Source organism: Lissotriton helveticus, chromosome 1_1, assembly GCF_964261635.1.
Source record: "Lissotriton helveticus chromosome 1_1, aLisHel1.1, whole genome shotgun sequence".
Lineage (NCBI taxonomy): Eukaryota > Metazoa > Chordata > Amphibia > Caudata > Salamandridae > Lissotriton > Lissotriton helveticus.
Window position 1 is genome coordinate 1535574550 of NC_136057.1, and position 144179 is coordinate 1535718728.

The window sequence follows — 144179 nt, forward strand, 5'->3', positions numbered from 1 at the left end:
GGCTTATTTATGAGCCCCTTGCAACACTTTTGCATTGCTGTTGCGTCACTTTTTGTGACACCACTTTGTGCCATATTTACAAGGTGACGCATCTAGGCAGATGCGTCACCTTGTAAACACCTTCGCCACATTATACTTGTGTCAGTATAATGTGTGCAGGGTGGGAATTTCCATTCGATAAAGCTTCGTAGGAGTGGCGCCATATTTACAAGGTGGGACATATAGGCAGATGCATCACCTCGTAAACCCCAGTGCCACATTATACCTGCATCAGTATAATATATGCAGGGTGGGGTTTCAATGTAATAAAGCCTCGTAGGAGTGGTGCAGTGAAATTGTGCCACTTCCAGGACACCACTGCATCAAAACCTTACACCTGCCTCATAGCAAGTGTAAGGTGGACGCAATGCTATGTGTATGAGCCTGCCTCATGCATTGCTGGAGTTGTGTCTTCCTTGCAACACACCTCCAGCAATACGTGAGTTTTGCACCGACAGATACATCAGGATTCCTGATCAACTCCGGCGATGCCTGGCTCCACCTTGGGGACTCCCAGCAAGGATCATCCCACAGGGAAAGCCAGGATGGGTTCCCCAGAGTTATACAGCGCCAAAAAACCTACGGACGGGTAGCAGTGCGCTTTACAAGCTCAAATACATACATACATCTGTCACTCCTTGTGACATGGAGAGCCGTCCCATAAATACGGCGGATCCATTGTGTCGCAAGGAGGGCGCAGTGAAAACTGCTTCATTTCTGTTTTCAGGCAGCAATGTAACCGTTTTCATAAATAAGCCCCCCGTCTGGAGAAACCTGGCTTCAGAATTTGATTTTAAGACGAGAAGAACTTTCAGTAGGGGAGACAAGGGGGGTTTGAAAAAGAAATCACAGATGGTTCTAGCTTGTCTATTGTGTCAGGAGACCGCGCAATCTTTGGTGCATGTGAAGTTATTCTGTGAAGAATTAACGACACATCAAATTGCATTGTATTGGCGTTTTTTATTTTAAGTGCAGATCTGAATAATGAATGGAATTTTAGCTTATGGGATGCATTTTAACGATTTCAATAGTGTTTTAAACAAGGATTTTATTTAAATAATTGATGAAAAGAAGAGAAAAAGGCGGTTCTCGAAATGGGTGCTATCAAAGGCGTATTACTAGAACTAACAAAAATTTCACAATTCAAGCGTAATGAAGTTGAAATTTAAATACAATGCTGTTTAAAGTCATGTCCTGACACAATGTGCCTTAATGTGCTCAGTCTAACATTTATAGAACCCAAACCGTCCAATTAGCATACCCAAGAGTTTAATGTCCAGGAGACACATCAGGTAATATAAAAAGCATTGAGGCCAAGGCTGTGACCTGTTTGAAGCAGCTAGGTACACATTAAAAACAGACATTTCAAAATGTAAAGCTAGTTTTTAGGTCATATACAAGAGTAAGGAGTTCCCTACAGCAAGAGCCTCCTCCTGAAACTCTAAAAACAAACTCATTAAAAGCTTTTAAAGCATTGCTTTCCAAAAGGATTACCTTGCTTATCACCTTCACCTCCCCAATAAGCCCCTATTTTGATGTTTGCCCTCCACTTAATCTACTTTCAGGACTATCCAAACTTAACTTTCTTGAAAGGCACCTTCAGCAAGAATGGGGACCTCCCTTCAATGTTATCAAAAACCTCTGATTTGAAGCCATTAGGTCCTCTATATGGCCCTTTTCTAGTAATAAACCTGGTAACTGGGGACTGTTTGCTTCAGTTTAATCGAGAACACTAGACTGGCATCCTGATCAGGTCAGGACAGAAAGGCGCAGCCTAGGTAAAATACCTGCATACCCACACGCGATCATCAGCTTCGTGGCTCAAGGCTTTCTGACCTCCAAACGGAAACAGTTCTTGTCCTTCACCTTTCTACAAGAACATTTTGATCTCTTTGATCTCAGTAACTAGCAACCCATACCATATCTCAATCTCTGTGGCAAAGTGATCACCTGTCCACACAGAACCTGCGGCAAGAATGGTAATGGAATGTTTGCGATCTTTTATCCTTGATGCTCCTAGATCTAGCAAGAAGCATCTTCCTATTACATAACAAAAAATCACATTCAAAATTATGCCAATAACGCAAAAAATGTGCTTCTTGCCCATGTATACCTTCCTCGTCTTCTAATCAAACGTTATCCTCTACTGAACAAAGAGGATATCTGTCCTGCACTCATACAAATTTGCGCCAATCACTCAGGTTGGCCTTGCACTCTTACCCACCACATCCTTCCACCATGTGCCAAATAATTGGACTTTTACATGGACACTCAACTCTCTTTCCTCTTCTACATCAGAAAAGCTACGTTTTCCTGGTATCAATCACTACTGGTAACACATATTAAGCCCACCTTCCCAGCCTCCAACATTGAGATCACAAGTAATGTTCTCATCATGGCATGCGTAGCTGGAATATCAGAATCATCACAAGTCTCCCAGACTCCTTACAATCCTAGCGAAAGCAGTTCTCCAGGCAGCAGCTCACCTCATTACAAGGTCCTGCAAACTCAAGCACATGTACAAATTGGTCACTCTTTAAAGGCTGCAACTATATCATGATCTCTCATCAGATCGTACTGCATCACTTTCAAGTACCTCAGCATCGGAAAGCCTACCTGCCCCACCGGCAAACTCAACATCTAGGAGAAACTCTCACTTCCCTTGAAGCCAATCGCCAGTCATGCCAGAATGTAAAAACAAGAAATTGCCTGCAAAATGTCTTCTTTTGACAAAGAAGAGAAGAACTTAAAAACTTTATTTCTCTCCTCTGGGGTTCCATTCTACCTAATCTACTAAAGAAAAGAACTCTCCATGCACCTGTTGAGGAATTATTACAAAAGTCAACATCCATTACCAACTAGAAAATTGCCTCTCACAATGTATTATGAAAGAACATAAAACCCATGCTCATGAAAACCTGTAGTGGATTTACCTTGCCTCTGCCATAAGAACATCCCTATTTGACTCTCACAATCCCCAGTGTATCTCTTCTAGACACCTGGCAATACAGTTGGACCTTTCTACAGTGCTTAATTTGTAAAAGAATAAGTGAGGGTGCCCAAAGCTCTGCCCAGGACCTGAGGGTTTGGAGCAATTATACGTCGGCATGCAGAATGCCATGGCTGGTAGTCTAAAATCCACCTCATGCCCCTTTAATTAACTGGCAGACACTCCTTGCCCCTGTATCTCTCTCTTGCATGGGCCTGCTTCCTTTATTTGTGGCGGGTTTGTGATATCTCTCTTCCTCCATCTTTCTGATTTGTGTGGTTTTCTCTCTCTTACTTTGGGGAAACATCTGATGAGAAAAAAGTAAGTACCAATCCCCAAACATAAGTGCTGGTGTCCCCCACTGACGACTACCGGCTCAAATGAAGCACTGGCGCTGGGCCTTACACATACCATTATAATATCACTCAATAACCCTATCAGACTTAAGCTGTTTGTATGTTTCCACAACCCAGTTGTAGGTACACTCACACAAACAGAATGCTTTTGAAATGAGAAGTTCAAACCAAAGGTCAACAACAATCCGATTAGTCTATTGTCACTACTGTGAAGCTTGTTTCAAATATGAATTTAGACGTTAAAAGAGTTTCATGTTTCAGGTTTTCTTTTTCCCAGCAAACAAATTATAAGCATGAACTGTGCCTGACTTCTGAGCACATTTGACTTCTCCGTCAAAGAGGGCGAGCAAGATACTATTTCATTATCTACGAGAATGCTAAATTGGAAGCCAAACAATTGAATAAAACACATATTCCTAAAGGAATAGATATATATTAATTACCTTCACCCCATGCCAATGAGAAAAGGTGTTATGGGTAGAAGAAGACGTTCCTCCAGGACCTACACTTACATTATTGGCATTAACTCTCGGAACTAGGTGTTTTTAAAAAAAATCAAATTATGACTGTCCTGTTCTCTCTCCAATGGGTCCGCTTACAATTGTCCATCACTTTCAGGTTCCTGTCATTGGCCATTCTTCCCCTCTGGTCAGTAAATCACAGACAAGGGTGGCTCCAGAGTGACTAGGTGAAAGCAGGCAGCAGGCTGCCTCTGCAGCCTTCTCTTCAGCCTGTCGTGAGGCTTTGTCGGAGTTTGTCCCTCTCTTCTATTCTTTCACAAACCCAGAGGGCCCTTCCTGTCCTTCGTATATGTCTATCCTGTCCTCTGCTATTCTTAGTTCTGCATGCTGCACCCAGCCCGGTCATTTTTCGCGATGTAGTAGTTTTTTTTCCTCCTTCACCACACGCACTAGTGTCCGTGATTGTGTTTTGGTTTAATTTATTTTCACTGTCTATATTCACTATTAACTTGCTCTTTTTCTCATTTCTACTCTGCTGCAACCTTCCGGTGCCTCACTTTCTAAATTAAACAAATAAGTAAATAAGATATAATTGTAAATTCCTTCCAAACATATCGACACATTTTAATTGTACTTCCGTTTGGCAGAAAAACATAGATTTTATCTTCAGACTTTCACTTAATAGATGTTCTCGGTTTACATCTATCTATAATTTCTTTCTTTATTCGGATCAAACCACATCCATAAAAGATACAATTATACAGTCATACATTCAAAATCATTACATACTGATAAAACAGTGCGGTGTTAATATGGTAGAATAACATGAGCTACTAGAACCTCCAAGATCTGCAGCTATACTCCCCATTGCACCAGAAATAACTTCATAAGTACAAAACGATGGAAATCAATCATTACCTCTACGTCCCTCGTCCTCGACCCAGTCATTACTCATGAGGTATTCCACACGACAGGAAACAAAACAGGAAACGCTTTTAGACTCCACCCACCCTCCTGTCAGGTGCTATAACACACCTCACCACCAGAAGCATATCCTGTTTTGTTTCCTGTCGGTGGTTTGCTTGATGGGAGACGCTGGGGTGAGTGCCGGGCGCTTACCTGCTTCGTTTGTCCTGTGGATCCTCCTCTGCTGGGCTCTGGGGGGCTCCCATGGACCGTCGTGGGATTGCTTGGAGTGGGGCTGCTGGGCTTCCCTTTCTCCTCCTGGACTCAGGTGACCCGTACTGCTGGGCTTTGTGGGTCTTCCTGTTTCGTTTTTCCTGCCCCAGTCACGCTGATGGTTGTGCTGTGGATCTTCCTCCTGCTGCTTGCTGCTTTCCTGCTGGATCTTCGACCATGGCCCAGGTAGGGGTTTGGGGCTGTGAGCGCTGGGCTGTTTTGGGGCGCGCTCCTCCCCTTTGGATTCCCCGATGTCTCCATTGCCTCCTTGCCTTGTGGGGGCCCTGGTGACGGCTCCTGCGTGTGCCTCTGGGTCGCGTTGTTCTCCCGACTGCTCTGGGACTGCCGGCTGTCTCGGCGGCGTCTTCCTGGATTTTGCGCGCATGCGCATTGCCCCCTGTTACACCCATCGGCCGTGTTCGGTGCCGGGTGCTGGTGTGGGCGGACGCCCGGGTGGGCTCCGGGCGCTCCGGTGCTTGGAGCGGAGTCGTGCCTGATCCGTGTTTGTACACGGTTGCGCGTTCTGTGCCCAGTAGGCCTTCTGGGAGGTGCACTTGGATTGTTAGCTGCGGGAGGTCGGGACGCTGTTCTGGTTCCGCGTCTGACTTCCTTGCCGCATCGGAGAGTTTCCGGCTGGGATGCCCGTCCTGATTTCTGCCTATTGGTGCTGTAATCTCCGTTTCCTGCTCGGCGGTGCAGTGTTTCCAGGGTTGTTTGCCCCGCTGGCTGCCGCTGCGGGCTCCCGGTAGCCCCGAGTCCGGACGGGACTCTGACCACTATCCGTGCCGGTGGATACTGGCTGCTTCGCCTGTTCGGTGGGACAGGTTTTCTTTGCCTCCCCATGTAGCGGCTGCTACGGGGATCTTTCTGGCTGACAATGTTTTGCCCGATGTCCGTGGGGTTTTTGTTGCTGCCTGGTTCTATGCTCTATTCACCCTAGGACGTTCTTGGTGCTACCTGTGATCTGTGGGGAGAACATGCAGGTCCGGTATGCCGTCTCTTCTGGGCTGGCCTTGTTCGCTGTACTTGCACTGTGCCGTGCCGTGTTTTTGTGTTTTGTGCTTGGGTGGCAGGCTGGCCTTCTGGAACACGCCAAGCTACGGACCAGAGACTCCTGGGGATGCCGGGGATTGAACCCGGGGCCTCATACATGCAAAGCATGCGCTCTACCACTGTGCTACATCCCCTCCACTAGCCTCTTCTGTTTATGGAGCAGCTGTTTGTTTCGTTCCCCATTGCAGTGGTCTTTGCTGCGCTTCCTCTACATTTGACTTCTACGTTGCCCGGTGTTCACGTGCGCTGTGGCCTGGACGCTGGTCTTCTGCATCTTGGCGTCCTGGCTTGGCGTCTGGTGGGGGTCTGCTGACGGTAAGTGCTCGGCTGTGTTGTTCTTTCTTCGCTTTCCGTTGGAGGAGTCTGTTCCACTGCACTGCGTTCCCTCCCCTACCCTCTCCTGTTCTACTGGGGTAGTTGCACGGATGCCTGGAGCTCGGCTTGGAGCGTTGGTCGTTTGCTGCCTCCGTCGTGTGGGGTGGTGTTTCTTTTCCGGTGGGGCCTCCTCCCCTCTCCTGGGATGCCTGGAGGTGTGCTGATGCCCGGTTTGGGCGCCTTCTTCTGGACTCCTGTTGCTTGCTGTTGGGATTTCTGTTTTCTTCGGTTCTTCTTGTCCTTGTTTTCTCCTTTTTGGGATGTGGCTGACTCTTTGCCTTTCTCCGTTCCTGTGGACTCTGCGGTGGCCTGTCTTATGGATCGTCCTTCCATAGCTGCTGGTCACGTTCTGATGGACGGTGTGGGCGAGTGGGCATATTCTGCCCTGGAGATGTCTTCTGCTGCTTCTCATCTGGCTGTTCGTTCGGGCGTTTCTGGACTAGCCCGCCTGGAGGATCACATCTCTCGGTCGACGCCTTTGCTTCTGTGGGGGCTTCTGCTGTGTCCTGTAGTTCCTCTGTTGCTACCCGCCGTATCCTGTTTCTGCTGGTTTGGATGTCGGACGCGGCCCGGCGTTCCATGGCTTTGGGGCCGCCTTCCGCTGATGCCTGTCTGTTTGGTGTCTCTCTGGAGGTGTGGCTACTCGGGGTCTTCGAGGTGCTCAAGCATTCTTTGTCCTTTCGTGTTCTTCCGCCCAGAGGGGGTTCCTCCTTCTCTGGTGCCTGGACTTTCCGCCTGCCTTCTGGATTTCGCCGGTCCTCCTTTTGGGCTCAGCGTGGATCTGGCAGGTTTTTTTCCCGGAAGTTTCTGGAGGTGTCTCAGTGGGGTGCCGGGTCTGGTCCGCAGCGTCCGGACTATGCCACCCTGGGGCCCGTTCTCGCTGGTGGTCCTCCTCTGGCTGTTGGGTGTCTTCGCTGGCTCCTTCGTGCTTGGCGCCTGACGTCCTCGGGCTGATGGGTGCTGGCTGTTTTGTCAGAAGTTCAGGGGGGGTCTTCGCCCTTCGGGGTCTGCACTTGTTCGTGCTGGAGTTCCTGTTCGTGATGGTGTCTCTCCGGAAGATTTTCAGCTGATTCCAGTCCGGTTGGATGTTCTCCTCTCTGGACCTCCATGTTGCGTGCCTGCACGTCCCGGTGGCTGTGCGGTGTCTACGTTTCCTGCGCTTCTGCCTGCTGGGTCGGCGCTGGCTGTTCTGCGTCCCCCCTTTGGTCTTCGGTCCGCCCCCCCCGGGTGTTCTCCGTGGTGATGGCTCCCTTGGTGGCCCTTCTCCCTCTCCTGGGGGTGTCTGTGTTCCCGTGTTTGGACGTCTGGTTGGTTCAGGATCCGTCCCTGGCGGTCGTGTCTCGCCGCCTTCACTTGTCCATGTCTTCTCTCTGGGGCCACGAGTGTTTGTTCTACTTGCCCATTTGTCTCCTGGTGCCTGCGTCCCGGAGGACCTTCGTCGGGCCAGTGTTCTCTTCTGTGTTGGGCTGGTTGTTCCTGTCGGGCGCCCGGATTCGTCTCCTGCAGTCTTTGCTGTGGTTGTTGCTGTTGCTTGTCTCGGCTCCCCTTCTTCGGTGGCTGGAGGTTCGGGCCTCTTGGCTGCTTCTGTTTTCACTGTGCCCTGGGCCTGGGTTCGTCTGCGGCCTCTGCTGTGGCTCGAGCAGAGGTGGATCCCCTCTCCTATCCTGGACTTTGCGGTTCCTGTTCCTGTGTCTCTGGATGTTGTCTACTCTCCGGTGGTGGCTGGTCCACTCCCGCCTTTCCGTGGGGATGTTGTTTCATCTCCCTCCTCCTCTGGTTGTGGCCACGGATACCTGCGCCTCGGGCTTGGGCTACGCTCTGGCCCGTGGGGTGGTGCTGGCACACTGGCTCCCGTCGGAGTCTCGCGGGTCGTCCTCCTGGTTGGTGTTGTTTGCAGTACTACGGGGGCTTCATTTTTTCCTCCTTCGTCTGGAGGGTTGCCATGTCTTGGTGCGATCGGTCTGCACGGTGACTGTGGCTTCTCTGTGTCTCCTGGGGGGGGCCCCACGGTTCGTCCCTGAGTCTGGTGGCTTGTTCCATCTCGGCTTGGGCGGTGCTTCATCTTCTGGCCCTGTCTGCTCCACCCGTTGGGGGTGTGGTCAATGTGGTGGCGGACTCCCTGGGTCGGTGGTTTCCCTCGTCTCTGTGCCTGGGTTTGGAGTTCCTCTGCTGCGGGCCTGGCGATGGGGCCTCCTCCCCTCTCCTCTGTGGTCTCCGTCCCTCTTTCTGGACGTGGTCTGCCCGACCTCTTGCTTTTGGTGCTGGAGGCTTCTCGTTGGTGGTTTGCCTTGTCTTCCTATGCGGGGCACTGATCTTCTTTCTCGAGGTGGTGTTCCTCCTCTGGTTCCCTTGCTAGGCCTTCGGCTGCTGTCCGTGCCTTCCGGATCCCGGTTTCCTTTCTCCCTTCTGCTGGCTTGTTGGGTTTCTGGATTACTTTCGGGGTTGCTCTCTTCTCCTTCTGGTCGCTCTTTGGTGCCCCCATGGGGTTTCTCCTTGGTCTTGGGGAGTTTGCTGTCTTCCCCTTTTTGTCCCTTTGGGATCTGTGGGCCCGTATTTCTGGCCTGGTGGCTTTCGCACGTGCCTTGTCCTTTTCTGGGGCTCGTTCTGGGGTGTTTCGCTCTTCTGTGTCTCTCCCCGTGTCCTTTGGCTTGGCTGGTTTGGCTCCGGCTACTTCCGGGCTCTCTTTTGGGTCGCTGATTTCTGGCGGTCTTTGCTCTTGCCTTTCTTGGTGCTGGTTTGCCCTGTCCGGCGGGTGTCCTGGCGCGTTCCGCTCGGGGCGTGTCTGCCTCCTGGACTGCTTCCCTGGGTGTGTCTCTTGGTGGTTTTGCCGGGCTGGGTTCTGCGCCTCCGAAACAACTTTCGTGCGGCACTGCTGGTTGGGTTGTGCCTTTTCTGCCCGGACCGGTTTTTGGTCCTGGAGTGTTGCTGGCTGTGGGGGTTTTTTTTCCCTCCGCTCTGATTCTGTTCGCTTTTGCGACTTTTTCTTGCTGCACTCCTTTGTGTCTGGTCTGTGTTTTGTTGTGTGGTTGCCAAAGGCCTGTTTTGGGCGTTGCTTTGGTATGCCTCATGAGTAATGACTGGGTCGAGGACGAGGGACGTAGAGGTAATGCTACGATTACATATGGTAATCCCCATTACTCTTAGTCCTACTCGTCCTCGACCCAGTCATACGTCCCGCCCGCCCTCCCTTTCCAGGCCTTTGGTGCTTGGTACATCAGGATATGCTTCTGGTGGTGAGGTGTGTTATAGCACCTGACAGGAGGGTGGGTGGAGTCTAAAAGCGTTTCCTGTTTTGTTTCCTGTCGTGTGGAATACCTCATGAGTAATGACTGGGTCGAGGACGAGTAGGACTAAGAGTAATGGGGATTACCATATGTAATCGTAGCAATCCTGGATAGCCTAGATCTATAGGCTCCCCGCAACAAGCCTTTTACTGCGGGAGTAACAGCTGCTAGTGCAAAGGTGCCACTTTAGCCTGCCTAAACGTCAAACTCTTTAGTAACGACCGGATATATTACTTTCTTGGTGCTGAAAACAGATTACATAATAAAACAAAATCTCCTGTGGAGATCTGAGATCTCAGCCACAGGGGCCTCTTTGGGTTGGAGGGAGAAATCCAGCCAGAGATGCCAAAAGGTGGTGCAATTGATTAAACATCTGTCATGGGCTCTGGAGAGTGCAAAAAGATATGGCTCCATAGCCAAGACAGACTTTACAATTACAAAGGCGCTCACAGTGGGTTTACCAAGCTTCCTAATTTCACGCTGGGCAATAACAAACTTAAAAATAGGTATTTTATTATAGCTACATCTCTGCGGCTTAAAGTGTGGTGTGCGGAAAAAAGTCTGACCTCCTTATGGCCTTGAAGGATTCCTTTATATAACGTATCCATGGGATTTTCTTACCATGTCCAGGGCCAGACAATCTGCTAAGATTTGGCGGTTTACACCCTTAGCTTCACATGTCCATATCTTTGTCCAGCAAAGTAGGGGTTTGATACCCACAAGTCCGTCAAATACCCAACCCATAACCCTTCGTGCACCGACCAAGCTAGCGGGCCTTGGGGGACTTGCAGGAGCCGGCGCAAAAACTTCTTTTTCACCACCTGTAACCTATGGGAATGGACGTACACCCAAACCTTACTGCCATATAACACTTTCGCAATGGACTTACATTTATACAATTTTAGAATAAACTCTGGGGCCCATCAGCCCAGTCTGCTCGCAAAGCTGGAAATAGCCCCCGCGGCTTCATTCAACTCACTGAATTTTCCAACAAAAAGCACTCTCCACAGCAACATCTATCTAGTAAAGTGTCAATGTTAATTTTAGAAAATAAAGTACAACAACCTTGTATGCTTCTTTTGCCACTTATCTGCGTTGCACTCTGCTAATTAGCACTAATTAGCATAGCGAAAAGCAGAAAAACATCTAGAGAAACTTTCTCCACTGTACGCCTTGTATGAACTTTGCCACGTTTGAATCTTATTACTTGGAAGGAATCGGTAAGGTTGCTATTGCAAGTCAAAGACAGCTGCTGTCATGCTAATTAGCAGGCATCATACCTTTCAAGACATCTGTGCTGTTTGTATGATCAAACGTCGGTGTGATCCCAAGGGGGTGCTACTTGCTGCTTTGACACTGGGGGGTTGTTGCAGTATGATGTAGTGTTAGTCATGCAATTCCAGCCACTTTCTATTGGGCGCAACAAGCTTTGTATTTCATGCTTTTTATTTGGAAAGCAGCATATTTTCAAAGTATTCCGAGTGGAATTACTTGCCTACCCATGGCATCAGAAACACATTTCCACATATTTATGGTGAGCTCCAGCTAAAACATCAGGTTGTTTTTCATTGTTTTAACTTTCATTTATGTACATCTAGGTAATAAAAAAGTAATTATTAAAAGTAACAGCAACGAAACAAGGATTACAGAGTTTTAAGTGTTCACAACTAATGTCTTAAATGTTTGTCGATGTTGTCAAATGTGACTCGCCGGGATTTTGTGATTGGCAAAACAATTGCAAAAGTGTGACTTTTGTAAAAATCCCTTAATTTTTACAAACCCCATGCAAAACCTAAAAAAGAAAACAATCTTGGTTTGATCCTTGTTGTACTGGCCCTGTGGTGCCGCTGAATTGATCCAAGGAGGATGGACAGGTCAGAGATCTTTTCTTCCTCTAGCATGAAATGGTGCGTTATTTGCAATGAATAAGGTGAAGCCTCTATCGCCACTACAACGTCGAGAACAGTGATATTGTGATGGTGATAGGGGCTTGTAAATGTGCCCCTACGCGCCTTATGCAAAAATACCACAAACTGTGCTTTTTTGTTTACACGTTCTTTGTCTTGCGCTCTCAAAGTTGGGCAACAAGACTGTTTAATCCAAGGGGGTATAGCAAAGTATGGACACCAGCAATCATTTTTGAGGAATGAGACTTTTTTCTCATCATTCTAGATCAAGAGAGAGAATAGCATAAAGAGTAAAGAAATTTGGAAGGAGGGGAAACAGCAGCAAAGGAAGAAAAAAAGATGTAAAGAAAACCTGTCAGAGTGAAGTAGAGATAGTGAGTGCAGGGCGATGGAAGAATGAGGTGTGTAGTTCAATCAGGACAAGGCCGCGCTGGATTTCTGCAGTATTGGCTGCATGTTCTAAAAAAAACCTTTGGGTTACCGCACTTACTGGCACATGCATCAAAGCTTTTTACCATCGCAAACGGTGCTATTCGCAAAAAACGTCCGTTTGCGATGGCAAAATTAGCTTTTGTGATGCTTCAACAGTCAAGGCCCTCACAATTTGAGAATTCGCAATTAATTGTGAGTTCTCAAATTGCGATTGCATTTAAGGATTTGCAAATTGAGATTCAATAAATGCAAGGCATTAAAGTAAAAAAATTAGCGATTTTGCTAATAGGAGTAGCAAATTACCATGAAGTTGAACTTCATGGTAATTTGCAAAAACTTTAAAAAATGCACTTTTGTGCATTTTTCAAAGTTTTATGTTGTGCACACACATGCCCAACATATGTGCACTGATCAATTTCAGGGGGTGCAACAGAGTGTCCTTTTGACAACCTTGCACCCTGAAATTGCATGCACAATTTGCAAGGACCTATTGGTAATTTCAAATTGCTCATGCAATTTCCCATTAATTCCTAAGGGCCTGTAGCCCCATAAGAATGAATGGGAAGCCATTTCTTATTTGCGATATGTAATTTGCGAGTCGCAAAAAAGGAATGTGTAGGAATCGCTATTTTTATAGCGATTCCTACATACATAGGCTTTTGCGAGTCCTCAATTGTGATTCCTTAATTGTTGCAATTAAGGACTCGCAAAATCCTACGTTTATGCATGTGCCTGTTATTTATCTATTTACTTATTTTTATGGATGTCATTTAAACAACACTGTTAATGCCTGGATTGGAGTTCGAGTATCAATGACACTACGCTTGATGCAGCTTTTCATATCTATTCTTCTCTTAAAAAACACTTTCTGGAAGCAATTACTATTCAAGGGTCTCGTTGGAGGGTAGGGCCTGTGTAAAAGGCGACTCCATGCACAGTCTGTCAACTATATGAATACAATGTGGGTTCAAAACATCAACCAGTGAGCAAACCCTCCAACTTCAGATTCAACCTGAAGTAGGATTGTAACTGTTCCATCTATTTGTCACCGGAGGCATATCTTGGTGGCTATGAAGTATAAATTACTTTTCCCAAGAGTCTAGGCAGGGCGGCCCTGTAGTAGGTGTGCACCCTGTATATACTATCCTACTAACACATGGCTCTACAGAATCCTAACAGTTCATTAGATTTGACACACAGTCTTCGTTGTCTAATCAGGAGTGGTACCTTCACCATGGATTAGCTCTTGTACAACATATATGTGTTGATAGGAGGTATTACAAACTAGGGTGTTGTTTTATACTACACAAATTTCCTGAAGACCTCATTGACCTTTCTATAAGGTTAATGAGCAACATGATGTAGAATGCTACCCATTGCAATTAGTTGCTTGAACAATCTCTAACAGTAGAATTAAATATATTTTATGAAAGACGCTATACTCAGAATCGGCTCGACATGACAAATTATTACTTCATTCTGGTTGGTTTAGAAGAGGGTGGGATATTTATGGCACCCACATTATTTTGACATTATATGGTATTGGAATTTATCAGGTGTTTATACATTGTGCAATTTATATGTATTACCAAGTAAAATGGGGCATGACATCCAAATTATAATGTTTTCTACATCAAAATCTACATGTCCTATTGTTTACCGGGCATTTTCCCCCTGATAAATTTCAGCAAGTAGAACCTTCTAAAATGTACCTGATCAAAGTTTTCTTGGGTGGGATACTCATTGTAAAAATTGTCATTTCAATATGTGCCATAACATGAGTTTATCGCACATATCAGAATTATTGGAGGCCAATTTGTCTTGGAATGAACAATGCCTGGCTTATCAGTTATACTGTCAATACGTGTATTTATAGAATAGATTGTTTTTCCAACCTTTTGACCATTTAGATCTGTGATTTCAGCTTATTTTTATGTTTTCCTCTATCGTGGAATAACATGCAGGTGTCAGGTTTACCAAGCGGATTACAGTATTAATTTCCACAGTTTCCGCCACATTTATCACCTCCTGTGAGGAGATGATATTGTACCTGATACATCTCGAAATATCTTGGGTAGTATCTAAATCACTCTGCATAACCTGGTACAGGACCAATACTCTTTTCATGTACTTAATACTAGATTGGAGGAGGTTACAAGTAAAATGCTGAGCCAATTCCTTAAGCTGGTATGTGCATCATAAAAGTGGGTACCACCAATTACCTGAGTTCATATGAACGAATTTTTCGGTAATGGCAGAAAGCCTGATCGATGAGAATGAAGAAGATATCAGCATTGGCCATACTGCAGAGACACATTTAGTTGAAATGCAGATTCAAGGATGGACGTCAACCTTCTTGAGTTGAATTAATAATGTGTTGCCTGACATTACCGATTCATCTGAGATAGTTGGACAGTTTTCCATAAAAGTTTGAAAGAAGATGTTCATCATCTGGTGCTTTCAAGGTACTCATAGATGGTAATCCTTCTGCAATCATAACTTAGTCCTATGCTGGAAGTGTCATCTGCGGTTCAGAAGAGAGCTCTGAGAATTAGTTTTCTTTGGCTGGTATTGGGAGCAAGTTGGAGCAAAATTAGCATCAAAGAGACTCCACCAGTAGCAGGAGATGACTGGATGTCTACACTGAACCTGGACAGGATCTCGTTTTAAGTAAAGAATAGATATGACAGTAGGGATTCAGACTGGACCAACTTTTAAGCGTAGACCAAATATGATGGTATGCCAACAGCACTCTAGAGAATACATAATTTTGATGCTGGATTCTTCTAGGGATGAACAAGTGTGACTATGTAACTCCCGTTACCATCAGGTCCCTCCTGTCCTCGTCCCATTCATTACAAAATTAGATATGTTTATTTCACTGACGGAAAAAAGAATGAAAGGAATGCTGGACCCCTTCCCCACCCTACCCCACCGGGAGTGCTTAAGTGTACTTACCCAGCATTCCTTCTGTTCTTTTTTCAGGCTGTTGACAGAATAGGACAAGTCAGGAGCAACTTCTGCATGGCGGAAGTACCTGGCATCAGTCAAGGTGTCTTTGCTGCTGGGTGGCAGAGGCAATGATTTCATCTGGCTAAATCCGCGAGTCCGGTGGTGAGCACATCGGGGGTTTGCGGTCTGTTTTCCAATGGGGACACTAGCTGGAATGCTCCTGCTGTGGGAATCAGGCACACAATTAGGATAGGCATGCCTATGATTGCTGATCAGGAGTCGGCACTGGAGCTGCAGCCAGTTCCTGTCGCCCATTTAGGCCAATCCCAGGGTGAGTACCGCAAAGTAGTTGGTAACTGCATTTGCTGTGCCGGGGTGCTGTTTGTTTTGTGCCTTCCTTGGTGGTGTGCAGTTCTGTGCTCCTTTAACCATGAGGAAACATGGCAGAAAACATATGCATTTCAAGGTTTCTTCCGCTTCCTCCTCAGTTTCCTCTTCTTCTTTGCCTTCCCCGCCTAGAAAACACCGAAGGGAGGGTGAGGATGCAAGACTGTGGCGCCTGATTACAGGAGATGGGAAGTGGTAGCAAACCCATGGAGTCTGTCCCTGTTCAGGTCTCTCATTCTTCTGATTCAGGGGAGGAGAGTCTGGGAATGGAGGAGCATAAAGGTGAGTACATTCACAAGGACATGTTGCCTGAATTGTTGAGACACATGAAGTCCAATATGGGAATTTCTGAGGAGGAGGAGGTTCCGGGCACTTCTGGGGGAGTCCTACTTCGCCAGTTCCAGAGAACTTCTTCGGTGGATTGTTCCTGTATATTCTTCCATCCATGACTTGTTGATGCAGGAAGGGAAGGACCCTGATAGGGTCATGCTTCCCTGCTTCATGGCTAAGTTGTATTATTTTCAGGAGATGGCCAAGGAGTTGCCAGACTCTATTACCATGGAATCATTTGTGGCCAGTCTGGTGGGGTAGGAGTCGCTGGCTGAATAGGCTAATTTTGAGGATTCAGTCAACAAGAAATTGGATTCTTCCCTTTGTAAAGTGTACTGCGGCGCTCATCTGGCCCTGTGTATTGGCATTTATGGGACAAATGTTGCTCAATCCTTGATTTCTAATGTCAAGGCCCTTTTATAGGTCCCCGGATGACACTTCTGGCTGCTCTTGCTCTGGGCTGTTGGAACACATCGAGCGTCAGGTTGAGTTTCTTCCCAATGTTTCCATTGATGTGGTGCGGGCTATGGCTCTGTCTGGTGGACATGCATGGCAGCTCACCTCAATCTGGTTTTGAACGACTGGAAAACTGATTACGCGCAGAAGGCCTCAGCCCTGAGTTTGCCTTTCCAGGGTAGTATGATGTTGGTGAGGAATTGGAGGGTACATTGCACAAGCTTTTTAAGGAGAAGAAGCATTCCTCTTCCCAGACCCAGTCCTCCGCTGAAAAACCCTCCTCTTCTCCAAAGTTCCCCTTTCGTCAGCTTTCTAAGAGGCAGTTTTTCCAATGGTAGGGCAAGTTTTCCTCTGGGACAAAAAAGGTAAATATTTCCAGCTTAGGCCTTGTTCCTGACTATATGATGGATGTGGAGGAATTGTTGGTTTAATTCACCACTTTCTTGCAGCCTGGAAGGAGTCACCTTCAGATGTGTGGGTGCGGGACATTGTAAACCATGGTTACCGTATCAAGTTTGCAGTTCCTCCTTCAGATTCAGGAGTTTGTCGGACTACATGGCCGTCCAGTCTTGTGAAGAAGGTGGCTTGGTCTCTGGAAATTGGTTCACTTCTGCAGAAAGGGGGCATTCTGGAGGTGCCTCAGGTGGAAAGAGGTCAGGGCTTTTATTCCATTATCTTCGTGGGGCCAAAGGCAATGGGGGTTCTGGCTGGTGTTGGACTTGAAGGCTTTGAACAGGTTTGTCATCCACCTGCTCTACAAGATGGAGACCCTGCAGAGGGTGATATTGTTGGTTCTCAGGGATCATCTGATGTACACTCTGGATCTGCAGGATGCTTACTATTTTGTACCAATTCACCCCCTCTTCCAGAGGTTCCTGCAATTTTGCATTCAAAGAGATCCCTACCACTTTTGTCCGGGCCCTTTGTCCTTCGGTCTGCGCCGAGGATTTTCACCAAAGTTGTGGCTCCATTACATCGACAGGGCTTCCACCTGTATCCCTATTTAGATGATTGGCTGTTCCATGCTCCATCCCGGGCGCAGATTCTGCATCACCTACAGGTAGTTAGTCCATCCGTTTTGAGACATTTCAAGTGTCAACTGGTCTCTACATGATGTTCATAGGGGTTAGATTTTGCACTGACCTTAACAGGGTGTTCTTGCCGGACCCCCAGGTTATGGCTCCACTATCCTTGACGGTGGAAATAATGAAGTGTGCCTTGTTTTCAACTTAACTGTGGTTGAGACTTCAGTATCTAACAGCAGTAACTGTTTTCATGATGCCTTAGGCTCACTTCAATCTCGTGCCTCGGCGGACACATCTCCTGGCCTATTGGGATCCAGTGGCTCGTAACCTCGGCCATCTGGTTGCAGTGTTTTCAACCATCCTTCCTGGGTGCTGATGGCTGTCTTTATGGCGATCATGGGTTTCCATCTTTCTCCGGTGGGGAGAATTGTTGTTGTTTGGTCCGACAGCACGGTGACGGTGGCTTACCTGAATAATCGAGATGGGATTCGGTACGGGTCTCGGAATGCAGTGCATGTTCCTTTGTTTTGCTGGGCAGAGGGTCATCTGTTGTCTCTTGTGGCAGTTCACATCAGGGGGGTGGACAATGGAGTAGCAGATGTTCTCAGTTGTTTCTTTTAGCTCTCCCAAGAGATGTTTCTCACCCGGGAGGTCTTTCCACAGGTGATCAGGAGGTTTTGTGTTCATTTCCTGGACCTATTTGCTTCCCGGCAGAATGCTCAGCTGGCCCACATTCAGATGGTGGTGGCATAGGGGTTTCTGGTTCGTCTGCTGCAAGAATCCCGAGAAGTGGTGGTGGAGCCCTTTTGGCCCCGCCAATCTTGGTTCCCCCCCTCTGGCTCTGATTGGTTAAGGGTCCCAGGGTAGTTCCCTGCTTCCCCTCTCCCCTGCAGTTGGCTCCTTTGTTACCTCTACTTCACCTGCAGCCGTCAGTATGAAAATTGAGAGGCAGGGGTGGCACCTCAAGGGGCACCCCAGGTATCTAGATTTAGCAATTCAGCAGTCTCATAGGCCTTCTACCCTGAAGTCCTATGGTTGCCACTGGGGGAATTTCCAGTATTGGTTTGGGTCCCTTTGGTTGTCTCCCCTGTAGTCTTCCTTGATGGGTGTTGCAGTTTCTTTGGGAGGGTTTCAAGAAGTGTTTGGCTGTTTAGACCCAGCGGGTCCAGTAGGCTGTGATTAAGGTGTTTTGTTCCCCCTGGAGGAATTTGGCCGATGTGGACGATTTTGTCTTGCGGTTGCTGAATGGGTTTTCTTTGTCTCAGCCTTGGTTCAGCCTCTGTTTCTGTTATGGGACATGCCTCTGGTCATGCTGGCTTTTTGTTGCTGCTCCTTTTGACTATTTAGACTTGGTTGACATCAAGCTTGATACATTCAAAGTAGTTTTTTTGGTTGCCATCACTTCAGCCAGGTGCCTGGGTGAGTTTGGAGCGTTGATGGCATGTGAACCTGTCCTGTCTTTTTCTGAGGAAGGGGTGGACTTGCTGTTCGATTTCTCTTTTTTGTCCAAGGTGGCTTCTTAGTTCTATACCTCTCAGAAAGTTACTTTGCCAGCATTATGGGTGGAGCAGGAGTCAGGGTATGATATTCATTGGTCTGGGCACAATGTCAGGAGTGCCATGTTTTGCCATGCTACCAGTTCTTTCAGAAATCTGATTCATTGTTTGTTTCCTCTGGGGTCCCCCCTGGGGTGGGATGGCTTTTTCTTTGTCAATTGGTCATTGGCTGTGGCAGATCATTGGAATGGCTTACTCTATTTCATGGCCTCCATCTCCAGTGGGGGTGCCGCGGTGATCTGCTCAGGGGATGGCTGCACCCTGGGCCAAATTACGGGGGGTTTCCCTGTCTGAGATTTCTAGGGACACAACTTGGGCCTCCTCAAATACTTTGTGCTGCATTATAGGCTTCCTAATTTGTTTTGTGAGGATACAAATTTTAGGTTGGAGATGTTGCAGGCTGTCAGCTCCTAACTTCCGACTTTTGCCGTTACAATGAATCATTTGGGTGCTGCTGTTATCTATGTATCATTGTGTTTCTGTTGATATGAACGCGGGCTTTCTGGCTTTGGTATTCTGATTTTGTAATGAATGGATGAGGACAGGAGGGACCTTGGGTAATGCCCTATTACTTACCATTATTCCTGGTCCCGTTGTCCTTGTACCATTCATTACTCCCCTGGGTAAATACATTTAAGTACTCCCGGTGGGAGAAGGTGAGATAGGGGTCCAACATTCCTTTCGTTCTTTTTTTGGTGGTGAGATAGACATAGTATATTGTGTACTGAATGGGGCAAGGACCACAGGACCAGGAGTAATAAAGATTACCGTAAGTAGTAGGGCATTTTTGACTCTCTCCGTTGGCTTTCTGTAAGCGTACCTTTCATAAATCACTGGGCCCAGCCCACAAAGCTTCACCTGTTGTCTTAAGCTCTGGATTTCAGAAACGTTTTCTTCCTCTCAGTCTTCTTTCAACTAGCCTTTTATCCTGTTTGGAATGGCCTAATACCAGACTCACAACACTCAGCAAGACCACCTGAACTTTTGATAAGCACTTGATAAATAATAAATATATCGCACTCATTCCTTTATGAAGATTGTCATCCACTTGTCTTTTTAATTGCTAACTATTAGGGATTAGACTCAATTGATTTTAAAGCTGCCATGTTAGGCAGATATAGAAGAGAAGCAGTCATTCACTAAGCAAACATAAAGAGGAATCAAGTATTCCACCTATAACCAAAATTGAAATAAAATTAAACCAACTGTAGACACTAGGCCCTGATGCCAACATAACTTTATAGTGTTAAATGTATTCTTCCAGAGTGCATATAAATTGTTAAGCTGTAGGTACCAAAGCACCTACCATGCAATGTAGCCATGAAGTAATTTTTCTCATTTTGCCCCTTAATGTTACTGCTATATTGTCAAAGTAGCAATACTCTGCATATATTCAAATGATCTGTAGACTGCCAACCTACCCAAGAGCTGTGCTAAGGGCTTATGGGTTCTGATTAAGAAACAAGGCTATTCGCTTTGATGGAGGGTTCTTTAAAAAAAGATGCAGTCTATGCCGCCTATTCACAAACTAGATTTTTAGAATGTTTATTAGTGATCAAACCTAGGGTAGCAAATCTCCAACTGCACCTCTCCTATCTTTTCTATGGGAAGATGCACACACGTACAAGTTAACTACTTAGGACTGATTACGATGTCAGTCGTAAAGCCTCCTCCCAACAGTCGGAATCTCCTCGACTGTGTCAGAACCCTTCCCACTGACTCAGTTGGTTTACAATTCGCCTGACCGTTTACGATGTTCGTGATCAGAAAGTAAACCACACAGTCATTCTGAATTGGTTCCGACTGGCTCTCGGAGTATTCTTGTTGGTCGGAACTGCATCGTGCACTTCTATGGACAGCGTTTCCAACCTTGCAAATACGATGTTGATGTGGAGAAGTGTGGCTCAGTGGTTAGAGGCAGCAGACCCGGAAGCTGAGATCGGTCCTGGACCAGGGTTCAATTCCCCGCCTCGGCGGGTCTTGGGCTAAAAATTCCACGGACTCGATAATTCTCGCCCCGGTGCCTCCTCGACTCACGGGTTCACACTCTGTGACTCTGGGCAATAGCTTGCTTAATCTCCACAACGGCCCCTCGCGGCGGGATGCCTGACTTTCACCTTGTGGATACCCTGCTATCTCACAGGGGAATACCAGGAAGGGTTCCCTAAGCAAGCGCCGGGAAACCCACTGCGGGTAGCTGTGCGCTATATAAGCTCAACTACATTTACATTTACATTTACATTTCCAACAGCCTCTCTGAGTCGGCCTGTCTGACATGAAAAGGCTGTCAGAAGCTGACTTTGGGGCCCCTGGCAGGGCCCCCTAGGTCCCACGGCCTGAAGGAAGTGACCCGATTAGGGTCACCCAGGTCACTAATGACCACCTCTCAGTTTTCCATACCAAACGAAGAGTCGGTCAGACAGTAGAGAATACAAACCAATACCTGTTTATAAATATACACTCAGAGCGGAACCCAGTCTCCCCAGTCGCTAAGAGTGCTGCAGAGGGGACTGAAACCAACAAGCATTGAGATACATTATGTTAATTTCGTAACTGGGCTAAAACACGCCCATAGCGGAATTTTCCAGGCAGGTGCAGCTAAACAGTGAAATACAATAACAAGTGCTTCTATCACTCACAAAGTATGTCAATTACAAGGTCGTTCCAATCGGGCCCACCACTAGACAAGTGGGAGAGGGCCTCTATATAGTCAGAATGGTATGCTCTAATAAGAACAGTCTATTCAATACTGGAACATAACAGAAATAAAGGAAACAAAACTCTAAAGGGAGCATTTCTCAGAATTAAAATGAGATCAGTTTTGAACAGTTTAATATGGCACCTATGAAGAAAATGGTGCAGCGAATGCTAACTTACAAAGAGTAATGCGCTAACATGAACATTTCAATTATAACAGGCCTACGGTTGATGGCCTAGGGGGTACCAAACAGTACTCCCCTGTAAAACCCTACCGTGGGGTGCCTACGACAGGGTGAAGGGTTTTCCGCAAGCACCCTATTTCCCCATACAAGCCTGTGATACGGCCAGTTGTCGGGTGGAACGCGAGCTCCCATAGGGAACAATGAGACTCTGACCGCACAGTTTTCAGTCACATTGTAATCGGCCAGGCGGAACCGCTGACTGCAAGTCAGTTGGTCCCAATTCCTAGTCAGTGTCGGGCAGAGGCTTTCTGCTCGACATCGTAATAAGGCCCTAAGTTGTAAATGTGGGGATGGCAGAAAATAGTTATACTGGCTTCTAAATGTGAGGGGCTGAAGGAGGAGGAAGGAGGGTTGTGGGCAGGGTTACTAAGGGGTGTAAGGAAGGACATTCACTGACCGATAACAGAGTAAGGATATTGCTCTTCACAAACTGAACTCCTAAAGCTACAGCAGCCAAAAAGGGGATCCAGAACAGTAGTAATTTTTTCCAGCTACACATAGAGCCAATCACTTTGTACTGCAACGTCATTGCATAGAAAATAGTGAAGATAGGCCAATAAAATAAAACCACACAGTTAGTTATGTTAAATCAAATTAAATTGGTTATAGTAGTTATAATATTTATAAATATAATGTAATGTTAAAGAATATATCTAAAAATATAACAAACTTTTTATGTATTTATAAAATGTTTTAGCAAACACTTTTGAATTTATAAATTAATTTTATTGAAAATATAATTATATTACTTTCACTAATTACTATTATTGTGCGATAAATATGTTAACTTTAGGTGGGAATTTATATTTTAATTTAAACTTTAGAAAAATATTCTTTATTTTTAAATACATTTAAATAATTTAAAGATTTCTAAATGAAGTTAATTGTGCCATAGCATTTTATTTAGTTCCATAGTTTAACATTAATATGTAAAATTAACTTACATTAATATTTACGTTAACATATTTTCAGTATATTTATTATTTAAAGGATTATTTTCACGTTTTTCATACTTGAGAGAATCCACTGTTGAAGTGGATATCTCCCTTTGATAAAGTCCAAGGACAATTTAAAATTATTTCGAACTTTATGCTAAATAAGTAAAAATATGTATATTTTAAATATTATTGTAATTTAATTTGTAAAAATGTGTTTTAAATGTAGAACAAGCTAATATAAATGATACAGCACTATTAACTCAATTTTTAATTAAGTATTTGATCTAGTTAAATATATTAAATTAAACACAAATTATTTTTCTGGTTTCAATTAAAAAATAAGTTTCCACCTAAAAGTATTTTTTTATGCATTCATAATTATTCAAAGTAATATGAAAAATTATTCAAAGGTAGTGTAAATATACAGTTTTGAGTACGTTATTTTCTGAATAGTCAAAGGTAGTCAAGCTACTCAAAAATGTAAGAGGAAATTACATATGTAAATGACTTGCAAATGTAAGTTACCTTCAGGAATAGTCCATAGTGTGAGTGTGGCGTTGGTCTTGGAGTGATTGTGTGTTTGGATGTGCCTACTGAGGTTGCAGGGGTGCTGGAGTTCTAGCCCAAGCCATATCCTAGCCCATGAGGTCCAAACAGGAGATGCCCCTTTTTATGTCTACACTTAGCTGGGGATACCTGAACACAGGAACACCTTAACACCATAAGGAGTTGACTGCAGTAGTAGAGGATGCAAGAATTTTTAGGTGGGAAACCAGTGATGTCATTTAGTTTTTTAGATAGATTCTTGAAAATGTGGTGATGCCACTTTCTGTTGTGATGAATGCTGGCAAACAGCGTCCACTAGTCTAGGTTCTAGTTTTTAAAGATGATTTTGTTGTGAAGAAAGTGATGTAATTTTCTTCAGAGATGGATGCTGGGACATGTAGTGAGGTGACTTCCCATTCTGATGGATAGTAGCAAGATGTATCGTCTTACTTGGTATCTTCTTTTTAAAATGGTTAGTTGGGAAACAGTAATGTCACTTCTTATAAAGGTAGATGCTATGGATTTTGGTGAATTCTTTTCCTACTGAGATGGATGCTCTCAATTGGCCACCAATGTGTGATCTTACTGTCGGGACACCCTAAAGTGCAGCTGGCACTTGACAGGGTCAGCCATTGGTTTCCCTACCATTAGCCTCAATGGGGTAGGTCCTTAAAATTCCTAAGACCGATGCTTTGAACGTGACAGCATAACATGTCAGGCCTGATGATGAGTTTTGGCGATGCAGGAGCAGGCGGCACCCCACTGCAGCACCCCTGCACCATCAAGAGTCACTGCTGCCCATCTGATTACAAGTCATTTTGTGGTCTGGTGAGCTGGCGGCGTGGCAGTCCAGCGGTTGTGATGTTTAAAGGCTAATTGTGAGCCTTAAAGAGCACCACTTTCGGATCACCAGTGCATGTTCATGTATGGTGAAGAATGCACCATATTGTGAATTCCTTCCCGTGAAGGAACTGGGGATGCAGAACTACAGGGGACTCAACATTTGCCCCCATGCATGCACCACTGTGCACACGGGGTCAGCAGTGACATGGAGGAAGAGCCTCCAGGACACCCCTGGCTGTGAGGAAAATCGTAATATGCTTGGCAGTGTCTCAGTGTACCACCAAGTATATTACGGCCCTCACACCACCATGGGGTCACCGGGGAACTCAATTTTCTTGGTGGTTGTGGCGGTGTAATGGCAGTAAAACCACCAAAGTCCTACTAGTGCTCTCGGACTGATGGTATTACGGTGGCTGGACCGCCACCACTGCAACCTCGTGAGTCCGCCTGTCCTCGGACCGTCAGACTCATAATCAGGCCCCTAGTGTTTAACAGGCATGGCCAGCACAGGTTAGAGCAGTGAGGTGGAGGCAGTGTGGGGGGTGGAAGTTGACAGATGACGGGATAGGTAAAATTAAATTACACAATAAATAAAACCACTTACAATGCACTCAGCGCATCGCTGAGCGCAAGGTAAGCGGTTTTATTAATTTACTTTTACCTATCCCGTAATCTGTCGAACTAACCCCCCCACCCTACCCTGTCCCCATCCTGTCCCCACCGCTATTACCTGTGCCGATCATGCATGGACATCAGGGTGCCCATTTGGCACCAAGATAGAACTGCTTACTGCCTGTCTAGGCGAATGCAGTGCACTGCCCCATGTCAGACTGGGTTCCCATTATTATACATTTTTATGTTCTCCAGCATTCCATGCAACTATTGCTGAAATAACCCTTCAAGAACATTAGAATGAGTGAATTGAAATAAAAGATATTACCAGTGGGCCTGTTATTGATGTTCTCTGTAGCAGTTCAGTAAAATGTACTTTAATGTACACATGATGCTTCTAAGGGGCTGATTATCAGGCTAGCTATCCATGGACTGCCAGAATCGTGGTGGCATGGCAGCAGTGGCCTCTCAACCTCCCTGTTACTATTAGGGCATTCAGGCTGCCAATGCTCTGCTGTAGCAGCCAGGAAACCACCATTACCAGGAAGTGGTGCTGCAGTCCCGCCAAGCATATTGGGAGTTTCCTCTTTGCCATGGTTTTCATGGCAGTTCCTCTGGCAGAGGGGAAACAAATGGGGCTCTAGAGGGTCCCCTGGTGCCTCACACCCTGTGGATGCACACAGAGGGGGCACAAAATCTGCCCTCCCCTGTGTGTATGCACATCAGTTCCTGCACAACATGGACTATACAGTATATGTAATGCAGGAACTGTTTATGGCATTCCCATGACCATGCCTCTAAAAATTCCTTCCAGACAGGAGGATAGTCCTAATCTCGTGGGTGGCCTGACCACAGCTTTGGCGGTGTGGTGGCGGGGCAGACCCAGCGCCACACTTCCATAGTCGTAATCAGGCCCTAAGTTGGAAGATGAAGCCTGCTCACAGAGGAAAGCCCCAATACCACTTCTTTTCCTCATCTGTTCTTTGTATGAATTTTATATGTACAGAAACCACAACTGCAAGGGTGTGTGTGAGTGTGTGTGTGCTGTCAACCATAGATATGTACTGGAAGGCTACCACTTCAGTACAAAATACTATGTCTATGCACAGTTTTAACCTTTTGATCTTTTTAATCTGTTTAAACCTTCGTATGTGTGCCTTAAAGTTGAGCACTCATTGCAAAGTTGGAAATGTTTGAAGAAAAGAAGCCTTTTCCTAAACCGTACATTTGCCTAGAATAGTTGTGGATTTTTGTTGTAAATTCCTCTCTGCCTTTTCTAATAAAAAGGGCTTTGCATCAAATCATAGATGTAATTGCATGAAAATGCCAATGTAACACCCATGGAGAGCATCCGTGTTAAACGTTAGCGCCAAGTAGCATAAAATACTACTTTGCATTATATTAAGTCTTATTTCCAATGCAAATTGGGATTTTTGCAGGGAAGTAGATCCCAGCACACCACTAGGCACCAGTTTGCATACCTTATGTAATGTAATCACAATGAGAAGTGTCAATAATCTGCCCCTAAATTTGTAAACCAAAGAGATAGTATGTTTTAAAATCAAACAGAGGAAATTCCTAACAAAGAGGATTGACAAGACTTCTAATACAATACAGACAACTTTAGATAAAATATTTTCAATAGTTTTACTGTGCATTTGATAACATGTTGTTCTGTGAGATGACCCAAGAGTTCTGATAGATGTCTTGATGAAAACAGTACCGAGAGTCCACAGAGATTTTAGGGACATATCGAGCTTTGATCGTGTTCTCCATAATGTCAGTATAAAAAATCTGCTGCTGCAATTTGAAATAATGAGGATTCAAGGAAGTTCAGTTATTGATTTCAAGAGCTAAATCCATTGACTCATCACCACCGTCGTTACTATCAACTGACCAACACAGCAGTTGAGGACGAACATTTCAACAGGGTGGGAGGAGAAAAGATGGGAAGGGGGTGTAATGGCAAACCATCATTAAAAAGGGAATTACAGGGAGAAAGGTTTAAAACTTACAATGACAAAATACAACACATATCCTTTCCATAGAGTGATAAGAGCAAAGAGGAACAAAAGATATTTTCAAATTTGCTACACAAAGATTGCAATATACTGAACAGTTCGTGGGCATTAAGAAAGATAACTAGATGATATACACAACTGAAATAGGAGCATACTACACAAAGTTAAACAGAAATTTTAAATGATCAATACATAACATAGTCTTTGTGCCAGACCAGTTTCCAGCCCAGGCCATGCCTGGAACCACACTTGTACTTAGGGACCATGTCACTTCCCTTTCCCACTTACAAATCTTTTCCTCCACACTTAAGCAGAAAAGTTGGACACAATTCTGTTCATGCTACAGGTATGTCCATTGTCTACCACATTTCTCAATACTCTGCTAGCTGTCCTGGGTGCTGAAAATTTGAAATCACCAGAACACACCCTCCTAGGAAGTTTGCCACTCACAACATCTCTGACCCTCCATTTTACAGATGGTCTTTTCACCTTTTCATTGTAAGAGCTCACATATTTCTTTTGATGAGCACAAATCTTTGTCATGACTCCTTTCCTGTCAATCTCGCCCACTCTGTTACCCACTAGCCATTGCGGGCTGAGTTTAGCACCTGGATTTCTCCCTTTTAAAGACAGAAACTGTGAAATTCCAGTAACTGAATAGGGAGTAACATGGCATGATCAAACCATTTCTACTAAATCCTTCTTAAAATTAGAGCTTTTACCACAGTTGAGCTGAATACAATCCTTTATTGAACGATTCACTCACTCAATCAAACCATTCGCCCTCGGGCAATAGAGTGTAGTTTGTATGTGGTTCACAGACAGAGTAAAGAAGAAATCCTTCATCTGTGTTAAAGTGAACTGCACTAAATTTTCTGTTACTACCATTTGTGTTAATCCCTCCTTCAAAAATACCTCCTGTAAAAATGAAAGCACTGTACTCGTATTGATATTATTTACAACCTTATATTCCACCCATTTAGAATGGCAATCAACCATCGTTAGAATAAACCTTCTGCAAAGCCCTTTGCAAGTTGGCGGACCAATGAAGTCCAAAGCCACTTTATTTCATGGAACAGCAAGTACTCTTACCGGAGATATGACACTCTTTACCATGCGCTTGCTTTTGTTGCTGCAAACACAGCTCTCACATTCTCTTATGCTATCCATTGCAGGCCACCAGTAGTGAAGCCTGGTTTTATTTTTTGTTAGGCTGCATGCCAAATGGCCCATGTGCCAAAGTAATGAGATTCTCGTGTAGACCTTCCAGTGGGACTAACTTACAACGCCTATATAAGTTCTCATCCTTTATGAACAACTCATTTCAGACCTCACAGAAACTCTTTTCTGCATCCTTCAAAATTAACTCCTTCTAGGCCATCCTCCAAACACCTTCACTTTCATTGAATTGGCCACAAGATATTTTTCAATATTGTCTTCCCATTCTAATTTACTCACCCCCTCTGTAACAGCAGCAATTACGAATCCTTCCACTTCGAAATTTTCTTTGTCCTCAATTTGTAAAGGGACTTGATAAGCAATCTGCAACTAAATTATCCATGCCAGGAATTTACACAATTCTGAAACTGAACCCTTCTAATCCCAAGACCCAGCTAGATATTCATGGGGTGGCCCACTCCATATTTTTTTATAGAAAATGCTGATAACAAAGGTTTATGGTCAGTTCTTACTGTGAAAGAACTATCCCACAAGAAACATTTAAAATGTTGCTCTGCCAAAAAACACACCAAAGCCTCTCTTTCAACTACTTAGTACCATGACTCAGCTATGGACAATGCTTGGGATGCAAAGGCAATTATCGTTTCATTCCCATCAACAACTTGACTTAACATGGCACTTAAACCCTTAGTACTAGCATCCTTAGTGAGTATGGTGAGTCTCCTCGAGTCAAACTGACCTAAATGCGGTACATTTATAATTGCATCCTTCAGTTTCTTATATGCATTCTCACACTCGTGGTCCCAGAGAAATGTCTGATGTTTCTTCAACAAGCTCCTCAACGGAAACGTGACTTCCGAAAAGTTCCCTAGAAATTTTGAATAGTATTCTGAAAGGCCTAGAAATGACTTCATCTCTTCCTTACTCTTTGTTGGGGGTGCTTGCCATATGGCCTCCTCTCCATCGTGTTTGGGTTTTACCCGATCCCTTAATAACACATGGCCTAAATACGTGGCAGATTTCACCCCTATCTGACACTTCTCCGGAGTGAATCCTGCACCCTTCAATTGATCTAAAACAGTCTTAACAGTGTTGTTATGTGCTACCTCTGTGCTCCTAAACAATAACGAATCATTCTGAAAATACAGGACATTGTCAACAGCCTATAGTACTGACTGCATGATCCGCTGGAATACTGCTGCAACAGACGTGAGAACAAATGTAATTCACCAGTATCTAAATACACCAAATGGTGTGAATAAATGCTTTAAAGGCCGACTCTGAGAGTGCAGCTCCACTTGATGATATGCAGACGATAAGTCAATCACTGAAAAAAACTCTGCTTTCCCCACTAAACTACACATTTTTTTTATTTTCGGTAAAGGATGTCGATCGACCCATATGTTAGCATTTAGCCCCCTCAAATCAATGCATAATCTTATCAATTTCCCACCATGTTTGGATGTAATAGCTAAGGGTGCGACCCATTCAGAACTCTCAATTGGTTCAATCACACCTAAAGCACTCAGTCTTTCCAAATCATTTTTAAGAGGTTCTCTCATCATGAGTGGGATCCTCCTGCATTTGTGCGCAACTGGTTTTGCATTATTGTTTACTTTTATTTTGTACTGACATTTCTGGACAAAGCCCATATTGTCTGAAAAAACATTTGAGAACTCATTCAACACTCCCATACCACACGCAGATCTTTCAACCAGCATGACAGGCACTTCAGCTGTGGGATCCAATTTGATCCCGAGGTCTCTTTGATGTGCCCATCCTAAAAGGTTTGAGCCTTGTTTTGCAATATAAAATTTACCAACCGTACTCCTTCTTTTAAAATCAATTTTCATGGTTACCATTCCTTCTAAATGTATAGGGTCTCGGTTGTACCCCACAGGATTAATGTCAGCTTCCTGCAATGGCACATCATTTATGTCAAATTTCTCATAAAATGTTTATAAGTGGAGTAAAGAGACCGGTGATCAAGATCTACAAACATAAATATTTTCCAACCTTCTAACTCAATTTCACATTTAGGTAACTCACTTTCTTTTTTTTCCTCTATTACCTTAAGAACATATTTTCCACTCTCCACATCAAAGCCATCAATAATACTGACTGATCTATTGCTCATGTATGTGCATACTCTTGCAAAATATCCTCTACAATTATACTTCCTACCCAACGCAGACCTAGCTAAACAATTCACATTGTTGTGCTAAATACCCAATACTACTACAACGAAAACACTTCAATCTTTGATCTTGGTTAAATCTTTCCTTCCTTGAACTCCTTTCTAGTTTGTTTTCTTTTTTTGTTATCAAAGATACACCCATCTGTTTGCTATGAATTTCATTCACAACTTCTTCACTTGTCACTCTCATCCCTTTGATGCACTCTGTCATGTGCTCAATACGTTTTGCAATGTCTATTGCATCTTTAAGATTGGGGTTTCTGATCAGTAACTTTCCCTGAATTTTTGAGTTGTTGGTACACCCCACCAATTGATATCTTATGAGTACATCTGTTAACTCCTTGAACTCACACATCTCAGCTATCCCACGTAAAATATCAATATAGTTTCCCACTCATCTTTTCCTTGTACACTCACAAAAATGTTTGTCTCTCATGTACTACATCAGTTTCGTGCCCAATCTGTAATCCAAGTTTTTTGATTGTGCCACAATACACATCTACCTCCTCTAAAACATTGTTTCAATTCTGCAGTTCAGCAAGACTTTCATACACTTTCCTACCTTCTGTACCAAGATTATGTAATAAAATATGCAGCTTTCTCAACGCTGAGCACCCACTAATGCCAATGGCAATCAAATACGAATAAAATTATTGTATCCACCTTTTCCACTTTAAAATTGGCTCGCCCATGTCAGATAGAAAAGGGGTGGCTGGGTCATGCTAATCACTACCATGTTACTGGCCCTCCTTTAATGCATTAAACAACCTTGCAACCATCAAACACAAGTATGAATACTTTGTCAAACTTAAAAAACAACCACACTACCCAATAAATCCAAAACAACAAAACAAACTTTCTGCAGTATAAGACTTGTCTATCCCAGAGCTTTAGGATGCACTCTGATTTTTAAGAAACTGAGAGTTTTGCATGCTATAATTTGACTATACAAAAACATGTAATTTGAGACTCTTGGATCACTTTTTGAAGTTATTGGAAACTTGCTCCTCCCAAAACACAACCATAACCATTAGGTAATACGTTATTTTTCATTATTAATACTGTTTAGAAAATAAAACCCATAACAACGTCTGACAAGAATTATCACATCCACAGATTTAGCAGATACTACTCAATCCACAAGTCTGCGCTGCTCCCAGAGTACATGCCGACACCCAGTGCCACAGCTCAACTTCCAAACTAAACTGCCTAATAAAGTGTTATTCCCTCTCTCCCGCTACACCGTAGATTCTTTTGTCGACTCCTTCGATTTCCAGTACATCAAAACCAAACGCTGATTCCTTCTCTGTCGGAATGTCTGTCGTCTCCTGAGACTTCTGCGATGCAATGAGATAGTGCACTCCTCTTCTTATGGCGCTTCAGTCAAATTGCAAGGGCTTTCTAGTGACTACAGGAACTCCTCTTCCATTCAGCTCACTGCATCACCCTGTCTTGAGTCACCATCCTTTGTCCTTATTTAACCATGTAAACTTACATAAGTTAAAATGTAAGCATTAAAATCCTTGGACAAAGGCGAAATATAGTTATTGTCACTACTTCCATCAATATGCACATGACGCATATGCATTCTTGCATGTAGATAAACTGATGGTTTTGAGGTGATGATCACCCTGTAACTAGTCGAATCGAGAGATTTCCATCATTTACACTGTAACATTAACATAACACATTTATTGTTAGCTAGGTCAGTGTGGTAAAAAAGCTTTTTTAGTATTTGAAGCAAAACTCTATAAGCACTTACAAGTCTGTGTTAGCTATACGGGTTGTGGTACTTTAAAGCAGAATCATCAGCTTAAAAAGAAGGACAACCAACCTCCCTCTAACGGTTGTATGATTAACAATGCACGCATTTACAGTGCATGCCTTTACCACACATCAATTACCATGCAATGCCTCTACCATGCATTGGTTTTACAATGCAGATGTTTACCATACATATGCCTTTACCACAAACTCCTTTCCAATGCACTGTTAGCATAATTAAGGTAACAGAAATACCAAATATTTCTGCACATATATTAGGAGAAGGATACCTTGCAACCACCGGTTGCATCTGCCAAACAGGTCAGTGCAAGTCACGGGTGCTCGGCCCGTTTGTAATCAAAATAAACAATGTACCCTCAAGTCCACGGCACAAAATTACTCTCAATCCAGGAATATGCTTGAAAATCAGAGTTTACTGCAACCCATTTCAACCTTGCGGTCCTGTTCAGATTCTGAGTTGCTTGTGTGTTCAATCACCATAAATATAACATGAATATAATAAACATAAAAAACGGACATTTTGTCCTGATGCACCAATAGACAGTGATGACATGCCCTTCTGTAGGTAAAAAAGACAGACTTTTGTCAATAGATGTGAGATTTGAAAGACAGTTGTTACCAATCACACAAATCCTCAATATCATACCTCATATAATCTTCACATCAAATGAATGCTTAAACATCATTAAAATATTTTCATCAGTCATGTGACCAAAGATTCATCCTGTAAATGTATCCATTAATCAGTGTCATGTGAATTGAAAAAATCAATCAAAGAATAATCAAAAGATAAAACACTTTCGCAGGGATTCTGCTCCTACACAGAACTGTGCATAGAGACTTGGAACCTCAGTGAATTAGGGTGTGCCAAAACTCACCTTAGTACCCAAAATCCCCTACCAGACTAGCAATCAGTGACTCATTGGTTCTTACAAACGCCCAATGTTTAGACAACCCAGAACATGGACTCAGAACACCTCAGGTAACGTGGAAGACATGAAAACTCTTTCGTTATAAAACCATATCAATCCAGAACGAGGAGTAAATGAAGACACGTGCACATTTGAAATGTTTATTTTCTAATGCAGTGTTCTCAAGTGCAGTATCTTAGCTAATGCAGTGCAATATAAAACGCGCCTAAAGCCAGAATTTGGCCGCAGCTGCATGTATGTTATATATAGAACGTGCGAAGATCAAACCTCACAACAACCACTATGTTGAACTAACCTTGAAGGCCTCGGCACTCACTGTACAGACATAGCTTACCAAGCAAAGCTGATACTAATAGCAAAACATATTATTCTCGTGTGAAGCAAAATACTCTACTGGGCTAAAAGCTCTAATAACAATATGTGTCGTGTGCAGAAGCAGCAGAAAGGTAAAATGGCGTTTAAACTCCTAATAAGCTCATGCTAACTTAACACAGTGCGAAGGCAAAGCATATCAATATGACAACACCAAGGTCAAAACACATCAGATGCTCATGCATTAATCAAAATCATTGTGGCAAACTGCAGGTCAAGTAACCAATAATAATTTGGCTGTAAATACATTAATTATAAAAAACACAGTTGATGGACAGAATGTAGAACAATGTCATACATTCACCCCAGTACAAAGATCTGGGCCTAAATCCATCGTTTTTTTGCACTCCACGCCACCCTGGGTTAGACACTGGCTATATACAAATCAGCTCTGACCCTGTGCCTCATGGGAACAGTCCAGTCCGAACTACCAAGCCATGTCTTTCCCAGACCGGAATCAAGCATCCAAGGACCGGTTTCTGGCTATCAGCCTTCATCAGCCTGGATAGCTTGACTCCAGTGGTGTGGAGAGCCTGGGACTCACGTCTGAGCATACCCAGCCCACTCGGGTGAAAATTATAAAAAACACAGTTGATGGACAGAATGTAGAACAGTGTCATACATTCACCCCAGTACAAAGATCTGGGCCTAAATCCATCGTTTTTTTGCACTCCACGCCACCCTGGGTTAGACACTGGCTATATGCAAATCAGCTCTGACCCTGTGCCTCATGGGAACAGTCCAGTCCGAACTACCAAGCCATGTCTTTCCCAGACCGGAATCAAGCATCCAAGGACCGGTTTCTGGCTATCAGCCTTCATCAGCCTGGATAGCTTGACTCCAGTGGTGTGGAGAGCCTGGGACTCACGTCTGAGCATACCCAGCCCACTCGGGTGAAAATTATAAAAAACACAGTTGATGGACAGAATGTAGAACAGTGTCATACATTCACCCCAGTACAAAGATCTGGGCCTAAATCCATCGTTTTTTTGCACTCCACGCCACCCTGGGTTAGACACTGGCTATATGCAAATCAGCTCTGACCCTGTGCCTCATGGGAACAGTCCAGTCCGAACTACCAAGCCATGTCTTTCCCAGACCGGAATCAAGCATCCAAGGACCGGTTTCTGGCTATCAGCCTTCATCAGCCTGGATAGCTTGACTCCAGTGGTGTGGAGAGCCTGGGACTCACGTCTGAGCATACCCAGCCCACTCGGGTGAAAATTATAAAAAACACAGTTGATGGACAGAATGTAGAACAATGTCATACATTCACCCCAGTACAAAGATCTGGGCCTAAATCCATCGTTTTTTTGCACTCCACGCCACCCTGGGTTAGACACTGGCTATATGCAAATCAGCTCTGACCCTGTGCCTCATGGGAACAGTCCAGTCCGAACTACCAAGCCATGTCTTTCCCAGACCGGAATCAAGCATCCAAGGACCGGTTTCTGGCTATCAGCCTTCATCAGCCTGGATAGCTTGACTCCAGTGGTGTGGAGAGCCTGGGACTCACGTCTGAGCATACCCAGCCCACTCGGGTGAAAATTATAAAAAACACAGTTGATGGACAGAATGTAGAACAATGTCATACATTCACCCCAGTACAAAGATCTGGGCCTAAATCCATCGTTTTTTTGCACTCCACGCCACCCTGGGTTAGACACTGGCTATATGCAAATCAGCTCTGACCCTGTGCCTCATGGGAACAGTCCAGTCCGAACTACCAAGCCATGTCTTTCCCAGACCGGAATCAAGCATCCAAGGACCGGTTTCTGGCTATCAGCCTTCATCAGCCTGGATAGCTTGACTCCAGTGGTGTGGAGAGCCTGGGACTCACGTCTGAGCATACCCAGCCCACTCGGGTGAAAATTATAAAAAACACAGTTGATGGACAGAATGTAGAACAATGTCATACATTCACCCCAGTACAAAGATCTGGGCCTAAATCCATCGTTTTTTTGCACTCCACGCCACCCTGGGTTAGACACTGGCTATATGCAAATCAGCTCTGACCCTGTGCCTCATGGGAACAGTCCAGTCCGAACTACCAAGCCATGTCTTTCCCAGACCGGAATCAAGCATCCAAGGACCGGTTTCTGGCTATCAGCCTTCATCAGCCTGGATAGCTTGACTCGCATAAAGCCATTATCTGACCCAGGGTGGTGTGGAGTGCAAAAAAACGATGGATTTGGGCCCAGATCTTTTGACTGGGGGAGTGTGTGACATTGATCCACATTCAGTCCATCACTTGTTGTTTTTTGCAATTGCCGCCCTAAGTGCGCTGGGGATGCCCAGACGTGGGTCCCAGGCACTCCACACCACTTGGAGTCAAGCTAGCCGGGCTGAAGAGAGGTGTTACCTCGAAACCTTTCCGGTCCTCGGATGCTTGATTCCGGTCTGGGAAAGATATGGCTGTTGTAGTTCGGACTGGACTGTTCCCATGGGGCAACAGGGTCAGAGCTGATTTGCATAAAGCCATTATCTGACCCAGGGTGGTGTGGAGTGCAAAAAAACGATGGATTTGGGCCCAGATCTTTTGACTGGGGGAGTGTGTGACATTGATCCACATTCAGTCCATCACTTGTTGTTTTTTGCAATTGCCGCCCTAAGTGCGCTGGGGATGCCCAGACGTGGGTCCCAGGCACTCCACACCACTTGGAGTCAAGCTAGCCGGGCTGAAGAGAGGTGTTACCTCGAAACCGGTCCGGTCCTCGGATGCTTGATTCCGGTCTGGGAAAGATATGGCTGTTGTAGTTCGGACTGGACTGTTCCCATGGGGCAACAGGGTCAGAGCTGATTTGCATAAAGCCATTATCTGACCCAGGGTGGTGTGGAGTGCAAAAAAACGATGGATTTGGGCCCAGATCTTTTGACTGGGGGAGTGTGTGACATTGATCCACATTCAGTCCATCACTTGTTGTTTTTTGCAATTGCCGCCCTAAGTGCGCTGGGGATGCCCAGACGTGGGTCCCAGGCACTCCACACCACTTGGAGTCAAGCTAGCCGGGCTGAAGAGAGGTGTTACCTCGAAACCGGTCCGGTCCTCGGATGCTTGATTCCGGTCTGGGAAAGATATGGCTGTTGTAGTTCGGACTGGACTGTTCCCATGGGGCAACAGGGTCAGAGCTGATTTGCATAAAGCCATTATCTGACCCAGGGTGGTGTGGAGTGCAAAAAAACGATGGATTTGGGCCCAGATCTTTTGACTGGGGGAGTGTGTGACATTGATCCACATTCAGTCCATCACTTGTTGTTTTTTGCAATTGCCGCCCTAAGTGCGCTGGGGATGCCCAGACGTGGGTCCCAGGCACTCCACACCACTTGGAGTCAAGCTAGCCGGGCTGAAGAGAGGTGTTACCTCGAAACCGGTCCGGTCCTCGGATGCTTGATTCCGGTCTGGGAAAGATATGGCTGTTGTAGTTCGGACTGGACTGTTCCCATGGGGCAACAGGGTCAGAGCTGATTTGCATAAAGCCATTATCTGACCCAGGGTGGTGTGGAGTGCAAAAAAACGATGGATTTGGGCCCAGATCTTTTGACTGGGGGAGTGTGTGACATTGATCCACATTCAGTCCATCACTTGTTGTTTTTTGCAATTGCCGCCCTAAGTGCGCTGGGGATGCCCAGACGTGGGTCCCAGGCACTCCACACCACTTGGAGTCAAGCTAGCCGGGCTGAAGAGAGGTGTTACCTCGAAACCGGTCCGGTCCTCGGATGCTTGATTCCGGTCTGGGAAAGATATGGCTGTTGTAGTTCGGACTGGACTGTTCCCATGGGGCAACAGGGTCAGAGCTGATTTGCATAAAGCCATTATCTGACCCAGGGTGGTGTGGAGTGCAAAAAAATGATGGATTTGGGCCCAGATCCTTTGACTGGGGGAGTGTGTGACATTGATCCACATTCAGTCCATCACTTGTTGTTTTTTGTAAATACATTAATGTCATTACATGTCAGCCAAGTGGCTATTTTGAATCTAAATGCAACAAAAGAAAATTATATAAAACATAACAGATTACATATACAAAAATGCATAGTACCATACTGATTTGTCCCTTCAGAAAAACCAAATGGCTTCCCTAGTGGGATAAGACACCTAAACAGTCACTGCCAGGGTGCAGCCAACTCACTTGTTCTTGGGAATGTAAGGGCAATACAAATGGGGACACCAACAAGTCTTTTGACCTCATAGTTTTATCTTCTGGATACTCTTTTCATTGATTATTTCAAGAGGATGGACTGGGGTCCTCGGGCCGACATCTTTCTAGGTAAGGGGTCACATGTGCCTCCCTCTCTGTTAATACTAAAACCAATTCCCCCGGGACTTGGTCCACCGAGGTGTGGGGGCTAAAGAAAAAGCGCTATAGACATCACTTGTTTTAAAAAAATATGTTGCTATGGATTTGCAGACCCTCAGTGAATTTCTGGTGAAATATTTTTTTTAAATGTTTTTGGTGCTAGGTTCACCACCAGGATTAAAGGATCAGGGTATTCCTAACCTGCCCCTTGTGTTTTTTTTCTTAATTTTTCAAGGGACTTTCGGACGAGTCCCAAAGCCCCATGATGGCTGCCAAAACTTCCTGGTTGTAGTGGTGGCAGCCAATCGGATCTCTTCATAAGATCTGCCGAATTTGCTTCCCTAGATATACATACATTGTTTTTCTTTAATAACTACTGAATGGATTTGCACCAAGTTACAAAAAACACCTTTTCTGGACCAAGATCTATTTTTCTGCCAAAGGGGGTGTAATACTGTTTAGTGGTTCTGGCTGTAGTCGTGTTCAAAGTCCCTATGGAAAATAGTATGAGGAAAAAACATTTTGGTACTCCCCCCTTTTTCTCGGCCCCCACTTCACCTCAAAGAGAAAACAGCAGCTGAAGTGAGTGGCAAACTAGTTTGGAGAATTTTGGGAAGTTTCGTCAACCAGAGCGAAAGTTATTACCTAACAATAATTATGGCCTCCAGTAGGTTTAAAATATATTTATGCACCCATCAACGCCGGGAAGTGGCTGGGCTCAGTCTCATGGCCTCAGCATTTTTACCTATCAGCAGGCTAACTTTGATTGAGTTTGAGTGTCAGTGAAGAAGTCTTCCCCTGCTCTGCCAAGTGCCACTCAGGTAAATTTGTTGATCTCTGAAACCTAAGATGAGGAAGAGAAAGGGGAGTCACCAAGGCTCAAGGGGAGAAAGGGGGAATCCAATTCCATCAAAAGGTATTTGACATCTGTCATGTGCACTATTGAAAACAAGATTGATGGGGTTCAGGCAAGGATGGGTTCAGCTATAAAAAAGACGACCTCCCCTATTTCCAATACCTTATGTTGACCTAACTGACACCTCGCAGAAAACTCTGTCAGTCAGACTACTTCTGAGGCCTTAAATAATGCAGAATTATCATCCTCCTCGTAGAATATTGACCGTATGTTTCCACCTACTTTTAATTTATGTGCGGTTACGGACACACAAGCACTGTCGACACTTGAAGCCATATACGAGTTGGGGTAGCCCCCCATGAAAGAAAAGCAGACAAGAGATGATCAAAGTTGCACTACGCAATACTACCTATTCTGAGTCTAACCCCCAGCTCCAGGCCAAATCAAGGCCCAAATTAAAAAATAACAATTCAGGGAAAAAGTATACAAAGTAGATTCTCAAAGGTGACTATGATATTAAGAAACCTGGCGCAAATTATTTGGGCAGATTTAATCAATTGGAGAAATAGTTAAATTCTGTAGCTCAATTATGTCCTACGGCAATTGTAAAATTAACCCTTTTAGAAGGGAAAGATTGATGATATATCTTTGGCCCAAGAAAAGCTTACCCACAAAATGGCTGTCTTGGAAGAACAAGGGACGAGTCAAGGTGTCCAAAGGGTAAATGTGGGGTCACTCAACTCAGAACATATTACTCAGCACAGTGAAGAATTTATGCTGAAGGCAGTCCCAGATTTTGAAACATCTTTATCTACCTTGCAGCCAAAAGTAAAACAATAGGTACTAGAATCACTGGACATTGACAACAGGGTGCTTTGGTTAACAAACAGTGACAATCGATCTGATTTTGAGTATTTATGACCCCATATTCCCCTGGAATGTTCACCCTATATAATTGTATTAGAGAATGTCCACACACTCCGTCAAGCGCAGATTAAACCTCACGTATCCTTAATGGATAAAGACTCTTTTTGGCTGAAGAAAAACTTTAACTGACCAAGTGATTTATCAAGGAAATTCTCATCATAAGAAGAGCCACATGGGTGGGCTTAGCCCCAAAGTCACCCCCAGGTGACTGTATAATAATACATTTTAGGAACCCAGGTTTGGTTAGAGCTTTCTTACAACTCCTTCCACAAGAATGTATCCTCTCAGACTGTATTAGAACACAACCTCTAGGATATTTTAATCAATTGAAAATCCTTGAACCTCCAGTCCATCAAAACAGACCATCACAGTTAAGCCACATAATGGATACAATTGTTCCCTTTTGATCACAAAACAATCTGCCCCTGTCTCATAGATTTGAGGTTTTGCCAACCATAGAATTTCTATATTGACAGCCACGGACAACAGAAAGTACAACATTACAAAATCACCTTTCCATATTTTCTGCTCTGACCCATTGTGTTTGCAATCTGGGAAGTATCCAGGATGAGACTATTAGTATGATCACATGGAACGTTGCAGGACTTTGCCCCAAGATATAAAATGCTGGTAGAGCTTCCAAAATACCTGGCTCATAGATTCAACCTATATTGATGGATACACCTGCTATTGTGTTCCAGCAATTCTCTCAAGGTCAGGTCAGGAAAAAGGAGGTTTGGTTGCCTTTATTTCCGAGACCCTGATGGTAATTACTGTCAAAGAACATTTATATTCCTGCAATATCAGCTTCTCCTAATTATCTTACAGAAGTCATTGGATTTGCTTTTAATTTATTATTATTATTACAAAGTATTCAATCCAACCGTGACCAAGAGAATAGATGGCCTAGAGTATGCGATATGTCAAGCCCAATATGAGCATGTAAAGGTTCTCCAAATTATATGGGTTGGAGGATTTAACATAGAAGTCTGTGATCCTAGAGTACAGGTATTATGTGTTATCTGTGATGAGATGGACAAACCGTTGACACATTTTAAACATACCCCATATGGGGACTCATTGAATAGAATAGCTTTTGATAACAATTTGACATTTGCCAAGAATCTGACATGACAAATTCTCTCCAGGTTCCAACATATGTGGGGGCAACATCCAATTCATTTATTGATCACATTTTCAATGATGAAGAATTACCCAGTTTTTTAAAGGTTGTACGGTAATGGTTAGTTGTGTAAGTGATCATAATCCCTTAACATTAACTCTTAACTTAGCTTTGGGTAGTAAGTTGTGTAGAAATACACAATATAGGGCTTCATATTATAAGAATAGGGGTGTAAGCATTAAATGGGAGAAAATCAACAAGGAGGCCTTGTTTAAAGACCTTATAGTGAATAATCAGGAACACATTGAGGCTGCCCTAACAGATTCCTCAATCCCAGATAATGTCATACAGGCTTTTACATCTCTAAATGGCTATATGGAAGATAAATTAACTAAATGTGCCAGAAAAACACCTGACACCCCAAATGGTTTAACAGTGCTTGCTCAGAAGCCGACAGATCTCTAAAGCGAGCCTTGAGAAAAAACTGAGGAATAAATGATGAAGTAGTAAAAGCCAGAAAATGAGATATAGAAATAATTTAGGAAAGGAAAATGTATTTGAAGGAGAAGGCTTGGGAAGACTTAAAAATCGACTGTAGAATGAAAGATTCATGAGCCTTTTGGCAGGTTGTGAATTCCACTAATTTGCTGCGAGATAACATGCCCAAACTTGAGACCATTGTATTACATAAATATTGTGTAGAACACTTCTCAAAAATATTCTCCTGCAACCCCCAGACCGTCAATCTGGTTTTGGACCCAAAAGCAAACTTTGAGAAGAGAGCAGCTTAGGCCCTGAGTAATTCAGTTAAAGGTTGTTGATGTAATATCAGTGATAGAGAATAGTCGGCCAGAGAAAGCTGTGGGTCCCAGCAGGATCCCAAAAGACCTGTATAAATATCTACTACATTATTGGCCTCGTTTATAACCAAAGCAATACAAGCTGCTATAGTGGGACCTCTAGGAAAGACAAGGTAGGAAGCCGTTATAGTTTTGATTTTTAAAAAGGGGGACAAGAGCCAATCTCATTGTTATTGGCCTTTTTCCTTATTGGATGGTACAATTAAAATCTTGGGCGGGTAATTTTGGCCAAATGAAAACTCTGTGCATCCGAGACTCAGGCGCTCTTGGCCTTTCAATTAGGGTTTCGACCAGGGCATGGAACTGTGGCACACTTGTTAAACCTTCCCCTATTTGTCCAAAAATATACAACTGCTAAGAAAGGCTGTTTGCATCTAGCCTTTATGGACTTAACGTGTGCCTTTGATACAATGGACCGTCCTAAACTGTGGTCTGTAATGGCTCAGGTAGGGATTAATGGAGCGATTATCACCCTGCCCAGCAGGCTCTATGAATGTACATCAGCCAGAGTGTGGTATAACAGAGAGGGGGACATAACAGAAAGTTTTTCTTCTGATATGGTGGTCAGGCAGGGGTGTGTTCTGGCACCATTTCTTTTTGTATTTTATATCAATGGGCTAGGACAACATTTACATAGGGTGGAGAAGGACTCCCCAAAGCCAATTCATGTCGAATTCCTGTGTTACTATATGCAGATGATGCTGTCCTCATAGCGAGGACAGCTAATGGTCTGCAAATGTTGCATGAGTCTTTTAATGTTTTCATTATTAAGGCCCAAGACCAATTGCTCTAAATCATACATAATGAAACGTGGGCATAAATGCAAAAACAAGGAAATTCTTATTCAGAGATGAAGAAATTAGGAAAGTCCCCCGTTTTACTTATCTGGTACTACCATTTGATGAAGATTCTAATTGGAAGTTTTGATTAAATGTCAGAGCCATGCAATTCCAAAAATGGATTGATGCCGTCTTTAGATTGGCAAAGAGACTCTCAGTAGTAACTTTTGGGGCTGGTGTCTGGGGCTATCTAAATTGTATCTCGCTTCAAGTAGAAGAAAATAAGTTTATGAGGAAACTGCTTGCAGTGGCCCGGACTACCTCTGTTTCTTTTTGCCATGAAGTAGTTGGATTGAGCTTTTTATACGACTATATAAAACTGCAGCCACTTTTGCTGTGGGTAAGAATTGGGAATAACTTTGAGTTCACATTTTTGTAGGACAATATTAACAGACTGTATAAATCTGGGTATTGTTTAGATATACTCTGGTTTATATTCATTGAAACAAGTTTTGCCGGAATGGGCACTCTGGAATACTTTATGAAACCTGATACCCTTAGTAATGTTTCAACTGCCACAATCAAAACCACTTTTTTTTATAAATGTTCTGAGCGGTCAAGGCCAGCATTTAATTTTGCTGGGCAGTTGGAGTTTTTTTCAACAGCTTCAAATACAGCCCAGTCTTTATTTTCAGTAAAACGTGAGATAGAGGCAAAAGATTCTGTTGACAAGGTTTCGATTTAAAACTACACACTTCCTTGCTGCTTTCCCAACCTGGGTACGTGGTTTTCTGTACTCCCTGTCTGTCCTTGCAATAGTTCTACATCCCAAAGCACTACGCACTCTATACTATTTTGTATTTTTTACACCACCCCAGGGGAAGGCATTTTCTACTCCTGTTATTACTAGCATAGAGGATTAGAGCCGGTGAGTTGGCGATGGATTTCTTGCTCGCTTTGGGGAGTACGGATATTATATAAGTAGTTTTAAATTATATATTTTTTTATGGTTAAGACTCATAGCAAATATTAGTCCATGTTCTAAAAAGCCTTCTATGAATATGCATTATTACAGTGTTTAATGTTATTTATTCATTGTGTATCACGGAAATGTATGTGATTTTGTGTAAAGGTTTATGATTTTTACACATGTGGGGATATTGAAAGATATGAGACAGCAGCTAGCAAAGGCAGAAGGGGACATCAAGAAGCTAGAAATGGAATATGCATAAATCGGTAGAAAGACAAAATATCGAAATTAAAATATCGATATATAATAATATCGATGTTTTAATTTCGATGGTATAGAATATCGATGTGCAAAATATCGACAGACAGAATATCGTTTTTAAGGTATGTATGTTACTAATATCGAAATTTACTAATATCGAAATTTTGTTTAGTGTTATGTATTTTATTATGTTGTTTATATGTTTGTTAAATATGTTTTGTAATGTATGTTTGAAAATTTGTAATTTTGTTTACATTTTGCGTTTTAGTATCAGAGCGGGTTGTGGGTTTATAGGGGAATAGGGTGGGAAGTAATTTAATAATAATTAATTAATTAATATATGTTTTGAATATTTTTAATTAATAATTATTTGGTAAATAATGAATATTAATTAGTTAATTGAATTAATTAGAGTTAATGTGCTAATATATTTAATTTTTTGTTATTGTTAATTAATTAATTTGAATAAATTAATGTAAATTAGTTAATTAAATTAGAGTTAATGTGCTAATATATTTAATTTTTTGTTATTGTTAATTAATTAATTGGTAATTAAATAATATTAATTAGTTAATTAAATTAATTAGCGTTACTGTCCTAATATATTTAATTTTTTGTTATTGTTAATTAATAATTAATTGGTAATTAAATAATATTAATTATTTAATTAAATTAATTAGAGTTAATGTGCTAATATATTAAATTTTTTGTTATTGTTAATTAATAATTAATTGGTAATTAGTAATTATTAAATGATTAAATTATGTGATTTATTTATGTGTAGTGGGTTGTGTGTTTATATGGGAATAGGGTGTGATATAATTAAATGTAATTAATTAAAGAGATTGTATGTATTTATTGGTATTTATTGTTAATTAATTGGTATTTAATATGTGTTAATTTGTTCATTTATAATTACATCAATTTAATAATATTAATTGTTATTAATTGATTAATTGATATTTATTTTAATTGTGTTTTTTTGTATGTGTAGTGTGTTGTGTGTTAAAGGGGGAGTAGTGTGGGAAGTAATTTTTACCCCCATGCCATCCAACGCTTTCCCTACTGTTGCACCCTCTGGAGTGGGAATAGTAATTTTCACCCCTACGCTATCCAACGCTTTCCCTACTGTTGCACCCTCTGGAGTGGGAATAGTAATTTTTACCCCTACGCTATCCAACATTTTCCCTACTGTTGCACCCTCTGGAGTGAGAATAGTAATTTTTTCCCCTACGCTATCTAACGCTTTCCCTACTGTTGCTCCCTCTGGAGTGGAAATAGTAATTTAAACCCCTACGCTATCCAACGCTTTCCCTACTGTTGCACCCTCTGGAGTGGGAATAGTAATTTTTACCCCTACGCTATCCAACGCTTTTCCTACTGTTGCAATATGTGGAGTAAGTATATATATATTAATTTATATGTAGTTTTTAATTTATTTTAAATGTATATGTATTAGTTATAATTTTTTTAATATGTTTTAATGTTTTTATTTAATATTTGTAAAATTATATGTATTTTTAAATTATTTTTACATTATTAATACATTTAAAAAAAACAATATTTTTTATTCGATATTTTTGTACTACGATATTATTTTTTCGATATTTTTGTACTTACCTTTATGAAGATATAACTCCGATATTTTTGATATCGATATTTTTGTGTCGATATTTTTGTATGTAGATATTCTGTCTGTCGATATTATGTCGTAGATCCGCATAAATCCCTCACTACTCGCGGATATCAGAGATAAAATAAAAACGCACCATGAATTTGCAGATGACGAGCTGAAATACATGTCACGCAGATACATGGCACGAACCTATGGGGAGGACGGATGCCCATGCTGCACGCTAACAAGCAAGATAGGACCATTACACACCATATCCTACAATATGCAAATCCTAGACCCACAAGATATGCCACACTATGACACACCATCCATTATGAAGTGCTTCTCAGAATACTATGCACATTTATACTTTACACACGTGGACAATTGTCTATTGTCTAAGGACGAGGCAGATACATATCTATATGATATAACCCTGGCCTGGCTCTCAGATGAACAGAGATAATATTTCAGTCATCCCATAACTGAAGATGAGTTAAAAGAAGTCATCAACTTTCTTCCAAATAGTAAAGCCCCGGGAATAAATGGATTGTCAGGTGAATTTTATATAGGATAATAGGGCCATATGCATGAACCAATTTTCCCATAGACACACAATGAGCAAAACCCTTTGATGCATCTAGCCCACAGAGATTTACTTATACCCCATTTAGCAGTAATGTACTGTGGAAAAGTAAATTTTGCCATGTTCTGTGTCCCTACGTGTCCTCCATCTTATGTTATGTGTGCATGATTAAATATGCATATGTATCCCCCATGTTTGATTAAAGACGCAATTACAGTTGTGTCCATCACTAGTATGCCAGTTTCCAGTTCTCGTGAAAGCTACGAGTATCAGGCCTATGTAAAGTTACGTTGCCACGTTTCTCAGTGTGCACGTTATTTTATTGTAAAGTCCCCGTTTCTAGGCCTCAAAAGGGCCCGGACACCAGATTCAGCTCCTGTCTTCTGAGTCCTCGCTGAGGAGCGATACAGCCCCCACCTGTATCCTCGACCCTTCACTTACTTCCTGCCTCACAGTGCCCGGCTCAGCCTGGCTCTGCCTCTGAGTCTGCCAAGAGTATGTTATGATTCTAGTTATCAGTCCAGCCCTCCTTCTCTGCATTCCTAAGCTACTGAATCGCATCAATAGTTTCCGTCATTGTCTAGCCTTTACGTCTCCATGTAAGAGAAATACTGCATTTAATGGTCATTTAATATTCCTCAACACGCACTACATGTAGAATAATGCATGCACCATTCTTAGAGTCTGTTAGCCTTTACCCCGATAACTTTTGGATTCTATCAACATGTTCTCTAAACATCAGATACTAGATATTGTTTAGGCACATGTCGCCCTGACTCTCCAAGACTTCAGTCTCTGCTCCTAGCACAGAGTTCATAGCCCCCAGCTTCTCCTAGTAACACGTCATTGTCAGTTTGCGCGCACCATTAGGTTAGAGGTCCCGGCTCCTTAGGTAGCCCCCTCCATGTTTCCGCCCCATTTATGACATATTCTGTTACGTTTACATCACATGTCTATGTATACGCCCCTGTTACACCCACTTTTATGCCTTATCTTTCGCGACTGCTATTGACCACACCCACTGCTCCGCCTACTGTAATTCACTGTAATGTAACTGTTTTAGTATATATATGTTATGCATTTGTTATTAAAGTTATCCTTCCTTCCTGTCCTATCCTGGAGCGCGCTCATCCCAGATCTTGTCCGTGCAGGTTGTCCTGTTCCTGTCCTTTATGCTGTATTAAACCTGCAAACTCCTACTACCTCGAATCTTGACTCTTATTTATTGAGCTATCTGTTATTGCTATGTCCAGACAAACCTAGATCCGGTATTATTTATTTATATACCACATAATGGCGCCCGAATAGGGACTTGCCCTTTCCCCACGCGCCGGTGAAGCCACGCCGGCCCCCTGACCCTCTGCAGCCGTGACGGAACCATACCGTGCACGTGCAGATATTTCTGCTTCAAGTATCCCTCAGGCCCACGGAGGAGACGGAGGTGGCGGTCCAGCATCCAGACGAGGCGGTGGAGGAACGCGGCGAGTCCCGACCAGAGCCCAAGCCGAGAGTCCAAGGTCCGAGGTATCCGGAGGCCCACCCGTAACAGAAGTCCGAAGTTCGTCCGTCCGGCGTCGAAGCAGTCCAGTCCAGTCCGAGGCCTTCCATTCTTGCTGCCCGGTGAGTACCATTGCTGGGGTAGTATCTAGACAGGGTCAGTCTAATTGACTCTGGTCCGTGGGTTGGTGGTACACAGACCCAAAACGAAGTGTCCACTTCGGTGGATGCGGGTCCTGACGTGTCTCTTTATGAGACCGGTAAGTTTCGTACTGTTTCAGCAGTGCATCTAGTTTCTGTTCTAGTCAGTTCTGTTCTCGAGAAAATTCATGTATTCTGTTTTCAGTATTCCAGGTAGTATTCTGTTCGAACTGTTATTTTAAATGTTCTTCATGTATTTTTAATGTCGTGGTATGAAAGTGGTGTAGTTATCGTGTTCATTGTGTATTGTATTGTGTCTAGATTACAGTTCAGTCATGCCTTTATTCTCGAAATTACGTCAGTTAAAAACCAGAAAAGGTCTGCTAGAAGCAGCAGTTCCTGTCCCGCCTAGGGACAGTCCAGGTCATTTTATGTATCAGAAGCATGGCATAAGTGCCATATTATATCTAGATTTATGGGTAGAGTATACCAAAGAGTTAGAAGAAAAGTATAGATGGCCCGTATCAGGTACGTGGGATGCCGAGTGCATCATGAGAGTAGAAGAAGCATTATGGAAAAAGAAAGCCAGACAGTCACAGAAAGATGCCATCGAGTTATGGCGCAAAGAATCTCATAAAAGAACCGAAAAAGAAATCAGAAAGTCAGAACTAAGTAGAGAATCTGTGGAACGAGCCCAAGAAAGGGAACTAATCGAGATAGGTGAACGAGTTAAAACAGAACAGTCAGACAGACAGAGGAATGCCCTCATCAAGGGTATGTATCCTCTTCTTGCCGAGGGCTTGCCAAAAGCGACCCCGGAGGCATCCAGTAATTTTCCGCCACCACTAGTTCCGACTAAGCTACGTCACAAACCGACCGCAGCTGATATTTTCATCTCGTCCTATTTGGACGACACAGTCCCGGAATATGCAAATCCTGTTCCGCCAGTCCCTGTAAATCAGGCAATTCCTGCTCCCCCAGACACCGGGGCACCTTTTGCAGTACCTGCTACGGTACCCCCGGTCCAGCCTACATTACAATTTCCCACTCTGCCAGCACGAAGAGTATCAGTCGATGATTCCAGTTTAGGGGCCGCAGGAGGAGGTCCTCCTGGTACCCCGCCACCACACCAACGTAGAACGTTGGCCGAGTTACATGAATGTGCGTTACAGCGTACGCCCAAATATAAGTCCGTTGCAGATATCCGACGAGCTCTTACTGAATGCCGCTATGATCCAGTTGCAGGTGATGATAGTACAGTAATATATTCCATCCGTGTAAGACGGGTGACCGGGTATTTGGACACCCTACCAGATATGAAAGGAGATCTAGACAGAATATATCGTTTCATCCGTACAGGGGATGATTCAGAAAGTATTGGCGAAGCCATGTCTCAAAGGAAAGCTGAGATCCAGCTTATGATATTAAAGTTTCTGATTAATTGTCTAATAAGAGAACAAGATTACCCAACTAAAGATCCGGCCGAAATGAGAATCCTGACAAGGTGGAGTGATAATATAGCCGAGGGTAAGCACAAGACTATCAGTAGTATAGAGAGTATGTACAAGAAAATTCGTAAGGAAATACTAAAGTTACACGAACAACGTAAAGCAGCACAAGTAAGCGAGAAAGAAAATGACTCTACCGAAGAGGTAGACGACGAGAATCCCACTAGAATAGCGTATGTAGGAAAATCTAGATTTCCAGATCGCCATTTGCGCCTAGAACACAAGTCAGTTTTACATCATCCAGCACCAGAACAAGGTTCTCTAGAACAAGTATTTCAAGCTACCGATCACATTCTGAAATCACGAATCGGTTACAGTGAGTTAAGTACTATGCATGAACAAGAACTAGCCCGATCAGCAGTCCGATGGATTACTGATTCTACCACTTTTCCAGACGAAATAATGGCACAAATGTTCCTGAAATTGCCCCCAGCCGAGCAACGACTGGTGGGTATGTATATGATCCAGCACCTCATTACTCTGTATGAGGGTCAACATTCTGATCCAGGTCCGTTACACGATGTCCTGAACGAGTTACTCCAGTATAGATGGAAAGGTTTAGGTACCGATTTAATTAGTGTCATTCTAGAACAGCGCCACAAATATAGAACGTTTTTGAACCCGCATTTTGTTCATGTCTCACCTCCAGAAAGTAAACCGTTTTACATAGACAGACAGAATCCGTTACGAGAAGTACACCCAGTTAGGACAACAGATGGTGAAATGCAACAAGTGTTTGTTTACACCCCGATTACAAAGATGGAACTCTTAGAGATGAAGAAATTAATTCCCTGTCATGACAAAGATCCAGCAGGGTTCCACCGAGAATTAAAAGACATGCTCCGTATGGGAGAATACACGTATCCAGATATAATTAAAATGTTAAAAGTCCTGTTGCCCGCAGGGGTATACGAGAAACTCAAGGAAAAAGATTGGGAGGTGGGAGAGAAAAAGATCGATTGGGCAGTTCTAGAAGCTGAAGATAAGATACGTGTACCAGGTACCGGTCTAGGAGAAAAATGTAAAGAATTACCAGAACTGTTAATACAAGTTTTGCCAAGATTATTAGCCACTAAAAAGGAAGACTGGGATGCAATCTCAGCCTGTAAACAGAAACAAGACGAAGACACTAGTGATTTTTATTCTAGATTTGAGAAATGCTTTAGTATCAACAGTGGCCTCAAGACAAGTAGCGAGTCATACCCTCATCTTTTTGTTACTAAATTAGTCGAGAATTCAAGTCCACAAGTTAAGAATCGAGTTTTGAAAGTCGAAAGTACCTGGCAAGCTAATACCCCGTCCCAGATGTTACAGATGCTTCAATACCACCAGAATAGAATCAGAGAAGAACAAGATCATGAAAGGAAACGTATGAAAGACACGAAAATGAAAGTACTGGTTGCACAATCTATTCCACAAGACAGTCAGAAGAGGGGTACGAATCAAGCCAGTCATCCTGCAGTTCCCGTTAAAGGGACATGCAATTATTGTAAACAGCCAGGTCATTTTATAAACGAGTGTGCAGTTCTGAAACATAATATAGCTACTGGTAAGACTAAAGAAAGACCACGTCCGCCTAGACAAGAACAAGTTTCACAGACTTCTCAGCCACAGAATGCACAACAGACAGTTCCAGCACCGCAGCCTATTGCTGCAACACAGCATGTTACACAGCAGATGTACCAGTATGCACAGTCCGAGTATCCAGAGTATCAGCCATATTCATGAAACAGCCTAGAGAGGGAGGTAGGCTTGCCTCTCATCGAGATACCTGTAGATCAAGAGGGTCCCTATGTTCATAGTCAAGTATTAGGGAAAGACAGAAAGTTTTTGATTGATACAGGGGCAAGTAGGACCACCATCAGTCACGCCGAAGTTCCAGGGGCTCCGCTCTCAGGCTCTAGAAATGTTTCCCTTGGATTTTCAGGAAAGCCTATTGTAAACGAGATATCTAAGCCAGTTACCCTAGAAGTAGGTCCATTGTCCCGCACTACTGATCTGTTACTTACGAAGTCATGTCCAGAAAATTTGTTTGGTATTAAAACACTGAAAGAATTAGGTGCAGTTATTTGCTGTTCCCCAGAGGGAATACGACTGTTCCTACGTGACTTCAAGGGTCACTATGTATTACGAGATTTTGATCCAAGATTGTCTAATGTTCCGCAGCATCTATGGGCACAAGGTCCAACTGATGTTGGCTTCATGCAAATCACACCCCATCGTGTGACTCTCAAGCCAGGTGTAGTGTTACCACGAATCAGACAGTACAGATTGCCACCTGAGGCTGTAGCAGCCTTATCCAAAATTATTGACGAGCTCATCGCTCAAGGAGTAGTTGTAGAAACTGACTCCAATGTATGTAATTCTCCGATCATTCCAGTCATGAAACGTACTGATCCAAATGCACCCCCAGTATATCGATTAGTGATTGACCTCCGAGAGCTTAACAAATGTATTATTCCCCAGTACCCAGTTGTCCCAGATATCTCTTCCCTACTGACAGCCATTGATTCTGAAGCCTCATTTTTTTCAGTCATAGACCTCAGAGAACGCATTTTTTAGTGTCCCCATTCATCCAGACAGCCAGTTCCTTTTCGGATTTTGTTTAAATGGAAGGAGCTATATGTTTACACGAGCTCCTCAAGGTTTCACAGAAAGTCCTAGTATTTACAGTCAAGCACTTAAGAGACAACTAGACAATATTCACATGCCAACTGACACTGCCCTGCTCCAGTATGTCGATGATCTACTGATCACAGCCCGTTCTGAACGTGCTTGCGAGCGAGCATCCCTTACAGTCTTGTATTTCCTTGCCGAGATGGGGCACAAGGTGTCCCCTTCTAAGCTTCAATTCTGTGTCCAGCAAGTGATCTATTTAGGCCACTTACTGTCCAAGAGGGGTAGGCAGTTGACACCTGACCGTATCCAGTTAATAGCGAGTATTCCTCAGCCCAAGACCCAGAAGGAGGTACGTGCTTTTATCGGCCTCACTTCTTACTGCAGACAATGGATTCCTCAGTATGCATTTCTAGCTAAGCCACTGATACAGTTAACGACACAGGAGGCAGCCGTATCGACTGTCCTCCCTTGGACATCTGAACATACACTTAGTTTCAATGAATTAAAGAAAGCCTTATGCCAAGCTCCAGTTCTTGCTACACCGAACTACAGTAAGCCTTTTACGCTTTTTGTCACTGAACGCGAAGGTACAGCATTATCTGTTCTCACACAAGATCAAGCAGGACAATACAAGCCCTGTGCTTATTTTTCGAGCACATTAGATCCTGTAGCCCAGGCTCTGCCTGCGTGCCTCAAGTCAGTTGCAGCCACAGCACTAGCTATCAGACAAAGTGATTCCATAGTATTAGGACATTCCTTGACAGTACAAGTCCCACACTCCGTGGAAGTTCTTTTAAACCGAACACAGACTCAGCACTTGACAATTGCACGTTTAACAGGTTATGAACTGACACTGTTCCAGCCACACATAGAAATCAGACGCTGCAACGTTTTAAATCCTGCCACACTGTTACCGTCAGTTACTTCAAATCCTGCCACACATGACTGTGTGGAAGTTGTTAACACTATGACTAAGCCAAGACAAGATCTGACAGATATTCCATTACCAGATCCCGACCTGACACTTTATGTGGATGGTTCATGTATGAGAACAAGTACAGGAGAACTAGTAGCCGCGTATGCAGTGACTACTGACACTGAAGTTATTGAAACACACCGTATTGACAGCTTGTCTGCTCAAGCAGCAGAGCTAGTTGCTCTGACACAAGCCTGCATACACGCCAAGAACCTGAAAGTTAATGTTTACACAGATTCACGTTACGCATTTGGAGTCGTACACGACTTTGGAGTGCTCTGGCAGGAGAGAGGTTTCATGACTTCTCATGGAACCAAGATTCAGCATGGTCTCCTTATTCAAGCTCTGTTAGATGCCATACACTTACCGACATCTATTGCTATCATGAAATGCAAAGCACATACGAAAGTTACCAACACTATTTCTCAAGGTAACGATCTAGCAGATCGCACAGCCAAGCTTACAGCTCAGACTCCAGACATTTCAGTTAATAAGACACCGACATACACTCCAGATCCGACTACATGTATGACAGTTAAGGACCCTACTCAAGATGTCATAGATATCCAGTTACATGCTACTCCCGAGGAAATCAAGAAATGGTCCGAACAAGGAGGGGTCCAGACAGATCAGGGATGGGTAACGAAGGGTAAAGCCACATGGTTTCTCCCCGATTCTATGGTTCAAGTCATTATCAATACCGCACATAGTCCAGCACATTTAGGAGAAAAAGCTATGTTAGATAGTATCCAGAACATTTGGTTCAACAAGCATTTACGAGCTGCAGCCAAGCAGAAAGTCCGTACCTGTATGATATGTTGTCAGTTTAATCCAGGTAAAAGTGTTCCGGTGGAACAAGGTGGATTCCAGCCCCCTTTTGAAGTCCTCCAGATGGATTATATTCAGATGGAGCGATGTCGAGGTTTCAAGTATGTCCTCGTAGTTGTATGCGCTTTGTCCAGGTGGACAGAAGCATATCCAGTCCCAGATTACACAGCCGCGACCACTGCCAAGCAGTTGGTTCGTGAATTCTTCCCCCGTTATGGACTCCCTAGGGTCGTGTATTCAGACAACGGCCAACCATTCTCATCCGAGCTTATGAAACATATTTCCCTGTTGTTAGGGTACCAGTGGAAGTTCCATTGTGTACGCCATCCAGAAGCAGCCGGTCTCGTAGAGAGACATAATCAGACCCTGAAAATCCGAATTGCAAAAGTATGTAAAGAGAAAGGTGTGGACTGGCTAGTAGCTCTGCCAGTTGCCTTGTTTTATATGCGCATGGTCGCACATTCCAGATCAGGTCTGTCCCCTTATGAGGTCGTATTCGGCCGCCCCCCTAATATGTGGGGTACACCTAGACCTCGAAGTATTACCGATGTTTCAAGTAATATGCTGACAGATTACCTAGCTTCCTTGATGTCTGCCCTCAACTCTTGTCGTTCACAGGTTGCTGCCGCCTTTCCAGACAATACCGAGGTGGCACCGCATGAAATCGTTCCCGGATCCATGGTTCTTGTCAGGAACTTTGATCGTTCAAGTCCGCTGGAGCCTCGCTGGAAGGAACCCCGACTGGTCCTCCTAACCACCCGTACAGCCGTGAAGTTGGAGGGGAGAAAAGGCTGGGTGCATCTGTCGCATATAAAAAAGTTTTATGGACTGAAACCTGTTTCAAAGAACATTTCCGAGGATTCTAAAAACTGCCAAAGTACTATTCTTAAGGACTGTCCCGCAAAAGACATTGCTACGAACCCTTCCCTGTTAGAGAAAACTCCGCAGCAGGAGTATAAGCTTAAACTAAGGTCTAGTAAAATAAGTCAGCCAGTTTGATTGTCTAAGTCCTCCCCTAGGTGAAACGGTTAGACCGGTTTCTGACATGTATATAATAGACCCCCACAGAGAGAGAGTTAGTGAGAACTCTAGAAGTTGCACTATTATTTTATGTTTTCTGCTATATTTTAGCATTATGATTTCCTGCACCAGTTATGCATTTTATTTGTGTCTTTCAGTTTCTCATGTAAATAAGTCTGCTAATGTTACAGTAGAGCACACGTTTAGTGATCTGCCTCCTCATGAACTTTCTTATCGTCTTGCTATGCGTAATAACTCCTTTATCCGCATGTTACATTATTCACACCAGACCAGCAATGCCACAAATTGTTGGTAGGGAGTTCTGCCACTCTTTCCTTATCCATTCTCACATAACGGTTCGTGTGGAGCATGGTCCACGTTAACGTCATCCTCAACAGATATGTCTTTTCTGAACAGTACATGTTTCCCAGACAAGCAAGGTCTTCCCCACAGAACAGGGTTAGATCTAGAAAATGAAGTTTATAATTTGGGTAATTATTCTTCGAATTTTATGGTCCTGAATGTTCAGTCTGATTCTACTCCAGACTTACCTGCCATGTCAGTACTACCAGTCAAAGGTGAATTATGTGTCCGAAATAATGGTTCCGTACATGTAGGCCATAGTGATTGTACTACTATTATCAAGTATAGTGACAGTAGGAAATCTATTTTCAAAGCTTCACGTCATTCTTATTTTGTTTGTGGTCAGACCGCATATGTTCGTCTGCCCCTTGATTGGGATGGTACATGTTACATTGCCTTCCTACTGCCACCAGTTTTCCTAGCCCCACCTGACTATCATAGGAATTCCCACCTAGTACATACTAGACACAAGAGAAATCTCCCGATTGTCGATTATACTGAAACTGCTCTAGAACAATACATAGATATCAATAAAGGTGTCTTCCCCTACTTAGGTACTGTTGTAAATAGTAAACTGATACGTAGATTAACCAGAACACTTGAAGCAGTAGTGATTAAGACTACTTCTGCTCTAGGTAACTTAACCGAAGAACAATCCTTTATGAGAATTGTCGTGCTCCAGAATCGTCTCGTCCTTGACGTCATACTGGCCGATAGGGGCGGGGCATGTAGAGTCATCGGATCTAGTTGCTGCATTTTCATTCCTAATAACGCACCGTCTGTTTATTCAGCTATTACCAGACTCCATAAAATTGCCCATATGTTACACCAAGATCCAGGCACCTGGACATGGTCCGGTTGGTTCTGGAATATAATTTCCGCCTGGGGATGGAAAGTATTGTCATTTCTGGGTATTGCAGTAGCGATCATATTCAGTTGCTGCCTCTGTTTACAATGTGGCCCTGCGATTTGCGGCATTTGTGCTACATCTTGTATTCCTAGTCCCGAGTCCCGTCCTAAATCCCGTTCCAAGAAAATTCGAGACGAGCAAATGATACTGTATGAAATGATAGATGGCATCATGAATATTGATGTTTCCTGATGGAAACGTAGTGACAAGGAGGGAATGTGGAAAAGTAAATTTTGCCATGTTCTGTGTCCCTACGTGTCCTCCATCTTATGTTATGTGTGCATGATTAAATATGCATATGTATCCCCCATGTTTGATTAAAGACGCAATTACAGTTGTGTCCATCACTAGTATGCCAGTTTCCAGTTCTCGTGAAAGCTACGAGTATCAGGCCTATGTAAAGTTACGTTGCCACGTTTCTCAGTGTGCACGTTATTTTATTGTAAAGTCCCCGTTTCTAGGCCTCAAAAGGGCCCGGACACCAGATTCAGCTTCTGTCTTCTGAGTCCTCGCTGAGGAGCGATACAGCCCCCACCTGTATCCTCGACCCTTCACTTACTTCCTGCCTCACAGTGCCCGGCTCAGCCTGGCTCTGCCTCTGAGTCTGCCAAGAGTATGTTATGATTCTAGTTATCAGTCCAGCCCTCCTTCTCTGCATTCCTAAGCTACTGAATCGCATCAATAGTTTCCGTCATTGTCTAGCCTTTACGTCTCCATGTAAGAGAAATACTGCATTTAATGGTCATTTAATATTCCTCAACACGCACTACATGTAGAATAATGCATGCACCATTCTTAGAGTCTGTTAGCCTTTACCCCGATAACTTTTGGATTCTATCAACATGTTCTCTAAACATCAGATACTAGATATTGTTTAGGCACATGTCGCCCTGACTCTCCAAGACTTCAGTCTCTGCTCCTAGCACAGAGTTCATAGCCCCCAGCTTCTCCTAGTAACACGTCATTGTCAGTTTGCGCGCACCATTAGGTTAGAGGTCCCGGCTCCTTAGGTAGGCCCCTCCATGTTTCCGCCCCATTTATGACATATTCTGTTACGTTTACATCACATGTCTATGTATACGCCCCTGTTACACCCACTTTTATGCCTTATCTTTCGCGACTGCTATTGACCACACCCACTGCTCCGCCTACTGTAATTCACTGTAATGTAACTGTTTTAGTATATATATGTTATGCATTTGTTATTAAAGTTATCCTTCCTTCCTGTCCTATCCTGGAGCGCGCTCATCCCAGATCTTGTCCGTGCAGGTTGTCCTGTTCCTGTCCTTTATGCTGTATTAAACCTGCAAACTCCTACTACCTCGAATCTTGACTCTTATTTATTGAGCTATCTGTTATTGCTATGTCCAGACAAACCTAGATCCGGTATTATTTATTTATATACCACAGTACTCTGAAGTATATGAAGAGGGTGCACTTCCTGCATTACTGCGAGAGGCACTGCTGATTACATTTCTCAAACCAGAGAAAGATCCCACCCGATGTGATTAGTACCGCCCCCTATCCCTTATCAATCTAGATGCCATAATTTTAGCCAAAATCATAGCATTAAGAACACAACCATTAATGCAAAAACTGGTCTTATCAGGCAAAGCTGGGTTTATCCCAATGCGATCAACAAAGCACAATTTACGAACTATCTTTGCATTATTTCATCAGCAACACGCAGATCTACAGGCAGCTGCGGTCCTATTGGATGCAGCGAAAGCTTTCGACTCTGTGGAATTGCCATTTATGTTCTCGGTATTGCGCAGGATGGGGTTCCCTCAACCTTTCTGGCGCGGGATAAAACTGCTCTATGTGTACCCATGCGCAAGAATTAGGATCAATGGGAATACCTCTGATCCCATACATATATATAGAGGAAGGAGGCAGGGATGCCCACTTTCTCTGCTACTATTCACTCTAGCGCTTGAGCCCTTAGCGTGCAAAATCAGGCAAAAACACATGGACACAGCTTTGCAGTTCCAAATACGGCCTGTGAACACATCACCCAGCAGACAATTTAAATAAACTAATCAGGGAATATATTACATTTGAAGGTCACGCAGGACTAAGTATAAACTGGACAAAATCTATGGTGATCCCACTGACATCTGCTACAGAACAAACCCCATTATACTATCCATTTTATAGTGGCGCATGGAGCCGGTAAAATACTTAGCATTATGGATACACCGTGATCCCGAGTTAGTATACACGAAAACTATGGAACAGCCCTTACAAATCTGGAAGACCAAGTAGAAAAGTGGATCAAACTATCACTTTCACAATCCGATAGAATAGCAATACAGAAGATGTTGGTGTTTCCACGATTTCTCTACCTAAAATACCGGTGATTCTTACACAACGTCAATCGCCGACTTCATCAGCACACACACAGACTACATCCTCCTCGGAGACCTGAACTTCCACCTCGAGAACAACAACAACACCAACTCCATCACCCTGATTGACAACCTCACCAACCTCACCAACCTCATACTCAGACAACTCGTCACAACGCCCACCCACTCCGCCAGTCACATGTTTGACCCCATCTTCTCCGCAAGCACCCACGTCACCTACAGCCACATCACCGAACTCCACTGGACCGACCATCGCTGCATCCACTTCACCTTCCAGAAACCCACCACGCACTACCGCACCCATCAGATCTCCCACTGCAGCTGAAGCAAAGTCACCGAAGGCCAGTTAAACACCACCCTCGCCGAAGCCCACCCTCCGATCCCACCAACCCCGACACCACCGCCCACACCCTCAGGAGATGGATCGACTGCGCCAACATGCTCGCCCTGATCAAGAAACCCTCTAACAGATGCACTAACAGGAAGGCCAGCTGGTTCACCGCAGACCTCCATGCCTCCATGCAAACCTGCTGAAAACTAGAGAAGAAATGGCACCGTGAACAAACACCAGACAACTACACAGCCCACAAGAACGCCATCCGCAGACACCATCACCTCATCAGGTCCACTAACAGGGCCTCCTTCAAGGACCACCTCAACAACAATGCGCACAAAAGCAAAGAGCTCTTCAACATCGTGAAGGAACTCTCCAACCCCAGCTCCAACACCAGCAACATCCCACCTTTGCAAGACCTGTGCGACTCCCTTGCCACCTTCTTCCATCGCAAGATCGCAGACATCCATGACAGCTTCAACAACCAGGCCACCCCAACAGCCACCGATACCTCAGACTACATGGCCACCACCTACTGCACTCCCCTGCTCTCCTGGTCCAACATAAACAATGACGACATCATAAAAATTATGAACACCATCCACTCCGGCTCTCCGTCAGACCCATGCCCACACCATATCTTCAACAAAGCTAGCGCCACCATCGCACCCCACCTCCGCAAGGTCATCAACATCTCCTTCGAGACCGTGACCTTCGCAGAAAGCTGGAAGCATGCCGAGATCAACGCCTTACTCAAGAAACCCAAAGCAGTCCTAAAGTATCTTAAGAACTTCCAGCCCATCTCCCTGCTCCCGTTCCCGGGGAAGGTCATCGAGAAGACTGTCAACGGACAACTGACCCAATACCTCGAGTAGAACAACGTCCTGGACCTGTCCCAGTCCGGGTTCCGCACCAACCACAGTACCGAAACGACCATCATCGCACACCACGATGACATCAGGGCCCTGCTGGACAATGGCAAAACCACGGTCCTCACCCCCCTGGACCTATCAGCCACCTTCAACACTGTCTGTGACCGCACCCTATGCACATGCCTCCACAACCCAGGGATCCGAGACAAGGCCCTGAAGTGGCCCACCTCCTTCCTCTCCGGTAGAACCCAGAGCTTCCGCCTCCCCCATTCCAGTCCGTAGCCTCCGAAATCATCTGCGGCGTACCCAAGGATCATCCCTCAGCCTGACTCTGTTCAACGTCTACATGGCACCGCTTCCCCACGTTGCCCGACTGCACGACCTCAACATCATCTCCTACACCGACGACACCCAGCTGATCCTCTCCCTCATCAAGGACCCCCTCACCGCCAAAACCAACCTCCACGAAGGAATGAAAGCCGTCGCCGAGTGGATGAAGAACAGCCGTCTGAAGCTGAACACGGACAAGACAGAGGTCCTTATTCTCGCCTCCATCCCCTCAGCTTGAGACGACTCCTGGTGGCCGACCACACTGGGAGCCGCACCGACACCCACCGACCACGCACGCAATCTGGGGTTCATTCTCAACTCAACTCTCTCAATGACCAAGCAAGTCAATGCCGTCTCATCCTCCTGCTTCAACACCCTCCACATGCTCCGCAAGATCTACAGGTGGATCCCCACCAGAACAAGAAGAACAGTCACCCAGGCCCTCGTCAGCAGCAGGCTGGACTACGGAAATGCCCTCTATGCAGGAGCCTCGGCCAAACTCCTGAAACAACTTCAACACATACAGAACGCCTCTGCACGCCTGATCCTCGACATCCCTCGCAACAGCCACATCACACCCCACCTGAGAGAGCTGCACTGGCTTCCCGTCAACAAGAGAATCACCTTCAAGCTCCTCACCCATGCTCACAAGGCACTCCACAACACCGGACTGGCATACCTCAACAGAAGACTCATCTTCTACACCCCGAACCGCCAGCTCCACTCCACCAACCTCGCCCTCGCCACCGTCGCCGGCATCCGAAGAGCGACCACCGGCAGCAGATCGGCCCCCCACCTCGCCGCCAAGACCGGAACCACCCTCCCCATCCTCCTACTGCAGACCCAGGACCTACTACTCTTCAGGAGGCTACTCAAGAGCTGGCTAATCGAGCAGGAGTAGCACCTCCCCAGTGCCTTTAGACCCTCACAGGTGAGACGTGCGCTTAACAAATGTACTGATTGATTGATTGAACAGTCCTTCAAAAAACTACGTACACATATGATCAAGTTAAGATGGGCAGGAAAACAGCCAAGAGTAGGAAGGACAGAACTGGGCAGACCATATATACAAGGAGGCTTAGGCGCACCTGATCTCAAGTTTACTATGACTGCACCCAAGCGCAACATGCTCACTACTGAATACAACTGCATGCACATATACCTCATATAGCCGTGGAAACCGAGAGTGTCCACCCCAATCACCTTTTCCTTACTTACTGAAGCCAAAACTATGTACTCCAACAGCCGAAATCAACCCAGCCTGCTAAACATCAGTAGCATGGTACATGCTGGCAAAATGATCCCAGTTTACCCACCAGGGCTGCCCCTGTGACATCACCCACAAATAATAGCGAAGCAGGAAAAAAATATGCTGAAACTGTTGGGAGACATGGGATTACGTGAAATGGGGGACACCTTTCTAGGTAGCCAATTTATATTACACACTGACACCACGCTGGCAGCACACTGCACACCATTAAAACTAATTGCTTACTTTAGATTAAGGGTAGCATATACCCATGTTCCCTAACGAATCACCAACACATATTGCATTACAAATACTCTTGACATCACCTACACACCAGTGATCAGTAATAAATCTGTATCATACAGCCCAGCGTAAACAATCTAGAAAACAAGAACGAGCTTTACAGAGGTGACATGATACACTAGGTAGCCCAACCCAATATCCAATGAGGACTGGGGTTACAGCTGCACACTCACGCAGATCCTTACGTCAAATTGCAATTTACGAATGATACACTTTAAATTCTTCCAGCAAGTATATTATACAGCAGTACAGCTCCACACATACGGCCTTCGGGAAGTCAACAAATGTACACAATGCAATGCCCATTGGGCATACTTTTTACATACTGACTGGGCATGCTTGCAGATTCAACCCTATTGGCAAACAGTGACAAGCACCCTTACAGAAATGCTAGCTGAACACACCTCAAATTTGCCTGCATTGGATACACAAATTAGAAGACGCAAACTGCTTGCTGTGGCACTGCTGCTAGTCAAAGGAAGAGTAGTTATAACATGGGGATGTAGATAGGCGCCACAAGGTAACCACTGGATAACAGATATGATCTATTGTAAAGAACAATTAGAAAACTATGCAAAAGAACTACCAGAGGTTTTTTCGTCCCAAAGATTTCTGGAATCCATTCATACAATATTTAAGGTCTTTACAAGCAGATGAATAATTATTTACTATAGAGTGGACAACTGTGATAACAGTAACACTCTTCGGGGAATGTAATACATACCAAAAACGGTATGGATTGTGATGGGGTAATATGCAAGAGCTGAAATAAATGTGCATCTGCATTGAAATGTAAATATTATGGTACTCTCATCAAGTGTTGAGTAAGGGTGATATGGACTCACAAAAATGTAATGTCGCAAACTGAAAACTTTTGGAACTATATAATATGTTTGACCTTTATTAAAAAATTAAAAAATTAAAAATAGAAAGGTTATGGCTTTATATATAATGTAGAAAAGCACCACAACAATAACCAAAGAGGAACAAGGTGATATTTCTAGTCTTTATTTTCTTTGTTTCTCTTTTTTCTGTCTCTTATTGTACACATTCACACATATAAAGTGAAGACAGCCAACGTGTTTCATCCATAGAATGGACTTCTTCAGAGTGGGTGTGATTACTGAGAAAATATGGCCTAGTATCATTGTATTGGTGCAGTAGGAGAATATCATCCCTGAGATGATATATTATATCAATGATCAAGGGATATGATTAATCCAGCTTGATCATCCACAGTGATGCCAGGTAACTTCAACAATAAAGGGTGGTCCAGATTGTCAAAGGGTAGTCAGAATAATAATACTGGTGAGACAGGCCAATAGGCTCTGTGTCCTGCCATTCCATCTTCGTGCAGAAAATCTAATAGATCTTCATCCGCTGGGGCCCAGCCTTTTTATTATTTTTAATAATTTTATTTGGGGGAGGTAACCCGCCTCCCTGGGCTGATTTTAGCCATGAGGACTCCATCCTGTGGGGCCCAGCCTAGCAGTAAAATGGAAGGGAGGTAATGCTGCCCCCCTCCCTTGGCTGAATTCAGCTCCAGGGACCACATCCGCTGGGGCCCAGTCTTTATTTTTTATTTTTTAGGGTAGGGGGCTCGGACATGTACAGACGGGGGAGAGTGCTGCCCAGCACCCCTCCCTGGGCTGAATTTGGGCCTGGCCATTGAAAGTGGGGGCCTCCAGTATACCCACTCTCCACTGGGGCCACATGGGGAGCTTGAAGGCCCGAGGTCCCTGCCGGCTCGCAGCCACGTGCGGGAGCCAGCAATGCTTTGACACAGAAGGAGCTGCTAACATGCAGCTCCCTCTGTGTTAATGCAATTGTGATCACTTTGAGCACGCAAGGGCAATATGCTCTCACTTGCTCGTAGTGGAGCACAGTTTGCTGTGGTTTGACTGGAGTGGTAAAGGTCCCGCCAAGCCATAGCAAACAGCTATGTCCTGGGGGTGGGCACCATGGGACATAGCAGGAGCTGGCCCTGGGTGGTGGCAGTCCCAGGAGACATCTAAGGCTCCAGGAAGGGGGCCACAAAGCCCCCTCTCCCCTCTTCAATTTCAACTCAGGGAGGAGGTGGTCCCCGGGGCTACGGGGGGCCATAGGGCCACCAGCACTACATTTTAGAAAAAGCCCCAGGGAGGTGGCAGTTGTCAGGGATGTGGGTGTGCCCGCCACCTCTGCATTCATTAAAATTAAAGCCCTGGAGAGGTGGTGAACCCCAGGGCTGCAGGGGCTCTGCACAGCCCCTCACAGTCTTTCAACTTAAATCCTCAGGGAGGTGGTGGTCCCCTGGGCAGTGGGAAACCCCAAGGAATGGTGGTCCCTGGGGTAATAATGAGCCCCAGGAGTGGGGTCCGTTTGCCTCCCTCCTTTATTACAATGCCCCCGGGACCTCGCCCACCAGGGGCAAATTAGAAACAATGAACATAGCCAGTGCTTTCTCATGTAAACAAAAGTTTGGGCAGCAAAAGTTTCAAAAAAATGCTTTAACCCCTTCCATGCTCATGACGAGCTCAGCTCATCATGCAGTACAGTGCTCCTGTGCTCATGACGATGAGGTTAAGTTCCCTGAGTGGTGCCTGTGAGACCCCCCCAAGAGGCCTAGGTTGTCACAGTATGTCTGCCCTGTCCTTTTTCTTTTTTAAACATTTCTTGAAAATGGCTGCCAACACTTCCTGGTTGAAGTGTTGACAGAAAATCAAATTACAGTAGGACTTCAGTAGGACTTTGGGCTCCCAGATATCTATATTTTTTAAACTTAAATATCTCTGAAACTACTAAATGGATTTACACCAAATCACAAAAAGTACGCTTTCTGGACCAACATCTAGCTCTCTGCCAAGTTTGATGTAACTGCTTTCAGCAATTGGGCTCTAGTTGTGTTAAAAAATTAAAAATCCTGTTAGACATAACATGGGAAAAAAGCTATTTGGACCCTCCTTTTTTCTAGCCGCCGTATGATGGATCACTGCAAAACCTCCAACATAGCAGCTGAACCAAAATGGGGATGTTTTAAAAAATGTCAGGAAGATTCGTCAAGCGGCATAAAAGTTACTGGCAAAACATAAATACTATTTTCCTATGGACACCTCGATCCTAACTATAACTACCTTCTGGCTGTTACTAGTAGGTATTACATACAAATATTCCACTATCTGCAAACAGTCCATGCACTCTGTAAAAGGGGACAACACTTTATTGAAGCATATTTCAAGAAATGCGTTTCAGCACTTGCTGTCTTTATCAATCTTGTTTGCTAATAGTCGCCATTTTCATTGCACTATTTGAACTCTCCTCTTCCACTAAACACAAAGGAAATAGTTGCTGTTCATTAGCGAAACTATGTGCGTCATGATAAACGTAGTAAAGATCAAATATCCACGGTTTCACAACAGGATATTTAAAATGTTCAAAATAATGGGCTGTTATCAAAAATGGATAGTTCCATGTGGAAAATAGTGCTTCACTGATGTTCTGAGCTCCTTCAATGCCCTCCTCACACACCGCTCGGCGGATGCCTATGCGGTGTCCTGCTCCAGATTCCCTTTGGTTCTTTGATCCACGATGTGTCTCTCCAGGGTGCCCTGCAATCCCACTGATCGCTGCTCCCACCTCGTCCCTTCTTCCAAACAACCTCCTTCGGCTCCGGGGGCACGCCAGCCACAACATTACCAGTTGTAGCTCAGTCTGCTGGCATGTGCCAAATCACTGTAGATGCATATTGGAGCGCGACCGCCTGGCGCTCGTTACTTTTCCACTATCTCCTTTCCCCCAAAGAGTGGAGTTGTTCTCGAAGTGAAACTGCTTCAAACTGCTCCATTTTTCACTTTGAATGCACTGCCCCCAGGCAGCGCGAGTTTAAAGCTGCACTGGGGGCAGCATATTCAATACAATGGAGACACTTTCCCTGTTATGCCCGGCGCACCTGTTTTAAGGCTAGCCGTGGCGCAAACAAGAAAAGTGTAATCTATCCATAATGCAGCCCTAAATATGCGTAATGAGATGGAATATTGCAGCCGCAATTAAGCAATGGGAATGCTGCAAATGAGCAGTGCATTAAAGGTATTGCATAATATTAAAATTGCCTCAAACACTATTAGTAGACCTGCATAGGAAAGAGAAGAATATTCTACATTAAGCTGTGCTTCTGAGTTTGAGACACAAACACAGAGATACAAAAGGAATAATAAACATTAGACAAGGATTACCTTGTTAGTTTATTTGATTGTACAAGGTGCAAATTATTTGTTGTAGGTTTTGTCATGAACATAAATGTCTTATGTTTTTCTTTTGTTAGTTATTACACTTGAAAATAAAACATTTACATGATGTCAAAACAAAAAATCAGCATTTAGGTTTTTCAGTGTTTCACTGTGCAGGTGGCAACCTGCCTCCACTTTTTATTTGAGAGAGGTGAGAGAACCACTTTCAAGCGGGTGCAGTGAGTGTCTGTACCCACCGGCAAGGGGATGTCCTCCAGGGGGCTTCCGTCAGGGAGCACACTGTCAGTGCACCACCTGACAACTTTGTTGCCTATGTGCCCACGTCTACAATACAGCATGGGTACAGAGGCAAAGGAACTTCTATATGTGCACCAGCATTATCTGTAAGATAGAAGGGGTTGCACAAGCATTTGTGGCCCCTTCTGTAACACCAGGGGCACATGATGTGGGTATTGACACCCATTGCACCCCAGGGGCTCTTCCCTAAAATGGCCCTATGGTGGTACTGGAAGCTTGTCTATCTAAATACTAAAAGTGCCTTAGCAGACCAGGAACCATGTGTTACTCTTGTTTTTGTAGTTTTTAACTTTCAGTGGACAGACAAAATACAGTGTGCATGTATTGCATCAGACAGGTTGTCAATGCTCTGTTATCATACTAACTACCTCCTTTATTTCGCTTCCTATTCTAAACAGGATATGCTATGTCACATCGCTAGCAGACAATTGTTGTACTACACTCTCCCCATTGACTTTTCTTAATGAATAAAACCACCATTTGTGAGAATCTGACTACCTGTGTTATGGCTCACATGGGTCCTTCGACGATGTATGGTATTTGTTCACAATATGGGCCCTAGAATTTTCAGATGTGAGCAAGCATTAGAGGGCCTCTGCTGTGGCCTCTTCCTTTCAGGTGTTATTGAGGTTGTTTGAACTGTTTCACTATGTCAGAAAGTCTGTTGGTGCTGTTAGGGTAACAGTGTTGTGAGCTGATGATCTCCTTTCTCTGCCTCACTAAGCACTGATGATTAGGCCTACTACTGTAGAAAAGTAAATGCTTAATGTAGCACAGTGCATAATCATTTTAAGTTTACGTTTAATTTCTTGGGTGGTCTGGCCAAGATGGCGACCGGAGCAGTCGCATTCTAAATTGCTCATTCTCAGCCCAATCACAAAATCCTGTCTAATCGAGTCCAAACCAGCATCAAATGGCCCCACTAGCCAGCAGTTGGTCTGTGCCATAATACCTACAATCTGTTGGGTGTAGGCCACAGCTACCGGCAGGTGAGGTGGACGAGCAGACTTGCGCTGCTCCCCTTAGAATCAGCAGCAAGTCCTGTGTACATGGAGCTAGAGGCCGGGTCGCGCACTGCCGTTCCTGCTCTCGCTGTGAGCTTTGAGGACTGGGTGCCCTAAACTGGGGCCCTGGGATGTACCCTCTCTTCCGATGATGAAGAAGCAGGATAGCCCCCTTCCGGTAAGCATAGCCATGGCTGCCGGAGGTGGGCAAAGGAATCAGATGTCCCCAATGAAGTCGGCAGCGGATGTACTGAAAACCCGAGGATATTCAGGAAGGGCCAGCTGATAGACTGGGTGCGTAACTGTACTGACACCCATGCTGTGGTTGGCCATTGCTGGAAAGCCTGCAGCCCGCCATGCAGGGACCACGACTGCAGATGGCCTTGACGGTGGTGGGGCGGCCTGTGGGAAGTACCTTTGCCCAGGACACACATCAATGCAGCTGCCCTAGTCATGCACCCCTGGAATCGGGCTCCCACGACTGGGTCACAGGTGCACACTCCCCTGAAGTTGAAGATGCAGGCTAGCCACCCATGGTAAGCAGGCAGGCAGCTGCTCCGGGGGCGGGCTGCAGACGTTGCGGTCCCGGCGGAATCGGCCATTGGTGAGACAGGCCCCGTAGCTGCACAGGAGCGGCCTGTGGGCTCTAAAAGTTAAGGGACATGGCTTTTATTTTTAGTGAATTATGCGAGGACCTGGTGAAGTTGACTGGAGGTGAGACATGCTGGACCAGCCACACTCCTCGCGGCTGAACAGAGGACCTGGCAAGGGGCTTTGGCCTGGTAACCTCCAACCTGCAGTAACTTCAACAAACACCTCGGGAATCTGATGCCTGCAAATACCCTCTCACTTCCCCCCTCCTGCCTCCGTATCCTAACAGCAGGCAGATTGAATTGGCGAAGGGTGAACCCCTTCCTTGGCGCACTGAGAAGGGGGAAACATAGCTTCAAGAAGAGAAGTGGAAATACGCAGTGTCTGACTGATCAACACCCCAAGAAATAATGGATTTAGGCCCAGATCTCTGTACTGGGGTGAATGTATGACATTGTTCTGCATTCTGTCCATCAACTGTTGGTTTTGCATAACCAGGGGTGGGCAGAATTTGAGATGTCGCGTTTCGCAAATCTCTGCGAAATTGTAACAAATCTCTATGAGCTGGCAAAATCTCTGCGAAGATGTGGAGATGCTTGTCCCGCCCGTTCGCAATGTGTTTTTGCGTGCTCGCGGGAAAATATATCACTAACTTGCCCATGTGGTCCCTAAGGGGCGTGGCCATCTTGTTTTTCACTTGTCCCGCCTGCTCGCGATGGTTATTTCCATTTCCGGGTCACATATTGCATGCTCGCGATGCTTAGTTCCTGTTCCGGGTCGTGTATTGCATGCTCCCGCCTGTACGCAATAAGTATTTCCTGTTTGGGATTGCATATTATGTGTTTTCAAGGCTTTTTGCGTGCTCGGGGGGAAATATCGTGCAAACTTGCCCGTGCGGTCGCAATAGGCGTGGCCATCTTGTTTTCCACTCTATTGCTATGGTTCGGGGCCTGCTTTTCAATCCTCCCTCTATCTTTTCAATCCTTTGTTTCAGGAAACTTTTTTTTTTCTTTTTTTATTTATTATCTATCTCTCTATTTTCCTGAATCTATATTTTGAGTTTTTTCTACTTTTACCTGATTTTTCATTTCTTTTACTTACTTTCTTCATTCCTACCTTTTCTTTTCAGCCCCCTGTCATACCCAGAACCATAGCAAAGGGCCGGAGGACCCGTAGCCAGAGCCGCGACCACCTTCCTTTTGGAAGGGGGCGCCAACACGAGGTGCAGCCACAGGCCTTATTCAGTGAGGCAGAGGTCACCGCACTGTTTTTTTTTTGTGCAGCGCCACCTCCCCTTAACTCTGGCAGCAGGCGGCAGGCCTGTGTCCTGGTACAGGCTCTGGGAGCATCAGCAGCATTGGGGAAAGGTGCGCCGGGCAATATTTCGCTGCTCTGGTGTCCGGCGCACCCGTAACCAGTTGACGCACCGGTGGTCCGAAATCCTGGACCAGGATCAGGACCTGCTGGACCTGCTACGAGTGGAGGTCCCGGGGCTTGGCGAGTAGCTATTTAATATTACTACTTTGTGTCTGTTCTTCTGCTCTGTGTTATATATTGCGAATATATTTTTTTCCGACCAGCAAGAATATTCTGCGATTGTTATGACATAGGTGCTCCGCACTACTAAACTTACTTGTTTGCAACTTTGTGCGTGATTATGTAAGAGTTTCTTTTAGAGAACTTAAGTTAGGTAATGCTAGAGAGACTCTAGTGCTTCCTTTGTTCTCCTGTCACTAAGAGATAGTGGTGAATTGATACTTAGTTTAGTTACTTATTAGTATGAGTTGGTAATTGTTTAATGGTCTGCGTGACACACCCTCAGTTGTGTCACGTGCTGCTGAGTGCTGCTTACCCCAGTCCTTAGTAGAACCTTTTGTAGTTTGTTTAGTGAGTGGTAATAAGCTTAGCACTGGCAGAACATCAGCAGCAACCAATCCACAATTTGATAGGCATGTGTCCTCCATTTATACATTTTAATAAAATAATGGAAATGCAGACTTAGTGAACAATTGGTCTGCCTGGAATAGGTGGGCTAGGTTAGGTGGTACTTAGGTTTAGTTAGTATTCTGGAATCAGAATGGAACACTGGATTAGTGTTGATAAATAATAACAAGTTGGTCCTCGAATCCCCCAATACTGCTAGTAGACCAGATTAGATGGTTCAATATTATTCCAATTGTTGTTTCCATAAATTTTTCTTGATCGTTTCTAAAAATATTTCATTTGTTTCACACCAATCATCAATGTTTGTCTCTTTCTTTCTTATATCTTTCATAATCAGCATCCAGGGGCAAGAAGACGGGGTCGGCGGTAGCAGCTGGAGAAGAACACCAGGGACAGGAGGAACTGAAGGAACAGGACCAGGACCGTTCTCTATCGAGGGCTCTGCTGCTGGCCCCAGTAAATCTTCCTGTTTTTAATATTAATATTAATTATTCCCTAACTTTTATTGTACCTTATTTTTTCGAACTATTGTTTCCGTTTCCTAATGCTATTTTTTTACCAATTCTTCTTTGACCTAGACTGTCTGTTTCTAAATTCTTCTCTTCCCTGCCTCTAACTGCCTCTGCTAGGACTCTCTGTACTACTACTATTGGTCTGTCTGTAGCTAAGCTTGCCCAGTTGGCCACTCTTTATTTAAAAGGTTTTAAATAAAACTGAGATTCACCAATATCTCTAACCTTTGAGTCCAGTCCTTTGGGTTGTCCTCTTCTACTACATCTAGTCTTCCTAATTGTGAGGCTGTCTTAATCTTGAGGCTTTTCGACAATTCCCACCAACAAAATGCCCAACCAGATTTTATTATTTTTGATAGGATAGGACATACTACTACTGTTGTAGGGATTCTGCACATGCAGAACTTTGCACAAAAAAATAGGACATTGGTGATGGGTGGTTGGACCTTCCTCACACCTCACTCAGAACCCACCAAAATCCTCTGACTGACTATTTATAGTGTTTCACTACTATTAGCTCTCCGAACCCCCCAAGATACCCAATGAGTAGACAACCCAGAACATAACACTACCGACCTCTCCGTCACAGAAGCAATGCACATGCACACCCTTTTCGCTCACTCGTGTAGGTCCACACCAAATACCACTGAGTCTATGAAAGTTCAATAGGTTTATTTTCAACTGACAAGCTCTGTACGTTGTTCTATAATGCAGCACCAACAGCAAAATGCATATGATCAAAACAATAAACATTGATACACTTACAACAACTACAAGTCCATTGAAGACAAAAGGCGAAATCATGATAACTGAACAGTAGTGGAAGCACCACCCCTACTTGGTAGGAATATAGCTTATATAAAATTATAAATGAAGATCTCTGAGCGAATTTTGGGGACCCCTTACCTTAGAAGAACCTAGTACTGGTTACATCATAAGCTCTGCAGCGCTATGATTCGTAGAGGGAATCTTCCGTCTGTTATGAGAAAAATGGTACGCGTTAGTATATAGCAAGCATTTCTCAGTTGTGCCAAACAGTGTAGCATTTTTATGGATAAGCAATAAGGACTAACACCAGAATGCCATAACAAAGCGGCTTGTTTTTCGACCTTGTACGCAGCGCTCAGACAGTAGCAGTCTGAGCTCATGTGGGCTCAAAGGTGTCCTACACAACAAGCTGCGAGGTAACGTGCACAAAAATTAAAGTCACAAAGGTAAAATGGTTGCATGGCTCGGGCTCACTAAGAAAAGACTAGAATCACCCTATGGACCCTATAATACTACTAGGGTCTACTCTACTACCTGATTTGTACTAGTGATGTTTGTTGTATATCTATGTATTAACTTTTTTTTTCAATCTTGCTAGTGAAAAATAGGGGGAGGTGTATATGGAATCTAAAAAATGTTTAATGTTTTTTACTAGGCATACTACCGACTACCAGTGCCAGGGCCAGCGGCAAAGATGGCGCGGCTATTGAGGGCAGAGAAGATGCGGCAATTGCATGAGGAGCTGGAGGGGGCAGCAGCAGTTGCGGGCAAAGGTAAGTTATATTCTTTATCCATACTTATTGACATTATATTCACTGCAAGGGTGTACTGTATACTGTACTGTTGAGACTTATTAAGTAAGAAGTTGTGAACGGTTGAAGACACCCTTTACTTAGCATTAGCAACGGGAGTTTAGAGTAACCATTAGCCTCTTCTTTCTGATTTCAACTCAGCTGTGGAAGTTTTATGGAGAAGACTAAAAGTCAGATCAGATGACCTTGATGGATGGGTTGAACGAAAAGGGAAAGAAGGGTGGAAGGAAGAAGGACGGGCGAGATTTAATATTTATGACTCAGAAAAGGATACGTGGGATGCATGCATGCATAGGTGGCTGATAGGAATCAGATGCATGGGTGGTTGAATGCCTGAAACTCCCACAAATGTTAGAGGCTAAGGAAGTGGGAGGATAGATACATACCACAAATTTTATGCACAGTGCTTTCTAGTGCTACCTGCCACTATGTGTAGAATTAGTTTGTCCTACTGCTTTGCTAAGAGTATATTTGACAAAAGTCTTGTTTTTTATTCTTGATATAGCTACTCTTTCTAAAGGGAAGCTGGACAGGAAGGAGTTGGCAGCCAAGACTTGGTGCCGGAAGCTGGAGGACATACAAAGGAAATACCGGTGGCTGGTGGTTCTGGCGGAGGAGGAGGAGGTGGCAGCAGCTTCGGCCTCCTCCAATGCCTCGTGCCCCAGCCACTCCTCACCAGCATTACGGCGCCACCACCTGGCAGCCGCCCATGGCCACCCATTTTTTAATATCACTGCTGCCCCCGTGGATAAATTTGCTGCACGTTGAAGCTTTGCATGTCCCGGCTAGAGGAGCAAGTTTGTGTTCTGGAGAAGCGAGTCCGCCAATAAGACCCAGTTAATTGCCCTTTTTTTATTTCTTCTTTTGGTGGGTGGAAATTGGGCATAGGGGTTACCTTTCTTTGGACAATTGGACATTTCATATAGGTTCACTTTTTTGTTCCGGACATTGGTTGGGGTTAGGGAGAGGGGTGGGTAAGGTGTTTTTGTGGGATTTTTTACCAAGTTTATTTTTGTTAGGGGATTAAATGATATATTTATACTTTACATACGATGCTGTTAATGTTTTGTGGGTGGGGTTACTGTTTTATGTCACACCATTTCCTTGCTGGTGCAGGGCCACAGCCAGTGTTTGATTTAAATATTTGTCTGCCTTTGCAAGACACAAAAAGATAGATGTGGTAGCCCTCACTCTGTGACTTGTCCTACCTGTAGTGTCAGTCTCTCCTCATAGTCTATGAATTCTGCAACTGGACTTAGAGGGGTGTGTGAAATTGAATTATTGAAAAAATTCCATTATTAAATATGCCTCCCTCAAACTTCTTTTCTGACCCGTGCATGATGTTTACCTTAGGCACAGCGATGGCTGCATGGTGATGATGGTTTTCTTTCCCAACATGAATGGTTGTGGTGGTAGTAGTAGTAGACACTGGCAGTAGCATTTGCAAAAAAAGAAAATGAGACAGTCACCTGAGAGAGACTGTTGGAGGAGTAGTAGAACGAAGTAGAGTACAGAACTTTCTGCCAAACAATAATATGCAAAAATACAATAAAACATGATGGTGGCGGGGATAGCCTAGTACATAGAGTTACAAACTCTAGTTGTGTCGAGTCACACAGCTAGGCTTACAGTACAATCGACAAAAGCGTAACCGTTAGTGCTGTGCAGGAGGATTGACAACAAATACAATTGATGCCGGCAATTAATGCTGATGGATCAGGTTCCTTTGGTAAAAAAATGACCTCGCAAATATATTGCTCATGGGTGGGCAAGCCGAAGATCCTCGCCCTGCCTTGAAATTGAACACCAACTTACTGGTAAAATAATTCAAAAGTCCTCAAATCCAAAGATAACGATGCAGTAGACACAAAGAGTGATCCTTCCATCTCAAAATCCAAAGGCAGAATGAACAGGAGGTAGACAAAGCACTGGCAGGAGCCTGCTGGACTGGAACAGGAAGTTGGAGACTCTGTGGCACTTCCTACCTCTACCCCAAAAAAGGACTCCTTGCACAAAAGAGGACAGCCAAATGTCAAACTGAGTTTTTTCATCCAAATCATCGTTTGCAGAAGGTTTTATGCTGCTCAAGATATTATTTAACTCCAAATTGAGAATTTTGCGTGTTCGGGATCCCGAGCTTCACCACACTTCCGCTGGATGTCGGATGGCGCGTCCAAATGGCGTGTTCGAGATCTCACGCTCACTGTGGTGAATTAAGTGTTCGCGATCGCAGACTCTCATGGTGTCTGATGGCGCGGTGAATGACATGTTTGCGATCGCAAACTCTTGTGGGATAACGCGACTGGCTACCAACTTCTCGTGGCGCATGCAAACGAATCGGAAAACTCGTCGGGGAACGCACGGATCCACGTAAGTCGACTGCGCGTGCAAGAAGGCATTTTTAAAGTACGAACATGAAAAAAATCTCAGCTACACCACGTATCGCAGAAGTTTCGACATTTCCGCGTTCTCTGAGAAACGCAAAATTGCCTAAATATCGCACATTCTGCGAGCGGAACAGAATTTGCCGCCCACCCTTAGTCATAACCCAAACGGCAAATAACTGCCTATCCTTTCATCCCTTCCTCTCTCTCCCTCATCTCCTTCAACCAAAATGGGGAGAAACAGAGCAGACAATCCACAAACGCAGGCGGGGCATGCCTGAATCTACAGATAAAACATTAGAGACAGCCAACACAGTGGGGCAAAACCCGGAGACCTTACTCAGTCATACAGATTGTCTAGATGACATCATGGCAGCCATCTTGGACGACAAGTCCACCCGAGGCCCCAAGATTGATTCTCTCTGTATCGAGGTGGACCTCCTCTGGGAAGACCAAAAACGTCTGAAGGAAAGAGTAGAGAACTAAGAGTCAACCCTGGCATCATTGAGGCCCACGGTGAAAGGGACAGAGGAACAGCTTACAGTACTACAAAAAGAAGTGGAATATTTTTGTGACTGTGTGGAGGACCAGGAAGGAAGATCGTGAAGAAACAATGTCCGCATAGTGGGCATACTAGAATGGTCAGAAGGTCAGAGCATGGAGCTGTACCTGGAGAAGTGGTTCGCAGACACGCTCTTGCAGGGTAAACAATACAAGTTCTTCTCTGTGTAGAGGGCCACAGAATTCCTGCCCCCCCCCCACCTGGGGGCCCTGCCACGGCTGTGGGCCATGCCATGCCCGGTGGTGGTACACCTCTTTAATTACCATGACAGGGACCACATCCTACAGGTTGCGAGAGCACGAGGGCCATGGATAATGGACAAGGCCACAATTCATGTCTATCCAGACTACACACTAGAGGTGCAACAACGCAGGTCCTCATTCCTCGCAATAAAAAAAATCTAACAGAACACAACCTAAAATTTGCTTTGCAATTCCCAGCCACTCTGAGAATGCAATAGGAAGGTTAAATTATACTGTGCGCCACCCCAGAGACCACATGGGTCTGGTTAGAACAACATGACTTTGCAGCCTGAAGTGAATCAACTTCCAAACCTCAAGAACAATAGCAAACATGAAGGCACATAGGTCAGCACTCCAAGCATCATCTACAGGGCCCCAACACAGCACAAGTGCAGAGGGAAAGAGTGCAAATTGTGGAGAACTCTGTAAGATATGCCGCACTTCAATCAACCATATAATTAGGCTCAGAGCCTGACAATCCTCTGGAGGATACCCCCTCCTTGATAAGTTCTCAGAGGGCTGCGGTGAAAGTGGACAGTCCAGACATCATACCCCAGATGGCAGACAATCTCCTGTGATAGGTCTTCTAATGGTCTGTTATAGGATGTACATTAAAGTGGTAGCACCATATAGTACAGATTCTCCGGGTTCCTTTCCCTCCTCTTTTCCCCCCACCCTTTGCCTTCCTCCCCCCATTTTTTCCCCTTCCCCCTCCACTCCCTCCGTCTGGGTGCACTTATGCAAGCCATCTCAGGACATGACCAAGAACTAATGCAGGCGACCTTACAGAGACTATCTTGCAGTCTTTCCCGCTCCCACATTCCATTTTACCACTCACACTGTGTGGCTGTTATAGACCTAGTATCAGATGTTTAATACTATATCTCTCTTTATGATGCTTAAATGTATATACATTTCCACTTGTATGTACCACAACCAAGTTTGGATGGCTGACTGCCCATTTGCACCTAGACCTAGACCGCCTAGCCCTGGGAACGGGAATTGGGGAATGTTGTTGGATACAATGTTTAGCTAGTGCCTAGACATGAACCCTGTAAATGCAAATGTTCTTTCTCAACCTCGCAATGTGATATGCACCTACTCTTATATACAACTGGTGGACATATCAATGATGGAGTGGGACACAGACAATTTCACTCTAATTATCTCATGCAAATGGTCGTACGGATAGACCATATCAACCTTGAATGTAAGTGGGCTGGCGGGATATGCTTCACATCACAGGGTCTACCAATATCTAAGGAGGAGAGGGGTCACCATTTCACCACTACAGGAAACACACTTAACCATGCAGACACTTGTCTCCATGCATAAGAGATGGAGAGGTATGGTAGTGGGGACCATGTACTCAGGTTATGCCAGAGGAACTCTGATATAGGTGGTACCAGGAGCACCACTTGACATACAATCCACCTGCACAGACCCAAACGGTTGCTACACGATATTAGAGGGAATATTGAACGGGCGCCTGCTAACACTGATCTCATTGTATGCCCTAAATTCAGGTCAAGCCCAGTTTCTGCAATCATTTGGGCGGGTACTTTAGTTGTACCCCAGACATAACTCTAGACAGATCATGACCGCTAATACAGGGCGCTCAGTCTGTTGCCCTCTTGCTCCACCTACAGACATACACACATAATGAATATTCTCATTACTCTGGACTTCACAACCTGCACACTAGAATAGATCTGGTATACTGCTCACCAGAAGTTTTGCCAATGATATCACATGCAGAATACCTGCTCGCACATATTCGGTCCATAACATGCTACAATTACGAATGCCATGTGAACTAACTCGAGTCAATATCCCGTCCTGGCGTCATCACTACACAACTCAATAGCAAAAGCTATTACATTGTACTTTTCATACAATGAAGGGAAGGCGTTAAACGTAGGCATCGAATGGGATGCTTTCAAGGTGGTCATGCGGGGACATATGAAAAAAGTGGTATATGGGGCATGTATGACACTTACCAAGGAGCTAGAGAATCTGGAGGTGGAGATACGTACTTGTAAACCACAACTACCCTTTGATCCACAAGTAGCATCTAAATTAGCCCTAACCTGTTTATCTCACAAAGAGACAATAGATACATTATGCACGTTGGACTATAAAAGGAACCTAGCTACCAAACATGTGGAAGGTAACAAGGCTGGCAGAACCGTGTCCTGGTTATTGAAGGCAGAAATGTCATACACAACAATTACAGCTATATATAATATGAACGGCCAACTAGTCAACACACAAACCAAAATAAACATAGCTTTTCACCAGTACTACGCATCGATATACAGCACCCCTCAATCTAACAGGTATAGAAACACTGACATTCCTAGAGCACATAACACTCCCCCAGATCCCAGCTAGCTACTATGATGTTTTGGAAGCCCCCATCACGGCTACTCAAATAAAGGAGGCCACACACTACCTGGCAAGGGGGAAGACCTCAGGGGCGGATGGCTTGCCCCTACAATTCTATGCCACTTACAGCACCAATGACCCCACGCCTCCATTGAGTGTATTAGGATTCATTTGAAAGGGGCACATTACTGCTCTTGATGCAAGAAGCTATATTGGTGGTTTTACCAAAACCTGGCAGTAACCCACAACAATTGGGATCCTACTGCCCACTTTCATTGTTGAGCACAGATTACAAGATACTGGGCAGAGTCTTAACCAACAGACAGACATAAGTCATACAATTATCGGTGCACTCGGACCAGAATGGGTTTATCTCAGATAGGAACACCAGCCTTAATTTGCTAAGTCTCTTTCAGTTACTTGATTGGGCATGCAGAGGGGGGACACCGGCATGGATAGCCTCATTGGATGTAGAGAAGGCACTTGACACACTGTGGCCCCAAGTTCTTGAGATTGATTAAATTATTATACATTGCACCACAGGCCAGGGTGAAGACTTGTCGTATGATCTCAGACCCTTCAGTGTCAAGCGAAGCAACGACCAAAGGATGCCCCTTAGCCTCTATTATATTCACCCTAGTGATGGAACCCCTAGTATGCGCATTGCACAGCCACACAATGGACTGGGGTATTAAAGTGCATAATCAAAGACATATAATCTCATTATATGCAGAGGATGCCCTGATATACCTCTAAGGCCATGAAACAGTTCTAACTTACTTGATGGTTCTACAGGAATCTTTTGGCCGTGTCTCTGGCCTCAAAGTAAATTGAGAGAAGTCCCTCTTTTCCTGATGATCTCTAAAACATTAGAACATGGCGGCACTACCACAGGCACCTCTCACTTGGACATTTGACTCCTTTAAATATCTTGGGGTTCAAATTTACTATTCGCAAGCAGATGTAATAGAAAGCAAAGTGGAAAGGGAAGTTGCTAGGGCTCGTTTCTCCATGTCATTCTGGACTGAACGCCCTATCACCCAAATGGGACACATAGCTATATCCAAAATGCTCCTACTCCTGCGATTATTGTATTACTTTGAGGATTTACCATTCCCATTGCTGCTCTGGGAGTTGAAATCATTCCTAACATCCCTAATCCTGGGTAAAGCTAGAGCCTGGGTAGCCCTCACAAACCTCTATGCCTCTATCACAGAGGGAGGGTAAGGAGTGCCCAATTATGAGAAATATTTTGCGGTAGCACAATTATAATGGCCGGCGATGTGGCTGGCAAACCACAATATCTCAGAACTAGAGAAATGGGCACCATATAATGCACAGTCGACAGTCCAGTGGTGACTGTGCAGATCGAATGCAGTGATCCCAAAAATCACCCTAACAACATATTAATGACCACAGCATGTAGTTGCTGGATACGATATGCATGGACTACGCATACACCTCCACCCTACGCCACTGACCTACCTATAAGGGTGCTTCTTAATTCAAATACTGGAATCTGCCGCCCAGAAATGACAGAATGGATCTCTGCTGGAGGGAATTATTAACTGACTCAGCACTCTGTGAATTCGTAAAACTTATAGATGACTATAAAATATACACTGGGTCATTCTTGCTATAAGCATCAGTAACACAACTACTTCAAACTGACCCTGGGCATAAAAGTCCGCTCCACTTGAGAGTTTGCAGAGTTTTGGCATCTCTGCGTTCCACGTAGAGCACAGAGTTGCCCAAAAACTTTGCAGTATGCAACAGAGCCTAATTTTATTGTGTTTGCACACCCAGAATGTTTTGTCGCGCATGAGGGAGCAACTTACTGGGTGCCTGCGATTGCTGATGAGATTTCCAGAGCCGTTCGCAAGCATCACAGGATTTGCTAGGCGGCTGCATGGTCCCTCTAGAGTTTGTGATTGCAAACACGTTATTCAAGTGCGCCATCGGACTTCCGGCAGACGTTTTATGAAGAACGCAATCCCAAACTCGCAGAATCTACCGCAACTGCAATCTGGAGAAGGTTCTTGCCCCAAGCAGTATTTGAATTTAAAAAATCTCCTCAAATTGACATTTGGCTGTACTTTTTTGTGCAAGGAGTCCTTTTTCTTTTTTTACTTATTTTTTAAGTGGAAGGAAGTGCCCCAGAGTCTCCAACTTCCTGTTCCTGTCCAGAAGGCTCCTCCCAGTATTTTGTCCATCTCCTGGTCATTTTTCATTTTGGATTTGGAGCTGATCACTCTTTGTGTCTGATTTTATAAGCAATTTGGAAAATTGCTGTTGTTTGTTTGATTGGGACCATGCATCTAGATTTATTTGTACTTTTTATCGTTTTAAAACATGTATTGTGGTGGATGGCCTTTAGTTTCAGCAGGGGCCTAGTTGTTTCTTTGTAAGTAATTTCTCTTCTTTTATAAATGAAAAAAGTTGCACAGTTCACTACATGTTTCTCCATGTTTTAAAAACAATTTGCAATATTTATTTAATTCACTGTGTAGCCCAGTAGTCTGCCAAAAGTAGGCCTTTCTCAGCCAGAAGGCCCAGAGCTACCTACTCATGGGAGCATCAAACAACTGTTTCAGTAGTGTTTGTTGAATTTAAAGTTTACTAACATAATTTTGGCCATGGATGGTATTGGATTAAAAATAAAAAACATTGTTTTTAGTGGTATTTCACCTTTTTTCTCTCATGTGTGTTAAATTAAATGCCTTTGTTAGATGTGTGTGACTGTAAATTGTTTTGCCAAAAACTCGTGTTTGGCATTGTTGCATTAAAGACGTGTTATTTAGCATGCCTCCTTTGTTTGGCCAGTGTGTGAGTGTGTTTCTAATAGTGGGCCATCATTTGACTTAGCTGAGCCTCCCCATGTGGCCAGGGGCCATTTTGTAAAAACTATGTCCGTAAAGGACTGCTTGAATTGTTTTCCCAGGCCACCTGCTTGTTGTTGAGACCATTTGGCTGGCAGCCATTTTGTGGAGGCAGTTAGTGTGCCTTTGCCATAGGCCTGCATGCCTTTCCTTTGTTCCTCTTGGCTTATTGCTTCTTGTTGTAGTAGCCTGGCCATGGTTTCTGGCGGTCATTTTGTGAAGGCAGCCAGTGCGCTTGTACCATAGGTCTGCACTGTCTTCCTTTTGTAGGCTTATTATAGCATGTTGTTGTGGGCTCGGCATGTTGCTGGTGGCCATTTTGTGAAGACAGCTAGTGTGCTTCTGCCATAGACCTGCATGCCTTCTTTGTGGTGGCCATGTTTTCTTGCAGGTTGTTGTTTTGCATGCAATTTTTCTTCTTTTATTCAGCACAATATGTAGCACATTTTATTACATTTTCTCCATGTTTTTAATAAATTGGCAACATTGATTTGAGTTTATTCACGATGTGGCGTAGTCTGCAAATGGGATTTCCAATCAACAGGCCCAGAGCTACTCATGGGTGCATGAAACAACTGTTTCTGTGGTGTCTGTTGAATTTAAACATCATTTTGGCCCCTGATGGCATTGGAATAAAAATGCTAAATGATTTTTTATGTGGTATTTCACCAATTGTTTTTCATGTGTGTTGTTAAATTAAATGCCTTTGTTGGATGTATGTGGTTGTAACTTGCAAAGCTTTTTAGCCCTGTGGATTTCCGTTTTTGGCATTGTTGCATTAAAGATGTGTTGTTTAGCTTATCACCTTTGTCTGGCAAATGTGTGAGTGTATTTGTAATAGTGGGCCATTATTTGACTCGGCTGAGCTTCCCCACATTTTGAAAAGTCTGTGTCCATAGTCCATACTCCATATAGGTCTGCTTGAGTTCATTGTTTTCCAGGCCTCCTGATTGTTGATGTTGTGTGACCATGTAGCTGGCGGCCATTTTGTGGAGGCTGTTAGTGTGCTTTTGCCTTATAGGCCTGCATGTCTGTCTTCCCTTTGTTTCCCTTGGCTTATTGCTTCCATTGTGATTTGTGAGCTGCCTGAGTGATGCATCGCATGTGATGCACAATGCCAAACCGCTACATTTGTAATTGTGTTGTTCTTCTTCTTTCCTATCCTTCCTGAGTGTAGTATAGAGTGTAGTATACACAGTACTCTATGAAAGCCCTTTTTTGTCAAAGTCTCACAAATGGTTACACTATATTGTTAATTGTTTTAATAATTGAGGTAATAACACTAACAAGTGTGACCATAGACACTAAATTATATTATATTTGTTTGTACTAGTAATTGGACCACAGCAATGCCACATTTCACTGATGTTCTTCATGCTACTTTGATTTTAGGTGCACAAAAGAGGAGAAGACAACATCACCCATTGTAGTGCCAGAAAAAAGTCCTGCACCCAGCGCACAACGTCTCATGATGTGTGACCACAGACAGACATCTCTTCAACTTGTACCACGGCATACTAACTGACATGTTCAAGATGGTCCCAAAGAAATGTACCAGGTCCAGTACCAAGACAGCTGCCAGTAAGAAGAAGGAGACACTGCCACTTACCACCATCGGTATGTTGCCCAAGACGTTTGTTGGGAAAACAAAAATTACGTCTATAACAATGGTGTACTGGGCGCAAGCTGGGAGCAGCACCTCCACATCAGAGGATCCACCCCACCAACCAAGGCCCAACCCATGTCTGTCGCAAAGGCAGCCAGTCTAAGCACGACAACGCCGACGAGCAGTGATATTGAAATTGACTTATCATTATCGCAAAGTAGTACCCAATCAACGCAGGACACTCAGATATGTGAGCAGCAACAGTTGCAACCACCCCCAATAATAGTTGTTCCTCCTGAAGTAGATACAGTTCAGGAAATTGAGTTTCCTGATGAGGAAGAACAGGAGCAAGCCCCACTTTCAGAAAATCCATTGTTTTCCAGATCACCAGCAAAGAAAAGTTACTCCACCAACTTCTTCTAGAAGCCGCCTTCTGTTGATCTAGATGGCACTTGGATCCCACCTCAGTCTGGGAGTGAGACATGCCACGAGACAAGGCTAGGGAAAAGGAAGGTTCCAGAAAGCCTTCGAGTTATGGAGGTAGATGTAAAAGAGGAGGATGATGACGAGCCAGTCATCATAGACATTAGACATTACCACAGTAGAGACCAACATTACCCCATCCCACATTGCTGTGAGGGATGTGACACAGATACCGCCAACACAGACACCTCCTCCAGCTGCCATATGTACAAAGTCCTGGCAGTGACCTACATCTACCACAACCACCTCAGCAGAAGTAGGTCCTGCAGAGAGTCAAACTTCACGCCCACCTATCAGTTCATCCAACATTGCAAGTGGCACCAGCAGCGTCAGAAAGTTGACCTCCCCAGTTTTTGGACTTCTTCTCAGTTAGGAGGAAGGAGGTGAACATTGCTATATGCTCCATTTGCAGAGTAGGTGTCAGTCAGGGTAAGCTTGGTACAAACAATGGTACCGTAGGCCAAACACTCCATCTGAGAAAACACCACTTTATTCATTAGGAGGCGCACCTTAGCGGCCAAAAAACTGCAAGTGTTGTTGTGGAGGGGATGAAGAAGATCTGATCACGGGTAAGGTGAACAAGTGGGAGACATTTTCTCTGGTACAGAAAGCAACCCTGTCCCCAGCACTCCAATGGTACCACCCACAACATCATCAGCAACATCGCAATGGCAGAAGAGTCAGGCTGAGAAACCAAGGGATCCAATGCAAGAGGGTAACTCAGAGAAAAAATACCCATTGAGCCTAACATTTGGTGTCAAGAAGTCACCTGCATCATTGGCACCAGAAAATAAAACAATCCAGGCTACCATTCCCAGCATGTTTAGGTCAGGGGTCAGTATGAACGCAACCACCCAACGGCATGTTTGTGCAATGCAAAGATGGCTAAAAGTTTAGAGATGGATCTCTTCCCCTTTCTTTTGTGGTAGGGGTGGCTTTTCTTCAATTTATGACAGCCATCTGCCAAAAATGAAAGGTGCCTAGCGCTCCTAATTCACCAAAGTTGCTGTTCCAGCACTCGATCATGACATGCTGGATGCGCTTGGACAAATTTTGCAGCAGAGTGCTGTTCAAACTATCTACCTGACAACAGACATGTGGACCAGTTGCCAAGCCATTGATTACATGTGCATCACTGCACACTGGATCTATTTATAGGGGTTAGAGAAAAGATATCTGCAGGTGTTGACATTGCTGAGATTTTTAATGCCGCTCGGAAACATTTAACAGTAGCCACGTTCGCCATGGAGAATTCTTATACTGCTGCAAACATTTTGGAAGACTTGACAAGGTCTTTGAATGGCTGTGACCAAGACATTGGTTTTGTTGCCATAGACAATGGCAGTAATATAGTTAAGGCCATGGTCGATGGTGGCTATTTCAGGGTCCTGTGTTTGGCGCACTGCATTAATATCATTGTTCAAGACTTTCTGAAAAAAGAAGACAGAGTCAGCAACTTACTGACCACCTGCAGAAGAATCTGCACACTTTTCAGCCATTCTTTTAAAGCCTGAAGTAGCTGAGAATAATTCAGCGTGATAATAAAATGCCAGTTAAGGCACTCATCCAGAAGGTGCCAAGATATTGGAACTCAACATATTTCATGCTTAAGCATCTGTTTGAGCAGTACAGACCAATCAATAAATATGTCATACAAAGAGGGGATGCTACTGTGAAAGGCATGATCTGTGAGATGGACCAATGGGGCCTAGTTAAATACCTGACAGAGACTCTGCTTCCTTTCAAGGTCTTCACACGTAAAGTCAACAAGGAGGACCGTACCATCTCATTGTTACACATGCTACAAGAACAGCTAAAGGAGGTGTCTGCAATGTACACAGGTGTGGAGTAGAAACAGAAGCATATGAGTTGGTGGAGAGCTTAACCCTTCGCTTATCTGTAAGCCTGGGCAAAGCACTACACTAGCGTAGTTTGTGAAGTTTGCGCTACTTCGCACTACGCAAATTGCACGTAGCACAGTGCAAACACGCGTAGTGTAGCGTAGCGTAGTGTAGTGCAGCAGTAATTTTTTGCTTGCTTGCGGTCCTCAACATCAAGTTGGTGACCGTGAGCAAGCCAAATGACATCCCGGCGAGACTTTTTCCTCGTTCGCGATCAGCAACATCAATTTGCCGATCACGCGTGTGGAAAATAAACCTCCCGGCGAGCTTCTCAACATGGGCAGGTCAGGTTTCTCATTGCAAGTGGTCGCGTATGCTCATGACCGCTCGCGCTGAGAAACTACCAGTCCGCATTGATAAAGCTGCCGCTCGAGTAAAAATCTACTCAAGCGGCAGTAAAAGACAGCTCGCACTGTGCAAGATGCCGTTTCAATGATTGCACAGTGTGGACAAGCATCTGGCACTGTGCAATCATCGCGAACAACGCATTACGCAGTTTGTGTAGCTCTACTTTGCACTGCTTAAAAGCAGTGGGGCAACGCAAACTACGCCCAGGGTTACTTATCTGAAAATACAAAGGTGCAAAGATCCATTGAGTCATCAAACCATTACCTTTGTGCCACAATTCTTGATCCACGGTACAAACCATTACTACACACTTTCATTCCGTTTTCAGATGGGGATGTTGCCAGCTACAAAACTTGTAGAGCTGTGCAAGCTGGTCAGCTGGAAAAAAACTCCATAAGGTTAGAGGACTGCTTCACCAGGGTACAGCAAGTACTGCAGGGTAGCCTTCAAGTTCAACTTCAGAGCATGAGGGCAGTGTGGTTTTCTCACAGCAGCCAAAACCACCAAGAACAACATCAACAACAAGAACAGGAGCATCAGCTTCAAATTGGCACAGGAATGGTCTCTATGGGCAGGGCTTAAGTCCAGTTCTGAGGCAAAGGCAAAAGAGTCTGAGCAAAACTGAGGACCCATGACCATTAAGCAGATGTTCCAGGCCTATCTGGATGACCAAACAGAGGTCTACTTTGATCAAAACCCATTGCTGTATTGGTAAGGGAAAATGCTAGGTCTGGGTGGTTAACTCCACTCCATTCGCAGAGTTTGTGGAGTTGTCTGCACTCCGTGCTCCACAGAGCTTGCGGAGTGCCGAAACCTGTGCTTCACATAGTGCAGCAGAGTTTTTCCCCACTGTAAGTTTGCAAGCGCGAGCTGCCACACAGGTAGAATTCTACCTGAGCTGCAGGATGACCCTCACGAATGGCAGTTCACACTGCACTCTGTACCTTGCAGAACTTCGCAGAGTTTTTCAGTCACTCCGTGGAGTTCCACGTAGCAAAACTCCATGGACTATGCCCTGGCCTGGAAAAGGCACCAGTGGGCAGTGCTCAGCGGCCCCATAGCAAGTGTCTCTGCTGAACATGTTTTCAGTGCTGCCGGTGCCATTCTGACAGTGAGAAGGACCAGTCTCTTGCCCCAAAACCTGGAGAGGTTAACCATGATCAAAATGAATCAGCACTTTACACCACCGGACGACACCATACCTGAAGTACCACAGCAGGAAAATGATGACGGTGACTCAGGCGATGGAAGTAGTGTGTTTGGTGACCTACTTCTGGGTGAACCACCAGAGTTTGAGGACAAGCTCTACTTCCCTGACAACTAGGCTTTCAAGTTACTTTATTTCTTCTTTTGATGCCCCCAAAAAAGCCCCCCAAAAATATAGCTAAGGAGCATTATTTATTTTATTATTTGTGTGTGTCACTGTCTTGCTGGTTCACAACAAATCCATCCCAACCGTCTTACTCTTTTATTGACGGATTGGAGTTGCAACTGTGTGCAATCAGTGAAGAAGTAAGTCTACTCCTCCTGACTCACCCTAAAGCCAGTTCCCTTGAGCCAGACATAGGATGGAGAATGCAACAAATGTGAAATGTGCGCCTGCCTCCAAACCTGGGTCCTGACTATATATCTATCCTTTCCTAGCCTAGAGGGACTTCCCCGGAAGAACAGGTAAATGATTGCATGCATTGCATGCTGAGTGATTGATGTTTGTTGTGAATGATGTCTACTATTCTTTTACAGACAAAAAAGTGAATAAAGACAATCTTCCCTTCTTGTCTGGGACTCACTCGTGAGTCGGGACACAGTTGGTACGGAGTTGGACACCATACCATACTCGCAGTTAGGAGGACGATCAGAGATGAATGATAGAATAATAGTATGTGAAGTTGCCGAAAGGTAAACAACACCAGACATACAAGTCCATGTAGTGGTGGTGGCGAGTGTGGTGTGATTGATAACTTTGCATTTATTTTTTACTTATTCTGGAAAATGCTATGTTGCTGTGTGTGTGTGCTCACTGTGCTGTCTGACTCAAATTCGAAAATAAGTGGAGATTGGGTCAGGAGTCTTGTTCTGTTGTTGGAGGTAACTGCTGGAAACAGACATGATTTAGCCATGCCACCCCTGAAAGTCTTATTGATGAAATCCTCCTTAATTATGCAGTTTAACTTTTCTCCTTGATTATTCAATATCCTTTTGGTTTTTCCATCTACAGGCCCTTTACCCTGTGCCATACTGGAAAAACAACTCACACTTACCTTACCAAACCACATCCGCCAGGCACCCAAGATTGACAGGTGGACAGTCCAAGTAAGGAACAAGAGGAACGCGGAGATGCAACTCCCAATTTGGCAATAATACAGTATAATTTATTGTTTTTATCTTCAATTATTGCGATGACTAAGTGTGTCGTTTATGTTTGCTTATATTTGAATCCTACAGATATTTTAATTTTATTTGCTATCTTTCAAAGAAAGCTCAGTAAAACAGAAAATAATGTATGTAACTTGGGTCTCACTGGGGGAAGCCAGACAATTGCATAATATATCCTGCCCTGTACTCGTCTAGTACTACTCATCATCACCATTCATGCATTTCCTTTTTCTCCCTTAACAGATTTATGAGGGTCAGCTGCTAAGAGGAATGTGTTGTCCATGTGTAGTGTTTGTCTTTGTCAAACCTTTCCCTCCAATCACCTTTCCCAACCATTCATCAAACCCTAACCCTCTTCCCCAGGGATGAATGATCTGATTTATTGAGGTGTGACTAAATTAAATTTACACCAATAATTGATCACACACTTGCTGGGGTGGATGTGGTGAAAGCAACACTAATTTGAGGGAGGGGGAGGATCTTCTGCTCTAAGTATATATATATTACCTACTGGCGGTCGCCAGTATGTAGTTATAGTTAGGACCTAGTTTCCATAGGAAATCCGCAACATTCTATTGGGAATAACTTTGGTGCCGGTGGATGAATCTTTGCGAATTTCTCAAAGAAGATGGCCCGCTCCGCTCCGCTCCGCTCCTTCCCTGAAAGTTTGGGGGGACTCGTCAAGTGGGGGCTGAGATAAAAGGGGGGTCCCAAAACGTGTTTTCCCCATGTTATTTTCCATAGGAGTATTAGACACAGCTACAGCCCGAATGGCTGATGGAATTATATGAAAATTGGCAAAAAAGTTAGAGTCTGGTTCGCAGATTACGCTTTTCTTTAAATGGTGTAAATCCCTCCAGTAGTTGCTGAGAAAATTAAAGTTGAAATCAATTATATTCACTGGGAAGGGACGATATACTCGGATCCGGGAAGACTGCAAAAATGCCCAATACTTAATGAAGAAATTTCTGATGGTCCCGTAAATCACATTCGTTGAACTCGTAGGACAGAAAACGAGAAAGACGCCACGCTTAATATATCATACTACTTCTGATATTATCCCGGTGATACAGATGGGAATACTGTTAAAAGCTGCACGTTAGAGGAAAGACTGAGAAGTTAGATCAAAAATAAAAGGAATTGAAAGAAGGAATACATTCCCTTATCTTGTGTTCAGATTGGTAAATCTTGGTGCAAAAAGGCGCAAGGTGTATGTTTCACAGCTCAACCAACCTTAGAGCCCTGAAGAAGTCACAGTGGTGACGAAACGCGTTGGCTGCTAGCAATATCTTGAACTTTCACCATGCTTATCTTTGAATAAAAAGCTCTACTTCATATCTGTCAAGATCTGGACTTCACTTCTTCTTGGAAAGCGCTAAAGTTGTATATGTGTAAACACTATTGCATAACTGAGCAAAAAATATAATGTATATATAATCTCCCTTGTGCGGGTCCTTTTGCTAAAATCAATTATATAGCTATAAGTGCGCACCGGGCGCGCACCCCTGTGCGCGAGCGGAATTCTGATTTGCTATTTGACGTCTGTCAACATTCGATTCGGAGGAAATCAGGAAGTGTTGACCGCCATTTTGTCAGTGCGAGTCAACATATTGTAGAGAACAAAGGGGCAGAACATGTTAAGGGGAGAAGGTAGAGACTCCCTGACCCCCTAGGTTTTCTCAGGGGGTCCATTAAGGACCCCCAAGGCCACAAAAAAACATTTTTTTCTTTTCTAAAAAGTTGCGAGGTGCGCGCACCCGGTCGCGCACCTCGATTTACAAGAGTGTGAGCAACTATAGTGGAGATCTTGGAAAGGGGGGCAAGGTAGAGACTCCCTGACCCCCTAGGATTTCTCAGGGGGTCCATTAAGGACCCCCAAGGTCAAAAAAAAAAAAGAAAATTTTAAAAAGTTCCAAGGGGCGCGCACCCGGTCACGCACCTCAATTTACAAAAGTGTGAAAAGGTATAGTGGAGATCTTGAAAGGGGGCAAGGTAGAGACTCCCTGACCCCCTAGGATTTCTCAGGGGGTTCCTCAAGGACCCCAACGGGCAAAAAAAATCGAGAAAAATTTGTGAGGTGCGCGCACCCGGTCGCGCACCTCGCAATGTAAAAAAAAAAAAGGTTTTTTTTGCCCGTCGAGGTTATTTAGGGACCCCCTGAGAAGCTCTAGGGGGTCAGGGAGTGTCTACCTTGCCTCCTTTTCACGTTTTGAAACTTTTATGTAAATCGGGTAAAACGCCATTTTGAAGCGACGTGCGCACCCGAGCGCGCACGTCAAGTCATGTGACTCGAAAACACTTTTTATTGGTTAATACTAGTTTCTATTCTGGAATCTTCAAAAACCCCAACCCATTTCCCTCACTATTTGCTTTATTCTCCTGGAAGAAGGACCCTTTTTGGAGCTGGAAGCAGAAAAAACAACAGGATGGCAGAAAGACAGGAAACAACATCTTCTTCTTCTGACTCGATCCCACCTAGAATATCGCCAGCGAGCCAAGAAGGGGAAATCTTCTTTTATTTGGACGTTTTTTACTTTTCCTGAGGGACTAAAAAAGGTAAATACCCCTATAGTAAAGTGTACCCTTTGTGGTACTGTTCTTTCAAGGGGAAACCCTCTCAAAAATACTCCTTTTCAATCCATACCATGATCAGACATGTAAAAAATGTGCACCCTGTGCAATATGCCCAAGCAGCCACAAGAGCTCTGACCCAGCAGATTCCACCAGCTGTGGCCAGCACATCTACAGCTCCACCTCCATCGCCAGCAACAGCAGAAATGGACCTTAGGCTATATTTGGCGCATGTGCATATGCGGTGCAACAAATGTTTTGATCTTATTGTTTTTGGAGAACAGAGCCTGAATCTAATTGAAGCAGCATCCATGATCATAAATGCTCTGAAAGGAGATATTTTTTTTTTTTTCATTTATTTTGTTCTTGTTAAACAGTTTCCATGTTGCAGTTCCTGAATTTTCTTCAAAAAAACAAAAAAAATTATAAAACTTTAAAAAAAGGAAAAAAAATATATAACAACAAAAGAAAAAAAAAGTTCTTTTTAGAACTCATTCAATTCTCTAAAAAGAGTTGTATTCCTAATACACTGTGTCATTCATTTTTTTGAATGAAAGCGTAGTGCATAAATGAATGATTGAAATGACTGAGTGAAGGGAAGGAAGGGACTGAGGGAAAGAGTGAGAAAAGGGGAGTATGGTGAGTGACAAAAGAGGAGTCCAAGAGTGACTGAAAGAAGGGGACTAAGGGTAGGGGAGTGAGTTAAGGGGAGTGAAAAACTAGAGAAAGGGCAGTAAAGAAAGGAGAAATAAAATTAGTTTCAGTGTTTTGAATTTGTATTTATATTCATAATAAAAAACAAAGATTTTCACACATATTTTATTTATGGGTTAGCATTTAAAAAACCTTGCAAATTCACTAAAAAAAACATAGGTTTCACACACGTTATAGTTAGGAATTAGCATTTAAAAAACCTTGCAAATTCACTGAAAAAAACATAGGTTTCACACACGTTATAGTTAGGAATTAGCATTTAAAAAACCTAGCAAATTCATTGAAAAAACCATAGGTTTCATATCAGTTATAGTTAGCTGGACAATTTACTCATACAAAACCATTGAAATTCCCACTGTATAGTTAGTTGTACTCACTATAACTGGCGCGCCCGCAATGCACTGCTAATGACGTCACATATTACATCACTCATGACATAGTCAGTAACATCACTCATGACATCACTGATGACGTCTCAAATGACATCACTGATGACATCACTGATGACATCATCCAGTGAATGTGTGTCTTTCAGAAAAATAAATATGTTTTATATATGTGTACCTAAACGTCGATGGTTTTTTCAATGAATATATATATATATCTATATATATATATAGATATATATATATATTACGCTCCAACTCCTCCTCATTTAACGAAGAAGACAAACAGCACTCGAGAGGGAATTTTGCCAATCACGCTAGTTTTTATTCCGCGGAAGGGGCTCACACAGACGCGTTTTGGCGTGCTGCCTTCGTCAGTGTGTGTTAAACACAATGCATTACCGACATGTTGATAAAGCATTCAAATGGTAATAGACATGGACAAGGTACTATCATCACATTGTTCAAGGTGAGCGCCATCTTAGAATGACATATAATCTGTCATGTAGCTCAGCTAGTCAAACAAACAAAATTGAATGCAATAAAGCCCACGGATGGGCAGTCACACCTTAAGAACCACAGTGATGTGATATTTATCAAATTGTTTTTCACATAAACACAAATTAAGCCGTGGATCGGCTAGTGTCCCTCATCTTTGCATGTTAACATATCCATCTATATATGTAATGCATTAGCGAAGAAAGAGGCAAAGCATTGCATTGCTACTACCAGCTCAATGAAAGAATCATGTAAGGTTGTATCTCCGTCATATATATTACCTACTGGCGGTCGCCAGTAGGTATATATAGTTAGGATTTTTTCTCTATGGGTTTTTTGAAAATTCTATGTCTAATAACTTTGCCGTTTGTGGACGGAATTGGCTGAAATTTTCAGGAAAATGGCACATTTTGTTTCTGAGCAGCCTTTGAAAATTTGGGGGGGGTTCGTCAAGGGGGGGCCGAGAAAAAAGGGGGGTCCCAAAACGCGTTTTTCCCATGTTAATTTCCATAGGGCGGTTGGCCTCACTTTTAGCCCGAACGGCTGAATGGATTTGCACGAAACTTGGCAAAATTGTAGGGACTGGTAGCCCGATGTGCCTTTTGTAGGTCTCAATATATGTGCTCCAGTGGATTTTGAGAAATTAACGTTTAAAAAAAGATATATATCTGTAAGCGCGGACCAGGCAGCGGTCTGGTTCGCGGACTTTTCGCGCAACGGAGCTTTGTGAAGCGAAGCTGATTGGTTCTCCGGCGTCTGTCAACATTCCAAACAGTCCGTAGCGGCCGCCATCTTGTCTCTCGGTAGGATCGAGAGACAAGAGGAGGCGAAAGCGAAGGGGCAAATGACCATAAGGGGGAATAGTAGATCCTCGCTGACCCCCTAGGTTTGATGTGGAGGTTTTAAAAGGGCCCCGCGGGGCAAAAAAAATAATAATAATAATAATCGAACGGCTGAATGGATTTGCACGAAACTTGGCAAAATTGTAGGGACTGGTAGCCCGATGTGCCTTTGCTAGGTCTCAATATATGTGCTCCAGTGGATTTTGAGAAATTAACGTTCAAAAAAAGATATATATCTGTAACAGCGCTCCGCTTCGCGTACTTTTCGCGTTACGGAGGTTTGCGAAGCTGATTGGTTTTTCGGCGTCTGTAAACATTCCAAACAGTCCGTAGCGGCCGCCATCTTGTCTCTCGGTAGGATCGAGAGACAAGAGGAGGCCAAAGCGAAGGGGCAAATGACCATAAGGGGGCATAGTAGATCGTCCCTGACCCCCTAGGTTTGATGTGGAGGCTTTGAAAGGTTCTCGCAGGGCAAAAAAATATATACCGTTTTTTTAGTTTTTTTGCGTGGAGTGCGCTCGGTTCGCGAACCGGGAAGCGTTCTGGGGAGCGTACTTTCTTGAAAATTAGTGAAAAAAGTTAGAGTACAATAATAATTGTGAGTGATCAGATGTAGGGTAGCTCTGAGAAGAGCTTTTGGGTTTATGGTACATTTAGGTACTTATAAGTAGGTACCAATGCACATTCTTAAATTCAGAGTGAAAACTCTGTTGCCCTCATCTGAGAAGTGAACTCCATCTCCTCTGTAGATATCTTGCATGTAGTAACGCAAGTTATTGTTGTACAGGGAGCCCATTCCATGGTCTCTCATGTAAGCTGAAACAGATTTGTTTACATGCTTCCTCGATTTCTCAATTTGTGGACAAAATTGGTTCGACCACCTCCATTTCTGTCTTTGGCATATATTTGAATATACCAAGGCAGTCTGAGGAAAAAGTGCCATCAATTGCTCAAAGGTGTCCTTTAAAAGCATTTCCAGACCTACCCCAGTCAAAGTGCCCAAATCATTACCTCCACAGTGCACAATTAACAGGTCAGGTTTTGGCAAATGCATAAAGGTTTTCACCAATGGTATCAATTGGTGACATTTTAATCCTCTGTGGCCAAACCACTTAATTTCCACATCTTGTAAATTGAGGTTAGGTAAATTCCTGTTTTCAGCGTACCTTTGAGCCCAATAGATGTAGCTATGTCCAACAATCCAGACAGAAAACATGGCGAGAGAAGGTTCTCCTGCAGTCAGATGAAGTGTGGCAATGAAATGGCAGTTGAAAAAATGAGAGTGTAAAATGAAAAAAACTGAGGAGTTTCTGTGTTAATGAAGCAGTAAGAGTGATTGGTGGATTTTGATTGCTGAAAACAGAAAGTTAGTGTGCATGGATGAGTTCGTTGAAAGATGTATTTTGAGTGGCGAAGAAAAAATCATTAAATGAAAGAATGCTTTGGATATGCAGGTGCACTGAGAGTTCAGAGTTCAATTGCAACATTGTTGTGTGAGAGGTCTTGCAAGAGGTGGTTGCTATGCAGAAAAAGCAGAGAGGGGGCAGAGGGGGGAAGGGTTTTGCTTTGAAAAAAAGTGAGGGAAGAGTTTTGATTGGGTGACATGAGAGATCTGTGTGAGGAATTACAGCATTTCTGTGCTTTTGATAGCTGCAGACTCTGGAGTGCATACCTTTTGCTCTGCTGAAGACAAATTGGTGTGTTTCTGAGACTGTTTTGAAACTCAAAGTACTTGCTAAGGTGAGAAAAAATTTCTTTAATTTAGATAGAAAATAGTGTGCTTTAAGGAGAAAATTATGAAGAAAGTTGTGTTTTTCAAATGTTGCTTTGTCTCAAGTGTTTCACAAATAGATTTTGTTTGTTTGAGAAATTGTAATTGGAGAAAATGTGAAGTATTAGTACTGACAGGGCTTTTATGTGCATAGGAGCTGTGGAGTGTTTTCAAATTATGACTTGTAAATCGTTTTTGAGAAAAAGCAATGGTTTTAATATTGATGAGAAGGACATAATGGTGTCTGCTTCTTTATAAGGTAATTGAGAGTCTTTCCCATTTCAATGTAAGAAGTTTGTCTGTGGAGCAAATTGCTTGTAAATATGCTCCCACCTGTGCATGGCAAATTTAAATTTTGAATGTTTCCGTTACATAGGCATGTTAAAGGTGACTGAAACATGCTGCAAAGGCAATCAAAAAATGCTTTTATGTGTCTTAAGGACATTTTAAGTCATTTCCCCATGTGCAGTGTTTTCAAATTATGAGTTGAAAATCGTTTTTGAGGTAAAGGAATGTTTTCAAAATTTATGTGCGCCATATGACCCCAAATTTTTTTTTCAGGGGTGCAGCAGGGTGTTCTTGAGATACCCCTGCACCGTCGGAAAAATTCGTAATTTGCGATGAGGTAATTGCTAATCGCAAATTGCACCTTCATTCCTATGGGCCTCCTGCTGCATGGAAATGAATGGGTAATCTTGCTGAAATGCAAAGTCGAATCTGTATTTAAAAGGGTCTGCACCTCTGTACGGGTGTTCGCTATGTGAAGCACGAAAGTTTCACGGGCCGAACTCAAGGCCACCTCTCTCTGAGACAAAAGAGCTCTTATTCTTGCCATGCTGTTGAAATGTGCTCCCAAGGTTGGTATTTGTGGCCAGATTGAAAACTCCCTATGTTCATGTGTGGGAGGAAATAGAACATTTCTGCAGCAAATAACCCGTTCATTTACTGTTACGATAAAATGAATACTTTTAATTAACCCAGAACAATCTTCATTATTGAGCATCAAATAACTACCATTTTCCAAGAACTTGAACGTGGGGATGATAGCAGGAACTGGCGTGCCTTGCAACACGCAAGCCATATTTGGTCGGTGTTTGTTGCATGAACCGTGTAACTGTCTGTGCCTACACATTAGTGAATGATCTGGCGTCTCAGTGCATTCCTCTCCATTCAGATAAAGTTCTTGATCATCTTTGAAAATCTGTATGTGTATGGAAGCGACCAGACTTGATGAAGAAAACCACTACCTAAAGGTTAATAACGACCTATTGGTATATATTTCATACAATTTGAAAACTTATATAAAGCAAAAGGCAGCGTTATTAAACCGTGGATAAGGCACGTTGCCAAAGCAGTCAACCTTTTGGATTTATACTGGAAATGTTAAAGGAAGAATTACGGAGTAGGGCCTGTAAATCTTTAATAGACAACGAGTAAAATTACTCCAACCATCGTATTCCTCTAACTCCGGGATAGTAGGGGTGTTTAATTTTTTAGAAGTAGCCAATCCAAAGCATTTGGTCTGGGAAATTGTTTCATTCACAAACAACATATGTTTTGGGATGAGACATGCACGGTGGAAAGCCTCAGTGCCTTGTACCTGCCAGGTTCGTGAACCCCAAACTGATGTAGATCCTGGATATTTTTACTCTGTATTACGTTAGCATGGTCTCATTACTGGTTTAAACGCCATTTTTCCTTTTTTGTAAGTTCTGCACACGACACTTAGTTGTTGCTTTAGCTTTCAGCCTACCTGCGTCAAGATCTATGCCTGCTTCAAGCAGGCGCAGGGTTTTGATGTAGCTTTGTCCTATCTGATTGTAAATGCGGCACACCGTGGGTGGCAGAGCAGCGGTGCACGTTAACTGGTGCATCCCTGGGGATGTGCTAGTTAATATAAATCTGCCCCTTTACATTTAATTATGTGCAGGGGACACAGAGTAGGTGAGGTTTATCCAAGGTTAAGAAGAGATGAGTCCTGTTCAGTGAAAAATTGAAGATAGGCTTCAGTATATTATATACTTAAGTAGTGTGTTAAGTTTTTGATGACTGTTATTAATTTACTGTTGGGTAATAGTGGTTAATAACATTTTTTATTATATTTTACCACAGATTCAACTGCACATTATTTCAAGATTTTAGGATGCCTAGCAAAGAAAGAGTAAGAAAGGCTGGAAAACGTCAAAGACAGCAGGAGCATGGAATATTGCAGCAGTCCTCTAACAAAAAGATTTGTCAAGTCACCAAGAAAGCACCGGGTAAGAGTCGAAAAACAGTCATAAGAAATATGTCTAGTAAAAAAAATATTACTACAGAAAATGTTTCACTCCAGAAAAGGAGACCGAATTCAAATGGTAAGGAAAGGCCAATGAGAAATGTTACTGCTAGAGTAAGAGATAACTCTATGCATGAAAGTAGAAGGAAACAACAGTTTAGGGATATTCGTAAACGAATGTTCCGCAACAGGATAATTGGGAATTTGTTAAAAAATATTAAGAAAGGTCAGCAGAAAGTGGTTTTTTATAAGAGAAAAAAAATAGTTGAGAAAGTTATTGATCAGGCCTTTGAAATTAAACGTAAGTTATTTATTTTGACAATCAATAGAATTAGGAAGCTAAACAAGGTAATTTATGATTTCAAAAGAAATAGTAGATGGAAGAGAATAGTTAATCGTAGTAATTTTTGTGAAGTTTTTTCTGGAGAATGGATGCATAGTTCAAGCTCTGAGGCATTTTTTAATGAGGAGAGTTATTTCCAGGATAATGATTTGGTGCATGCAGTTGACACCAGTGGTCGAGCTTATGAAGTGAAAGATGGTTGTCCAGTTGAAAAAGAAAAACTTGTGAGAACAGAGATAGAAGAGGTGTTAGGTAATGAGGTTTTAGGGAGACGTCCTAAGGGTCCTGTGTACACCTGGAAGTGTAGTAGTATTTGCAGTGTACGACAGGATTCCATCAATTTGCTTTGTGATTTTATACGGTCATTTAGTAAGAAAAGTTTGAAGCAGAAAATGAAGTTGTTGCAAGAATTAGATCCTTGCAGAGTGAGAGAAGTGATAGGTTTGCATGGTCATTCACTGGCTTGTCTTTCCAGGAGAGTATGCCAGAGTGTTTTTCATCATTTCAGGATGCTAGCAGTGCATCATAATAAAGTGAGGAAATTAGTTAGAATGTTGTATTATGCTAAGAGTCCAGCAATTATGCTAAAACAATTATGCGCTGCTCTTTTGCATGGTTCTGAAATAGATGTGAAAAATATATGTGAAGAAATTGAGTTTTGTTACTTTGGAAGTAAAGAGGAGAATGTTGAAATTGACCAAGAAGAAGAGAGTAATGTGGAAGATAGTGTACAGGTTTCCAGTACAGATAATTTCCAGAGGGAAATTGCGACGTTTGAGGTGAAATCAAGTGAGAGGCCAAATTTCACTTGTGTGTGTTGTCGACGCACTTATTATAAGAATCAGACTAAGTTAGTGGATTTATATGGAAAAAGTGAAAGGGAAAATAATAGTGAATGGAAGGATTTTACAACATACTTGATGGTAGAAAATTGTTTTGATTTGGGATTGGATCAACGTGTGTGTACTTATTGTTGTAACAAATTAAATCAAAACCAGATGCCTGCTAGAGCAGTTCATAATAATCTGGAATTGGTTGAAATTCCTTCTGAATTGAAGGATTTAAATACTTATGAATCTATTTTGATTCAAAGTATCCATCCCTTTCAGGCTATTGTAAGAATGGAGCCAAAGACAGGGAAATTGCCTCCATCAGATTTACAGAGAGGATTAAAGGGAAGAGTTGTTTATTTGCCTCTAGATTTGAAGAAAAACATTAACACAATTGGAGTAGAAAAAGTGGAAGAGGAACCTCTGGTTATCTTAGTTAATGGGGTTCCGACAAAGAATAAGAAAATATGGCAAGATTTAGTAGATGTTAGGAAAGTCAAAAGGGCAACATTGTATTTGAAAAAATATAATAAATACTATAAAAATGTATATGTTGCAGAAGAGGAAGTAAGTGAGGAAGAGGATAGCGATTTGTGTGCTGGTCAAATTGAGAAAGTAGAACCCTGTACTAGTGAAGAAATATATGAACATTATAGTGTTCATCCTTTGCATTCCAAGGAAGTCATGGGGAATGCTATTGAGTTGTTTCAAATGAAACAAGCGAAAGGGAGTCCCATTAGTGTTTGGGAGGAAAGTTTGGAAGCTCGGTGTTTCCCACAGCTTTTTCCAACAGGTCAGGGAGGAAGATATGATGAGCGACCTCATCAAATTCCTGCTTCTGAATACCGGACTTTGCGATTGTATGCAGGAGATCCTAGGTTTCGACAATGCATTCCTTATTTGTTTCATCTCCTGTTTGAAAGCGATCTGTCTGGACTGTCATATGCAGTGAACCACATCTTGAAAAGTGGTATACACATGCAAAACATCTCGGCAAGTGACTTTATGGATAAAGTCAATGTCCAAGACAGTATTTTGGATTCTCACCTGATTAATCTCATGGCGTGTCAGCGTGGTACTAATGAGTACTGGTACCGTCGTCATGGTGATTTAAAATGTATGCTGAGGAACTTAGGAACTCCCACATGGTTCCTCACTTTGAGCTGTGCTGAGTATGGCTGGGAAGACTTACTTGAATTTCTACGAGAGGCAAATGCTAACGTAGAAAACATCGAATTCAAGACACCCGGAGAACTGTGCTCTTTGGATCCAGTCAATGTATGTAGGTACTTCAATCATAGATTTGAAGGTATGATGTCTTTCATCATGAATAAGAAGAATCCACCTCTTGGAGAGGTGTTGGATTTCTTCTGGAGGAAGGAGTACCAAGCAAGAGGTGCTCCTCATATACATATGTTGCTGTGGATCAAGGATGCACCTAAATTTGGAACGGATGCAGACGACTCAGTGATGAGTTTCATAGAACAGTATTCTACGTGTGCTGTTCCAAACGCAAAGGAGAAAAAAAGCCTAAGAGAAAAAGTTCTACGTTTCCAAAGCCATCGATGTGGAAAGTACTGTCGTCGTAAATTCCGGAACAAAGACAAGTTCTACACCAAATGTCGTTTCGGCTTTCCACGATCGGTGATTTCTAAAGGAAGAGTGAACAGTTTGATGTCTTCGCTGCGACATAATGTGATGAAGAAATCACCTAAAAACACATACAATTTGAAGAGGAACGAAGAGTCTAAGTACATCAACGACTACAACCCGGTGATTTTGTCCTTGTTGAATGCTAACATGGATATACAGTTTGTGGCTGATAACTGTATGGCTGTGGCTAGGTATGTGACATCTTACATCACCAAAAAAGAGAAGACAGAATTGAAGGATATGTGGGAGGACATTTCCCATGAAAAGAGCCTCAGCAAGAAGTTGTACAGTTTCAGTCTGAAGATGTTGTCGCATCGAGAAATCGGAGCTTACGAATGTTCTGACCGGTTGTCTTCAGCAAGTCTCTATGCCAAGTCCAGGAGTATCGTTTGGGCGAGTGTTGGTCTTGCTGCAACGCGTAATCGAGTTCTGAAACCTGTGCGGGAAATTGAGTATTTGGCGGAAAAGGAGCCAAACAGTACCGACATTTTGAAGAGCAACATGTTGGATACATATTATCCAAATCGAAGCAGTCACCTCGAGAATGTTTGTCTGTATGAGGTTCTGCAAAATTACATATTCAAGAGGAACATCAAAGAAGATACTGAGAAAGGAGTGTATGCTGTAATAGGAAGTGAGGGATGTCTGGTCAAGCAAAGAAAATGCCACTTGATAAACCATCGAAAATTGAGTGGCGAATCTCCTGAAAAAAAGGAGTTTTTCTATTTAGCACTTTTGCAACTTTTTAAGCCTTGGCGTGCAGAAGAGGAACTGCTTGGAGATTTCCTCTGTTACGAAGACTCTTTCAATGCTGCCAAGGAGACCATAGAATGTCCTGCTTTTCTCAAATATGTAGAAATGTTGAATGTGGAAATTGAGCAGGAAGCAACGATTGCAGCCGAGATTGCCAGAGACAGTTCTCAGGACAGTCAGAGTTCTGCTTCATTGAGTCAGGATCCACTAGGAGGACCTCTTATCGAAAATGAAGCTGCCACTGCTATGAATGAAGTGGAAAGAGCCATGGCACATGCTCAGGAGGATGCGGTTAACTTAGAAGAGTTGGAAAGACAACTCAACGTTGAGCAGAGGAAAATATATGACGAACTTACCATGCAAATTGATCATGGATTAAGTCATGATAAGAAAGAGTGCTCATGTACGTCGTTGAAGCCTGTCCGACTGTACGTGAGTGGAGAAGCGGGAACTGGAAAAAGTTTCCTTATTAAAGCAATTTCATGTTATTTGCAGGAAAGGACAGAGTCATCGCTGTCTTGTGTTGTCACCGCTCCAACTGGACTGGCAGCACATAACATTAAAGGGATTACTTTACATCGTTTACTGATGCTGCCAGTGGAGCATGACAACAAATTAGAATATCACAAGCTATCTGGAGATGCTTGTTTTGAAGTTTCAAGAGTCTTGAGGAAAATGAAACTTCTTATCATTGACGAAGTAAGCATGGTTTCCAATGTTATGCTTGCCTTTGTGCATTTGAGAATGCAAGAAGTTCTCAAAACAGAGTATGATGTGTTATTTGGTGGCAAACACATCATTGTTTTTGGAGATCTTCTGCAGCTGACACCAGTGAAAGGGCAACCTGTGTTCAAAATGCTCACGCATGAAGATACCAGGAAGTGCTTAGGGAGTATTGGCAACGTCAATATATGGTTAAACTTCAATTATGCTGAACTGCATGAAAATATGCGTCAGGCAAAGGATGAAGTTTACAAGACTATTCTACAAGATGTTAGAATTGGAAAAGTGACCGAGCATGGGAAAGAAGCTTTACATGCACGATTACTGACAAATTTATATCCAGACGAAGATGTTGTGCCTGAGAATATTTTTCAGAAAGTTACTAAGAAAAAATCTGGAATATGTTTGATGCCAACTCTTGCAGAATGTGCCAAATTCAACAACAAAATGTTGCATTTAGAAAAGCAAGAGATTGTGAAATTGGAAGCTATTGACAGAGTAGAGCATATGGGATCAACAATTATTTTGTCTGAGAATCTGAAAACAAAATTGGATTCATTAGAGAAGAGTATATCTAAAACTGCGGGTTTTGAAAAGACTCTGAATGTGTGCTTGAACTGCCGTATAATTTTAAGAAGGAATTTACATGTTGAAAGAGGTCTGGTAAATGGATCAATGGGTAATGTTGTTGATTTTGTGAAATACAGAAATAGAGATGGAATTGAATTTTTAAAAATTAAATTTGATGGCATTGAGGAAGTACAGCTAATTGCTCGTTGTTCTGCTAGATTTTTGCTTGTAAAAGACTTATATGTTCGTCGTAAGCAGTTTCCTGTTTGCTTGGCATATGCGGTGACAATCCATAAATCGCAAGGTTTAAGTGTAGACTGTGCATTGGTGAATATTGGCAGTTCTGTGTTCAAGGAGGGTATGGCATATGTGGCATTGTCACGAGTTAGGACTTTATCGGGATTGTACTTGATTGAGTGTGATGTCACAAACATTTGTGCGGATCTAGATTGTGTTAAGGAATACAATAGGTTGAGAAGAGAGTATGCGCCACATTTGCCTCAGTATCCTTTGTTTGAGAAACGTGTGGTAGGCCGGAAACGAAGAAATGTGACCAATACTGGGGAGGTTGTAGCAAAAAGACGAAAAGTTGATGAACCTGAAATTATAAGCAGAAACAAAAAGGATTCTGTTGAAGATGTTGTTGGTTTTCAATTTGAAAACAGTTCTGGTGTCAACTGCTATGCTAATGTAGTGGTTAATGTTGTCTTTTCTTTAGAAACTTTAAAAGAACAGATTGTGGTCAATTCGGATCAAAGATTTTGCAGTTTGTTAAATTCTGTGTTAGAGAAATGTAGCACTGATAGAACAAACATAGAAAGTGTGTCTGAAATTCGAAATCTGTTAGACAGATGTTCAGGCCAAACACAATTCTCTCAAAATAGTCAGCAAGATTGTCAGGAGTTTTTAATGTATATGCTTGATGTATTGCATGATGAAGGTGTAGATGTAGATCACCTGTTTGGGCTTTCTTATCAATGGCAGCATGACTGCGAGAACTGTAGGGTATCAGCTACTACTAGTGTAGACTCAGAAAGATTTATATATTTAACTTTGCCAGACAGTAAATCAGTCTCTTTTAATAAGCTAGTAAAAGCAGCTGATCACAACATGGAGTGTAGCCAATGTAAATCTGAAATGATGTCCACTTTATTTATACGAACATATGGCCAGTATGTCATTTTAATGTTCCAACGATGTAGGCCTGATGGAACAAAATTGACAACTTTAATTAAAAATTTTGTGGCTTCACAGTTGTCAATATCAGGAAGGACTTTTGTAACTGTAGCAATTATATATCATGATGGTCCTTCAATAACATCAGGACATTATACAGCTTATTTAAAGTGTAGAAATGGCTGGTCATTCTGCAATGATTCTGTTTTAATTTTCAAAAAAAAATTGCCATATGACCTTAAAAACTCTTACCTGGTGTTTTTAAAACCAAAATTTTAGGGAAAGAATCTCGGGATGTGCTCTGAGGAATTTCAAGAAGTTCTTATGGCTCCTACACTATTTGGCCTTGAGGATAAGTGTAGTACAGAGACATAACTTCTAACCATAAGACTGGACGTCATGGAAAAATAACTGCACTTTGAATGAGTTCAGAAAAACTATTTCTTTTTATAAGCTAATTGAAGCAGCGAATCAAAACATGGAGTAGAGGGAATGTAAGTCTGCAATGCTGTCTACTGTTTTACATTGCTTTGTGATTAAAAGTGATGTAGAGAATTAAATAATTGTACTAGTCATAAAGGTAGTGTAAGTCTGCTTCATAGTAAGCAGTATCAGTGTGATAGGAAATGTAGAACATGATTGAGCAAGAAGGGGAAGATATTACTAGTCCAGGATTGTGTAAATGATCTTCAACATTTTAATTCTGAAAGTTGCGGAAATGCGAAAAGACGGGATTGGCTTACAAGAAATCCAAGAGTTATACATGGCTCTGACACGATTTGGCCTTGTGGAATCGTGTGGTAGAGAGCGAGAAGTCATTTATTGTATGTAACATGTTTTTGAAAACGATGGAAGTTTTCTTTCAGAAAGTGGCGGGTTGAAAGTAATAACAGCACAACAGAGTGTAAGCTGTTCATAGGACATCCTTGGCCGTCATGGAAAGTAAGTTAACTTTAAGGAGTTCTGAATTCTGATTTGTAATGTATGGGTTTTTTAAACACAATCATTTTGATTGTGTTTTTTTTTCCCCGCTGTTATATGATGAATACCTTCAAGTCACTGTTTTAGTGAAATTTGATACATTCTGAGAACAGCAAAAATAAACCATTTAACATGTATAATTAATTCTGTTCTGTTTGCATTTATGATGTACATGTAGAACTGTGTAGGAGGCATGGAGAAGGTGAGGCTTCTGTCAGTGTCAAAGTTGTTGCATACAGTGCTCATATTCTACGTAGTCTTTTATATTTCATTACTTTCACTGTTTCTGACAGATCTAAAAAAAATTTTTTTAAAAGAACAGTAAGTATAAGGGAAGGAAACAGACAGTTATGTTAAAAGAAACACAGCTATAGGGAATAAACTAGGGATACTGTTACCCGCAATCCTCTGCTGATGATGTCACTGAGCATGTCATGAATGATGTAATATGTGACATCATCAGCAGTGGATTACGGGTAATAGTATCTCTAGTTTACTCCCCTATAGCTGTCTTTCTTTTAACATAACTGTCTGTTTCCTTCCCTTATACTTACTGTTCTTTTTTATAAAAAAAATGTTTTGGTTCGCTTCCGGTTCGCGTACCGGGGAGCGAACTGGGAAGCGAACTAAGAGAAATAGAGGTTGGCACAGTTGCAAATATTGTACCAATTTTTTTATAACGGGGAGGTAGTTCTGAAAAGAACTTTTTTTAAAATTGTTTTTGTTGTTTTATATTTTTTTTATTATTTTTCTGAACATTTTTTTTACTTTTTTTGAATTTTTCTGAACAGTTTTATATTTTTTTTGTTTTTTTTTCGGAGGGGGCAACGAAAACGATTCATTGTAAAGGGCTCAACAGGAGGAAGAAAACAAAAAAAAGAATTTATTGTTTGGGGAGTTTCGGACAAACATGAGCATGATTGTTAATAGCTCTGTTGATCAGAGTGATGCTACTTTCTGTGTAGCAAATGATTCCACTGCAATGTACGCAGACTTGTTTTACTTCACGAAATCTCGTTTGTATATTTGGCACCATCTCCCTGCCCTCTGGTCCCGTTACTTCCGGTACAACAGATCTTCTGGCCATAATAGGGAGATTATCTAGGTCGTCCTGTTCCTCTTCTTCCTCTTCTTGCTGAATTATAACTTTAGCAGGTGGTCCACTCTTCCTTGGATGTGGTGGAGGTGGTGGGGAAGCACCAGCTGAAGCTAGTAAAGAAGCCATTGCTCACTGGTAACAAAGGGTCTTTCTCTCACAATGATGAAAGTCAGAGTGAGGAAAGAAGGAGGGATTTTCACCATTTGGGAAAAAAAATAGTTCTCAACCAATGAAAAGTGTTCATTTTAGATCATATGACCTAGTCTTACATCATTAGGAAACCGAAAGTGAAATGAACCAATGAAAAGTGTTATTACCAAGTCACATGACCTGCTGTGTTTACGTTACGCGCTTTGCAGGGCCTCCCGGTTTGCTTCCAGAAACCTGTGCTTTGCGACTCGGTAAGCGTACGAGTTCGCTAACGTAGCACGTCATATGACGTATCACGCGACAACGCGAAACGTCATGCGGACGGGAGGCGTCACGATGTTGTTTTCTAACGCGGCAGTTGCGGTAAAGAAACGTTTACCGGCTCGCGGTCTATTTCGCGGCATCAAGGTCAGCTAACGGGAAGCTTCCCGATTCGCGAAGCGGGAACGAAGAAAAAAAAATATTTAAAAAAAAAAATTATTCATAAACATATAAAATATATTTTTGGATTTAAAGAAGAATACATTTTACAGCTACAGATATTAGCTGTTAAAAAACCAATGAAATTCACAGAAAAAACCATAGGTTATAGACCATATATAGTTAGGAATTAGCATTTACAAAACCTTGAAAATTCACTGAAAAAACCATAGGTTATAGACCATATATAGTTAGGAATTAGCATTTAAAAAACCTTATTTTACTCACACAAAACCATTGAAATTCCATATATAGTTAGTTGCACTAACTATATATCGCGCACCCGTAATCCACTGCTGATGATGTCACATATTACATCATTCATGACATGGTCAGTGACATCACTGATGACATCACTGATGACATCTCAAATGACATCACTGATGACAACATCCAGTGATTATGTGTTTCTGTAAAGTTTAAATATGTTTTACATATTGAAGAATGAGTGGATGTATAAGTGTCTCAATGAAGGTTTTAGTAGGTGCGTGATTGACTGTATGAGTGAGTGATTAAATGCGTCTTACTAAATGCACGGGTTAGTGACTAAACTGTCTGAAAGTGTGCATCAGCATGTCTGTTGTTGTGCAAGCTGCTGCATGTGTTGATCAGTAGCTATATAAGTAGCTATATGGGTTATTGATTGGTTGCACAAGTATTTGTATGGGAGACTGAGTGTGTGTATGACTGGCTGGGAGGTGTGTGACTCTGTGCAGATCAATGTGTACTTGTATCAGTGATTCTATAAGAGAGTAAGTATGTGTTAGTATATGTTTTAAAATGTAAGGTACTCTATGTTTAACTGTGTAGATTAGAAAATGGAACTGTGATTGATTCTTTACAGGACTGACTAGGTGTGTGAGTAACTCCATGGATGAGTGGCAGAGTGTGAGTGTCTGTATAGGTGTATGAGTGCATATGATAGTGTTGTAAAGATGAGTGATTGTATGTATGAATGATTGTATGGGTGAATGAGTGAATGTGTGTGTAGACGTAGGAATCAGTGAGTGGGTATGTAGTAACTAGTATTGGTGTGTCAATGGTTTCAAAAATTATACTCTGTATTTAACACTGGGTGTAACAGAGGTTATATTAAAGTGTGAGGAGATGCATTGTATTGTCACATTAATGATATCATCATTGATGTGACCATTGATGTCAAATGAGATATCATCAGTGATGTCATTTGAGATGTCATCAGTGATGTCATCAGTGATGTCACTGACCATGTCATGAATGATGTAATATGTGACATCATCAGCAGTGGATTACGGGTGCGCGATATATAGTTAGTGCAACTAACTATATATGGAATTTCAATGGTTTTGTGTGAGTAAAATAAGGTTTTTTAAATGCTAATTCCTAACTATATATGGTCTATAACCTATGGTTTTTTCAGTGAATTTTCAAGGTTTTGTAAATGCTAATTCCTAACTATATATGGTCTATAACCTATGGTTTTTTCTGTGAATATATATATATATAGCCCACACTGGCAATATGTAGAGATTAGATTGCAAACCCATGTAAAGTATATATAATTTTTTTTTTCAGAGGATCATAATCCATCATCATTGATTGCCAGCATCCTCATCATCATCCTTCCAACACTAAAGGTTATGTTTGTCCACTTCATAGCTCGACTCAACTTCAGTTTGTAATTTGCAATACGCTAGCCCACCATTCTGTTTTATTTTACTTTTGCATTTCCTATAATCATGGTTTCTTGTTTGGCAGTCTTCTTCTTGTGTAGTATACTTCCCGAGGCTCCCTCAGGTGCCTGTTTCATTATCTTTTTTAGCATGGTGCCTTGGGAAACCAAACGTTCACAATGCAGCTATTGCTTCACCTAATCATCAATCACAGGTAAGAGAAGTAGTGTGGGGGATGCAAAAATGTATATACTATTGATTTAATTATTTCACACACCCACAACCTTCTAAGTCCATAGGGGTTTTAGTAGCAGCATGCATAGACTAGGAGTAGAGACTGACAGTAGTAAGACAAGTAAGGGAACTGTATCTATCTGTTGGTGTTTGTTACACTATCAGCAGATTTCAAAAACTGTCTGCGGCCCTGAAGCAAAGGAAACAGTGTGAAGTAAAAGAGTAACTCCCTGAACAAAGATTCACATCATATGTTAAACCATAAATAATGTATTCCCCTAAAAAATACAAACTAGGAACTTAGGAAAGAAACCCACAACACCTGACCCGTCACTCTCCCTAACCCCAACCAATGTTCAGTATAGCAAGTCCCAACATATTGTCCATAAAAAAGCAAATGTTCATAAAAAAGAACAGAACAACCAAGTTTTTCCGAACTCTCATGTTCCCACCCTCTCCCCAACAACTCCCACTTACCAAAAAAAAGATTAAAAAAGGGGCAAGGGTCACGAAGACTAAGGTCTAGCAGCAGGCTTTTGTTATTTTGGGCTCTAGGACGTGGAAGTGTTCCTCCACCCTCGCCTCTAGGCACCCCATCTAGAGGAGCATGCAATGCTGACATTTTTTGTAGGAACAACAGGGGTAGGCGGCAGTGTTTAAATTGCAGCCAGCGACTGCCAGACCACGGCGCCATACCAACGGAGGCACTGGGGGGGGGGGGCTGGCGTGGGCCCAGGGCATTGGAGGATGCAGATGCTACCTCCTCCCCTGCCAGAGCCGGCAGCAGCTGATATTTATCCCTTATGGCCTCCAGCTTCCGTTGCCAGGTCCTGGCTGCTAACTCCTGCCTGTTGGGTTTGGAAGGAGTAGCTAAAGCAAGAAAGAAAAAAGACAATTGTAACCAATACTCTTAGCAAAACAGTAACACAAAATATACTCATAAATTATAGTGGAACAGTAGCACTAGTAGTACATAACATTTGTGGTATCCTCACTTCCTCCGCCCCTACAATTTGAATGTGATTAGAGTTTCAGGCACTAGGCACTATGGTATAGACAAGTATTCTTCTTCTTCTCATTTTTGTTTAGCTGAATTAATCTTGTTGTCATGCCAGCTCAGTCAGCTTGCGCCCTAGACAGACATACTTGTGTCGCAGATTCACGTTACTTTACTACTGTCTGCAGGTGGGGCAGCTGTACTACACAATTATCTATTTTTCTATTATGGCCGTACTCTGTTAAATCAATGGCAAATTCTCAATTTCCACTTTCATGCTGATGACTACAAGAAGGCAGGTGATATGATTACTGATATGAATAATGGTGTATGGCACGACATCACATGATGATGTGACATATTACTATTGTTTGATTGTAATTTGTAACCATGCAGCTGATAAGCCACCCATGGCTCACATGGTTGAAATGACAGGGGTAGGGACTAGAAGCGGGAGTGGGCCTTGGAATCAGAGGGAGGTGATTGAGGATGGGTGGGTACATACATACACAATATATATGTTGTGCTTGTAAACTACTGTGAGTCAAGGGAGTATTCTGAAATACATCCTCAAACCTTTGAATAAAAAACCTTGGAAAAAAACAGTCCTTGTTAATTCTTCTTCCCAGGGATGTCTCCATTTATCATTGCACTGCTCTTCTAGCATTATTGTTATTCTTCACCTTTGGCTTTGCTACTCTGGCATGGTTTAATTTTCTTTCACATTCCCTTCATCCAGTCTTCACCTATGATACCATCCAGGCATCCATCCATCTAAACATGGCTATCATTCTCAAACGTTCAACGACGGACCCTTCCTAATGTCAGCACCTACCTATTTATCGCCCCCAATTAATAATTAGCCCCAAGATAACTAGAGGGGAGTGTGTGCACTCTGACTAGCACCCATCGTTACTGTGCTGATTCCTACCGGAATTATATACAAGTCAAACCACTGCAAAGGTGCACCACAACAAAATATTGAGCAAAATTACAATGCTATTAATAAGCATGAATAAGAACGTTCTGCAAATGACAGGATGTTGTTAGTCTTCAAATAATCTTTATTTTCAGTGTATTCACAACACAATGTACAGCCGACGCGTTTCCTCCCAAGCTGGGACTTCTTCAGGGCTTTGGTAAATGTGAATTGTCCCATAAGGAGTGAGGATATGGCGTGATTGAAATGTCTTTGCCACGTATTCACAGGTTCAGTCCTCCAATATGTATGAATTGATGCATAGAAAATCTGATGTATACTTTTCTCATTCGGTATGGAACAAACCAGGTTGTACTATATATCTATTTGTTAGGTCGGGACTTGGTCAGGTTAGAATCCTAAGTTTAGGAGACAATATCTTCACAAGAATTTATGTGTTTGAACATCATATATATGTTCTGTAATAACTGTGTTCCAGCAATTTCACGGGTGTTTGGACGGGACGGAGGTCTGGTGGATGGGAGCCGGTTGCTTCTAATACAAGCGGCCTACTGGAATACAGTGCCCACCTCCTCTTTCTGGGAACCCACAGGATTTGCTTGTCCTAGGTTTCCTTGATAATTATTACAGAACATATATATGATGTTCAAACACATAAATTCTTGTGAAGATATTGTCTCCTAAACTTAGGATTCTAACCTGACCAAGTCCCGACCTAACAAATAGATATATAGTACAACCTGGTTTGTTCCATACCGAATGAGAAAAGTATACATCAGATTTTCTATGCATCAATTCATACATATTGGAGGACTGAACCTGTGAATACGTGGCAAAGACATTTCAATCACGCCATATCCTCACTCCTTATGGGACAGTTCACATTTACCAAAGCCCTGAAGAAGTCCCAGCTTGGGACGAAACGCGTCGGCTGTACATTGTGTTGTGAATACACTGAAAATAAAGATTATTTGAAGACTAACAACATCCTGTCATTTGCAGAACGTTCTTATTCATGCTTATTAATAGCATTGTAATTTTGCTCAATATTTTGTTGTGGTGCACCTTTGCAGTGGTTTGACATGGATATCATTCTCAACAAGCAGCTTTCACCAACAACATACATTTGTCATTTAATTACCCATGCATTCTTGCTTTCTTGCCTTAGAGTATGACCCATCATTCCCCCGGAGGATTCCTTTCAGCCACACACCGAGGCAGGCATCCTTTCTTTCACCTTTCACCCACCCTTCAACCACCTGTTCATTCTATCAGTCACCTACATGCACCCCGGGCACCCTTCATTCTCCGACACTGCCAGTAATATATTACATGTCACCCATCCTTCCTCCTTCCATCCTTCTTTCCCTTTTCCATCAACCCGTCAAGGTCGTCTGACTCTTAGTATTCTTCATAAAACTTTCTCGGCTGAGTGATAGAAAGGCCATTAGCTACTCAACTCCCGCTAATGCTAAGTAAAGGGTGTTTTCATGTCTTCTTCAACTGTTTACAACAACTTAGTCTCAACATTAAAGTGTACACCCTTGCAGTGAGTGTAAATTTGTCAATAAGTAAGGAATATGACTTACCACCGCACGCCACTGCTGCTGGCTCACCACCTACAGCTGCTGCATCAGCTCCCTCCTGGCTGGCGTCGTCTTCGCCGCTGGCTCTGGCACTGGTGGTCGGTATGCCTACAAAACATTTCACACTTTTTTGATGCCATATACGCCTCCCCCTATTTTTTTTTTCTAGCAAGATTAAAAATACAATACATACACCACACACAGCACTACAATTCGGGTACTAGAATATAGTAGACAGTACGTCCTATCAAAATAATAAACTATCCAGTTGGGCATTTTGTTGGTGGCAATGTTTGAAAAGACTATCAAGAAGAGGAAAACCCAAAGGACTGGACTCAGTGGCTAGAGCTATTGTTGAATCTGAGTTTTGAAAAGAAAAAAGTGGCTAATGGCAATGGGACATGAGGTCTCTTGATTGGAAAATATAATGGTGCCGTCCTCCTCATCCTCCTCAATACTTCCTTCCAGCCATGGTGCACGGTAAATCAATTGTTCACCATCAACTGATGCTAATAAATCGTATTAGGTCAAGAGAAGAAAAAGTTAAATACACAACTTTGGGGTGTCCAACATGAGCATGACCATCATTTACTGATTGATCATGAGAAAGTAAAAGAAAAGAAAGCCTTCCTCTCAACAAACATGCGCAGAATACCTTACTTGGGCATGCAATATGCCCAGCAGAGTAGTAATACTATTAATACTAGTATTAGTAAGGACCAATGGGTTCTCTGAGACTTACAGTACCAGGCAGTCCACAAAACATATAAGGGGAGAGGGACCGCTGACTGAAAAAGCAGAAGAGAGCAAGCTACAAACAGACTTTAAGAGTCAGCGCAGAGGCAGTTTGATTTGATGTAAAAAAAAACAGACACTAGAAATATATATATAATATATTATTAACCAAGTTGGTAGGTAATGCAGAGAAACTGATAGATCGAAGAGAATTTAGGAAAAAAATAAAATTAGGAAATGGAAATAAGAGCACTAAAAGTTAGGGAAATATATATCAATATTAACAACAGGAGAACTTACTGGGGAGTAGCAGAGTCATCTGCAGAGGTTCGCCGTTCCTGCTGGGAGGCACCTCCAGCCCCCGCACCCACCTCCGAATACCCAGTCTTCTTCTTGCCCCTGGATGCTGACCATGTAAAACATAATTATAATGTAAATAATTACAAACATAAACCCCGGCACCCGATAAAAAGTAGACTTTAAAATATATGACCATAATAAGTTATTTTCAGCAAATCTAAAGTACAAAGCGTTACAGGATAACAACAGCGAGATAATTATACAAAAATAGCTTTCATTTATTTTGTACAAAAAGTTGTTTTCTGGAAAAATATATGTAAGGCAGTTTCTGACAAGAATGTAAGTACCACATTTCTAAAACAATTGCAGATGAGAAGACATTCTTTCAAATTTGGAAACTATGGACGCTCACTCTTGTACCTTGTGGTTTATGCGCTAATAATATACGTGTAACAATGTAATGGCTCTTATATCCACCAATTTTAAAATAAAAAAACAAAAAAAGTTTTGATCTAATTTCTTGCTGAAGATAAACCTTACTGACTTACCAGTAAGTCATCACAATTTACTTTCAAAAGTAGTTATAAACTTAACGTAACAACTCAGTTTACTAGAACTACAATTCCAATAATGAATTGATATGGTTACATTGATGGTGGAAATTAACGGCTTTTCCTTAGGATTCCTCCAGTTGTTTGCCTATTAATGCTGAAACCATATTTTCTGACTTTCGGACTTGGCACTCTACTTCTGCTAACCAATGATGCTGTGCTAGTGATCTCCTTTCTAAATATGTTAGAATAGGAATATTTATTTTCGATGCAAGTCCATAGTAAATGTCCACATGTATCCAGGTCCTGTTAATTAAATACTTGAATGGGCTGCAGCACTCATGTTGCCACCCACTGAAGTTAGTAAATCTTCAGGCTGTCCACTGCAGCCTGGGTGTGCAGTTTTAAACATCCATTTTGACCTTGCAAAACAAAGCTTTTACGAGGCCTCAACCTTCATTTTTAATGTTTAGAACTCAACACTAATTTAGGGCCTAAATGCAGGGGCGGCTGGTGACCTTTGAAAGTGGTGACGCATAAAATGATTGTCATACTGCAGTCCAGCGAGAGAGCGTAGCGAGCGAGCCTGAACAACCTAAGGGTGGTATGTTTGGCTACCGTACAAATGTTAACAATCTTTGCTATTATAATACACCTTGATTGTATTAAGTTTGTTAACCACTAAAACAAGATATTGTATGTTGGCCCTGCAAGTACATGAACCAATACTCGTGAGACTATTTGCGGAACAAGGCAGTGGAAGAGATGTCCCACTAAGCTGTCACTAGGGGCGGCTGGTGACATTTAAAGGTGGTGAGGCGTAAAATGAGTGTCATACTGCACTGCAGCGAGCGTGAGTAGCTAGCGAGCCGGAACAAACTAAGAGGGGTTCGGGGGTGGTTTTCCCCAAGAAAAATTTGAAAAAGAGTGGACAAATGGTGCATTTTCAAGCAAATTTGAGAAAGCAAGAAGGTTAATAAAGCAATTGTGAAAGTGCAGTTATTACATTAATAAAGAGATGTCATATAACATAGGTAGCTGCTTATTCAGTATAACCACAGAGCTTCATAACAAACTTCAAGATACAATGCATTGCTGAGTAAAATCAAAGGAAGCATTTTTTTATTAGCCACAGTGCTGTACCTAGACTCCAAGAGGCAGTATGGAAACATGAAAAACGTAAAAAAGGATCAAGGTGTTGAAAAATAGCCTTGAACATAAGCTTCCTCAGCAGCACCCACATGTTTAAAGTGCATACCTGCCTTGCCCAGGGAACTGGAAACCAAACACAGGGGAGTATTACATGTTTAACACGCCAGAAACCAGCTCCCCACCTTCAGTCTTCAGGTCACCGGTTTCGGACACTTTTGCCAAGACTCTCATCATTTACAATTTTGACTCGGGTGATTGCAGTGGAGAACCTATTCATTTTGTGTGCACCCAAAGACCCTAATGGAGCCTATTTCGTTCCCCAGCACACTGGCCTGAAAATTATTGCATTGTCCTTTATTATCCACCTCATAGTAACCCAGAGTGATCAATACAGACCCCATCATCCATTACAACTACGCTTTATTCATCGACATTCGACACACCTCTTTTTTTAATGCATCATTTGAACTGTTTTTTTTTAGTTGTTTATATCACGAACTAGACCAGAAAGTATCAGAGGCTTTCTATGAGCACCAGTTGCGTTACAGACAGACACATTCATTTTTTTGTGAGGCATGGGGAGTTTAAGGTATTTGCCCAGAATCACAAATTAACAGCAGAAAAAAACCCAGAGTCACAAATTCTTTCAAGAATTATTCAGTTCCACTGGGACAATCAAGGTCCAATTTATAATCACAACAGGCATGGGCCGTAGCTCTGAAAGCTATCAGGTCTGGGAGAGAATCCGTCATGTGTGTGTCACAGCAAGAAAATCTGAATTCTCGTGTCATATTTTATATGCTGCTAAACGTAAGCACTGTAAAACTTTCCTCACACACAGTCAAAGTGGAGTAACTTCTATCTTCTGTGGCATCAGTGTTATGTTTCAAAAGAAAACGTACCTCCTACAAAAAAAAGCCAGCGTACAACGTGCCCCATTCGGAAATTGCAGTTTCAGTTGCCCTGTACTGGAAATCCCTCTATTCTGGAGGCTGTCGTTCCCCTTAAATTGTGTAAAATTGCAGGGCAGCATTTTATTGAGGCAATTCACACTTGTTCTCCTCCCCTCTCCCACTACTTTTCTCTCTCTCCCTCTGCACACTCTATTCTCTCCCTTATGTTTCTCTTGTCACTCTATCACCCCTCCTGCCACCCCTTAATCAGTACTCAATTGGCAACTTATCTTCTTGGACACAATACACAGCACTCTTACTCCATAAACTGAGGACCCAGCACTCTCTCAGGACGGACTGAACAGACCGCCACACTGGAGCCAACAGAGTATTGACTGATACCAGTATCATTAATCAACACATTCTACATCATCGCGCCGAGGGGGAGGGGAGGGGTGTCGTGCGTGGGGTGTTTAAAAAATAAAGTTAAAAATCATACTGGGTCCGCGTCGCCTCTGCTGTCTGCTCCTGGGCTGTGTCCGCGCCTTCAATGTCTTCTGCGTGAGTGGCTGCTGCTTCTAGGCACCACCATTAATTCAGAACACAGCCATGAGACACACAACACACTACTCAACCCCCTCTGCCCTGAGCTAACCTCTCCGTGTACTTCATCAGAACACCGTCGAGCTCACACTGAGCACCCCCCAGAGAGAACACTGACGGACCCTTCAAGCACAGTCGGCGCATCTCTCAAAGGGCTCAGTGAGCACCCCTCAAAATCTTTTGCAGCACGCACTTAGGTCGGGCCCCTCCTTCAGACCCTGGAAATGCGCGCTCACCCGGCGGCCTGTAAAGCAGACTGATGGCAACTCCTCAGCCAATCCAGGCGCTGCAGCACCAGGATTGGCTCAGGCATGGACTGTCCCAGTCCATAGGAGACCAGGGCCTCTGGCCACTGGCCAGTAAGAGCCCTCACTCACTCTCCTAATGTGCAGGGCACTGCAGGCAGCGGCTACTGGTGCGCATGTTTGGGCTGGTCAGAAAAAGGACAAGCCCAAACCCGAACATGCACACTGAGCCTGCTGTCGTCACAGTGTCACTCAAACAACAAACCCAACCCTGCAGTGCTGTCCTGGAGTGCTGCCCACCCCCTTCGGTGTTAACAAGGAGAAGAATGACGAGGAAGAATGTGGCGTGCGTGGCAATAGTGGAGCAACGCCCTAACGCCACAATGGACGCACGCGCCTGCCTAAATGCCCACAAAGCAGGAAGCAACGGATTTAACAAGTAGAGCATTTATGTTTGATGCTTTATGTGTCCTGGCTGTGAAAAGTTTCAGAGTAATTTTTTACTGTAGCAAGGCTGGCACTCCCATAGAAAAACACTAGGTTACACTATAACAACTTACGTTTCTTAATTTCATTTTGGAAGCAACAAGAAAAAAGACTTAATGACACATTTTGATAGTAATTTAGAAGCCAATCTAAAAGTCAAGTCAGATTTTATATTACTATTCTGGAAATACAGTCTCACAAAATTGTCAGTTTCCTGCCTAAAACCAAAAGGGCCTTTCTGCCACTGTCACATTACTGCTGATTACTACCCTGTGGTGAGATGTAGATTGCTCACAGACAGTGGAAAAGGTGCTTGTGTATAGAGATATGTTTCCTTCCTTGAGCACAATAACCTCTGAAGAGTTTCCAGTCGCTTCCTGAACTTTAATTTATGCCTACCCGGGCACTGGCAGATGTAGCTCACTCCCTTTTGTATCCCTAGACATCTTTACCCCAAACCTAGTAAGAGCAACTCGGCCACTGAACCTCTTTGGAGTGACCACATGGGAGGATTTCACCATTTTCATAGCCTCACCTCTGGGTGGCTACAGGGAGCTCTGATCAGGTGAAGAAAGAGTCTGTCATCTTGTAATTAGGGAAAGAGGGGTACTGTGGAACAATTTATAGTAAAACCAACAAAATGTGCTGCACGAGTGGGCAGGGTCCCTCCAAGGAACTTTTAACCCAGTGGTTAGGGAGTGGCCAGCAACATCCCACACCCACAGACTGGCATTGGGCATAGATGTGGCATCCCAAGGACCCTCCTCAGAATACTCCTAGACATGTGAAATGCCTGAAGAAGCACTGCCCTGCTGTCTGAAACCTGAAGGAATACCACCTGTTTGATTTGAACCCAGAACTCCAGAAGTGTCTTTAAGGGTCAGTTAGCTGACCTATTTCAGCCCCATAAAGTTTTCTAAATTTGAATGTAATTTTTCCCCCGATGAATCTGGTTTCTATATCTGACCAGCAATCCCTTGTGGACATCCTTAATTTTCTACCATGCCCAGTCTATTGTCGCCAGAAAACAACAGTTGGTGCTTGGATCTTTTTAGCACGATTTTTGAATCAGCATTTAAAGATTAATATCTCCTGTGATACTAATTGTATTTTTGTTGTTTTAGTTTTGTTTTATTAATGAAAATGTAATCTATTTACCTAAATTGGCTTTGGATTTTCTGTATGTTGTATTTTCACTTTATTACTATTTGAGTACGGCATAAATACGCCTATCTATAAGTTAAGCCTGACTTCTTTTTGCCTACTTACCAGAGTGTTAAACACATGCTTATTTAGTGACTTTTGGGGTTCATCCTTAGAGGGATTGTGATTATTATTTCAGGTGGGTTCGCACCCTCCGCATATATTACCCTAATGTCTTACAATTGATAAGAATAAACACAATACAAAAAATCCTGGTTTGGTGTAGAACACAGACCTTTAATCAGCACATGATGTACATTTGATAATACAGTGTAATGGGAGAAATAGTGCAAACAATTGCTGGTGGCACTGTTGAGGTCTCTATATTGCTGACTCCAGTGAATGCCTCAGATGCAAGTGTTGACTTTGTAGAAAGATAGATATATAGATATATAGATATTTAGATAGATAGATAGATAGATAGAGTTTCCGTGTGATCAACCCCGGAGATATAGATCATTCTTTTATGTCTAACATGGGGCACTAGGAGGTCTCGGTGGTAAGTGGATGGGGCCACAAAGACAGGAGGTAGCAGAAATGCTATATAGCATGTTCCCCCCCCAGTTCGAGGGCAGCCGCACATAGGCTGTTTGCCCGCAGATGAAATAAGTATGGCGGGATGCTAGAAATTATGATTTTCCCTTGTCTTCAAAACTCACAGTGGTATGGCAGTCACTGTGTCCTAATGGGACAGAGCCATTTTTCCAGACACACATGTGCCCTTTTACTGTTGAGACCGAGATAGAAGGGGGCCCAGCATTCTTTTTAGGTTTGGTATTTAATATTCTGTAGGACATGGTCATGTTCCCCTGCTTGTATTCTTCGCTTTCTAGGACCGTGCCTGTCGCCTGAGGATCTCCATCCTCATTCGGGTAGCAGACAGCATTAAGCACCTTATTTAAGTCCCTCCAAGGCCACCCATTCTTGCATGACCTATTTCCATCAGGGCAGGAGGTACGGGTAGTGCTGTCGGCTGTTATTAGGGTGAACCACGCCTCGCAAGTTCCATTATAAGAAAACGGGAAGGGGAAAAGAGGCATCCCTCCCTCCTTCTGATGTGGTGGGAGGCGGCCACATATCCAGCAATCTGTGATATTGCTGGCCTGATGCGTATAGTGTAGCAGCTGTATGAAGGCATTGTTTCGGAGAGCTAGCCTATGGGCTTGCTCATGAGGAGGTAAGTCGTGGTGCGTGTGCTCTTGAGTGTTGTTAGGTGCAGGAGAGGAATGTGGTGCTGGCGGGAAAGCAATGTGGAGGGCCCAACCGAGACACGTCATGATTGTCATAAAAAAGAACAGTATGATCAAACATATGATAGGGCCGCTATGCAACTTCTTAACATTCTTCTTTAGGCGCCTCATTTTCTCTTTTTTCCACATAGTCAGGGTGTCTGAGTCTGCCCCCATGCTCTGACCGCTTCACCACGAGACCTGTGTCCGTGGGCTTAATCAGCCAGAATCCTGGTGGCGGACCTCAGTTTTGATTTATATTCCTGTTGTGGGGTCTGTTACAAGGGCAACGAGGACTGTTCAGTTACAGTGTCACTGGATTTGGCGATATCGCTGGCGACAGAGTCTATTTCTCCAAAGTATTTTTTACAATGACTGGCATGCAACCAGCCCTTTCTGCCTTCGATCTTCACTGTAGTCCGTGTAGTTAGAAGGACCAACTTCGGCTCCTTCCACCTGGGCTGGAGGGGATTTGTCCGGTCGAAGTTCCGGACCAAGACCCAATCTCCGGGTCGGATGGTGTGTTCTTCAGGGTTGGTTTTGTCTGGGAAGGCTGCAGCCACCTGTGAACGACAAGAACGGAGTGCAGACATCAAGGAAGCCAGGTAATCAGTCAATATTCTGCTATCTACATCAGTAATAGATTTTGGTCTAGGGACTCCCCACATGTTTGGTGGCCTGCCAAAAACCATCTCGAATGGTGCTAATCCTATTCGGGAGTGTGGTACCATTCGCATATAGAACAGGGCTACTGGTAAGGCAGTCATCCAATCTATGGCCTTTTCTGCTGTAATTTTGGCTAACTTAGTTTTAAGGGTTTGATTGTGTCTTTCTACCAATCCTGCTGCCTGGGGGTGTCTCACGCAATGACAATTCCAAGTGTATCCTAATAGAAGGGAGACATGTTTCATTAGCTCGGAAGAGAAAGGTTGGCCATTGTCTGAATATATGACTCTTGGCAACCCATATCGTGGGAAGTACTCTCTTACTAGAACCTTGGCAGTCATCGTGGCGGTATAGTCAGGGACGGGGTAAGCTTCAGCCAACCTTGTTAATGCGCACACCACCACCAGTACATACTTGTAACCTCTACATCTCTCCATCTGGATATAGTCCATCTGGAGAGCTTCGAATGGACGGTCAGGGGGTTGGAATCCACCCTGCTCCACCTTCGTGCCTTTACCTGGGTTGAACTGGTTACAAATCAAGCATTTTTTTTAACTCTTAGGTTGGCTGCAGCTCTCAAATGTTTGTTATGCCATATGTTCTGTATGCTATCTAACATTGCTTTTTCTCCCAGATGCGCTGGTCCATGTATGGTGTTTATTATAACCTGAACCATAGCATCCGGCAGTAGCCATACTGCTCTCTCAGGTGTCATCCAACCCTGGTCTGTAAGGACCCCTCCTTTTTCCTTCTATTCTAGCAGTTCATGTGGTGTGGTGTGACTTTGGACATCCTGGATGTCAGAAAAGGGGTCTCGTATTGCGTATTGGCTGCATTGTCTGCGAAATCATTTCCTTTCGATATTTCATCTGTTCCTTTTGTGTGTGCCTTACATTTCAGCACCACTATTTTTGTTGGTAACTGGCTAGCCTCCAAGAGGGCAGTTATGAGGGCAGCATGTTGTATTTTGGACCCATGTGCTGTGAGAAATCCCCTCTCCCTCCATAATGTGCAGAAATTGTGTACAACCCCGAAAGCGTATTGTGAGTTGGTGTAGATGTTAACTGATTTTCCTTTTGCCAAGTGACATGCTCGTGTTAGTGCTACTAGTTCGGCTGCTTGTGCTGACAGTATCTCTATTTTATGTGCTTCCAAAGTGCTTATACCATTTGTGACGGCATAGGCTGCTGCCAATTCTCCAGTGGGGAGTCTCATGCAAGACCCATCAACAAAGAGTGTCATCTCTGCTTCAGAAAGGGGTGTATCTTGTAAATCTGGTCTGGGTTTGGTCACTAAATCAATTGTATCAATACATCGTGAAGTTGTTCAGCAGGAGAGGTAAGTGGCAACAGTGTTGCTGGGTTTAAAATGTTGCATCGTCGGATCTCAATGTGTGGCTGAAAAAGTGTCATCTCGTATCATGTGAGTCTGGCTATTGTCAGATGTTGTGTTTGCGTTCTGTTTAGGAGAAGTTCAACAGCATGTGGAACCTGGACTACCAGATGGTGTCCTAGTACGATAGTGTCACTTTGTCTAATGGCTTGTGCTGTGGCAGCCACTGATTTGAGGCATGCAGGGAGTGCTTGGGCCACCGGATCTAATGTGCTGGAAAAATAACCACATGGACTATACCTGTCTGCCTGAAGTTGGGTAAGGACCGACAGGGCTGTATCTGAGCTTTCTGTTACAAATAAGGTAAAATCTTTGGTGTAATCAGGTGTTGCCAACACTGGGGCTTGACACATAGCCTTTTTAAGAGACTGAAAAGCTTGTGTGTGTTCATCCGTCCAGGGTAATTTTGGGGTAGCGCCAGCTTCAAGTGTTGTCAGCTGTACTAATGGTTTAGCAATGAGGGCAAATTGCGGGATCCACTGTCTACAATATGAGGTAAGACCAACAAAATCTCGGACTTGTTTCTGTGTTGTTGGTTGTGGCATTTGTTGTATAAGTTGGATGCGTTCCTGTGTAAGCTGCCTACCCTCCTTTGACAGCAAGTGCCCTAAGTATGCCACTTGCTGCATACAGAATTGGAGCTTACCAGGGGAAACTTTATGGCCATTTGCAGCTAGGAACTTTAGTACCAGCAATGATGCTTCAGCGCAGGCTGGGTCAGATCTGGCCGTAATGAGGATGTCATCAACATACTGCAACAATGCAGTGTCAGGGGGCATTTCAATAGTATCCAATTATCTTTTTAACGCTTGGCTATACACACTTGGACTTTCGGTGAAACCTTGGGGAGCTCTTGTGAATTGGAAGCTTCGTCCTTGTAGGGAGAAGCCGAAAAGGTATTGGCTGTCTGGGTGAATGGGTATACTGAAAAATGCATTCTTCAAGTCAATGACAGTGAATTATGCTGCCTCTGCATCTATGGCTGTGAGTAACGTGGAGATGTCTGGGACCACGGGATGTTGGGGAATGACACATTTATTAAGTTCTCTTAAATCCACCACTAGTCTATAGACAGGGGGTGTTCCCAGTTCCACTTTTTTATGAACTGCTAAAACTGGGGAATTACAAGTATTAGAAATCGTTTCTTTAACCACACCTGACTGTATTAGATCCTGAATAATTAGCATTAACGCCTGTTCAGCTTGAGGTGGAATTTTGTACTGTCTTATGCGTGGCAGTTGAGCTCCCTCCTTCAGTGTGACCTTGTGAGGTGTTATTTCCATACACCCTACTGTGGTGGAATCCGTGACCCAAAGGGTGTGTGGCAAATCTTTCAAACGTTTGTCTAATTCTCTACTGGTGTAGTGGCCTTTAAAATCTCGTAGGAATAATCTAACATCCTTAGGTGAGCAAACAATCACAGCTTCCAATTCTTTCAAGGTCTTGATACCAAGCAAATTTTCTGGACATGATTTTGTCAATATAAGATCTGTAGTTGTCATGAGGGGACCAACCTGTAAGGGCAGTGGTTTTGATGTGACGTTTGTCACAGGCTGTCCGGAGAAACCCAGAGAAATACTTTTTGAACCCGAGAGAGGAGCCTCTGGGACCTCTTGATGGCTTATTGTTGTTTTACTGGCCCCAGTGTCTAGTAGAAACTTTCTATCCTCCCCAAGAAGTCGGACCTCTACAAATGGACCTTTCTGATCTACTGGGATGGGGATTAGGGCAGTTTGTCATCTTCTCTCCCTGGGCAACATCATGAAAAATCTGGGTAATATTCAGTATAGCCATCATCTCCAATGTACATTTGGGTCATTTGTGTTGTCGGTGGGACTGGAGGTGCTGTAGTGCCTTGTGGTGCATTCTGTTTTGGCTGATATGGACGGGGCTGTGTCTTACCAGTGGCCAAATTGTGTTTTAAGACAGGACAGTCTTTAACGAAGTGTCCCAACTTTTTGCAATAATTGCAAGTACTCTTCGCGTTTGTCTGGCTACCTAGTGTCTGTTGGCGCTGGGGTGCAGTCTGGGCCACTAATGCTTTCATCTTTGTGTCTTTCATGCGCTTCTTATCATTTTCTTCTTTATCCCTAATGCGTTTTTGATGGTATTGTAGCATTTGAAACACCTGTGGCGGCGTATGGGCTTGCCAGGTATTTTCTACCTTCAGTACTCTTTCCTTTATATCTGGCAAGGAGTTGTCTACTAATTTGGAAACAAACAGATGCGGGTAAGCTTCGCTTGTCGGTTTAAGACCGCTATTTACCGCAAAACACTTTTCAAGTCTTGTATAATAATCTCCTATGTCTTCACCATGTTTCTGTTTGCAGGAGAAAATGGCATCCCAGTCCTCCTTTTTCATTGTCAATAACTGTGGTAACACCTTCAAAATAGTGCCAGGGAGTGCCTTGAGTTTGGCTCCTATACTTCGACCTGCTACCCTAGTATTTTCGTCATTCTGAAGTTCGGTCCATCTAATGTGTTCGCCCACCACCTCCCAATCTTTTTCTCGTAGTTTGTCAAATTTTCAGAGGGCTCCAATTCCCTCGCAAAGGCAGTATCGATGCTTAGCCCAATTGCCCCCCCTATCAGTGTCTTCGCCACCAAGGGCAAATCCACCAGCAAGGGGGAAAAGGGGAAGTGGAAGAGAGAAGAGACACCTTGAGGACTTCTGTCACCCTCACTGACTGCGGAGCTTGTTCTGTGCTTCTGCTGTCTGTTTTCCAGGGGGTGCCTAATACACAGAGGGGAAGAGAATAAACAACAACCCACCTTCTATAGCAATGCTCTCTATTGAATAAACAAAGCTTATCCTACCAGTGGTCCTCAGGGTATAGCTACTCTTCATGCGGTTTGTGTAGGTGTTGTTGGAATCTTTCTACCTAGAAAATACAAAGCTAACATTACTGTAAGTTCCTACAGAGCTAGCTCCCTTCTCCCTGTGGACAAACTGCATTTACCTGAAAGCTTCCAGTGTCTGCTTTCATTTGGGTTCTTTGCAGAGGTGCAGATATATAAATCCTGGCTCAGTAGAGTCTCTGGAACAAGCAATCCTTCTGCGCGCAAATAGGGTCAGGGGAGGTTAAGAGGGGGAAAGATTAAGCAAGGGAAAGCGCAACAAGGGTTAGCAATGTTTTATTCTGTTCGCAGACAAGAGGGGAAGCGCTGCGTAGCCTACTGTCTTTTCTCCAGGGACACCGCTACCTCTGTAGTACTGTTGTCGTGAAGAACTTCAGCCGTGAATGTCCTAGCGGCCGTTGACTGGGAACGGACTCACCACTGCTGTTGCTGAGTGCGTGGTGAAACAAGAGCAGGCGAAGACCCTCCGCAACCGCTGATACTCAGAAAGGAGTAATGAAGGCCTCTTCTGTGGGGCTGACACTGCTCTCTCTAAAACTTCGGGAGACCCCTGTTCGGAACGTGCTCGGCTCCCGCTGCATAAACTGCAGGCGCGGAGTCAACTCTGACTCCCTAAGTACCGCCTAAGTCCCTTCCGGCTCCTGTCATGAAGATAGACACGGAGCGGAGGACTCGAGCGGCCGTCTCAGGAACAATACCAATTGAAGTGCGCAGTTTCTAAACCGCGCGGGGCACACATACACTAGACCTAGCGCTAACTTCTGGGTTTCTTTAACAGCCACAGCGGCGGCCATCTTAGGAAGGGCATTTACATAAACTATGGAGTGAACTATGTACACAGTAGAAGAAAAACCCTATCCTAAGGGCTCGGAAACCAAACATTGACCAGGTTGGGTTTAGTGATTGTCTTTGCCCTAGTTGCCAACTTAGGAACATATGTAGAGGCTACTCGCAAAACCCTGACACATATATACCCGAGGGCAACAATAATTTCAGAATTGCTATGATATCGGAAAGAGTATATGTTCCCATCATTAATACCTCTCCTAATTCCTTAACAAATCCAGCAGGGTCTTTTGAGTGAGGGGGAACCATCTCTTTCATCCTTAGTAATTCAAGTTTTGTCAAGGGTACATAAATAAAAATTCGTTGTAACGCGCCGTCTGCGTCAGCTCTGGGGTGAACCTCCCTCATGGGGAAGTGGCGTGTTTGAGGAAGTTTATTAACCGGTCCACAAGTATCAGTGAAAAATCTATATTCAACTGCTTTCTGATATTCTTGTCTAAAATATATGAATCTGTTAAGAAAAACTGAACCATTGTGGAGGAACATGTTATCAGCGCAGTCAGACAAAAAATCTTCTAGTCTTGGATCATGTTTTAAGAAAGTGTCATTGATAGTGATGAGATGCTGTACTATGTAGAGACTCGCTAATCTTTGATGTGGGCGTGGTAATGCTAAAAAAAGTTGGGCCATGAGATCCTTGTCATATATCTTATATTGAGAGACCCATAGGGTCGCTGTTCTGGCTATTTCCTCCTCCTCCGATGTAAGCGGGGGTTCCTGGTCTAGCCAGTCGTCTAATGCTACTACCGTGGCTTGAAACAGGTCATCTGGAGACGGCCGCTCTGGATGGCTCTGGAGGAATGGGCGGGGTGTGGGTCGTGACGTGGAACTGGAGCGTCTTACTGGTAGAGCCTTTACAACCGGTGGTGTTATGTTTTCCTCACCTCTGTTCTCTTCTCCCTCGGCCTGTACATTTTGCCAAGTACGTGTCACCTTACGGGTGAATCTATCAAGTGCGTCATTTACCAAACCTACATCGGTATGGTCAGAAGTTGAGTCCAATAACTCATAAAATGACGAGGGTACATCTATTCCTCCCACTTGTAGGTGTTTAATAAAACAACAAATAAGGAACCTATACATGTGTACCTTGATAGAGTAAAGTCTGCTTTTGGTTAATCTGTTAACAGCCTTAGAGTCTTCCCTGGTACGGAGAAACTCGGAAGCTGCCTCAAGGAGTGGGCTTATGGCAGGTAAACCCTTGATCTGTATCCATGAATCGTGAAGTATTTTTGTTATTCGGCCCGCCTCCCCAGTGGTACTTGGGGCCGGATCATAGGGGCACTCATGAATCGTGTTCCCTTTGGCTAGTCCCTCTGCACCTTCGTTATTTTGCCAGGCCGTGGTTGGACTTGTTCGGCATTCAAGGGCTGTTGTGGAGGTGTCTGAACTATTGGGGTGTCATATGGAGGCGAGGTGTCCAAGAGGAAGGTGATGAGAGTATCCTCTGGAAATGGGGCAGTGGGTTGTGTCTTAGGTGGGACGGTCTCCATCTGCGAGGAAGTATTGGGTAATACATGATCGAGACCGGTGGAAACGGCTAGTTGTTCCCTATTATTCCTTTCATTTTCTAGTTCTCGTCCTATTGCTTGTAATCGTTCATTCCGGACCTGTTCTGACATTCTCTTACTCTTTTCGACTTTGTTCAATGCCTTCTCCTGCCTCCTATGGGCCTCTTTTCTCCATAGTTCGACCGCGTCACTTTGTGACTGTTGGACTTTTCTTTTCCACAACTGTTCTTCTAGTTTCAGTACACATTCCATGTCAAAAGTCCCTGTCTCGGGCCACCTATATTTATATTAGAAATCTTTGGTGTAATCTACCCATGATTCACAATAAACAATTACACCAATGCCATGTTTTGTATACATAAAATGTCCTGGGGTATCTCGAGGAGGAAGGGGAACTTCCTTTTCCAGGAAACCCTTTTTAGTCCCTATTTTACGCAACTTAGAAAAGATAGGCATGATGGCAAAACTTACAATGTAACAGAGATTTAAACAATAAACATATATCTTTACCGTACTCACAGAAATTGTGAATCCGTCTTTATCCTTTTCAGTAGTACTCACCGAGAAGCAGATTAGAAGGCCTGTTGATCTTTGAAATGCGCGCAGCTTCTGAAACGGGGCTTACAAGACCTTGGACTCGTCTTCTTCACGGCTTGGGCTCTGGGTCTGGATGTTCCGCAATCTTCTTCACCGCCTCGTGTGGATGATGGGCCGCAGTCGGGTCTCCCCCTTCGTCTCGAGGGAGTTAGCGGGAATTCCCCGCGTCTGTGCACTTTGAAGTCCGTCGAAGGTCAGGAGGAGGCAGTACCGGGTCCGATATCGCCAGGGCGTGGGGGAGAGGGAACGTCCCTGTTCAGGCGCCAGAAATGTGGTAAATAATTTAATATTACCTTACCTTAGAATTTCTATATTAGTAAAATACTTTAAATTAAGTAAAGAGAGGAGTCCGTGGTATTCGAGTAAAGAAGGGTTTATTCAATAACTCGAGTTAAGGGAGAGCTCCTTCACCAAGCGGGTTCAGGAGTGGTCTAATGTTTTATTCATACAGCAGGGTATTTATACAGTTCAGGCAGTAAGCAGAAAGAAGAAGAAGAAGAAAAATAAGGAAGTGACAAACATCAATTTCCAACCATATGTGTCAAGGTATGGGCGTCTCTTGTGTCTCGTGAGAGTACATGCGGTGTGTCGAAATGTGCTCCCTTCAGTTGAAGGTCCTTCCTTAGTGTCAAAATGTTCCTTTCAGTTGAAGGCCCTTTCTCAACCGGGGGTTATTTCTGGCTTAGAGTCAAGAACAGGCACTGTCTCTTAAAACAGGAACTATCTCGTTGGTTCTCGGAATCGGCCGAGCCACAAGAATGTGTGGTCAATGAACGGAGGGGCCAGGTGCAGGGTGTCTTGCTCGTGGGTTTGGTGACAAAACGGATGACACATGCAAAAATGGGTGCTGTCTGAATCAAAATGTCAGACAGGCGGAGAAGGGAAACGATGGCGCACAACTGCCAATTTTATTTCCTCACTTTCAGCGTGCTAATATTTGCAAATTGAAGACAATACATCTGGCAATGAAGCATCTGTTTTTGAGCAGTATTGAGCACTTTAAAAAAGGTGTTATTAGAAAGACAAACAACTCTTTTTTGTTTTTCAAATAATGAATAATATGATTTATATCGCATTTCTTTTATTATTCATTAAGTGTATTTATCTATCATTCTCAATAAGCCTTATGCATATCTGTACTTTCCACCTGTGCATGGGCATTCGTAGCCAGGTTGACATGTTCAGAGCGGATTACATAAAACTGGACACCTGCATCTGCTGTCCACTGCCCTTAGGATGATTCCATCCAGGTTGAAGTGTTGCTACTAGAAGAGTACTTCACACTGCTGAAGCATGGAATTTTAACTGAGTTTACACTGCACTAATCAGTTTACAGTGCATTGAATGAATGAATAAATGAATGAATGACCAACTTGTAAAGCACAAACAATTACCCAAAGGTGTCAAGGCGCTAAAGCTGTACCACTGTCAAAAAGATGGAAGCATCAACCCTCTAGAAACAGTTAAAGGGCAAAGAGCCAGGTCTTTAATGATCTACGGAAGGAGAGGTGTGACTCGAAGCAGGATATAGATATAGAGAGGGTGTTCCAGAGTTTAGAGGCCGCCTCAACAAAGGCTCTTCCTCTCCACCTTGCCCTCCAAAACCTGGGAACAACCAGCCAATTCGTATTGTCAGAATGCAGCTGTCTAGAAGGGACACAACATTGGAAGAGGTGTCTAATTCCTTCTGGACCTGAGTTTAGAAGTGCCCTATGAACACTGGGCCTTGAACAGTATTCATTTCTCAGCTGGAAGCCAAAGCAATTTCCAAGTGGCAGCAGAAATCGAGTGAACATTGGGAAGACCCCAAAAAAGTCTTACTGCGGCATTCTGCACACAATGCAACTTATGAATGGATGACCTGGTAATATCCAGGTAGAGTGCATTACAGTAATCCATCCTTTACAGAACCAGGGCAGCGGCTGCTTGTTCGTGTGCAGAGTGAGAGAGAAGCAGGAAGATCTTCCTTAGGCCCATATAACCCAGAAACACGATGAGACAGTCCTATTAAACTGGTGATCAAAGGACAGCCTATTGTCAACTATGACACCAAGATTCTTTGCCAAAGCAGCAGGACAAGGACATGGTCTGAGCATTCCTGCCTACCATGAGAGGGTCCATATAGTTTGTTGGCTGCCAAAGACCTGATCCTCAGTTTTGTCCCCACTGAGTCAAAGGTAGTTGTTTACCATCCAAGAAGCAACAGTCTTCATGCAACTGATGAAATTGGCAGTAAAGTCCTCTATGTCCTTTGTGGTAGACATGATTATTTGTGTATCGTAACCACAAGCAAAAGCCTCAAAAGGCCTCTAAACCAAAGGATCTAATCAGCTTTATGTAGTAATCCAGGAGTCAGGAGGATGGGTTGAAGAAGTTTATTAAGCAAAAATCTACACAGCTTCTCATCTGCCTGTATTTCCAGAGTGTACAGTTTCACCAGTCTTGAATCAAAACATTCCATCATGAGCATGAAGCAGATGACATCACAAGTATAGAGTCAGCTGAGCAGGACAGCTGAGAAAGACCATCCCCTTAAAGTAACAGTGTACAACTTAACAGGTTACAGAATATAACATACCTCCCTTTCTTCCAGAGAAGTGAACCAAATACAGTATAATAAAGTATGAACAAATATTAAGTTAAATCATTAACAAGTAAAAAATCATTTAAAACATCATAAAGAAAAACAAGAAAATGGCAAAACAACAGATGTCAAAGAGGAAAAATAAAACTACATTGGAACTAATACTAATCACGAAATCTATGAGGCAACATAATAGATCTAATACTCTTCCTACGAGAAGAATCCATATTGTTAACCTGCACATCACATTTTTTAGAAACACCAAGATTGTCTTTAACCTTTACAATTTTCGAGATGTTCCACCAGAACCCTCCTTCAACTTGAACAGCATTTTCACCAATTCTTACTATCTTGATGGGTTCACTATATTTACTCCTTCCTTTCTTTATGTGAGTAGAATTCTTTACTCTCACCAAATCCCCCACACACAACGTGACAATCTTGGCGTTTTTCTTTTGATCAAACCAAATTTTCTCCTTATTTTGTGTAATGATGGAATTGGATTTGACTGTTTCTAAAACAGACTCAATATCAACTAAGGAACAAGACCACTTAGACATCCAACTGGGTCTAAAACTGGTATTGGCTTTTCTCCCCCTTAATACCTCAAAGGGAGAAACTTTCGTGGAAGAGTGCGGTGTCGTCCTGTAAGACCAAATCATACTTTCAAGGGATGCAACCACATCTCGCCTCCCCTCCACTGCCCACTTGACACACTCACCCACAACACGATTCATCCTCTCAACTAGACCATTCGTTTGCGGGTAATAAAGTGAACTTTTCAGGTGCTTGATTCCACAAGACTCAAGAAAGGATTTGAACTCAAAACTGACAAACTGAGTCCCATTGTCTGAAACTATAAATTCAGGAAACCCTTCTCTCAAAAAAATTTCCTTGAGAAATCCAACCACAGTAGCAGTACTGACCTCCTTAACAACTTTTACCTCAGGGCATTTCGATGTGTAATCCATCAAAACAATAATGAACCTCATCCCTCGAGGTAAAACTTCATAAGGACCCATGATGTCAATCCCTACTTTAGTCCAGGAACTGGTGGGACATTCAATAGGGGACAAAGGGGGAACAACAACTTTAAGTGACTTTTCTGACACTGAACACACTGGACAGTTTTCAACAAAAGTGCGAATCTCATTGTCCATGCTTGGCCACCAAAAATCTTGTCGCACTCGACGTATGGTTAAAGAGATACCTAAGTGTCCCTCATGAGCTTCCTTCATGATGACAAGTCTGAGATTATGAGGTGGAATGAGTTTGTCACATCTAACTAACAGACCATCCTCAATTGAAATCTCAGATTCAATCTTCCAATAGGGTTGCAACATAGAAGGCAAAGACTTCTCCTTGGGCCAGCCATTCTTGACAAAATCGAACACTTCTTGTAACACCTTGTCCTTTGACAAAGACTCTTTCCAATCTTCCTCAGACCCCACAGCTAGGACAGGAACATCTATTGAAGCCACAAAACAATCTTCCTCATCTTCATCATTCAAATCAATAAAACCCGTACCTTCATTCACACCATCACTCTGAGGAAAACGTGACAAAAAATCAGCACGTGTGTTTTTCCCACCTGAGATGTGCGTGACATCAAACTGATATTGAAGTAATTTGGTAACCATTCTCGTGATCCTGGGTGTACAACATTTGCTGGGACCAGCAGACAAAATAGACACCAATGGCTTGTGATCAGTAATTAAATTGAAATGCCTGCCCCATACATAAGGTCGATATTTGTCAGGGTGAAGTTCTATTTGATGGTAGGCACTAGCCAGATCTAACTTTGAAAAAATCTTAGCACCCTTGATGTTGGTAAAAAGATCTGTAATCTTGGGTAGAGGATGAGAGTCAACCCAGATCTCTTTGTTTAAAGACCTAAGGTCCACACAGACTCTGAGTTTTCCATCTCTCTTCCGTGCAACGACCAAAGGGGATAACCATAGTGAAGACTCCGTGGGTTCTATGATTCCTTTTTCACAGAGCATAGTGATTTCCTTATTGAGATCTTCCCTAATGCTAAACGGAACACTCCTAAGCTTGTGCTTGATAGGGGTAGCACCGTCCTTGACAATTATCTTGTGTTTGAAACCTACGATCTTCCCAAGTTGATCACTAAATACAGAAGGAAATTCATTAACCCACCTTGTGTTTTCTTCTTCACATGAAACAAGTAAGACTTGTTCTTTCATCCCTGGTCTAAGTTGCATCCCAAAAAGACCTTGATGAAACCAACCTAGAATGTTGAGTCCGTCTACAGCTACATAAACTTTTCCCCTTATTCTCCTACCCTTAAACTCTAGGTAATCTTCAAAAAATCCTAAAAGGGGAATTTTACGTTTTTGATAGGAAATAGGTTTCCTGTCGGGAGGAAAAAGTGCTCTATCACCCCATGTTTCACCAAACAATTCATTAGTAATTATGGTAATCCTTGCACCCGAATCTGCTAATAGATTGAGTTTCTTATCACCAACAAGTATTTCCACAATAGGATCAACACAGGTAGAAGGATCACCAGTGAGGGGTATAGATGTGTTATCAGAATCAGTAATAACAGAAATGGTTTCAGAGTCTGACTCATCATCTGATTCTAAAACACACGCTATAGTTTTCTTTTGAAACTTTTTCTTTAAACAGACAGTAGCATAATGTCCTATTTTTTTGCAATAATTGCACGTAGAATTTATAGCAGGACATTTCGAACCTTTGTTGTGAATAGCACTACCACAACGCAAACATACATTGCTTGGTACAGATACAGTATCCTTAAATCTGGAAGAAGGATTATCTTTAGGTTTTGAAGAAAAATTGCTAGCAGCTTTAACAAATTTACTTTTCCCCTTTTTAGAACTTCCAACAAAATTAACACTATCTACTGGTTTGTCCTCTAATTCCTTAAGGGAAGTATGAGAAGTTTCGATACTCTTTGCAATTTTGATGGTCTCATCAAGAGTAGGATTATCCATTGTGAGTAACTTTTGTCTAGTCTGCTTGTCTTTACAATGACCAACGAATTGATCGCGAATCAACTGCTCAGTAAAGTTCTCAAAAAGACAGACAGAAGCTAGCTTCCTAAGAGTGGAAAAATACGAATCAACATCTTCACATTCAGACTGTTTCCTCATAAAAAATGTATGTCTAAGTACAATTAAGTTAGGCTTCTTATCAAACCTTAGTTTAAGTTTGGCAATAGTAGTTTGATACTCATCAATTACTTCATAATCTAAGGGAGGGTCAGGTAAGTGCTTGTAAATAGATCTACCTTCAAAGCCAAGAGAATGCAATAAAAGAAATTTTTTCCTTTCGGGACGATATCTCGAAGCACCTATAGCGCCTAAATATGTCTCAAATGCATCAAACCAGATATCTCATTTCACAGGAGGTTCTCCTGGAGTGTCAAGAAAAGCAGGAGGAGCATTAATGGAATGTAACGTAGACATCTTAAAGGAAAAGTAACTTTAAAAAAATGTAAAATACTTTCGAGAAAAATGACACCTTTGTAGAAAATAGAACTCTTGAAATGCAGTATTGAATCAATAGAGTACTCCTTGTGAAGTAAGAAAATAATAATCCATTGTGGAAATGCACCCTTGAATTCTTAACCTTTCCACATGCAGTCTTGAATCAATAAAATATTTCTTGAGGAGTAGGAAAACAATAATCCATTGTGGAGATGTACTTTGGATTGTTCCTTTGATAAAGATTTATCTTCTTGTTGAAGAGAGAAAAAAAATGATGTCACAGTGTCTTCTTGAACAGAGATGGTGGGAATAGAACACACAAAAAGAATGTTGGAATGAGGGATTGTTATGCAGCAAAGGATTGTCAAAACAAGAAAAAATGTGTTGTTTAAAACAAGAATCGTTCCTAAGCAACGGAGTAGCATTGTCTCGTGTGCCCTTGAAATGATTTACGTAGCTCTCCTCACGTGAAGGATATCGAGAAAACAATCTCGTGCGTGCGCTCATGCAGAGATGAGCTTTTTAAACGTAAACGAACTGAAGGGCTGCCGGTGCTTAACAACGTGTGCGCGAGGACACGAAAATGCCGCTCCAACGTTAATGAAATGGAAATGCGGCTGGAGTTTTACAGCGTGCGCTCTTCCCTTATTAATGTTTATGAAAAAAAAAAAAAGCACACCAAAGGAAACTTGCTCGAGTCACGAAATGCCGCTCCAACGCAAATGAAATGGAAATGTGGCTAGAGCTTCACAGCACGTGCTCTTCCCTTTTCAATGTCCATGAAATAAAACAGTACACCAGAGGAAGCTTACTCGAGCCACTCAGCGCCAGATAACATAGACGCTGGCAATGTTCAAGGCTCAGCGCTAGTCCACACCAATGCTGGAAGCTGAGAAGAAAGTTTCTCGCTCGCTCCTTGAACACGCACACGAGAAGCCTTGATAAGGGGTGCTTTGAGCAAAGGGACAAGAGCCAAACGCTACAGCAGTCTCACTCCAGTAATGTTTAAAGAGATTGAAATGAATAAAAGAGTCACTTATCTGGAGATGAGTGGGTATTCATCTTGAGAATTGAAAGTTGAGATGGATTAGAGTTGAGTTGAATAAAGTTTTTTTTTTGAAGAGTTGAAGATGGTAGTTGGCAGATGGTTTGAAAAGGATGAAACCAAAATCCTTGAAGAATTGAAAACAATTGAAGGTGGTTGCGTGGGTTCAGCTGTGTAGAGCCGCGTCGCCAAAAATATGTAGTAATCCAGGAGTCAGGAGGATGGGTTGAAGAAGTTTATTAAGCACAAATCTACACAGCTTCTCATCTGCCTGTATTTCCAGAGTGTACAGTTTCACCAGTCTTGAATCAAAACATTCCATCATGAGCATGAAGCAGATGACATCACAAGTATAGAGTCAGCTGAGCAGGACAGCTGAGAAAGACCATCCCCTTAAAGTAACAGTGTACAACTTAACAGGTTACAGAATATAACACTTAGCCGAGGGAAAAACATATATATTAAATAGAGGAGCACTCAGGGAGCATACCTGAGAAACTCCACAGAAGGTAGGTATGGGATCAGAATAATATTGTTCCACCTTTACTTTCTGTGACCTATCAATCACGAATGATGACAGGAGCTCCAAGGTAGAGTCTTTCACCCCAATTTCCTGAAGGTAGTCAATTAGCCTTGTCGGGGAGATGGTATTGAAGGTCACGGATAAGTCGAACAGAAACAGAAATAAAGTCTGCCCGGCATCTACCTGGATGCGTATGTTGTTTACTGCAGCTATTAATGCAGTCTCAGAGCCATGGCCACTCCTGAATCCACATTGAGAGAAATCGAGCAGTTGCTGTTGTTCCAAGTAAGTACTAAATTGGGCATTTAGATGTTTTTCCAAGATCTTAGTGGGTACAGGTAGCAAGGGAATGGGCCAATAGTTTTTGGGTTCTGATGGGTCCAGTTTGGCTTCCTTAAGCACAGGTTTTCCAGCTAAGAGGATATCATCCAGAGCTAATTATCAGGTTGAGAGAATCTCCGTTTTCAGCTTCATAAACTTCAGGTAGCAGGGTTCCAATGCGGAGACAGAATTAATTACCCCCTAGAAGCTGATCAGTCTGTTCATAAGGTAAAGGAAGGGAAGCAGACATACCTGCATCCCTTTCCTCAATGCCATTGCAGATACCCCGGACTTGGAGGTCATAAGTGAAGCAATGCAAACAGAAAACAAGCAGGGCACTAAGATGTGGCTTTGTTTGTTTCCATTCCCTCCTCTCCACTAAAACCTCAGTTCCTCAATGGAATCATATTTGTTGTTAAAGGTGCAACAAAGGGTTGTCCATGTGATTTCCTTTGCAGCAAGATAACAAAACAGTTTGAGGTCACTTTTCTATCATCTGATATTTTGGTGACTCAACATACAGTGGACCCTGCAGTACAGGGGGGTCCAACCCTTTAGGGTGTGCCCAAACCCTTCAGAGGTGCCCCATTCTGCCCAAAGTCTATGAATTTTGTTGAGATATAGGAGACTTAGGGTCCCATCTTCACATTCTGTGCGGTGGGATTCCTTTTATGTTATGCCACTGCATTCAAAGTAGAAAAATGTTGGTGTGACAGATTGTGGCATTAAGCTGGTGTGGGGAGGAGTGCCACAGAGAGTAACAGGGGTATCCAGGGAGATCCATCTTGTGTAAAGTGGTATGGGATGAAAAAAGCCGAAATTAATTGATTGAAATTAAATACATTTGAAATAACTTGGCTGTAATGCTATGTTAGTCAAATGGACCCAAGACAGATGTATCACAATCATTAAATAACTGAATAAAAGACTCCAGTTCCCTAAAAGGGTTTAAAGAGTATCTGTTCAAAAGTGGAGTAAGGGCATGACGTTGAATAAACTAAAAGTACTTTCAATTTGCATTGGAGAGAAACAGGAGCCAAGGATAGTGTCCCTGTGCTGAGGCATCCTATGAGAATGCGAGAACATTGCTGCTGTGGGTTTGAAGGTTGGAGTGGGAAACTAGCAGGGGTCCACTGCCCTAAAAACTATCCTCCATAAGCTACCAGTAGTGGCTGGTACCGGACGGGGGTTGTGGAGTGGGTGTTAAATAATAAAAAAAATTGAAAAACCACTTACTTTAGAACGGGCAGCCGGCTTCCACATCCCCTGCATCCTCTTCTTCTCTGCAGTCCAGCCAGCAGCAGGAAGCACCCGAGATACATGCTCCCCTGAGCAAATCACATTGCTGCAATGCAGCATTGTGGTTGGTCTGAGCGCTATGGATTAGGGATCAGACTGGAACAGGGAACCTGCGCATGTTCCTGACTAGGCTGTGTAATGCAGCCTGGTAGGAACATGCAAAGTGCCGGCCAAACGGTTCATGCACACTTAGTGAGAGCAAACCACTTCTCCCCTGCTCCGGCCAGCCCCACCCCACACAGGCCACTGACTGCATGCACTTGGGAAAATAAAATGACAATAACGATATGTTATTGTCATTTTCTTGTTAATTTTTGATCAGTGGGGCAACACTACAGACTACAGGAGAAATGTCCAGTGGACAAAATGGGCACTCCATATCTGTGGGGGGTGCGCTGATCTTAAAACAGGGCAGAGAAAGGGTAATCACCTGGGAAAAATGGGTAATGCAATTCACACCAGTGGGTAGGAAAGTTGGGATATTGGTTTGCTTGACAAAGAAAGGTGAGTGGACAAATTAAACTGATGGTCAGAGCGACTGCCTAATTGGTTATGATTTCAGACTAGTCTCTCTTGACATTTTTGTTTCGACTAAACACTGCAAAAAAAGGTTTATTTCTGGTATTTCTTTTCTAGAAAAGCATTTTTGCACAATGGTACACTCAGTCAACACTTTGCACAATTTCCACCTAATTGATTAAAAGTGAAGGCTAGAGCCATTGTTTTGCAACTTAAAGCAGTCAGTCAGAAAATAATTGTTATTGCAAGGCATGAATAAGAACTCAGATTTTGAATTACTAACATTTTGCATCGGGCTTTGTGTCTGTTTTTTAATACAACCAAGATGTAAAATGCATTTTGGGATTTACTAAGCCAAGAAAAGCTCCGTAATGTGCAAGTCTGCGCACTGTGCTGCCTTACCTTACATTGCATGGAGAAGGTGTTCCATGGGTGGAGCCAGGCATCCACCCATGGATTTTGACAAAAGCCCAGGCTTACTTACAGCAGTAAACCTAGGTTTGCACCAAAATGGTGTGTCTACCTGAGGCTGATGTAATGAGGATTTCTCCTCCTTTTTCCTCTTTCTTTGTGTGCTGCATTATACATAGCAAGATGAATATGCCTCTAAGGATTGTTTTTGTGTAGGAAGGTGTCCCTTCGTACACAAAAACAATCTTGCCCATAATGCAGGTACTGTGGTGTCTTAGTAGATATGGCGCGTTTCTGATCTCTTCCTTCATGCAAAACTGCATGCTGCATAAAAGGGTAGTAAATCTAGCCTCCAAGTGACAGCCAGGCGAGGGTGCGCACAGCACATTCTTCCTCGTCTTTCTTCTCCTCGTTAATGCCGAAGGGGGTGGTGCAGCATTCCAGCACAGCACTGAAGGTTTGGGTTTGTTGTTTGAGTGACACTGTGACGACAGCAGGCCCTATGCGCATGTTTGGGTCTGGGCTGGTCATTTTTCTGACCAGCCCGAACATGTGCACCAGTAGCCGCTGCCTGTAGTGCCCTGTACTTTAGGCTGCTACTGGCCACTGGCCGCAGCCCCAGTCTCCTAGGGGTTGCCACCAGTTTGCTTCACCGGCGGCTGGGTGAGCGCGCATTTCCAGGGTCTGAAGGAGGGGTCCGTCCTAAGTGCGTGCAGCAAGAGATTTGGAGGGGTTCTCACTGAGCCCTTTGAGAGATGCGCTGTTTGTGCTTGAAGGGCCTGTCAGCGTTCTCTATAGGGGTGCTCGGTGTGAGCTCGGCGGTGTTCTGTTGAAGTCCACGGAGAGGTGTGCTCGGGGCAGAGGGGGTTGTGTAGTGTGTTGTGTGTCCCATGGCTGTGTTCTAAATCAATGGTGATGCCTAGAAGCAGCAGCCACTCACGCAGAAGATGTTGAAGGCGTGGACCCTGCCCAGGAGCAGACAGCAGAGGTGGCGCGGACCCAGTGCAGTTTTTCTAACTTTATTTTTAAACACTCCCACCCCGCGTGACACCCCCTCCCCCTCCCCGGTGCGATGATGCAGAATCTGTTGATTAATAATGCCGGTATCAGTGAATACTCTTGTTTGCTCCGGTGTGGCACACTCTTTAGTTCGTCCTGAGAGAGTGTTGGGTCCTCAGTTTATGGAGTAAGAGTGCTGTGTATTGTGTCCAAGAAGATAAGTTGCCAACTGAGTACTGAATAAGGGGTGGGAGGATTATGCAGGTGGGGTGAGAGAGCAACTGGAGAAACATAAGGGTGAGAATAGAGTATGCTGAGGGAGAGAGAGAAAAGTAGTGGGAGAGGGGAGGGTGTGAATTGCCTCAATAAAACGGCTGCCCTGCAATTTTACACAATTTAAGGTGAACGACAGCCTCCAGAATAGAGGGATTTCCAGTACAGGACAACTGAGACTGCAATTTCTGAATGGGGCACGTTGCACGCTGGCTTTTTTTTGTAGGAGGCACATTTTCATTTGAAACATAACACTGATGCCACAGAAAATAGAAGTTACGCCACTGTGATTGTGTGAGAGGAAAGTTTTACAGCGCTCACGTTTAGCAGCAGATAAAATCTGACTCTGCACAAGAATTCAGATTTTCTGACTGTGACACACACATGACTGATTTTGTCCCAGCCCTGCCAGCCTTTCAGAGCTACGACCTGGGCCTGTTGTGATTCTGGGCAAATAACTTAAACTACCCAAGCCTCACAAAAAAATTAATGCGTCTGTCTGTAACGCAACTGGTGCTCATATAAAGCCTCTGATCCTTTCTGGTCTAGTTCGTGATATATAAAACTAAAAAAAGAAAACAGTTCAAATGATGCATTGAAAAAAGGAGGTGTGTCGAATGTCGATGAAAAAAGTGTAGTTGTAATGAATGATGGGGTCTGTATTGATCACTCTGGGTTAATATGAGGTTTATAATAAAGGGCAATGCAATGATTATTTTCAGGCCAGTGTGCTGGGGAACGAAAGAGGCCCGATTATGGTCTTTGGGTGCACACAAAATGAATAGGTTCTCCAATGAAATCAACCGAGTCAATATTATAATTGATGGGAGTCTTGGCAAAAGTGTCTCAAACCGGTGACCTGAAGACTGAAGGTGGGAGCTGGTTTCTGGCATGTTAAACATGTAATACTCCCCTGTGTTTGGTTTCCAGTTCCCTGGGCAAGGCATGTATGCACTTTAAACATGTGGGTGCTGCTGAGCTCATGTCCTGGGCTGGGAAGCTTATGTTCAATGCTATTTTTCAGCATCTTGATTCTTTTTCATGTTTTTCATGTTTCCATATTCCCTCTTGGAGTCTTGGTACAGCACTGTGGCTAATAAAAAAATGCTTCCTTTGATATTACTCAGCAATGCATTGTATCTTGAAGTCTGTTATGAAGCTCTGTGGCTATACTGAAAAAGCAGCTACCTATGTTATATGACATCGCTTTATTAACCTTCTTGCTTTCTCAAATTTGCTTGAAAATGCACCATTTGTCCTCTCTTTTTTCAAAATTTTCTTGGGGAAAAAACTCCCCGAACCCCCTTTAGGTTTTTCAGGCTCACTCGATTTGCTCGCTTGCTGCAATGCAGTATGACAATCATTTTACGCCCACCACTTTCAAATGTATTCTACTGCCTTGTTCTGCACATAGTCTCACGAGTATTCGTTCACGTACTTGCAGGGCCACACACACTATCTTGTTTTAGTGGTTAACAAAATAAATACAATCAAGGTGTATTATAATAGCAAAGATTGTTAACATTTGTACGGTAGCTAAACATATCAATGCTTTTATAACATACATTTTTCTAAAATGATGTGATTGGATCTGCGGTGCCGTGGAAGAGTTAGCCTTAACTAGCTTCCTTAGAAAAAACAGCTGAGTAGGGAAAGTGAATGACAACTTTCTCAGTTTTCTAAAGACCTGAAATGAATAATGGGTGTGGTTGAGAAGCACAGCTGGGTCAGATGTCATATTAAAAAGCTTGACATCTCAAGAAAGGAGATGTGTAATATGTTGAAATGGCACATGGCTGCAGACCATTGCAATCATAATATTTATTATAGTATCTGAATCATGCAAACCGGAGCTTATTTCCCTTGTTTGTAGAGGATGCACTATTTTGCAATCTGCTTCATTAGTTGTTTTAGCAGGTTGGATAAAATGGCGTAAATGCACCCAGGTGCCACCAACAAACATTTTTAGGGCCTTACTTACAAGGAATTACCGCAGGCGCCGTAATCCAATTAGCTGCACCGTGCTTCATTAATTCCGAATCAAAGGGATACATCATATCTACAACAATCAGACGGATCCCTTTGCTCTCCCCTGCGCTGGTGCACAATAAGCTGCCATGTGCAGATGCAGGCACCCTTGCATCGTGGTGCAAGGGTGCTTGCGTTACTGGGATGATTGTTTTTGTGCAGGAAGGTACACCTTCCTGCTCAAAAAGAATCACAAGAGGTGATTTCCTCTTCCTATGTGTGCTGCAAAATGCTGCATGCATAGATAGAGGAAGGATAGAGGAAAGAAATGGGGAGAAATTAAATCATTTCACTTTGGTTCACCTCCCTATGCCTCCCCTGGCTCCCCTGGCTAGTCATAGCATTCTGACGCATTTCCAGGTTTCCAATTTATCGTACATCCGGAAAGGCAGCAGAAGCCGTGGGTGTTGCGTTGGAACACCCACAGGAACACCCATGGCATGCCCCTTATACGCAAAGTGTTGTGTGTTAAGGGGCCATATTCACAAAGCCACGATAAGCCACGCAGGGTGGCAAAACGTGCCCTTGAAAATGTGGGGCAGCAGGTTGTGCTGCCAGTGTGACACAAATAGTCATGCACTGGTGGCACAACGGACCTTGTAAATAAGCCCCTTTATGCTTTAAAATACTCTGTCATTGAAATTGATGCCTGCAACAATATTTCCTGTTCTCTAGATGATACACGCTCATTCATGGTTGCCAGTGTCCCACTCCTACATTAAAGACTGGCAACTGTATTTTCAGACAAGAAATTGAAACAATACGTCTATATTGTGAGTATCAGTGATTTCTATAAACAATTGTGATGGGTACTATATGTGTTATACGTGTTGGTCTTGCCTTATATACATACCAAGCACTGTGCTACCCTTTTGCCTTAAGGATGTGCGTCGAAGTGACAACGTTTTCTGCAGAAAACTCTCCATAGCTTAATTGTGATGTCCTACATTTATGTTTGTCTGTCTCTTTCATGCACATTTGTGGACTGTCTGATCCTGGTACCAGACAGTTCCCTTGATCCACTCTTTTGAACTTTCCTGGCTGATGACACGCCGTTACATAAGGAATACAGTAACCTTTTCCTTTTAATTTCTCCTTTCCCTCTACAGGTTGGACCTTGAACCATACACACAGTAGATAGCACTTTAGGGGCACCATATATGTGTGGGGTAGTTCATTATTATATGTTTTTTTGTCCTGACGAAGTGCCATGGATACTTAAGACCACTTAAAAGGTGTGAAACATGTTGACCAACCACTGAGATAGAGACCTGAGTGAGGGCTTTACTCATGACTATAGAGTACTCCCCTTCCCAGTCATAGCACACTGATTACCAGGGTTCCTTTTAAACCTCTATGGTAGCATTTGCCTGTTATAGGTTTTTATCTCTGATAGGGTGGCCCTCTTATTAAAGGATAGATTGTGACTAACCCTGGGCGTAGTTCGCGGAGCCGCACTCCGCGGAGCTACGCGATGACGCACTTGCACTCCGCGACCTACACGTAGCTCCGCGGACATGCGTAGTTGCTTGCTAGACCCGTTCGCGCGCCGTTTTTGGTCTTCGGGAGCGCGGTACGCGTGATCGGGGCGCTGCCTGCATGCTCGGGATGGCTAGCTCGCTAAGTTACCCAAGAGGTTTGTCCCGCCCGCTTGCGTTCCCTTATTTCCTGTTCCGGGTCACAAGTAACGTGTTCGGGTTGTGCAAGACATGTTCGGGAACTCATCTTCTCGTTCGCACTACAAAAGTGCGTGATCGCGCTAAATATCGCGCGAACCTACCCATCTTGGATTTCACACTCTGGCTATGGTTTTGGGCCTACTTTAGCATCTAGCTCATATCTCTTCAATCCTGGCCTTTTTACCCACTTTTTCAAACTTTCTTTAGTTATTACCTATCTCTCTCTGTGCCTAGGTTTATATTTTTCATTTTATTTCTACTTTTACAACTTTTTTTCAACTTTTCTATTGTTTTATTTTACTTTCTTCTTTTACCTTGCTTCTTCTTTCCCCTACCTTTTTGTCTTGAACTTTTCTTCTCCCCTCCACCCAGAACCTGGATGAAATTAAAAAAAAAATACAAGTTGGGACCTCATAAAAGTACAGGCCTCCATCAATAATTTAAATCCAGGATTGAATACTGTAGTTAAAAAAAATCTCAAATCAAACAAACACAAGTCTACATCATACTCACTCATACATTACTCAAACTTACTTGAAAAAGAGAATTCCAAATCCAAAAGTCCTCAATAAATCCAAGAAAAGGCAGTAATGCAGCCAACACACACAGAAAGTGATCCTTCCAGCTCAAAATCCAAATGAAAGTGAGCACCACATGGACAAAGCACTGGGAGGAGCCTGGTGGACAGGAACAGGAAGTTGTAAACTCAAGGGCCCTTCCTCCTTACTCTTCAAAAAAAGAGTAGAAACAAAAAGAGGACTCCTTCCCCCCAAAAAATACAGCCAAAGGTACAACTTTAAGGGGTTTTTCACTTTTTTGCTAACCAAAATGGTAATTTATTATGGTTTTAACATGCTCGCGAGTTATTCTGTGCAAGATTGCAGTTTCTGCGTGTTCGGCAACTCGATCTTACCAACAAGCATCCTCGCGCGTCCTTATGACGCTATCGCGCATCCAAATGACGTTATCGCGTTCGCACAGTCGCACGGGATTGTGCGGGAGGGTTTACAAACATGGTGGCACACGCGACCGGGAAAAAGCGAACACAGAACCAAGGTAAGCCATTGCCACGCACGCGATAATGTTATTCAGCGCGCGAGAACTACGCTACGCACCGGATCGCGGAGTAATCGACAGCTACGCGTTCTCCGCGGAACGCGGAGTTGCCGAAACTCCGCAAGCTCCGCGAACGGAGCGTAGTTCTTTGCCCGGGTTACTTGTGACCTCCCGATCACTTTTAGTCCACTATCACGTATCACTACTCCACTGCACTGCTCACCTAACTTGCATTCATCATAAGGCATTCTCTCTAAAAGATCTCTACCAAAGTTACTCTTTGGGGGACCCGTAGGGCATTGCAGCGCCGGCCTGATGAGGAGCACCGGCCTATGATGAAGCATGACATGTGTGTGAGGGAACATGAGACATTCTTGTTGACTATCCCCAAGACCTTGGTTGAAATTGAGTTTAGAGACCTTTTTATCCCTTTCACAGGAATAGAAATACATTGCTGAGGTTTTAATCTATCCATAGGTGCACCGGCTCTGGTCCTTCTAATCTATTTCCCAGTCCCCCCCTCTTTCCTCTGTTCAGGAAACTGGTTGAGACATTGAATTCTTTGGGCCTTATTTACAAGGAATTAACACAGCGTGGTGCCGCAAGCCATTTGGCTTCGCTGCGTTAATTCCGAGGAAAAAAACAAGGAGAAAGGAAAATATTTCTCCTCTTTGCGCCTCCGTATGCCTTCCCTGGTGATGCATAGCATTCTGACGCATTTCCACACTTATGATTTCTCGAAATCTGAAAATGCGGCAGAAGCCATGAGTGTTGTGTGGGAACACCCACAGCAACACCCATGGCATGCCCCTTTCATGCAAAGTGTTGCGTGTAAAGGGGCCATATTTACAAGTTCACGAAAAGCCACGCAGAGTGGCTTTACCTGTCCTTGAAAATATGGGGCAGCAGGTTGCGCTGCTGGTGCTTCACAAAAAGTGAGGCACCGGCGGTGCAAGGGGCTTGTAAATAAGCCCCTATGTTCTTTCACAACCTATACATCATGATGAAAAACTATTGTTTTGACTTGTATGTTTTTGCCAGAGAATAGACTCAATGAATACTAAGATTTGTCTTTGACGCCTTTCTAGAGTAAAACATATATAAGTTTGTAGTATCCTGCATTGGGGACTTTTCTAAGAGTGCTGTTCTTATTCTGGCACATTCAAGGAGCAATGAAAAAGATGTTTAACGAACGGTTAAATTCTATTATGCCTGTGACTTTGAGCTCATAGACTGGCACATTCCTTTTGCAACTCAGACTCCTTTTACAAGTTTACATTCTACAATTCTATTTATTTCAAATGTATTTTCCTGCCTATGAGCCTTTCACATTACAATATCTACTGTTTTTTTATCTCTGCAAGTCTGGGTAACATATGTACTCCAGTTAGTGTCACAGGACAATGGTGACACACACCTATTTAAAAAAAAAAGTAGAACAATTGTTTAGTGAAATATGATGGCACATTTTCTTACATTTAAAGATGATAGCTATGGGTTCTAATCCCCATTAGGAAAAAAAATTGCAAATTTGCTATGCATTAATTACATCTTTATGTATGTCAAAAGGTATTTCCCGACACAGGGGTGGGAATGGGTTTTTTCCCCGTTTGCCCACATACATTTGCCCGTTCACATTATTTTTTACCCTACATAGGGATGGGAATGGGTTCTAGCCCCATTTGTCCATAATCTTGCCTACACAGGCTATTCACGGTTTCCACCCTTGCAAAAAGCACAGTTACATACAGTTCTTACCCTAACACAGGGGACCGTTTTAAGGGCTATAGTCCCATTTACTTTTACATTGTCACCCTCACACAGGGTGTCTTATGGGTTGCAGTCCCATTTACATTTACATTTTTACCCTCACACAGGGCATATTATGGGTTACAGTCCCATTTACATTTTCACCCTCACACTGGGTGCCTTATGGGTTACATTCCCATTTACATTTACATGGTCTCCCTACATAGGGCGTCACATGGGTTTCAGCCCCATTTACAGTGCTCCTCACACTCTTGCACAGGAGTAGAGGCCGGTCATGGGTTTTAGTCGCTCTGACTGTTATTGTCTAATTACAAGTTGTAATTTTGCTGTTTTGAATAACGCAATGTTACACTTACATCACATTTATATTGTTTATTGAAAACAGAGGGAAGTTGTAGTTATACTGTATGTATCTACTTTGCCTTTTCTCTGTTTTTCTATTCGTCCAGCTTTCCTCATGGTGTCATTCTCATTGTCATCCCTGGTTTCTGGATCTACACTTCTTGTTGTTGTTTTTTGCCTCCAGCCTTCTTTCGTTCTTTTTCATTCTTTCCTTCCCTGTTCAGGAGGAAAGTTGTTACTCCCTCTTTCCTGCGTCTGTGTGGAGGCTGGTGAAACGTTTTCCGTTGTGCCTTGTTCTTTCTTCCCTTCCTGCCTGCCTGGTCAGTGGATGCGTTCCGGGGTTAGTCCTTGGTGCGTGTGAGTTCTTCTGCTCCTTGCTGTTTCCATTTTCTGTTTACTCGTTTTCCCCTCATCTTTTCTTTGTCCGTGATTCTGTGTTATCTCTATCGGTTTCCGCTTTACTCTTCTCTTCCTTCTCCTTATTTTCTTCCACCTGTCTCTTCACGCTGCTTTGCTTACACTTTTCTTTGTCGTTGTTTTTGTTTCCTCTGCTATTCTTCCTTTGTTATCTCTTCCTTGGTTCTCTCTCGCCAGTTGTTATTCACGTAGTGGTCTAATGCTTCTGTTAGAACGAAAGGGGATATGTAGTATCGTGCATAATATGCTGTAAGGTGTTTTACCAGCCCTGCTCTGCCAGTGCCTGTCCTCTGACTCATTAGAATGTTGGAGTCTGATGATGCCTCAGAATGTTGGGACTGAGGGAGGCAGAGTGACAGTGGGTCATGGGCTGAGCATCAGACAGGCTGCTCCTGGTGGGGCTCTAATCTACCACTTATCTACATGATGTCTTGTACCTTACTACCTGTTATCTTTTTGAATAAATCATCTTGAAATACTACCTTACTGAGTGGACCTTCTTCACTACAAAGTTGTCAATGGCAGATATGCTTTTTGGGTGGGTTTTGTGACCTTGAATGACTTCCTGGAGAAAAAATAATGAAGAACTAAAAAGATCATTATATACCACTGGCAATCTTGAAGAAACATTCAAGACTCTTCGTCAAATGGCCAAGTCTCTGTCGCACATGAGTGGGTATATCTCTCTCAATGTGGTAACTCAGTACTTTCTCTGTAATACCTGGAAACATTTGGTCTAGGTGCACAAGATCTTTTTTGAAGGACTATTATCTATTATCTACAGCACACTTTTGACTCAATGCCACAAAACACTTTGCCCAGCAAAACTCAAGAGTAATGGTAGTGATTTGTTTGCTAGCACTTATGCAGATGCTGCTAA

The 144179-nt window shown here is 43.2% G+C and overlaps 1 non-coding gene across 1 annotated transcript; it reads right to left on the bottom strand.

The window, feature by feature from the left end:
* Positions 1 to 6139: 6139 nt before the first annotated feature.
* Positions 6140 to 6211, bottom strand: TRNAA-UGC (transfer RNA alanine (anticodon UGC)). Its single transcript has one exon. It is a non-coding gene; the product is annotated as a tRNA-Ala (tRNA).
* Between the last annotated feature and the right edge of the window lie 137968 nt (positions 6212 to 144179).